The sequence below is a fragment of the Rhinoderma darwinii genome, chromosome 3 (genome assembly GCF_050947455.1).
Source record: "Rhinoderma darwinii isolate aRhiDar2 chromosome 3, aRhiDar2.hap1, whole genome shotgun sequence".
Lineage (NCBI taxonomy): Eukaryota > Metazoa > Chordata > Amphibia > Anura > Rhinodermatidae > Rhinoderma > Rhinoderma darwinii.
In genome coordinates, this window is record NC_134689.1 from 326,326,530 (window position 1) to 326,470,708 (window position 144,179).

Genomic DNA, 144,179 nt, shown 5'->3' on the forward strand with positions numbered 1-144,179 from the left:
AGATAGTGACGTCAGGGGCTCCTCTTGGAACGGAATCCCTGGCAAGATTATTGCCGCCACTCTGGCTGGGGATTCCGCTTCTGGAGAAGCCCCTGACGTCACTATCCATATACCCCCAAAGGCGCTATGTACAAGGAGGGGGGTGTAGCGCTATCTACAGGGGGGGTGTGGCACTACCTAAAAAAGGGGGGCTATGCGGCAGTATCTCCTAGAGGGAGAGTGTGGCACTATCTACTAGGGCGGAGTGTGGCAATATCTACAGGGGGTGAGTTTGGCATTATCTACAAGGAGGTGTGGCACTATCTAATAGGGGGGGGGGAAGTGTGGCAGTATATAGAAGGCAGGGTGGCACTATCTAATATGGGGGAGTGTGGTACTATCTACAGGGGGTGTGGGGGACATTATCTACAAGGGGGGACCTGTGTGGCAGTATCTACAAGTGTGGGTGTGTGGCACCATCTACAAGGGGAGGTGTATTGCACGATCTACAAGAAGTGGTTGTTCATTATCTCACCATATAGTCTCTTTAGCCTCAGTTATATAATCTGTATAATCTTAGTTAGGCACACTGACTTCTTTCATTTATTTCCTTTTAATTTATTGTCATGTTAACTACCTTTTATAACTATATTGCTTGGAAATTTCGAAATTGTTTTATACAAAAATTATTTTGAAAAAAGAAAACGTACACCTCATTGATTGGTAGAGAAAGCAAACATGGCGGGGGGAGGAAGATATCAGGTAAGAAGTTCGGGGGGGGGGGAGGGACTTTGTCCCGGGTGCTGAAGAACCTAGCTACGCCTCTGAATACAGGAACCTTAGCTGGATAATTCTAGGTAGGCTGTTCCAATATTGCTCAGGCATGGGGTGTCCATTGAAGCAGACTAATATACCTGGTGATTGACAGGGATAGGCTTTGGATGGATTTGGGAGTACACGCTGGCCATATAAGATGCAGGAAGTGAAACGCTCCACACCCCTCGCCCCTTGTAGATCGCGCCACCGCCCACACCCTGCAGATAGCACCATTGGGACTCCCGCTAGGAGAAGAATCCCAAGCCAGAGCATAGGCCAGGGTTTACGCTCCTAGAGGGTAGCCCTGATGTCACTCTCCACATATGGACAGTGACGTCAGTGGCTACTCCATGGCTGGAGATTCCGCTCCAGGGGAAGCCCCTGACATCAATGTCCATATTTCCACAGTGACCTCAGGGGTTTCCTCTAGAAGCGGAATCCCCAGCTAGATCATCGGCAACGGGTATTCCGCTCAATCGGTATGACACTGGCATCACTGTCTATATATGGACAGTGATTTCAAGGGCTTCCCCGAGCACATCGCTTAAAGTAGCACTGTGCCCAGGGAGTCCTCAACGAGCAGAGGAGCTCCCTCTGTTCTTCCGCTATGAACTAATTCTGAAGCAGGCAGCTGATACTACCCTGCTTCAGCATTTGGTTTAACTGTATCTGCGTCCGGAGGATGCAGATACAGTTGACAGCGAAACATAGCCCAGGCCGCCCCGGCATGGTTGGAAGGTATAGTTACAGTATTTTATAACATTGAGGTAAGGATTTATCACAGCAGCAATTCTTGTTCACTGAAGTAGAATGTGTCCACAAGATGCTAAGGAACCCCACTAGATGGAGAAGTCGACAGACCATAATGGCTACTGGTGGTAAGTGGGAGCACAAAAAACATCTGTGCTTCAATAAATCCTAGGCATGTGTAATACATTTTAGCTTAAATGTGTTGGTACTGATTTCCTCAAGCTCATGATGGCACCACCAGTTGGTGCTGTCATATGATAGGAAGAAATAAAAAGGTGTGCGATGGCCAGCTATTAAGGGATGGGGGAAAGCCTTTTTTTTTTTAGCACTTTAAAACACGCCTAAGATATTTAGAATATTTTTACACTACACATAGAGATCTTCTCTATATGCAGTACATGAGAAAAGTTACCGGTAACTACATTCCTCCTACCCATAACAAGTCTGTCCTAGGTGAGGCGAAAAGGTGTGGAATGGCTGGCTATTAAGCGGTAAAGGAGGCCAGGATTTTCTTTTTTTAAATTAACACTGAAGAATATGCCTAAGATAAATAGAATATTTTTATACTACACAGATATCTTCTCTACATGTAGTACATGAGAAAAAGTTACCAGTAATTACACTTCCACCTGCCCCTGACAAATCGGTTATAGGGGAGACGAAGAGGTGTGGAATGGCCGGCTATTAACCCCTTCCCGCTCCTTGACGTACTATTACGTCATGGCAGCTGTATCGTTCGCGCTCCATGACGTAATAGTACGTCACGGGAGTAACGGCCGTTTCGGCCGTCCTCCCGACACATACAGGAGCTGTGACGCTGCTGTCTTGTTCAGCAGCTGTCACAGCTCCTACAGCGGGGACCGATCGCTGTGTCCCCGCTGATTAACCCCTTAAAAGCCGCGTTCTATAGAGATCGCGGCTTTTTAGGGGTTAAGCTGCCATCGCCGGCCTGCTACGCGATAGCGGCCGGCGATGGTGACTATGGCAACCGGACACCAAACAATGGCGTCCGGCTATGCCATAGACGGAAGCCTAGTGGGTCCTGACAACGTCAGGACCCACTATGCTTGCTGTCAGTGAGTAGCTGACAGTTCTAATACACTGCACTACGCATGTAGTGCAGTGTATTAGAATAGCGATCAGGGCCTCCTGCCCTCATGTCCCCTAGTGGGACAAAGTAATAAAGTAAAAAAAAAGTTAAAAAAAGATGTGTTAAAATAAGAAAATAAAAGTTTTAAAAGTAATAAAAGTAAAAGTCCCACTTTTTCCATTATCAGGCCTTTATTATTAATAAAAATATATAAACAAACAAATAAACTATACATAATTGGTATCGCCGCGTCCGTAACGGCCTGAACTACAACATTATTTTGTTATTTATCCCGCACGGTGAACGGCGTAAAAAAAAATATTAATAAACCGTACCACAATCACAATTGTTTGGTCACTTCACCTCCCAAAAAATGGAATAAAAAGAGATCAAAAAGTCGCATGTACCTAAAAATGGTACTGATGGAAAATACAGTTCGTTACGCAAAAAATAAGTCCTCGCACGGCTTTATTGATTGAAAAATAAAAACGTTATGGCTCTTAGAATAAGGTAACACAAAAAGTGAATGATTGTTTACAAAACATATTTTATTGTGCAAACGCCATAAGACATAAAAAAAAACTATAAACATCTGGTATCGCCGTGATCGTATCGCCCCGCAGAATAAAGTTAATATATCATTTATAGCGCACGGTGAACGCTGTAAAAAAAAAAGTATACAAAAACAATAGTAGAATTGCTGTTTATTAGTCACCACGCCACCTAAAAATGGAATAAAAACTGATCAAAAAGCCGCATGCACCCCATGAAAACTACAATGGATTCCTCAAGGGGTCTAGTTTCCAAATTGGGGTCACTTTTGGGGGGTTTCCAATGTTTTGGCACCACAAGACCTCTTCAAACCGGACATGGTGCCTAATAAAAAAGAGGGCTCAAAATCCGCTAGGTGCTCCTTTGCTTCGGAGGCCGGTGCTTCAGTCCATTACCGCCCGAGGGCAACATGTGGGATATTTCTCTAAACTGCAGAATCTGGGCAATAAGTATTGAGTTGCGTTTCTCTGATAAATCCTTTTGTGTTATAAAAAAAATGGTATAAAAAGAGTAAATTTCACCTCTACTTTCCTCTAAATTTCTGTGAAACACCTAAAGGGTTCATAAACTTTCTAAATGCTGTTGTGAATACTTTGAGGGGTCTAGTTTCTAAAATGGGGTGTTTGATAGGGGTTTCTAATATATGGGCCCCTCAAAGCAACTTCAGAAATGAACTGGAACCTAAAAAAATAAATAAATGAGGCAATACTTCGCTTCTTACATTATACTGATAATGAGCCGTGCCCACTCCGAGATGACCCCAGTTTTGACCGTTTGTATAAACGGAGACCCCTATTAGACCGTTCCAGTGCCCGGTTTTCCCAAGCATACACCCCCGAGAAGTGTTTTTCTATTGATGAGTCCCTGGTACATTTTAAAGGGAGGGTTCAATTCCGCCAGTACCTGCCAGGTAAGAGGGCAAGGTATGGCGTGAAGATGTATAAGCTGTGCGAGAGTGCATCAGGGTATACCTACAGGTTTAGGATATATGAAGGAAAGGCCACCCCCAAACCAGACTGCATCCTGGACTACAATAGGTACATGGGAGGGATGGACTTGTCAAATCAAGTCCTGAAGCCCTACAGCGCCATGCGGTGTAGTATAAGAAGCTGGCCGGGCACATCATACAGATGGCTTTGTACAATGCGTATGTGCTACGTCGATGTGCAGGCCAGAGGGGAACTTTCCTGGAATTTCAAGATCTAATCTTTAGGGACCAGGAAGGGGGGGCGCATCGTACCAGGGCAACACTTTCCAGGAGAAGGTCCCCAAACCGGTGGAAAGGGAAAGAGTCAAAAGAGGTGCAGAGTCTGCTATAAGAGGGGGATAAGGAAGAACACAATATACCAATGTGACACGTGTCCCGAAAAACCAGGGCTCTGTATAAAAGATTGTTTTAAAATGTATCATACATCCCTTGATTTTCAATTTACCCTGATGCACTCCGCACAGCTTACCCCCCTCATCTTTCCCTTCTGAGCCCTGCCGTATGCCCAGGCAGCTGATAACAGCCACATGTAGGGTATTGTCGTACCCAGGAGAACCCACATTACAATTTAAGGGGTGTATATCTCCGGTGGCGCATGCTGGGCACACTATATTGGACACTGAAATGGCATATACATATATAAAATTGCAAATCTCACACTGCACCATCTGCTGCGCATTATCTTTTACACAGTACCTGTGGGGTCAAAATGCTCACTACACCTCTAGATGAATGTCTTAAGGGGTGTAGTTTTTAAAATGGGGTCACTTCTCGGGGGTTTCAACTGTACTGGTACCTCAGGGGCTTCTGCACACATGACTTAGCACCAGAAAAGCTCCAGTAGGCCAAATGGTGGTCCTTTCCTTCTGAGCCCTCCCATGGGCCCAAAGGGCAGTTTATCACCACAAATGGGGTATTGCCGCACTAAGGACAAATTGGGCAACAAAATGGGGTATGTTGTTCCTTGTGAAAATAAGAAATTTTGATCAAAAATGACATCTTATTGGAAAAAATATCATTTTTTTCATTTCACAGCCCAATTCAAATAGGTGCTGTGAAAAAACTGTGCGGTCAAAATGATAACAAAAACCATAAATGAATTCCTTGTGGGGTGTAGTTTCCAAAATGGGGTCACTTCTGGTGGGTTTCCATTGCTTTGATACCTCTGGGGCTCTGCAAATGCAACATGGCACCCGAAAACCAATCCAGCAAAATCTGGACTCCAACAAACACATAGCGCTCCTTTCCGTCTGAGCCCTCCCATGGGCCCAAACGGCAGTTTATCACCACAAATGGGGTATTGCCGCACTAAGGACAAATTGGGCAACAAAATGGGGTATGTTGTTCCCTGTGAAAATAAGAAATTTTGATCAAAAATGACATCTTATTGGAAAAAATATCATTTTTTTCATTTCACAGCCCAATTCAAATAGGTGCTGTGAAAAAACTGTGCGGTCAAAATGATAACAAAAACCATAAATGAATTCCTTGAGTGGTGTAATTTCCAAAATGGGGTCACTTCTGGTGGGTTTCCATTGTTTTGATACCTCAACGCCTCTTCAAACCTGGCATGCTGCCTAAAATATATTCTAATAAAAAAGAGGCCTCAAAATGCACTAGGTGCTTCTTTGCTTCTAGGGCTTGTGTTTTAGTCCACGAGCGCAGTAGGGCCACATGTGGGACATTTCTAAAAACTGCAGAATCTGGACAATACATATTTAGTAGTGTTTCTCTGGTAAAACCTTCTCTGTTACTAAAAAAAAATTGAATAAAATTGAAATTCAGCAGAAAAAATGAAATTTGCAAATTTAATTTCCACTTTGCTTTAATTCCTGTGAAATGCCTGAAGGGTTAAAAAACTTTCTATATGCTGTTTTGAATACTTTGAGGGGTCTAGTTTTTAAAATGGGGTGTTTTATGGGGGTTTCTAATACATAGGCCCCTCAAATCCACTTCAGAACTGAACTGGCACCTTCAAAAAAAGGCTTTTGAAATTTTCTTAAGAATATGAGAAATTGCTGTTTATGTTCTAAGCCTTGTAACGTCCAAGAAAAATAAAAGAATGTTCAAAAAACGATGCCAATCTAAAGTAGACATATGGGAAATGTGAACTAGTAACTATTTTGGGTGGTATAACCGTCTGTTTTTCAAGCAGATGCATTTAAATTCTGAAAAATGCTATTTTTGGTAAATTTTCTCTAAATTTTGCAATTTTTCACAAATAAAGACTGAATATATCGACCAAATTTTACCACGAACATGAAGCCCAAAGTGTCACGAGAAAACAATCTCAGAATCGCTTGGATAGGTTTAAGCATTCCGACGTTATTACCACATAAAGTGAAATATGTCAGATTTGAAAAATGGGCTCTGAGCCTTAAGGCCCAAACTAGGCTGCGTCCTTAAGGGGTTAAGGGGTGGAGTAGGGGTGAAAATTTTTCTTTTCTTAGAAAGTTTTAAAAAAAATATATAAAAGTACATGTTAATGCACAGTGCTTTTTTTTAAACTTCTAAGAAAAATCCGGCCTCTACGATTTGATGCCTTTGCATGTTTTTTTTCCGAAGGGAGATGCCTTTAGCACTTTCTTCCTGAGAAACAAAAGGATGCCCGTTCATTATTTCCCTCAATAGAATGTCAAAGTACAGTCAAGCAGCCCTCATACATAATACATTGTAGGCAGATTCTGTCAAAATGTATCTAATGTACAGTGGCGGATTTGGCATTTCTGGGGCCCCAAGCAAAGTAGAGAGTGTCATACATAGTGCTCCCCTGTCGATAGTGCCTTAAACAGGGCCCCCTGTAGATAGCGTCACACACGGGGCACCCTGTAGAAAGTGACACAAACAGTACCCGCTATAGATAGTGCTACACAGTGCCCCTATATAGAAAGTGCCCCATACATTACCCCTGTAGATAGTGTCACACACAGTACCCAAAACAAATAATAAAAGTTATACTCACCCAGCCCCGTTCCCACGACGAACAGAGCTGCACATAAGACCTCCTCAGCCATGTAAGGCCTGCAGCCTATGAGACTGGAATAGTGCATAGGCCGGAGAGATCCAATGATGTCGCAGGGATCCTATCCCATTATCTTAAACGTTGCAGGCCTAACTGAAGTCTTGGGTCCCACGCAGTTGCGTAGTTTGCACGTTGGTAAAGTCTGCCACTACTAATGTATGTGGCCAGATTTAGAACCAGAATGTCCGCATCATATCACCAGAAAAACCGAGCAAAAAGCCCCAAACTCTAACGTGGTCATAGTGATATAATCAATAAGCCAATCCAAATAGAAAAATCACGACCATATACTGAATAAAATACAAATCATTATTGATGAACCATAAAATACAAACAAATTAAAAAAACAGGACAAAAAACAGCCTTCACAGAAATGAAATGGAGTAAAAAAAACTGAGCAGTAAAGGGTCAAGGTAAATACAAGGTGTCAGGGTCCTTCAAGAGAACTACAGGCAGGGGCGTAACTAGGAAAGACTGGACGCCATAGCAAACTTTTCACTGGGCCCCCCCCCAGGTGCCACACGCAGCCCTCCTTATAGATGGTGTAGATTGTGCCATACAGCCCCCCTGTAGACAGTGTCACACCCCACTTGTAGATAGCGCCCCACCTACTCCTTGTAGATAGTGCCATACAGCCCCCTGTAGATATTGCCATAATCCCCGCTGTATATAGCGCTATACAGCTCCCCCTGTATATATGTCACACAGCCCCCCATTAGTAGATAGTGCCACGGCCCTCCCTTGTAAATAGTGCCATAGAGCCCCCCTAGTAGATAGTGCCAACCTGCTCCCCCACATGTATATAGTGCCACCCTGCTCCCCCGCTTGAATATAGTGCAACCACGCTGCCCCCTTGTATAAAGAGCCACCCTGCTCCCCCCCTTGTATATAGTGCCACCCTGCTCCCCCACAAGTATATAGTGCCACCCTGCTCCCCCCACTTGTATATAGTGCCACCATGCTCCCCCCTTGTATATAGTGCCACCATGCTCCCCCCCTTGTATATAGTGCCACCCTGCTCCCCATTCTTGTATATAGTGCCACACAGCCCCACCAAAAATATATATTGTACTTACCTTACCCCATTCTTGCGATGGACGTAGCGCTGCACAGGCTCCGGTCAGGTCCCATGCACAGACCTGCTTGATGCATTGACATAATCATGCCAGCCTGCGCATGGAGTTTTCCCAGCACCTTTTAGGCTGCAGGCCACTCAGGGCCGATTCTAACTTTTCTGCTGCCTGAGGCGAAAATTGAAATGCCCCCCCCCCCCCCCCCCCTCCCCAGATTTTGATTGAAATCCCTGGCTGTTCTACATCACTACAAGCCTCCTCGAACTCTTGCGGATGCGCCGTTGCCTGGTCCTCCCCTGGCATACACGGTGCAACAATAAAGCCGGGCAGAGTATAATGTGTGCCGCTTTCAAAGTTGATTTTATAGATTTTGCTGCATCTGAAAAAAGACATACATTTGGAAATAGTCAGGTCATGTATTACCGCATGGTGGCGGTTCAAGGGGTTAAAACTACAAGACAGGTTCCCATTAAATATACAATGAATTGAAAACAATTCCATCTGCCCTGCAATTGTTATTATAAATATATCCTATATAGTTACAGCTCCAGAACCATGCTCATACATATATACAGCACAAGAGCCAAGCTCACTACATAAATACAGCACCAGAACCAAGCTTAGTACATATAGACAGCACCAGAACAATGGACAGGTGTCTTTTTAAACCGTACTAACTACGTAACCAGACCCAAGCTCAGTACATATATACAGCACCAGAACAAATACAGCTCAATTTAGTACAAACCCTGCTGTATAGGTTTGTACGGCGTAAAATTACAGCTCCCAGCATGGTCTGAACAATGGTAAGGCTATGCTGGGAGATGATGTTTCACAAAAAAAAAAAATCATATCCTAATCATACCACCCATCCTCTCGTTGCAGATACTACAATATTGATTAGAGGCAGAATAAACATTTACATTAAAGGGACAGTGTCATGAATATTTTTTTACATTTGTGTTTTTATTTAATAAAATATTATATTGACTTTATTTAATTTTTCACACAGTTTTTTTTATTAACACTTTCTTACTTCACTGGGGGCAGCCATGTTTTATTTCATTTGTGTATGTGTCTCTTAACGACACATACACAGATGGAATGCGGCAGCACAGTGCATAGGACACAATGAACGGGAGCCATCCATTGCTTCTGCCATCTGGCTTTGTACTGCGCAGACGGAGTTCAGAGCCACACAGCAGAGAAGCTGGTTTGTAGGGAGATAGCAGGCGCCATTATGAAGACCGGCTGCACTACAGGTAGGGTATGTGCACACGATAGCTGCCTTTTACGTCTGAAATTACAGACTGTTTTCAGGAGAAAACAGCTCCGTCGTTTCAGACGTAAATGCTCCTCCTCGCATTTTGCGAGGCGTCACTGACGGCCCTAATCTTGAGCTGTTCTTCATTGAATTCAATGAAAAACGGCTCAAATTACGTTCAAAGAAGTGTCCTGCACATTTGAAGAGGCAGTCATTTTACGCGTTGTCTGACAGGTGCGTGCTCTCAGGGCCGAGTGCGTGCCTGCGTGCGTACTCTCAGGGCCGAGCGCGTGCCTGCTCTCAGGGCCGAGCGCGTGCCTGCTCTCAGGGCCGAGCGCGTGCCTGCTCTCAGGGCCGAGCGCGTGCCTGCGTGCTCTCAGGGCCGAGCGCGTGCCTGCGTGCTCTCAGGGCCGAGCGCGTGCCTGCTCTCAGGGCCGAGCGCGTGCCTGCGTGCGTGCTCTCAGGGCCGAGCGCGTGCCTGCGTGCGTGCTCTCAGGGCCGAGCGCGTGCCTGCGTGCTCTCAGGACCGAGCGCGTGCCTGCGTGCTCTCAGGGCCGTACAGCAGGGCGGAGTGCGTGCAGTAGAGCTGTGTGTGTAGTATGTGCAGTAGAGCTGTGTCCTATTTTTGTGCAGCAGAGTATGCACGGGCGCCGCAGATCCTTCATAGCCGCTTATCAGCTGTTTTGAAGAATCAGCGGCGAGCACCCCCCCCCCACACACACAAATCCCCCCTAAACATGCAAAATCAAGCGTAATCAATCGTTTTTTTATGCGGTTTTTGGCACGTAAAATGCGCCCAAAAAAAATTGTCAAATACACGCCGTGTGAACCTGTCAACTGAAAAGTCATTCACTTCACTTTCATCATTCTAATGCTATGTTCACACACAGTGTTTTCAGCAGTTTTTCGGGCCGTAAACATCCAGAAAAACGGCTGAAAAATCAGAAGTAGAACGCCTACAATCATCTGCCCATTGGTTTCAATGGGCAATACGACGTTCTGTTCCGACGGGGCGTTTTTTACGCAGCAGTTTTCCAAAAACGGCACGTAAAAAGACGCCCGCCAAAAAGAAGTGCATATCACTTCTTGGGACATTTTTGGAGCCGTTTTTCATTGACTCTATAGAAAAACAGCTCCAAAAACGGCCGTAAAAAACGCCACCAAAAACGCGAGTTTGATTAAAAAATCAGGAGCTGTTTTCCCTTTGTTTAGTAAGCGTGTGAACATACCCTTAGCCATTTGGTGTGTCCTATAGCTTCTGGCAGCTGCCATTTGTACAATCACCCCCAACCGGCAGCCGGACACTGCTTAGCAATTTGAAGACACCTTTTACATGCTTATATAGGAGGGGTGGGGGGTGAGATTCCCTCCTACATTTACGGCAGCTGTGAGTCAGGTTGCTTTGCCTTATTCACCTTGCTGTAATTCTGGGAAGTGCTCCCTCTGGTAGCCAACATAGGAAAACATGTCAAATTATTATTTAATTTTTAATACTTTCCACCATGTGGAAGGAGAAAAAAAAAATAAAGCAAAAAAACTTTAAAAATATAATAGAAATAAGCAACTTAAAGGAAATGTGCCCTGAATTAAATCTTTTCTCTTTTTTTTTTTTTTTTAAGTGATTCACAAGTGACATCTCAGATTCTAGTTAGTTTTCTCTTTTCTTCTCCATCCGGTCCAGACCTCTATGATGACTTCTCCCAGCCACAACCCATTTCTGCAGTTTTCCACTCAGATCTCTTCAGCTTCTCACTTTTAAAACATTTCTGCACCTGTAAACGAAAATAAAATGCTCAACACCCCTAAATATAATAGCGCCATACACTGCACCTCTAGTTATAATAGCGCCATACACGGTGTCCATGATATAATAGTACCATACACGGTGTCCCACACACACACCGTGCCCCCTGTAGATAGTGCCCCCATAGCCCCCCTGTAGATAGTGCCCTACATACAGCCACCTGTAGGGATTGCCCCACATACAGCCCCCTTTAGAGAGTGCCCACATGTGGGCTCCAGAGCTTTAAGGCAATAGTGCTAACCACTGAGCCACCATGCTGCCCCACATATAGTTCCCCCTATAGATAGTGCCTCACATAGAATACCCCCTGTTAGAGATGAGCGAACCGGGACAACCGAACCCGGTTTCGGTCCGAACTTCCGGAAAAGTTCGGTTCGCAGCGAATCCGAACTTCACCGGGTTCGGCCGAACCCGTTTTGACCGAACCCGGTCAAAAACATTATACAAATCGGCAGCCACTTATCTCTATCAATCACTGATAGAGAAAAGAGGCTGCTGATTAAAAATAAAATAAAAAGCATTTCATACGTACCCGGTCGTTGTCTGTGTGACGAGTCCCTCTTCTTCCTCCAGTCCGACCTTTTCTGACGCGGCAGCCTGTGATTGGCTGCAGAGGCCTCTGCAGCCTGTGATTGGCTGCAGAGGCCGCGGCAGCCTGTGATTGGCTGCAGCGCTCACATGGGCTGCATCGTCATCAAGGAATGTCGGGCCGGATGTCGAGAGGGACGCGTCACCATGGCAACGGCCAGGAGACTGGACTGGAGGAAGCAGGGAGTTCCCGGTAAGTATGAACGTCTTTTTTTTTACAGGTACTGTGATCGGTAGTCACTGTCCAGGGTACTGAAACAGTTACTGCCGATCAGTTAACTCTTTCAGCACCCTGGACAGTGACTATTTAGGGTATGTGCACACACACTAATTACGTCCGTAATTGACGGACGTAGTTCGGCCGCAAGTACCAGACCGAACACAGTGCAGGGAGCCGGGCTCCTAGCATCATACTTATGTACAATGCTAGGAGTCCCTGCCTCTCTGCAGGACAACTGTCCCGTACTGTAATCATGTTTTCAGTACGGGACAGTAGTTCCACGGAGAGGCAGGGACTCCTAGCATCGTACATAAATATGATGCTAGGAGCCCGGCTCCCTGCACTGTGTTCGGTCCGGTACTTGCGGCCGAAATACGTCCGTCAATTACGGACGTAATTAGTGTGTGTGCACATACACTTACTGACGTCGCCTAGCAACACTGCCGTAATGACGGGTGCACACATGTAGCCACCCGTCATTACGGGGCCTCATGCACACGACCATTAAAACACCCGTTATCACGGGTCGTAATTACGACCCGAAATAGTGGGCCCATAGACTTCTGTTAGCCACGGGTACCTTCCCGTTTTCTCACGGGAAGGTGCCCGTGCCGTTAAAAAGATAGAACATGTTCTATTTTTTTATTTTACGGGCCGTGCTCGTAATTACGAGCACGGCCGGCCGGCCACGGGCAGCAGGCCGCTTTTGCGAACCGTGCTGTCATTATAATTATAGCAGCACGGCCCGTAAAATAGAAAAATAGAACATGTTCTATTTTTTTAACGGCACGGGCACCTTCCCGTGAGAAAACGGAAAGGTACCCGTGGGTAACAGAAGTCTATGAGCCCGTTATTGCGGGTCGTAATTACGACCCGCAATAACGGGTGTTTTTACGGTCGTGTGCATAATGGGAGCACGGCTCGGAAAAACGAACGGCTGCCCGTGCTCATCTCCTGAAATACTCTGTGCTGCCTTAAACTCTGGACAGGTCAGGATCCTGTTTCTTTTAAATGCTGCTAGGGAACCCGCTCGATCCACTATATAAGGCTATGCTATAGTGCAGCATTTAAAAGAAACAGGATCCTGACCTGTCCACAGAGTTTAAGGCAGCACAGAGTATTTCAGGAGATGAGCGTGCAGATTCAGTGCTGCTGTGAACTCTGCTCTTACCATTACGTAGCTCTCAGTCTGTTACCTCTCCTCCACTCCTGTCCTCAAGAACACCTTCACATGATTGGCAAGTCACCACGTAATGGTAAGAGCAGAGTTCACAGCAGCACAGAGTATTTCAGGAGATGAGCGTGCGGATCTTGTGCGTGGTGGTGACTTGCCAATCATGTGAACGTGTTATAGAGGACAGGAGTGGAGGAGATGTAACAGACTGAGCTACGTAATGGTAAGAACAGAGTTCACAGCAGCACAGAGTATTTCAGGAGAGGAACGTGCAGATTCAGTGCTGCTGTGAACTCTGCTCTTACCATTACGTAGCTCAGTCTGTTACCTCTCCTCCACTCCTGTCCTCAATAACACCTTCACATGATTGGCAAGTCACCACCCCGCACAAGATCCGCACGCTCATCTCCTGAAATACTCTGTGCTGCTGCGAACTCTGCTCTTACCATTACGTGGTGACTTGCCAATCATATGAAGGTGTTCTGGAGGACAGGAGTGGAGTAGAGGTAACAGACTGAGAGCTACGTAATGGTAAGAGCAGAGTTCACAGCAGCACTGAATCTGCACGCTCATCTCCTGAAATACTCTGTGCTGCCTTAAACTCTATGGACAGGTCAGGATCCTGTTTCTTTTAAATGCTGCACTGTAGCACAGCCTTATATAGTGGATCGAGCGGGTTCCCCAGCAGCATTTAAAAGAAACCGTGTTTGTGTATGTGTGTGTTTGTGTATATATGTGTGTTTGGGTATGTGACTTTGTCTGTTTTTGTTTTTATATGTGTGTTTGTGTATATGTGTGTGTGTGTATATATGGGTGTGTTTGTGTATATGTGTTTGTGTATATGTTTGTGTATATATGGGTGTATTTGTGTATATGTTTGTGTGTAGATGTTTGTGTGTGTTTTTGTATATGTGTGTGTTTGTGTATATGGGTGTGTGTTTGTGTGTGTATGTGTGTTTTTGTTTGTATATGTGTTTGTGTATATGTGTTCGTGTATGTGTGTGTATAACTGTGTGTGTGTTTGGATATGTGTGTTTTTGTTTGTATATGTGTGAGTTCGTGTATATGTGTGTGTGTGTGTGTGTGTGTGTGTGTGTTTGTCTGTTTGTGTGTGTGTGTGTATATCTTGTTGTGTTTGTGTATATGTGTGTGTTTGTGTATGGTTGTTTGTTTGTGTGTGCGTGTATATATGTGTGTAGGTGAGTAGAAGTATTGGTATTGTTCACATTGATAACTGTTTTTTTATGTTGTTGCAGATTTTGATGTACCGATTGGACTACATCTTCGATTCGTTGGACTACTGCGTAGATCTACGTTTTTTCAAATTTTAATAAAATAGTTAACGAGGGTTTTGTTGGGGATTTCTTATTTCAATAAAAAAGAATTGTCTTTGTGTTTTTTTTTAAACTTTATTAGTGCCTAGATAATGGCAGTTGGCTGATTGACAGCGTCCATTATTAAGGCGGTACTTAGTGTTAGCCGGTGCAGAGGCTAGCACTAACCACCCATTATTACCCCGGTACCCACCACCACCAGGGGTGCCGGGAAGAGCTTGGTACGATCCAGTACCCGACCATCTGTTGTGATGGTCGGGTACTGGGGCGGCCGTAGGCTGGTATTATGAGGCTGGGAAGGGCCAAAATCAGTGGACCTTCCCACCCTTGTAATGCTAGGCTGCTGCTGCTGTGTTGTATCGGGCTGGTTATAAAAATGGGGGGGACCCCCACGTCGTTTTTTTTTTGAATTTAACAAATTTAGCAATAGACGGGTCCCCCACATTTTTTATAACCAGCCATATACAAGGCCACAGCAGTCTGGCATTACATGGGTGGGAAGGGCCACTGGTTTTGTCCATTCCCAGGCTAATAACACTGTGTTGTATGTGGCTGGTTATGATAAATTTGGTGGAACCCCATGTCTTTTTAAAAAAAAAATGTAAATAAATAAATAATTAAAAAAAATGACGTGGGGTCCCCCCCACTTTTATAACCAGCCAGATACAACACAGCAGCAGCAGCCTAGCATTACAAGGGTGGGAAGGTCCACTGTTTTTGGCCCTTCCCAGTCTCATAATACCAGCCTGCGGCCGCCCCAGAGCCCGACCATCACAACAGATGGTCGGGTACTGGATCGTACCTGGCTCTTCCCGGCACCCCTGGTGGTGGTGGGTACCGGGGTAATAATGGTGGTTAGTGTTAGCCTCTGCACCGGCTAACACTAAGCCTCGCCTTAGTAATGGATGTTGTCACTCAGACAGCGGCCATTACTAAAGTGGTAGTAATAAAATTTGAAAAGAAAAAGACAAAGATATAGATAAAATATTTTATTGAAATAAACCACCCCCAACACAACCCTCATTAACCATTTTATTGTAGAAAAAAAAACGTCATCTAAGTAGTCCTCGAAACCGACGTAGTCCAAACACCAAACCTGTAAAAAAAAAAAAATCATGAAATAAAACATGTCGTAGGCTTAGATTCAGTTTAATGTGTGATACTGACTGTTATACCATGTATAGAAGCCTGCCGTGAAGTTGACTTAGATACAGGGCGCCAGCAGACAGTATCATACATGGCCATACATACATATATACAAACATACATACAAGCATGCACATATATACATGCAAATATACATACATGCAAACATACACACATATATACATGCAAACTATCATACATACGTACATACATGCATACACACACACATGAAAACATACATACATACAAACAAACATGCAAAGATACATACATACATATATACAAGCATGCACAAATATACATGCAAACATAAATACATGCAAACATAATTACATACATGCACATATATATAAACATACATGCAAACATACATGCAAAAATAAAAACATGCAAACATACATACATGCACATATATACATACATACATGACAACATACATACATACATACATGACAACATACATACATGCAAACATACATACATACATGCAAACATACATACACACATGCAAACATATATACATGCAAATATACATACAAACATGCACATGTATACATACATGCCAACATACATGCAAACATACATGCACATATATACATACATACATACATGACAACATACATTCTTGCAAATATATACATGCAAATATACATACATACACACATGCACATATATACATACATGCCAACATACATGCACATATATACATACATGACAACATACATACATATATACACACACATGCAAATATACATACAAACATGCATACATACATACAAACATACATTCATGCAAACACACATTCATGCAAACATACATACATACAAATATACATACACACATGCACATATATACATACATACATGACAACATACATACATACATGACAACATACATGCAAAAATACATACATGCAAACATACACACATGCAAACATACATACATACATGCAAATATATACATGCAAATATACATACAAACATGCACATATATACATACATGCCAACATACATGCACAGATATACATACATACATACATGACAACATACATACATACATGCCAACATACATACATGCCAAAAAAAAATAATAATACGTTCATACTTACTTTCCTCCTGTCCGGCCTCCAGCGATGACGTTTCATCCATGTCGCCGCTGCAGCCTGTGATTGGCTGCAGAGGCGGTCACGTGGGATGAAGCGTCATCCTGACGTGCGTGACCGCCACTACAGCCTGTGATTGGCTGCAGCGGCGAAAGGGATGAAACGTCATCGCTGGAGGCCGGACAGGAGGAAAGTAAGTACGAACGTATAATTTTTATTTTTTTATTACATTTAAATTGTATTTTCCGCGCGCCGAGCATGTACTGTGAAGGTTGCTGAAAGAGTTAGTGCAGCCCATTAACTCTATCAGCACCCGAGACAGTAGCATGCTCGGCGCACGGAAGTGACAGGTTCGGTCCGAACTAGTTCGGTCCGAACCGAACTTTTCTGTGAAATTCGGCGAACTAGCCGAACCGAACTTTTGATAAGTTCGCTCATCTCTACCCCCTGTATATAGTGTCCCACATATAGCTCCCCCTTTATATAGTGCTCCACATACAGACCCCCCTGTACATAAAGCCACGCACAGTTTAATTAGAAAAAAACAAAACATTACATACATGATTCCGTTCCCACGCCGTCCGGTGGCAATGCAGACCTGCTCTCTTCTAAGCAGGAATGCTGGGCCTTAACAACGCAAGCGGCGCGATGACATCATCGCGCCGCTAGCGTCTTTGAAAGGCGCCAATTTCGCAGGGCAAGTCATTTTGCTCTGCCAATCAGCGTCATTGTAAGGCGCTGAATGGTCAGCACAGATTGTGCCCGTCCATTCAGTGCTAATGCATGTTTTTGTAAGTGCGTGCTATAGACACAGGTACAATTAGTGCAAAAGGGGGTGGCGGCGGCTGGTTTCAATGGTGCCGCCACCCCCTCCGAGAGGTAGCAGCAACCTATAATATTTATTTGTATTTACGCAGATACAAGTGAATCTGGCTGTTGCTACCACCAGGGCTAGCAATGCCACCGGGCATGAGGGGGCCCAGGCCATAAATGTTAGAGGCCGGGTGGCACGGGCCCTAGTGGTATCGCTACCGCTGTAGTAGCCATAGCGGCTGCTAGCTACGCCACCAGGCATGGGAGTGGTGACCCAGTGTCGACGGACAGCACGAGCCCCCTCATGCCGCGGGGCCCGTAGCAGCCACTACAGAGGTAGTTACGCCACTGACTACAGGCATCGTATAATCAGGCTAGCCAGCACACATGTGGCTATACGCATAAACACGTGCAAGTTGGTAGTAAAAAAATTGTACTTTAAGTTAATGGTAAGATAGTCGATACATTCAGTATTTAACCCCTTCCCTCTTTGGCCACTTTTGACCTTTCTGACATAGCCTCATTTTTCAAATCTGACATGATTCACTTTATGTGGCAATAACTTCGGAATGCTTTCACCTATCCAGGCGATTCTGAGATTGTTTTCTCGTGACATTGGACTTTATGTTACTGGCAAAATTTGCTCGATACATTCAGTACTTAAATGTGAAAAACACAAATTTAGCGAAAAATTGCAAAAATGTGCATTTTTCTCAATTTAAATGTATCTGCTTGTAAGACAGGCAGTTATACCGCACATATAATAGTCGCTAATTAACATCCCCCACATGTCTACATTAGATTGGCATCGTTTTTTGAACATCCTTTTATTTTTCTAGGTTGTTACAAGGCTTAGAACTTTAGTAGCAATTTCTCACATTTCAAAAAGCTATTTTTACAGGGGCCAGTTCAGTTGTGAAGTGGCTCTTAGGGCCTTATATATTAGAAACCTCCAAAAAGTCACCCCATTTTAAAAACTCCACCCCTCAAAGTATTCAAAACAGAATTTAGAAAGTTTAACCCTTTAGACATTTCACAGGAATTAAACCAAGCTAGAGGTGAAATTTACAAATTTTATTTTTTGTTGTTACAGAAATTCATTTTTAACTCCATTTTTTTATAACACAAAGTTTTACCAGAGAAACACAACTCAATATTTATTGCCCAGGTTCTGCAGTTTTAGGAAATATCCCACATGTGGCTCTAGTGTGCTTACGGACTGAAATACAGGCCTCATAAGTAAAGGAGCACCTAGTGGATTTTGAACCAGCTTTTCTTTTAGAATATATTTTAGGCACCATGTCAGCTTTGAAGAGCTCTTGTGGTACCAAACAGTGGAAACCCCCCAAAGGTGACCCCATTTGGGAGACTACACCCCTCAAGGAATTTATTTAGGGGTATAGTATGCATTTTGACCAGACAGTTTTTTTGCGGAAATTTTTGGAAGTAGGCCATGAAAATTAAAATCTACATTCGTTCAAAGACTATGTAGGTTTAGCAATTTTTTTTTTTTCATTTCTCGAAGGACTAAAGGAGAAAAAGCACCACCCTGAGGGGATAAAACAGTAGAAACCCCCCACAAGTGGCCCCATTTTGAAAAACTGCACCCCTTGAGAAAATTATCTAGGGGTGTAGTGAGCATTTTGACGGCGCAGGTTTTTTGCAGAAATTATTGGAAGTAGGCAGTGAACATGGAAATCTACATTCTTTCAAAGAAAATGTAGATTTAGCGATTTCTTTCAAATTTCCACAAGGACTAAAGAAGAAAAAGCCCTGCAAAATTTGTAAAGCAATTTCTCGCGAGTAAAATAGTACCCCACATGTGGTAATAAACGACTGTTTGGACACACGGCAGGGCTGAGAAGGCAAAGAGCGCCATTTGGCTTTTGGAGATCAAATTTAGCAGGATTGGCAACGCCCATAAAGTTACCCCATTTTGGAAACTACACCACTTGAAGAATTCATCTACGGGTGAAGTGATCATTTTGACACTACAGGTGTTTCATGGTATTTATTAGAAATGGGCAGTGAAAATAAAAACAATCCTTTTTCTTCAATAAGACGTAGCATTTTCTCAACAAATAAAGGAAAAGAAGAACCCAAACATTTGTAAAGCAACTTCTCTGGAGTACGGAAATACCCCATAGGTGGTCATAAACTGCTGTTTCGGTACACGGCAGGGTTCAGAAGAGAAGAAGCGGCATTTGGCTTTTGGAGCACAGATTTTGCTGGATTGGTTTCTTGACCCCATGTCGCTTTTGCAAAGCCCCTAAGGTACCAGTACAGTGGAAACTGCCCAAAAGGGACTCCATTTGTGATACTGCACCCCTTGAGGAATTAATCTAGTGGTGTAGTGAGCATTTTGACCCCACAGCTGTTTCATAGATTTTATCTGAATTGGGCAGTGAAAAGAAAAAAAAAAAATTTCCAATAAGACGTAGCTTTAGTGCAAAATTTTTCATTTTCTCAACAAATAAAGCAGAAAAAGAACACCAATATTTGTTAAGCAATTTCTCCCGAGTATGGCAATACCGCATATGTGATTATAAACTAATTTTTGGGCACACAGCAGGGCTCAGTAGGGAAGGAGTGCCATTTGGCTTTCGGACTACAGATTTTGCTGGATTGGTTTCTGGTCGCTATGTAGCATTTGCAAAACCCCTGTGGGACTAAAACATTGGAAACCCCCAAAAGTGACCCCCATTTTGGAAACCACACCCCTCAAGGTATTCACCTAGGTGTGTAGTGAGCATGTTAACCCCGCAGTTTTGTATAAATTAGTGTGCACTCGATGTTGAAGAGTAAAAATGAGATTTTTCAATAGATATGCCAATATGTGGTGCCCAGCTTGTGCCACCATAACAAGACAGCTCTCTAATTATTATGCTGTGTTTCCCGGTTTTAGAATCACCCTACATGGGGCCCTAATCTTTTGCCTGGACATGTGACCAGGCTCAGGAGTGAAAGAGTACCATGCAGAATTGAAGCCTAATTTGGCAATTTACAAAGTATCGGTTCACAATTGCAGAGGCTCTGATGTAAAATAATAAAAGAAACCCCTGAGAAGTGACCCCATTTTGGAAACGACACTCCTCAAGGCATTTACTAAGGTGCTTAGTGAGCATTTTCATTGCACAGCTCTTATCCATAAGTGTTTGCGCTGCGGATGGTGCAAAGGAAAAATTGCAATTTTTCATTAGATATGCCATTTTAGTGCTTGTGCCCACCTTGTGCCACTGGAGACACACACACCAAAAACTCTTAAGAGTTCTCCCGGGTATAGCGATGCCATATATGTGGAAGAAAACAGCTCAGAAGGGAGGGAGCGCTATAAAATAAAATATTGCATTGCAGGGCTGCCAATATGCTACAAACCACTAAGATCACTTCCGATGGCTGTGTCTAACAGGATAATGGATATGAATCAGAGTTAGCTCCAGTCCTGCCATTACAGGTGGGCGTCAGCCGTAACAGGTTGCTGGCACCCGCCACTGATGACACGGGCTCAGCTTCTGAGCCATCTTGCCGTCGGCTATGGAAGGCTTTCATACTAGGCACACCGGGAGGCCAGTATTAGGCCTCTGGTTGCCACTGCAGCTGACACCTGGAGATGATGGCACAGACTATGCCGTACTGATTTTTTTTTTTGCCTTCCTGATACTTTCAGTATACTCCATCTGAAACACAGAATGATTGTAACTCCCTCGTGACAACTTCTTAGGGTATGTTCACACGGCGGGGGTCCGTAACGGCTGAAATTACGGGGATGTTTCAGCCTGAAAACATCCCCGTAATTTCAGCCGTACCGGCATGTGCAGGCGCTTGAACGCCGCGTCAATTACGGCCGTAATTAGCGCTGCTATTCATTGGAGTCAATGAATAGCGGCTCCAATTACGGCCAAAGAAGTGACAGGTCACTTCTTCTACGCGGGCGTCTATTTGCGCGCCGTCATTTGACAGCGGCGCGTAAATATACGCCTCGTGTGAACAGACAAACGTCTGCCCATTGCTTTCAATGGGCAGATGTTTGTCAGCGCTATTGAGGCGCTATTTTCAGACGTAATTCGGGGCAAAAACGCCCGAATTACGTCCGTAAATAGGCCGTGTGAACATACCCTTATAATAACAGTAAAATACAAAATAGCTCCATGCACTGTACCAAAATTGTGTCCTCTGAAAAATGCATTCCAAGCTCCCTATATCATGTAGTAACTTTTGCTTGGCAATACAATATCGCCCTCTTGTGGATAACGTTTATATTGCTGCAAACTGCTCACATTAAATGTGTTGTTTTATATGTATTGTGCTGTTGCTGGGCTACAGGCCTTCAGAATCCTCTTCACTACATTTATAAAAGCTTGTGCTCTATTCCTAGCTCATTTTGCAGATCATGTGAATCTGTTCCTGGGAGAGGGTGTCACTGGGCTTGGCATACATGACACACATATTGCGCCTAATTTCTAGAGCAAACCTCTGCGTCTGCTCCATATTTAAAATAGCACACCTGAATAATCGGTTAGAACAGTCGTATATGTGCCAGAACTCCACTTACAATGCACCCGGCACCTTTTTTGTACATATGGTGTATCTGCACAATTTTCTGCACCACATATACCCCATGTATCAGCCAAATAAGTTGTAAATATTCCTTAGTACTGGAATAATTCCAAATTTACTTAAACTAGCAACCGTATTGTGATAAATATGAGAAATTATATATTTTTTCAGAGCAATAGTCCTAAATTAAAAGTAGGGTAGGTAAAGGGGTTAATCTTTCCAACCTCGCACTAGTCTAATGTAGTGAAGGGGCTGATGCAGAATGTGATGCCCATGGCTGTGGGCCGTCAGGCTCACTCACCTCCTCACGCCCTCACGCCAGCAGCCATGGATCTGCGAGCACTGGCCCCAGTCTCCTCCTCAGAATACGCCAGCGCTCACCTCAGCCGGGTCCCGTAGGGTCGGCGCGCACGCTTGTGCCCGCTCTTAAAGGTGCAGCGCGTGCACCGGACTTATGGTTAATTAGCCCTTAAGTACCCTGGACTATAAGAAGGGCCCAGCCACTTCCTCCCACACCTGAGCGTTGTCGTCGTACCCTTAGTTTGTCTATGCAAATGGTCTCCTAGTGTTTTCCAGTTCCCAGTGTTTCACGTACCTGTAACCTGTATCCCGTGCTCTCCTGGTCAAGTGCCGTTCTGAGCTGAAGTCGTGCTGTGCTGTATACCACCCCTGTCCTGCTACTCCACGCCTGACGTCTGCCTGCTGCCTAGTCCCAGCTGAGCCTGCCTTGCTACTGTATGTGCTGCCACCGGTACCCTATACGAACTATAGACTGTAACCTGCGACCTGTTGGCCAGCTGCCATACCACCAAGGCGGTATGGCCCAGTGGGTCCACGAACCCAACGTGACAGACATTCTCAATATACAGAAATAAATGAATAAATACAGATATATGTGTACTTGTTGTTATGCACACTTTTTTCAACAAAAGGGTCGGAGCTGGCTTAGTTTACGAGTAATCCCAAAGAACTCTGCAAAAATACACAGATAAATATATACTTAGCCGCTCTGACGACCCAGAGAATCCATAAACTTAGTCCAATAGAACTGAAGGTGTCCTCGTTTTTTTTCTATAATCCACCTTGAGGAAAGGTAAAAAAACACAAAGGTACTGGTGCAGAAGTTGTCAATGATGGCTGGGCTTCGTAGTTCTACAGCGTCCCCGGCTTCTTCAGATGTCTTCCAATAATCCTACTATAGAAGAGACGACAAATAGAGTAGCACTGTCAGTAACTTGTGGAAAAGCATAAGGTATTTATTTCTACTCGCAAAGTTTAAAAAAAAAAAAAACAGCATGAGATTAAAAACGTGGCACACCGAGTCAGCCCGACCCTGGGTTTCGCCGAATCGGTTTCTTCCGGGGCATACAAGGCGTGTAACACACGTTTCTTATAAACCATTGAACAGACCTCCCTAAAAACTAATCAAGTTGTATGTGTAACATCTGTTGCACAAACATGACGTGTAACCGCATCATATGTAGTATATAAATCGTAGAAAATTATAAAAAAAAAATGTACATATTTAAAAATTGTGCATACAGACGGAACATAGCAATACTAGAACAAACAAACAAAACATTCCTACAGGCAGCAATTGTACATACATTACAAAAAAAAAAAAAAAGAAAAATTAAATTTGCATTCACACTAGGGATACACGATGCATCCTATCCAAGGCTGGAGGGGAGTCAAGAGTACAATGTAAAATTAAGGCCTAATTTGGCAATTTACAAAGTATTGGATCAAAATTGCAGGGCTCTGATGTGAAATAATAAAAAAAACTGCTGAGAAGTGACCCCATTTTGGAAACTGCACCTCTCAAGGCATTTATTAAGGGGTGTACTGAGCATTTTCACCCGACTGGCCTTTTTCATGAATGATTGCGCTGCGGAAGGTGCAAAGTAAAAATGTCAATTTTTCCCTAGATATGCTATTTCAGTGGCAAATATGTCGTGCCCAGCTTGTGCCACTGGAGACACACACCCCAAAAATTGTTAAAAGGGTTCTCCCGGGTATGGCAATGCCATTTATGTAGAAGTAAACTGCTGTTTGGGCACGCTGTAGGGTTCAGAAGGGAGGGAGCGCCATTTGGCTTTTGGAGCATGGATTTTGCTTGGTAGTAGTTTTGGTTGGAGTCTTACTGGTGTTTCCATTTATAATGTGGGGGCACATGTAAGCCAGGCGGAGTATATAAGGGGCATAGTCAGGTGGTATAATAATGGGGTAAAAAAACCACAAAATAATCCATAGATGTGTGTTACGCTGTGATACAATCCTTTCTGCACAGGACGGTATCGCACTAATAAACAGTCCTTACTTATTCCCCTTTTGGTCCACACTCGGCATCTTTGCAATTTGAGGAATTTTGCTGGGAAGTGTTGTCCTGGTATAATACGGGCACACTCGCTTCCAGCAGATATGTTTGGGCTCTCCCCTTCCTGGTTCCCTAATTTTAGGGGCCTTGATAATTCGCCACGTTAAACAGAAGAAATGTTCCCCTCGGGTCGGCACAACTGCATATTTTTTCTTTCCTGACTTATTGGAACCTTAACTAATTTTATTTTTTCATAGACGCAGTGGTATGAAGGCTGTTTTTTTTTGCAGGACGAGCTGTAGTTATTATTGGTACCATTTTGGGGTACATACGACTTTTTGATCACTTGTTATCCTTTTTTTTGGGAGGCAAGGTGACCAAAAAACAGCAATTCTGGCATATGTTTTTAGTTCTTTTTATACAGCGTTCACCACCGTTATAAATTACATGTTACCTTTATTCTGCGGATCAGGCCGATTCCGGTGATACCTAATTTATAGCACTTTTTTTTATGTTTTACAACTTTTTGCACAATAAAATTACTTATGTAAAGAGAATGGATTTTTTTCTGTCGCCGAGTTGTGAGAGATATAACGGTTTTAATTTTTTTGTCGACGGACTGTATGAGGGCTTGTTTTTAGCGAGACGAGTTATAGTTTTTATAGGTACCATTTTTGGGTACATGCGACTTTTTGATCACTTTTTATTTCAATTTCTGGAAGACAAAGTGACCAAAAAAATATCAATTATGTCAGTATTTTTATTTATTTTTTTACAGCGTTCTCTGTGCGGAATAAATAAACATAATATTTTTATAGTTCAGGTCGTTACGGTCGCAGCGATACCAAATATGTATGACTTTATTATTTTTTTTCAATAATAAAGGACTTGATCAGGGAAAAAGGGCGATTGTGTTTTATTTTATTACTTGAAACTTTTGTTGTATTTTTTAAAACTTTTATTTTTACACTTTTCTTTAGTCCCACTAGGGGACTTGAAGCTCCAATTGTTTGTTTGATGTTCTAATACATTGCACTACCTATGTAGTGCAATGTATGAGAACTGTCAGTTGTTCACTGACAGCAAGCCGATCAGGCTACGCCTCCGGACGGGGCATAATCGGCTTCCAAAATGGCAGATAGGAAGCCATTGTTAGGCCTCCTGTTGCCATAGTAGCAGTCGCCAGCCTTGCCATCGCATGGCAGGCTGCCGATTTCATAAAAACCACTTTGATGCAGCGATTGCATTGGATCGCTGCATTGAAGGGGTTAATGGCAGGAATCGGAGCTAGCTCCGGTTCCTGCCTTTACAGTGGGATGCCCGCTGTAACATACAGCGGACACACACTGCTGATGACGCCGGCTCAGCTTCTCAGCCGGCGCCATCTCGCCGATGGTACCGGAAGCCTTTTGGGCCCCGACGACGGGGCATAGGAGACCGGGAGGTAAGTATTAGGCCTCCGATCTCCTATGCAGCCACCGGCAACCCAGCGATCACGTTGCTGGGGTGCCGATGGCTATAAACTCCTCACATGCTGCAATCTCTATTAAATGCTGCATGTGAGGGGTTAATCGGTCGGATCGAAGGCTAGCTCCAGTCCTGGCCGATACCTCAGGGTGCCAGCTGTAACATACAGCTGTCACCCGGCGGTGATGTCGCTGGCTCAGCTCCTAAGCCAGCTCAATCTCTTTCACGTAACTGTACGTGAAAATGCAGGAAGGGGTTAAATAAACTACTGTGATCATTCATTATGGAGCCTGAAAGACTTCCTTATGAATAATGTCTCAGCTGTACTCTTCGCTATGCGGCATACTGAATATATACAGTCCATGATTCTGTAACAGAAGACATGACCCACTGGTAAGTAAACCACATTCCGCGCACTTGTTGACATCCTATATATTCCTATGTACCCCTGTACTTCAGGGCCCAGCTACCAGGAAAATGGATCTTCCTATATTATAATCCCAGCACTTGATCACGGATTACATTGCAAACACCAGTTTACTTCACTATATAATGAACGTTATCCTGACAGTAAAGTAAGCAGCACAAAGTTCTGTTTAACCCCTTCCCGATTTTACTTTTCGTTTTTTCCTCCCCACCTTCCAAAGGCCATAACGTCTATTTTTCCATCTATATAGTCCTATGAGGGCTTGATTTTTGCGGAACCAGTTGTATTTTTTCGTAGCACCATGATCAGGGGACTGTAGAGTGCGTACACTCCTACCGGGGGGGGAAGTGGCTTCACCTACTCACCTTCCCCATTAATGGCCATACCTTTTCCCAAACCCCCTGTCCCTCTAATAAGACTCAGACACTTGGGTTGGATAAATTTGGCCACAGCAGCCATTTTATTTACAAACAAACATCAAGAACAACAATTTACAAATAATAATAACAATGGAAGGGGAGTCCTTGGAGCTACAAAAGTCTGTCACGAAACAGCCCACCTGCATAGTATTTTACTCCCAGCCGTCACCCTACTGGCTCAGGGGCACCGTTATACCTGCAGTTGGCTGACCTCAACCGCAACCACTCCCCGGGACACCACCCAGCGGGAGCCCAAATTGACCACTCCCCGGGACACCACCCAGCGGGAGCCCTAATTGACCACTCCTCGGGACACCACCCAGCAGGAGCCCAAATTGAGCAGACTACCAACCATAATAAATTGGGGAGGGACCATACCCCCTATGAATCCCCCCCCCCACAGTAATTTACCACCAACTCCAAGGACCCCCAATCCGCCATACAACTGCTGCGACATTGCAAAACTGTTCCACAGCATCCTCCGGTACCTGCGGAAAAACAAAAACAACGAGCAACAAAGCGAAATACCAAAATAGTCACACAGATGAACACATCATTTTGGGAGGGAGGGTGGGACAAGCTTCCCTGTGCTGTTACTAAAGATGGCGACGCCTTTCCCTCTCCTACCCTTAAGTAAACTGACCTCGCCCCCCTCACATCCGCCCCCTCCTAACCACACCCCTAACTCCTTAACTCCTTCCCTTCCTAACATCCCTGATCATGGTGGCCTCCCCCTATGGCATTCTGCCGGGTCCAGCCTGTACTTGATCAGGGGACTGTAGAGTGCGTACACTCCTACCGGGGGGGGAAGTGGCTTCACCTACTCACCTTCCCCATTAATGGCCATACCTTTTCCCAAACCCCCTGTCCCTCTAATAAGACTCAGACACTTGGGTTGGATAAATTTGGCCACAGCAGCCATTTTATTTACAAACAAACATCAAGAACAACAATTTACAAATAATAATAACAATGGAAGGGGAGTCCTTGGAGCTACAAAAGTCTGTCACGAAACAGCCCACCTGCATAGTATTTTACTCCCAGCCGTCACCCTACTGGCTCAGGGGCACCGTTATACCTGCAGTTGGCTGACCTCAACCGCAACCACTCCCCGGGACACCACCCAGCGGGAGCCCAAATTGACCACTCCCCGGGACACCACCCAGCGGGAGCCCTAATTGACCACTCCTCGGGACACCACCCAGCAGGAGCCCAAATTGAGCAGACTACCAACCATAATAAATTGGGGAGGGACCATACCCCCTATGAATCCCCCCCCCCCACAGTAATTTACCACCAACTCCAAGGACCCCCAATCCGCCACACGAACATACTTAGACACCTTTAAGTATGCGAGCCCCCACCCAACGAGAGGGCCCTTTCGATACCTTCCTGCAGGCGCAGAGTCCACAGGTCGATCCCCACGGCCGTCAGGTGCACACCATCACCTAGCCAATAATTACCCTGGCCATCCTCGAAGTCATAATGACGCACGAAGACCCCCCCATTTCTCACCACGAAACCCGAAACTGCCCGATTAACCTTAACCCTGGCTTTATTCAACCGCTGCACCGATCTAGCATGCCGCCAAACCTTCCACGGGACAATCTCTGACCACACCACCTTAATAGCCGGGAAAACGGACCATAACCTGAGTAGATCGTATTTTATATCCCTGATCAATTCCCGAAAAGGACGACTACCCAAATCGTTACCCCCGACATGTAACACCAAGACATCCGGGGCCCTGTCCATCAGCGCAAACCGATGCACGTCCGGCAACACCCGACTCCACAGCATCCCCCTACTCCCCAGCCACCGCACGACTACATCCTCCCGCCGAAAACCCAACTGCCGCCCGTCTGGACGAACATCCGCCCGCTCCGCCCCCCAATGAACGTAGGAATGCCCGACGATCCACACCAATCGGCCCGCGGATCCTGAAAAATAAAACCACTGATTAACAAAACGAGTAAGGATGCAAGCGAAACATGGAGGAGGAGAGAAAAACGATGAGGGGAGCCGGAGGGAGTGTAGAGAAGGAGGGATTACGACTGGACTATCATATAAACTGAGGGCGCACATACAGCTGGAAGCGGCGGGAATCCCATCGACCTATCTGCTTTACCACTTCCTCACCCAACCCCCATGCCACCGCCTCCGTCGCTGCCCCAATCCGAAAAGAATGGGGGGAAAACAACGCCTCCTCCAGTCCCAACTTCCGCAGACACCTACGAAAAACCCACGTAAACTGATACCGGGACATAAAGGACCCATCCTCATGACACAACAACTGTCCCCTACGCACCGTTGAGACCTCTCTGAACCCCGCAAAGCAGGCGACCGGGCACATCCTGACCCCCTTGGCCACCCCCAACACCACTCTCTTACCCCGACCCCCTTGATCCGTCTTAGACCGCCGGATCCAGAATTCCACACTCCGATCCGTTACCAACACATCTTCCATTCTCAACCCCCCAGGTCTCCTTGTGCTGGGAGCCACCAGCTCCCCGACCCTCAGGGCCCCAAAAAATGCCCACGAGAATGCCAACCTATACAGGGTCACCTCGTAGCTGGAAAAACAAATGTCACACAACACCCCCCACAACTGTTCCAACAACATAAACGACACAGGGCGCCGCCGATCCGGCAACATCCTCCCTCTCCTGTACCCCCTCAGGGCCTGGCCAACCAAAAAACTTTTTGTAACATCCGTGTACCCCCGGACCTTAAAACCAAAAGCCAGGGCTGCCACAAAACGATTCACCTTGGACACTGACCAGCCCGCGATAGAGACTTGCCCCAGAAAAACTAACAACGCCACCACCCGATCCTCATCCGTCACTACACCCTCCAGAACTGCCAACCAACTGTCCCACTCCCGCCACGCCGAATCATAAGCAGCCCAAGTACCCTGCGCAAGCGAAGCCTGAATCAAACCTCCTGCGGCTCGTAACCCAGCCCCCACAACCATTCCGGGCAAGCGATCCCGTCCTCCTCCGCGTCCGGAGCCACCATCCTGAACCGCTCCCACTGCAAGCGAGAAAGAGAATCTGCGATGTCATTTTTGATCCCTGGCACATGAACCGCCACAACCCAAGCGTTCAAAGACAAGCAACGTAAAACAAGGTGCCTCAAAAGCCGGACGACCGGGGGGGATGACGCTGACACGTTGTTAATGGCCCCCACTACGCCCAAGTTGTCACAATGGAACCGTACCTTGCTGTCCCGAAACCTCTCACTCCAAATTTCCACCGCCACTACTATGGGAAACAGCTCTAGGAATGCCAGGTTCTTCACCAAACCCAACTCCGCCCATTCCTCAGGCCACCGCGCCGCGCACCACTGACCCTTGCAGTAAGCCCCAAATCCCACGCCCCCCGCAGCATCTGTAAACAGCTCCCAATCCACGCTGTCAACCACCGGGGCCATGATCAAGGACCTCCCATTATAACGATGCAAAAACTCAAACCAAACTGCCAAATCTGCCCTCAGCGTCTGTGTCAGACGAATGAAATGATGAGGGGCTGTCACCCCAGCCGTCGCTCCCGACAGCCGCCTGCTGAAAATCCGGCCCATGGGCATAATCCTGCAAGCAAAGTTAAGCTTACCCAATAATGACTGTAAAGCACGTAACGTGATCTTACGCAAATGTCTAGCCCGGTCCACCTCCGCCCGTAACGCTACCAATTTATCTTCCGGGAGCCGACACTCCATCCTCAAAGAATCAATGGTGATTCCTAAAAAGACCAGACAGGAGCTAGGTCCCTCCGTTTTGTCCTGGGCCAAAGGCACACCGAACCTCTTTGCCACCCACTCTATCGTGTTCAACAACGTAGCACAAACCGAAGACCCGCCTGGACCAACACACAGGAAATCATCCAAGTAATGTATGACCGATGAGACCCCCGCAACCTCACAAACCACCCACTCCAGGAAAGAACTAAAAGCTTCAAAATAGGCACAGGAAATAGAACACCCCATAGGGAGGCAGCGATCCACAAAATAAGCCCCGTCCCAATAACATCCTAACAGCCGTATGCTGTCAGGATGCACAGGGAGGAGGCGAAAGGCCGACTCAATATCCGTTTTTGCCATTAATGCGCCCACACCATAGCGGCGCACCCACGCAACTGCCGCATCAAACGACGTGTAAGCCACCGAGCAAAGTTCCGGAGAAATCCCATCATTAACCGATCGCCCCCTCGGGTAAGATAAATGATGTATGAGCCTAAACTTATTCGGCTCCTTCTTAGGCACCACCCCCAGTGGTGACACCACCAGCTCTGGTAAAGGGCAACTCTCAAACGGACCTGCCATGCGCCCCAACTCCACCTCCTTCCGCAACTTATCCCCTACTACCCCTGGATACTGCAACGCTGAACGCAAACTACGCAAGGTAAACGGCACCTTGTGAGCAGGGGCAGGGATCCGGAAACCAACCCGAAAACCATCCAACAACAAACTTGCCCTGGACCTATCAGGGTACCTATTTAGAAAGGGCTCCATGTCTTCCCACCTCACCGGTGTCCGGCCCTTGACTAGCGCCCCCGGCCCCTCGTCCTTTTCCCTTCCGAAAACATTTAACCGCTCCGTGAGAGATCCCCCCACAGGAGGAGCAGCTATGTTTGAACTTACAACCCGATCCGAACTTACACTGGCCCTCATTAAACTGCCAGCAGAACCCGGATTTTCCTCCTGCCCCCCCTGCTCCCCCCCCCGGAGGCAATGAGGGGCCGGCCACCCCGGCCCCACCCCCTTGAAAGGACTGGCCAAAACGCACTGGAGCCATGACCCGCAACCATAAGCCTATGTCTTTGTTATCCCACCTAATGTCAGGTCTCACTGCCTTCCGCTGCCGGAACTGCTCATCATAGCGCAGCCACGTCTGCCCGCCGTAAACTCGATGAGCCTCTCCGATAGCATCCATATAACAGAAGAGGCCCGAACAATGTTCCGGCGTCTTCTGTCCAATGACGCTTGCCAAAATAGCAAAAGCCTGCAACCAATTAACAAAAGTTTGGGGAATCAATCGATACCGACGTTTTTCCTCCTTCTCCTTCTTGCTTTCCAACCACTTCCCTTTATCTAAATTGAACTTCTCCAACGGCAACAATGAAAAAATTTCCACATATTCATCACTCCATATCTTTTCCCTTACTTCCGGTTTCAGATGCGCCCCCAATGGGCCCTCAAAACAAACATAGACCTCGCCCTTCGCCTTATCGTCCAACCGCACCTCATCCACTGCCACATCTATTTCTGTCTGCACCGACACTGCCACGCCCGATTCCCTAGACACTACCCCAGCTCCCCATAGCGTGCTATCCACCACTGCAGGCCCCGACGGCCCCACCCAAGCTGCAACCGGGGATGGAGAACCTATCGCCCCCCCTCCGCATCGCGCCAAAAGGTCACGCACACAACACAACAATTCCTGAATCTCACCCCCACCACCCGTACTTCCTGTAATCCCCCCGCTACACCCCGGCAATCCCGTAGGCAAAAGTGAACCCCCACCCCCTACCCCTGGGGACCGAAATACAGCAGGCAATGAAAAAGTAGGAGACAGCGACTCACCGGGCTGCGCAGGTGCTGTGTCCCCACCAGCCGGGGCGAAGGATCCATCCAGACGTCCCTCTTGGTCACCGAACTCACGGTCGTCCACTTCATCCTGCCCAGACGGGCCAGGACAAGCGCCGCATGCATGACATCCCCGACCTTCTGATGGAGCGCTCCGTAACTGCGCCGATGAACTGGGCCTCTCCGCCCGTCTGTTGGGGGGCTCGACCACCCTGCGGCCCGCAGGTAGCCGCCCTCCTGCCCGCCGTGTCACCACCGACCGTGGCACACGCCTGGAATTGGTTGCATCATCCTGGGTACAGGTGGGCCGCCCGACTGGAGCATCGCCAGCACGGCCCACCGCAAGTCCTGGGTCCCGTCGTCTGGAGGCAGAGGGAGGTCCCGGATGCATGGGCGCCTGCCCTACCACCTCCGCTGAGCCAGGCCGGCTTCCAGGATTCCTCTCAGACCAGGCCGTCCTGCTCACGGCAGCCGAGCGAGGGGCCCGGCCTGGAGGGTCCCTCGTGGGGCTCCTTACCCTGCGCCTGGCTCGTGGCATCACTTCCGGGCTCAACCTCTCCGGAGGCCTCGTGCGACGTGACCGCCGCCGGGGAGGAGAGGACGGCACCGCCTGCGCCCCAGATCCAAACACGGCCGCGTCCTCCGTACTCGCCCCTGAACCAGGGGGCTCCCCATCTTCCTCTCCTCGTCCGCTCACCGCCGAGCTCGGAGCCCCAGGCAGCGGGCCGGAAAGCCCCAGCCCCTCCGCTAGCCAGGCCATGCCTCGTTCTGCTACTGCTGCCCGGAGCTGGGTAAGTAGTGCATCCATTGTCAAATCCTGGACAAGCTTCCCTGTGCTGCTACAAGCTTCCCTGTGCTGTTACTAAAGATGGCGACGCCTTTCCCTCTCCTACCCTTAAGTAAACTGACCTCGCCCCCCTCACATCCGCCCCCTCCTAACCACACCCCTAACTCCTTAACTCCTTCCCTTCCTAACATCCCTGATCATGGTGGCCTCCCCCTATGGCATTCTGCCGGGTCCAGCCTGTACTTTTATTTTGCCATATAATGTATTAGGAAACGGTAAAAAAAATATTTGTGGGCTAGAAAATTAAAAAAACAGCGATTCCTCCATGGTTTTTTGCGCGCCGTTTTTACGGAATTCACTGTGCAATAAAAACATGTTAACTTTATTCTGTGGGTCAATGCGATTACCCAAATACCAAATATATATAGTTTTTTCTATATTTTACAAGTAAAAACCTAAGTGTAAAAAGGACAATTTATTTTGTTTCGCCAAATTCCAAGAGCCATAACTTTTTTTTTTCCGTCGATTAAGCGGTATGAGGGCTTATTTTTTTGCGGGATAAGCTGTCGTTTTTAATAACACCATTTTGCCGTAAATGCGACGGTTTGATCACTTTTTATTTCATTTTTTTGTGGGAGATTAGGTGACTGCCGTTTACAATTTTTTTTCTTTTACTGTGCGGGTTAAATAATGATATATTGCAATAGTTCAGACTTTTACGGACACGGCGATACCAATTATGTTTATTTTTTTTTTTTTTACTATGCTCTAGGGCAGGGGTCAGGAACCTTTTTGGCTAAGAGAGCCGTAAACGCCACATATTTTGAAATATAATTCCGCGAGAGCCGTACAATATGTTTAAAGGGCCATTGACAGATCAATCGCTCCAATGTTCACTTAGTACAGCAAGGAATGCTCCTCCCTGCTGTATAAAGCCACAACTGGACTGAAACAATGGTAATTAGCAGTAAAAAAATTAAATAAATAACTTACATTGTGAGCTTGCGATGCATGACATCAGTCCAGCAGTCTGGCTTCTTCTTTTTCCTGCGCATGACTGGAAGCTGGCATTCTTCCCACCTGATGTTGAGAGAATGCCAGCTTTGAGGCATTCGCAGAAGAAAGAAGCTGGAATGTTGGACATGTCACACAACGCATTGTCAGTTATGTCAATTATCTATTTTATTATTTTACAGCGAATTATTGTTTAGTTCCAGCGGTGGCTTAGTGCAGCAGAGAGGAACACTCCTTTGTGTACTAAGTGACCGCTGGAGCAATTGTATCTGTCAGTGGCCCTTTTAAAAGTGTTGGTCTTACAGAAAATGAACAAAAAAGAGAGGCTCAGACCCATCTGGGAGACCTCCAGAGCTGTAATAAAGCGCTCAGAACAGATTTTTGCCCTGATAGTGGTCCTTTAAATCAGTTTCTTATGCTCACAAGAGATTAATTTAAAGCCCCCAAGAGTGTAATATGGGTGGCAGATGTTTTTTAAGGCCATATTTTTATTTTTTTTGGGGGGGGGGCTATATTATGGATTATGTGGGATTATTTTCAGGGGTGAAGTGGGAAGGGGGGGTTGGTGGGACACACTGTATTACACAGCCCCTTTATTGATGCAGCTCACTGCTGCTGACCATGAGGCTGTGTAACAATTTCCATGTTATAATGTTCACCTTCAAAGCAGCAGCACAGCCAGGGGTTTCTGGAACGTCCAAGGGAGACACAAGGGAGGAGGCAGATGCCGCTTCACTAGGGGACGCAGGTGCGTGCTTGCAGACGGCGCGGCTATGCAGGGAGTTATGGGAAATGTAGTCCATGCTCCCTGCCGCTCACCACTGCCGCCAATGCTTATCAGGCCATCAAAGAACTACCGTATATGTCGGCGTATAAGACGACTGGGCGTATAAGACGACCCCCAACTTTTACCCTTAAAATATAGAATTTAAGATATACTCACCATTTCGTGCAGGAGCGCTTCACTATGGCCATCGGCGGCAGGACCCAGGACTCTCTGTCTCTTTGAACTCGCGCATGCGCAGATAGGCGAGGTACATGATGGGGTTAATTACTATTAATGTGAGGAACATGGAGGGTAAATTCATCGCACCTCGCGCCTCACATTAATAAGTGAATGAAAGCCGTGTTTATTTCATTTTTTTACAGCGTACACATCATAAATGATGCAAAAACATTGTTGTCCGCGCCATTACTGAATGTGTGTATTTTATGTATTGAGACTTATTTTAATGTTTATTGTAAAAAAGGTGAAGGTGTATATTTTTTTAAAAATGTAACCATACTTTGTTTTTACTTTATTTTTAAACTTTAATGTACTGACATATATCAGATATGTGCCAGTACATTAGCCTGTGGACAGATAGCACACAGGCTGTTGTTAGGACATACTTGGGTATATCCTAACAACAAGAGATATGGTCAGACAGCCCTGGGGTCCGTCAATAGACCCTGGGCTGTCTGCCCATATATGGTATGGCCCTCGATCGCGTCACAGGAATTCCCTGTGATGCGATCCAGGGGCATCCCCCCTTCTCACTTTCCCCTGAATGCTGCAGTCAGCTGTGATCGCAGCATTCACGGGAATAACGGCGGAGATGAGAGGTTTCTCTGATCTCCGGCGTTATAGAGCGGGGCTGCGGCTGTGTAATACAGCCATTGCCCCGCTCCTGACAGGAAGTGCGCGCGCGGTCAGCATGAGGAGATGCGGCCGGCGCTGCACTAATGAGCGGCAGTTCAGGCACTGAAGACAACATGGGGGTGCTTTGTAGCGCGCCCGCCATGTTCTGTCTTCAATGCCGCAGATCATTAGTGCAGCGCCGGCCGCATCACATGATGCTGACCCCGCGCGCATATGTCAGGACTCAGGAGCGGGGCTGTGGCTGAATTACACAGCCGCAGCCCCGCTCTCATAGTCATGTGTACTATACTGAGCTGTGCGGCTGCAACGTGCATCCCTCCCATAGACAGGTAGGAGCCCTGTCTGCGAGCCAGATACGGCCATCAAAAGAGCCATATCTGGCTCGCGAGCCATAGGTTCCCGACCCCTGCTCTAGGGGAAAATGGGAAAAGGGGGTTTTTTGAACTTTTATTTTAGTTTTTATTTTATTTTTTTTACACAAAAAAAAACAAACAAATTTTTACTTTTTTTTATTAGTCCCCCTAGGGGACTTTCTAACGATTTAAATGCTGCGGTCGCTATTGACCGCATAATTTAACGAATGCGATGCCGCTCGTTACTCTGAAGTGTCGGCTGTATCAAACAGCAGACACTCGCATCGTATGGAGTGGGTTCACTCCGTGAGCCCGTTCAATACTTCCCCTACCCGACTTTGGTGTATGGAAACGTCAAATGACGGAAAGCGGTTAAAGATAAGATATCAGCGTAAAACAAATGCAGCTATAGGTCAAATACTGGTATGCAACAAGTTAAAGGGGTTGTCCGAGATACCATCATATTTTCAAAAAGTGTTTCATACATTTCACCTTATACAGACAACATAAATAAAGCAGTATATAAAAAAAAAAAATCCACTTATCACATATCTTCTTTGAATTTAGCGCCGTTTGTTTACATGCACTCCAGGTCCGCTTTGTTGAGGTTTCCTTCTGATAATACTTATTTTCCCTGCATGCATTGCAGGCTGTAATGAGCGTGCATGTAGAGCCTACCAAGAGTTCATGTGTGCGGTCCTTGCTCGCCCCCGCTGACATCCTTCCCTGTACTTGTGTTTCCTTGCTGACATTCTTCCAGGATGGTAAGCAAATGTTATCCCCCCATTATGTTTACACACATTTTACATTTCTTTCCCTTTTCAAGTTTATAAACCTCTTCCAGTCTACCCTAACCCTCGTCAAACCTCTTCTATCTCCTGTCTCTCTCCACTTACGTCCCCTCCGCTATGTGTAGGCTTTGGCAGTGTATGTAGTTTTAAAACAAATAAATGTGCCGATGCAGAAATTATACCTAGACCGGGATAGTCATACGCAGGTGCCGTCCAAAATCACTGTGAACACGCACAGGCGCGCTCACAATGAACAACTACATAGGCTGGACGGGCAGTAAAGAACAAGCACCCACAGAAACGACACGTCATCAGTGACGTGTCGTATACCATCCGAGGTCTCTCTGGTCCGAGACCACCTGATAGGTATACGCCACGACAGTGGAGGAGGCTGAAAACGTGACGTCGGAGGTCATGTGATGAGCAGGAAAAAGATGCCGCCACAGTGCCCTCTGCAGATGCCGCCACACCTCCCCCCATCAGTAGATAGCTCCATTGGGGCTCCCTCTAGGAGTGGATTCCCCAGCCAGAGCGTTGCTGATGCTTTGGCCAGGGATTTCTCTACTGGAGGAGCCCCGGACGTCACTGTCCATACACAGTGACGTCAGGGGATCCTCCTGGACCGGTATGTGATGCCTGGGGCAACCCCAGAGTCGGTGTCCCAGAGCAGAGCACTAGTATAAGCTCTGCTCTGAAACTCTGGGGAATCCACAGACATCAGTGTCCATATATGGACAGTTATGTCAGGGGCTTGCCCAGAGCTGAAGTTCTGCAGTAGAGCCGCTTCTAGAACTCTGCCTGGGATTCCAGCTCTGATCCTGACATCACTGTTCACATATGGACAGAGATGTCATGGGCAACGCCAGAGCAGGAGTCCCAGGCAGCGCGCTAGTAGCGCTCCTACTGGGACTCCAGCTGTGCTCCTGACATCACTGTCCAGCTCTGGGGAAGCCCTAGACAATCGCTGTCCATATGTCGCAGATGTCAGGGAATTCCACAGAGTCCCAGGGCAGAGCATATACTAGCGGTTCCGTGGGCCGGAAATGACAGCCTCAAGGGCGGCGTGCTTGAGACCCCTGATCTATGAGGTGGATGCGCTCATTAAAAGAATACATCTTAAGACCAAACTGTCACAAACCTGTGTCGCCAAACAATATGGAGTCTAATTCTCGCTGCTTCTGCAATGTTTTCTCCTTTTCCTTTTTCAGTCTCTTATCCTTTTCTCTCTGCCGCTCCTCCTCTTGCTCTCCCTCCAGTATGACCCTCAGGGTCTTCTCTTCTGCATCATATAATGCACTACGCTTGTGCACCATTGATCGAAGCCTTATTATGTGATTTGTGAATGTTTCATCAGCAGACGGTGGTGGACAGACGCCTGAAAACAAAACAGGTTAATGATTGGTTGTAATAAAAGATTCTCACTGGCAAACACAGCACTTGATCTAAGAGTTACCAGAATGCAAACATCACATTGAATATTTAACCCCTTCCCACTGCTTGCATTCTGGGCCCTAATGACCAGGCCATTTTTTACATTTTTCCATTGTCACATTCGCAGAGCTAAACTTTTTTATTTTTGCGTCGACACAGCTGTATAATATCTTGTTTTTTGCGGGACAAGTTGTACTTTTTAATAGCACCATTTTGGGGTAGATATAATTTATTCATTAACTTTTATTAACTTTTTTGGGGGGTGGATAGAAGAAAACCTGAAATTTCACCACTCTTTTTTGCGCCCTAAATCTACGTAGTTTACTGTGTGGTATAAACAACACCACAACTTTATTCAACGGGTTGTTACAATTGCAAAGATACCAAATTTGTATAGATTTTGTATGTTTTACTACTTACACAGTAAAAACACTTCTTTTTCAAACTTATTTGTTCTTGCGTCTCCATATCTGAAGAGCCATAACGGTTTTATTGTTCCGCCGACGCAGTTGTATGAGGGCTTTTTTGTTGCGGGACAACTTGTAGTTTTTATTGGTACCATTTTGGAGTAGATGCGACTTTTTGATCACTTTTTATCACATTTTTTTAAAGTCAGGATTAACAGAAAACAGCAATTTTTCCATTGTTTTTTATTTTATTTTTTTACGGCGTTCACCCTGCGGGTTAAATAATGTAACAGCTTTATAGTTGGGGGTCGTTACGGACGCGGCGATAACAAATATGTGTAACTTTTTTGCTTCATTGTGTTTTTTTTAATAGTAAAGCATTTTGTAAGGGGAAAAAGTGGGTTTTTCATTTTTTTTATTACCTTTATTCAACTTATTTTACTTTTATACTAGTCCCACTAGGGGACTTCACTATGCAATCCTCCGATCGCTATTATAATACACTGCAATACTTTGTATTGCAGTGTATTACTGCCTGTCCGTTTAAAACGGACAGGCATCTGCTAGGACATGCCTCCGGCATGATCTAGCAGGCATTTACTACGGGCAGACCTGGGGGCCTTTATTAGGCCCCCGGCTGCCATCGAGAAACAGACACTCGGCGATCTTATCGCCGGGTGTCAGTGGGAGAGAGAGGGAGCTCCCTCCCCCTCTCCAAAACCACTCAGATGCGGTGCACGCTATTCAGCACCGCATCTGAAGGGTTAAACGGGTGAGATCGATACTAATAGCGATCTCACCCGGTCTAGCAGGGACGCCCCCAGCCCTCAGCTACCTCTGGCAGCTGAGAGCAGGGAGATTTGACGGCTCCCTGCTCTGTTTACTTTATTCTAATGCAGCGCCGTGGAATGGCGGCGCTGTAGAATAAAGCCCACTAATGACCGCCGTGAAAAGGCTTAAGGGTCATTAAGGGGTTAAAAGGTATTTCCATCAGCTTCACTTGTACCAATAAATTACAAGAGATTCCTATAATTCACAAAGAGGGAGTATCATTTGTAAGAATCACAAGACCTGGGTCCCTGAGAAGTAATATCGTCAGGTAAAATCCATTGTTACTATATCTTAACCCCTTCAGGGCACAGCCTGTTTTGGCCTTCAGGACACAGCCAATTTTTTCAAATCTGACATGTTTCACTTTATGTGGTAATAACTTCGGAATGCTTTTACCTATCCAAGCGATTCTGTTTTTATTTTCTCGTGACACATTGTAATTTATGTTACTGGCAAAATTTGCTCGATACATTAAGTATTTAATTGTGAAAAACACCAAAATTTAGCGAAAAATTGCAAAAATTTGCATTTTTCTAAAATTATATGTATGTGCTTGTAAGACAGATGGTAATACCACACAAAATTGTTGCTAATTAACATCACCCATATGTCTACTTTAGATTGGCATTGTTTTTTGAACATCCTTTTATTTTTCTAGGACGTTACAAGGCTTAGAACTTTAGCAGCAATTTCTCACATTTTCAAGAAAATTTCAAAAGGCTATTTTTAGGGCGGGTTCACACGTGGCGGAATTTCACTGAAATTCCGCTGCGGACACTCCGCAGCGTTAATCCGCAGCGGTGCCGTTTGTCCATTGACTTACACTTTAATTTAGCAGTGTTCGTTTAGACTAGGCTGAAAATTCCGCTGCGGAGCATAGGCTGCGGAGCGGAATTTGGTGTCCGCAGCATGCTCTGTCTGTTGCGGAGCAGTGGCGGACTGGTTGCGGACTCATGGCGGAATTTCTCCATTGACTTCAATGGAGAGTCAAAATTCCGCAATGAAGTCCGCAGATCTTATGTGTGCTGCGGAGCGTATTGTTTTTACTACCATGACATTTCTTCATTCTGGCTGGACCTATGTATTTCTAGGTCTACAGCCAGACTGAGGAAGTCAATGGGGCTCCCGTAATGACGGGAGCGTTGCTAGGAGACGTCTGTAAATAGTCACTGTCCAGGGTGCTGAAAGAGTTACGCGATCGGCAGTAACTGTTTCTGCACCCGGGACAGTGACTACCGATCTCAATATACATGTATCTGTAAAAAAACATATAAGTTCATACTTACCGAGAACTCCCTGCGTCTGTCTCCAGTCCGGCCTCCCAGGATGACGTTTCATTCTAAGTGACGGCTGCAGCCAATCACAGGCCAAGCACAGGCTGCAGCGGTCACATGGACTGGAGCATCATCCAGGGAGGTCGGGCTGGATGCCGAAAGAGGGACGCGTCACCAAGACAACGGGCGGTAAGTATGAATTTCTTTGACTTTCACTAGGGAAAGTGCTGTCCCTTCTCTCTATCCTGCACTGAATAGGGAGAAGGGAAGCACTTTTCCTGCAGTCCGCAGCGGCCAGTCCGCATCAATTTTCTGCACATTTTGTGCAGATCCGCAGCAGAATCTGCAACGCAGATTCTGTGCGGCATTGATGCGGACAGTTGCGGAGGAAATCCGCCACGTGTGGTCATGCCCTTACAGGGACCAGTTCAGTTGTGTAGTGGAATTTAGGGCCTTATATATTAGAAACCCTCAATAAGTCACCCCATTTTAAAAGCTTCACCCCTCAAAGTATTCAAAACAGCATTTAGAAAGTTTCTTAACCCTTTAGATGTTTCACAGGAATTAAGGCAAAAATTCATTTTTCATCTATTTTTTTTGTAATGCAGAAAGTTTTGCAGACACTGAAGCGCCTAGGGAGAGTGTCAGGGACTGCAAGGGGTTAAGAAAGGATGGAACGGTTTAAAATAATGCCCAGGACCAGGATTGGTCAACAAGGGGTAAGAGGGGCGTGGTTAAGAAGATATAAGGCAGGGGTTTGGAGCAGGAAGCCCTCTTACCTTCAAGCTGCAGTGGAAGAAACACCTTTGCTGCTGCTGTGGAGATTCAGAGCGTGGTCTTTCAAGAAGATGGCAGAAGAACTGTTGCGGAAGGTGGCACAGCGGGTGGCGTCGGAGGGACCTGCCTGGCTGGAATCCCTGTTGGAGGAAGGAGAGAAGCGAGGATCTGAGCGGGGCACGGAACAGTCGGGAGCGGCTACCCGAGGTAGGCCGTAGCGCGTTACACGCCCTCCGGTTCGACTGAGCCCTAGCCCCGTTGCTATGAGGGGTGCTGTGACTGCTGCACAGTCATGCGGTGGTCCCAGCAGGTCCCCTAGGCCTATGTCGACGGGTGCTTCGTCGGTCGACATAGTGCCCCCCTCCCCCCGCCCACTCGTCGCGCTGGCGTCCTTCCCCATGGCGGTAAGAGGGCGGCTGTTAGACCGGCACGGGCACGGTACAACCCGCCTCGAGCTGCTGATGCGGGCGCGGAGGCAGCGGTCGACTATCGTGACAGTGGGGTGAATATGGCGGACTCAGGTAACTGGTCCGACATGGTCGCTTACCATGCGGCATGTTCACAGGAGCTGGGACTTGCTTCCGGTGCCTGTGTGCAGCCGGGGTCGGCGCCATCTTTCCCCGTGCTGTTCTCTACGCAGCCTGAATTGGCGGCGGGGGGAACAGGGGCGGGACGTCCTGGCAGGCGCAGTGCGGCCAGGACACAAGATGGCGGCTCACGAAAAAAGAAGATGGCGGCGGGTTCGGGGAAGCGGGCGGTGAGCAAGCAGCCCAGCCAGGGGGCGGGGGCTTCTGCGGTGCCTGTCGCTTCTCCACCCCGGTCCCCCCCGGGCCCCTGTCAGCATGGGTCAAGGCCAGGGGGGGAGTGTGCTAGGAAAGATAGGGTTGAGGGTGTTTTGGACTCTATTTGCCCTTCTCCTGCCTTGTCATCTTTTTCTCCTGCAGGTCCAAGAAGGGAGCGTTCCAGGCGAGGGAGGAAACGCCGGGCTGGAGGACATCGCCGGCACGGCCATCATAGACGTCGCAGGTCAGGTGACGAGAAGAGGCGTGGTCGGCGGTATTCCTCGTCTTCCAGCGATGGATTCTCCTCCTCGTCGGCGACGACGTCCGCATCATCAGGATCGTGGAGGAGGTCGTCGAGGAGATCATCACGGCCGCAGAGACGCAGTCGACGCCGGGAGGTGCAGCGCTTGTCGGTGGATCAGGAGCAGCTGTCCCAGGTTGTCCCTCCCGCCGGGCCGGTGGAGGAGGTGCAGGCCGTGGTTCCAGTGCCGCGGCAAGTGGCTGAAGGACCCTCTGGAGTCGGTGGGACCTCTGGGAGCGGTGAGTCGGCCTGCGGTGACGCATGGCTTAATAAATCTAATGCAGCGGGTGCGGATTTGATTTCTGTTTTAAAAGCCGTGGTGGCTGGGTTAAAAGTGAATGAGGGAACGTCGTGTCCCTCGGTGCCACCAGAGGGAGCTATGCCCCCGTCTGAGAAAGAGAATGCTTTAGCTAGTTTGACGTTTAGAGATTCATTGTTTTGTGGAGTCGCTCCTCTCGGGACTCATTTGTCAGCTGAGATCAAGGACAAGATTTGGAGGAATGAATTTGTGGATATTTGGTCCTTGGTCTCGGTGGAGCAGGTGACTGTCGACAAGGAGCGGGGTTTTGAGAGAGGTTCAGATAGGAAAGCGAAAGTAGCGAAAACATTTGGCAACTGGGTACAGTGTTACGCTACACTGGCTCATGTTATTTGCCAACGCTATCCTGGGAAAGGGGCCGAGTTGTTTGTCTATTTTGACACAATTTTCAGCGCCCACAGGCTGCACGGTGGTGCGGCCTGGTGGCGATATGATGAAGAATTTCAGCGTCGTTTGGCTTTGTCGCCTGATATTAGTTGGGCGACGAAGGCAACGGACGTGTGGTTGCAGCTTATCTTAGCGCAAGGGAGCAGGCAACAACGCCCCTTTCCCAGTGCGGCCGCAGTGCCGGGCCCCGCCCCTGGAGTTGCGGCCGCTAGGCCCACGGGTGCCTGTTGGCTCTACAACGAGGGCCACTGTCGTTTCTTTGCCACGTGCAAATTCCGACATGAATGCTCCATCTGTGGGGGCGCTCATGCGGCGCTCCGGTGTTTCCGGAGAGGTAAGCAGCCGGTTAAGGCACCTCCTTCCGGCGCAGCGGAGAACGCCGGTGAACGTGCTCGAGATGGGCCCATGGTTAGAGCGGTACCACAGGAGGCGGGAAGCAGAGGTGCTCACTAGCGGGTTTTCGTTTGGTTTTGAGATTCCTTTTGAATATTCTGCGGCATTGTCATTGGCTGACAATTTGAAGTCGATCAATGAGAATGTGGGCATTGCGCGGCTAAAATTGGCAAAAGAAGTGGAATTAGGGAGAATGGCAGGTCCATTCAGCGAGCCGCCGTATACGAATCTGCGAGTTTCCCCCCTTGGTTTAGTTCCAAAGAAGGAACGAGGAAAGTTTAGGCTGATTCATCACCTTTCCTTTCCTCGCGGTGGTTCTGTTAACGACGGTATTTCTAGGGCGGAGGCGGCGGTTTCGTATACGTCTTTCGATGTTGCAGTAAGGCTGGTACAGGCGGCTGGACAGGGGGCGTTGTTAGCTAAATCTGATATTGAAGCGGCCTTTCGTTTGCTGCCGGTTCATCCGGAGTGTTTTCACCTGTTGGGTTGTTGTTTAGATAAAGGGTTTTACGTGGATATGTGCCTTCCCATGGGTTGTTCAATATCATGCAGTTACTTTGAGATGTTTGCATCATTTTTAGAATGGGTAGTTCGTTTGGAGTCTGGTTGTGATTCGGTCATTCATTATCTGGATGATTTTCTTTTTGTAGGCCCGGGGGGCTCTGGGTTGTGCAGCACGTTGCTGAGAGTGTTTCGACAGGTGATGTCGCGTTTCGGTGTACCTATTTCCGAGGATAAGACGGAAGGTCCTGTAACTGTTTTGTCATTTTTGGGTATCGAAATAGATAGCGAGCGGATGATTTTTCGCTTGCCCGATGATAAATTGGCAAGGCTAGTGACGCAAGTTGACCAGGTCATGGGGTCGAAAAAAGTGACGTTAAAACAGTTACAGTCGTTAATGGGATTGCTGGTGTTTGCTTGTCGTATAATTCCAATGGGTCGTGTTTTCTCTAGGCGTTTGTCTTTAGCCACTAGAGGTATCTCGAAGCCAAATCATTTTATCCGGGTAACCTCTTGGATGAAGAAGGATTTGTTTGTCTGGCATTCTTTTTTGAGTTCGTTTAATGGGAGGTCGGTGTGTCAGGACGCTGAGTTGTCTAATGTAGACTTGGAATTGTTTACGGATGCAGCCAGAAGTGATGGTTTTGGAGCAATTTTGGGCCAAAGTTGGTGTAGATCCCCTTGGCCCTTGCATTGGAGTGATTTGGGAGTTTTACGTAATTTGACGCTATTGGAATTGTTTCCTATTATAGTTGCAATAGAGTTGTGGGGTAGCGTGATGGTGAATAAGAGGATTGTATTTTGGACAGACAACATGGCGGTGGTGCATGCGGTGAACGGGTTGTCGTCTAGTTCATTGCCGGTATTAGCTTTATTAAGACGGTTGGTTTTGAAGTGTTTGCGTTTGAATGTGTGGTTTCGTGCGAAACATGTTCCGGGTGTCCGTAATGTGATGGCTGATGCTTTGTCTCGTTCACAGATGTCCCGGTTTCGGGAATTGCACCCGGCAGCTTTGGCAGAAGGGGTGTCCCCCCCCCTTCACTTATGGGCCCTGGTCGAGGACAACTTATGAGGCTGTTGAGGGGTTCGGTGGTACCGGCGACTTGGAAGAGTCATTGCAGAGCGTGGGATCGGTGGTTGGAGATTGCGGGGAATAACTTCCCATCACAGGATGGGTGTCACCTGGACGTCATGTTAGCAAGTTTGGTACAAATACGTCAGGAAGGGGGTAGTGCGGCCACAGCAAGCAAGTTTTTAGCAGGGGTGGCCTTTACGTTAAAATTGTGGGGATGCAAAGATGTTACAAAAGAATTTGTAGTTCGGCAGTCTTTAAAAGGGTGGAAAAAAGAGGCGTGTTCCAGGGACACGAGGCGGCCAGTATCTTTTTCGCTTTTGCGTCGGCTTCTAGCCGTTTTATGTTTTGTGTGTCGGGATGAATATGAAGTGTCCTTGTTCGGCGCGGCGTTTTCTTTGGCTTTCTTTGCCGCATTACGGGTTAGTGAGCTGGTTCCGCACAGCGTAAGTGCAAGCGGTGGTCTTCTCGGATCGGATGTAGTAACGTTGGGAGATTCTCTCAGGGTCTGTGTGCGGCGGTCAAAGACTGATATGGTAGGGAGGGGGGCTTGGCTGTCGATTGGGAGGATTGGGGGGCAGTATTGCCCGGTAAAATGGGTCCAGGAATTCGTGTTGGTCCGAGTGCCCGGGGCTCAATTCTTGATCCATCAGGATGGATCCGCAATGTCGCGTTTTCAATTTGAGGCGATTTTTAAGGCCGGTTTGAAGTACCTAGGTTTGCCACCGGGCGAGTTTGGTACACATTCGTTTAGGATAGGGGCGGCAACTGAGGCGGATTCCTTGGACTTGGATTCAGCGGCTATCATGAGTCTGGGTAGATGGCGTTCTAATAGCTATAAGTCATATGTGCGACCTGATTTGGTTTTAAAGAGTGTGTAAGCTGGAAGTTTTCATAGTAAAAAATGTCGCCCCCTTCCCCCCTTCCCCCCACCCCCCCCACCCCTGTTTTCCTTCCTTGTTTTATATGGAGTGTTATGTTAATCCTGCCTGTATCTTCATTTGACCGGAATGTAGCTTAATTTCTTTGTTAGGGTCGCGGCGCCCCCAAGTGTGGATCTTGGGGCATTCGTATGTGCATTGGGCAGCGGTTCGAGCGGGTCGAAGGCCATTAGGTCCGAATTTGGGCCTCTCACAGGCCGACGTCCATTGGAGAGGTGTCCAGGGATTACGGTGGGTGCAGTTACTGCCAGAAGTAGTGGCAGTTACAAGGCACACGTACGGACCTGTTGTCCTGATCATACATGCGGGTGGAAATGATATCGGCCAAGTGAAAATGGCTGAGTTATTGTCATTTATACGGACTGATTTGGCGCGTTTTCAGGATCTGTTCGCACGTTGCGTGGTAGTTTGGTCCGAAATAGTGGCGCGCACGGTGTGGCGAGGAGCGAGGAACATGGCAGCGTTGGAGAGAGTGCACAGGCTAATTAATGTGCGGGTGTCGCGGTTCATTCGCTCTATAGGGGGGATCGGGTTGCGACACCAATCCCTGGAGGGGGATAATGCAGATTTGCTGGCGCCGGATGGAGTGCATCTGAATGATATCGGGCTCGATATCTTTTTATTGGATCTCTTGGATGGTGCCGAGAGAGGGTTGGCGTTGCTTGGTGGGGGTGGTCGGGGGACTGAGTAGGTTTCTCAGTTCCCCCTTCTTGGCGGAAAGTACGGCAGATGAAGACGGAGGTAGCACCCTACATGCCTGATGGAGACAGGGAGCATCGGCATTTCAGGAGGAGAGAAAAATAAATATATATATATGTCTTCATGCCGATGTTTGTAAATAAGAATAAAGCTGTGGCCACTTCCACATTTCCATAAAGAAGGTGTTGGTGTGTTAATTCAAAGAAGGATGGTTAAGGTCCTGGGCAGGTAAAGTGGATAATGGGTCCTTGCAGTCTTGCAGACACTGAAGCGCCTAGGGAGAGTGTCAGGGACTGCAAGGGGTTAAGAAAGGATGGAACGGTTTAAAATAATGCCCATTACCAGGATTGGTCAACAAGGGGTAAGAGGGGCGTGGTTAAGAAGATATAAGGCAGGGGTTTGGAGCAGGAAGCCCTCTTACCTTCAAGCTGCAGTGGAAGAAACACCCGCCCTCCCTCCCCTGGTGGTTTTGGTTTTGTTTTGGAAAATTTTTCTACGGTTATATATTCTTGTTCTGGCGTTTTTCTGGTTTTTTCGTAGATGTCACAGCTGGCGGAAAGTACGGCAGATGAAGACGGAGGTAGCACCCTACATGCCTGATGGAGACAGGGAGCATCGGCATTTCAGGAGGAGAGAAAAATAAATATATATATATGTCTTCATGCCGATGTTTGTAAATAAGAATAAAGCTGTGGCCACTTCCACATTTCCATAAAGAAGGTGTTGGTGTGTTAATTCAAAGAAGGATGGTTAAGGTCCTTGGCAGGTAAAGTGGATAATGGGTCCTTGCAGTCTTACCAGAGAAACGCAACTCAATATCTATTGCCCAGATTCTGCAGTTTTTAGAAATACCCCACATGTGGCCCTAGTGCACTTATTGACTGAAGCACCGGCCTCAGAAACAAAGGAACACCTAGAGGATTTTGGGGCCTCCTTTTTTGTTAGAAAATATTTTAGGCACCATGTCGGGTCTGAAAGGCTCTTGCGGCGCCAAAACAGTGGAAATCCCCCAAAAGTGACCCCATTTCAGAAACTATACCCCTTGAGGAAATCTAGGTGTATAGTGAGCATTTTGACCCCGCAGGTTTTTTGGAGAAATTATTGGAACTAGGCCGTGAAAATGAAAATCTACATTCTTTCAAAGAAAATGTAGGTTTAGCTAATTTTTTCTAATTTCCACAAGGACTAAAAAGAGAAAATGCACCACTACATTTGTAAAGCAATTTCTCCAGAGTAAAACAATACCCCACATGTGGTAATAAATGGCTGTTTGGACACACGGCAGGGCTTAGAAGGGAAAGAGCGCCATTCGGCTTTTGCAGCTCAAATTTAGCAGGAATGGTTTGCGGAGACCACGTCGCATTTGCAAAGCCCCTAAGGGACCAAAACAGTGAAAACACCAAAAAAGTGACTCCATTTAGGAAACTACACCCCTTGAAGAATCCATCTAGCGGTGTAGTGAGCATTTTGAACCCACAGGGGTTTCATAGATTTTATTAGAATTGGGCAGTGAAAATTAAAAAAAATCCTTTTTCTTCAATAAGACGTAGTTTTAGCTGAAAATGTTTCATTTTCTCAACAAATAAATGAAAAAAAGCACAACAACACTTGTAAAGCAACTTCTCCTGTGTATGGCAATACCACATATGTGGTCATAAACGGCTGTTTGGGCACAGAGTAGGGCTCAGAAGGGAAGGAGCGCCATTTGGCTTTTGGAGTACAGATTTTGCTGGATTGGTTTCTGGGCGCTATGTCGCATTTGCAAAGTCCCGTTGGGACCAAAACAGTGGATCCCCCCCAGAAGTGACCCCATTTTGGAAACTACACCCCTCAAGGTATTCACTTAGGGGTGTATTGAGCATATTAACACCACAGGTGATTGGCAGAAATTGGTATGCACTCGATGTTGCAGACTGAAAATGGGATTTTTTTCTATAGATATGCCAATATGTGGCGCCCAGCTTGTGCCACTGGAGACACACACCCCAAAAATGGTTAAAAGGGTTCTCCCGGGTATAGCGATGCCATATATGTGGAAGTAAACTGCTGTTTGGGCACACTGTAGGGTTCAGAAGGGAGGTAGCGCCATTTGGCTTTTGGAGCGTGGATTTTGCTTGTAGTAGTTTTGTATTGAGTCTTACTGGTGTTTCCGTTTATAATGTGCGGGTACATGTAAGCCGGGCGGAGTATATAAGGGGCATAGTCAGGTGGTATAATAATAGGGTAAACAAAAACAATAAAATAATCCATAGATGTGTGTTACGCTGTGACACAATCCTTTCTGCACAGGCCGGTGTCGCACTGATATATGGCGTCCTTTCTTATGCCCCTTTTGGTCCACACTCGGCACCTTTGCAGTTTGAGGAATTTTGCTGAGAAGTGTTGTCCTGGTATAATACGGGCACCGTCGCTTCCAGCAGATATGTTTGGACCCTCCCCTTCCTGGTTCCCTAATTTTAGGGGCCTTGATAATTCGCCACGTGAAACAGAAGAAATGTTCCCCTCGGGTCGGCACAACTGCATATTTTTATTTCCTTATTGGAGCCTTAACTAATTTTATTTTTTCATAGACATAGTGGTATGAGGGCTGTTTTTTTTGCGGGACGAGCTGTAGTTTTTATTGGTACCATTTTGGGGTACATGCGACTTTTTGATCACTTGTTATCCTTTTTTATTGGGAGGCAAGGTGACCAAAAAACAGCAATTCTGACATACTTTTTTAATTCTTTTTATACAGCGTTCACCAATCGTTATAAGTTACATGTTACCTTTATTCTGCGGGTCAGTCCGATTCCGACGATACATAATTTATAGCACTTTTTTTATGTTTTACAACTTTTTGCACAATAAAATAACTTATGTAAAGAGAATGGATTTTTTTCTGTCGCCATGTTGTAAGAGTCATAAAGTTTTAATTTTTCCGTAGACGGAGCTGTATGAGGGCTTATTTTTAGCGAGACGAGTTATAGTTTTTATAGGTACCATTTTTGGATACATGCGACTTTTTGATCACTTTTTATTTCAATTTTTGGAAGACAAAGTGACCAAAAAATAGCAATTATGTCAGTATTTTTTAGTTTTTTTTTTACGGCGTTCACTGTGCGGAATAAATAACATAATATTTTTATAGTTTAGGTCGTTACGGTCGCAGCGATACCAAATATGTATGACTATTATTTTTTTCAATAATAAATGACTTGATAAAGGAAAAAGGGCGATTGTGTTTTGTGTTATTATTTGAAACTTTTATTGTATTTTTACAACTTTTATTTTTACTTTTTTTACACTTTTCTTTAGTCCCACTAGGGAACTTGAAGGTCCAACTGTTTGTTTGATGTTCTAATACATTGCACTACCCATGTAGTGCAATGTATTAGAACTGTCAGTTGTTCACTGACAGCAAGCCGATCAGGCTCCGCCTCCGGGCGGGGCGTAATCGGCTAACGTAATGGCAGATAGGAAGCCTTTGTTAGGCTTCCGGTTGCCATAGCAATCGTCCCCCCCGCCGCCCGCAACAAATGGCCCCCGCAATCGCGTAGCGGGGTGCCGATGTTGCTATAACAACTTAAATGCGGCGGTCACTATTGACTGCCGCAATTAAGGGGTTAATCGGTTCGGATCACCGCTGTGATCCAACCCGATGTTTTCATTCAGTACTAAGGCTGCTAGTAGCAGCCTGTACTGGGAGATGCCGGGCTGCGGGGAGCGTCTGTGTGCTCTGTTAGGAGCACACGTGGATTAACGGGCTGCAGGCACAACGACCAGCTTTGTAGCCCGTTAATCTACGTGGGGTGGTCGTAAAGGGGTTAATAAAGTAATACCTGGAAGAAGGTAAATAACGCATCTCGTACCTTTTCTTCCAGCAGCTTCTTTTCTCAGCTTCCGCAGTTTCTCCAAAGACATCCAGCATTTTTTTCACATCATTTTGCTTCTTCCTCACCTCCCCAAGCACACGGTCAGCGGTAGCTTTAAGCTCTCGCTCCTGTAAAAGGCCAGAACATGATTAAGACACTAAAATCAATTGTGGGAAGTTTGAAGGAACATTCCAGTGAACATGAGCGGTAGATTTTCCTGTCAGTAAAAGGGAATGTTCACAAGCACTATTTACGGATGTAATTCAGGCGTTTTTTGCTGGAATTACGGCCGAAAATACTGCTAGAAAGCGTCGGCAAACATCTGCCCATTCATTTGAATGGGTTTTACGATGTTCTGTGCCGACGGTCATTTTTTTTTACGTGCCGCTGTCAAAAGACGGCGCGTAAAAAAGACGCCCGCGTCAAAGAAGTGCCCGTCACTTCTTGGGACGTAATTGGAGCCGTTTTCCATTGAGACCATAGAAAAACAGCTCCAATTACGTCCGTAATGGAGGCTGCGAAAAACGCCTGCACATGCCATTACGTCTGAAATTCAAGAGCGGTTTTCTCCTGAAAACAGCTCCGTAATTTCAGCCGTAACGGACGTGCACGTGTGAACATACTCTAATACATGCGCCACTTGTGGAAAGAGAAAAGGGACCATAGTAACGCGCAAAGGTGCATATTGACCACTCTCTTCTTCCATAGAATACATGCAATGTGAATGGGCTTGTAAAGGGTAGCAATTTGAGGGATAGATACGTATTAGGGTATTGCGTAACATACAATTCCCTAATAGACAAACTTAGAAAACATCCCAAAACAGGAAAATATCCTCAAACTGTTCCTGGTTTATGTAAATGAAAATAAAATTCTGTGGCTTCAGCTGTGATAGAAAAAAACCCTGTTTCCAGTAACGGTCCATTTACATGTTGCGGTTGAGGTGTGGTAAGAACTGCATAAAAACTGATACATTTTGCTTTGCGGTTGATGAAAAAAAGTGTAAGCACATAAAAAAAAAATACAAACCACAGTAGAAAAGCATGCGTTTTTTTTCTCTCAACGCAGTTCAAACCGCACCTCAATGTCTGAAGGGGCCCTAAACCAGATACTGAAACGGTTCGTATTTTTAGTTCATTCACATCTGCGTCGGAGGTTCAGTTAGGGGCCTCCGTCGAACATCTGGCAGATTACCGGAAACAATAGTGCAGCATGCTGCGCTATTTCCTCCAGTAAAACCACGGACACCCAAACGGAACCCATTAAAGTCAATGGGTTTCGTCAGCCGATAGTATCCGTGGTGCAACAGAACCGTCACTTTCGGTTTTCCCTCTGACGGAGCAGAACAACAGAAACCCACAATGCAGGTGTGTACATAGCCTTAGGCCATGCTCACATCGGTGTCCGAGGCTCCGTTAGAAGCCGGTCACAGATTCCATTGTTTCTGCCTGACAAAAAAGCGCAGCAAAAGCGACAGACACAATGACGGCACTCCCACAGAACCTATTAAAAGTAATGGGTTCCACCGGGAGCCATGTGTGTCCGGCATGCGACAGATCCAGCGATTCTGTTTTTCTGTTCCCATCAAGAAACAGACTAATGGAAAATCTAGCGCAGATGTAAACAGAGCCTTAGCAAGAGATTGACACTCACCCGTTTCTTCTCCTCTACCTTCTGGATACACTGCATTCTCCACAAGTCAATGCCGGCCTCCCTCTCTGCAGAACGCTCTGTTGCTGCCTTTTCTTCCTCCTCTTCTGCTATTCTCCTGCGCTGCCAGCAAAGCCTTTTCCTGCGCACTCCATCCAGTTTCCTCTTTATACCCTGGATATATCCAGGCTTCTCCAGCTCCTTCATTCTTCTCTCTAGATCTACCCGTACATCAGCTGCATTTTTATAATCACATGCCCATGGTTCTCCTTCCTTGTTACTGTCTTCCAAAGCCTGGCACAAGGAATCTAGTTGTGACACCAATCGAAGGGCACCATATATCAGCCCACGTGCATCTGCTATCGAGTAGGCCTGAACTGCATCAGTCTTGGAAGGAGGTTTCTTTCTTCGACATGATAAAAAGCTGGAAAGCCACTGCACAAAGACCTCTTTATCTGCAGGCCCACCTTTATCTATATCAGATTTCCTATCTAAATGCGTGAAGTGGTCCTCAATGTGAGTGGTGGGAGTAGGCTGGGAAAAAAATGAGCTACCATGATGCAGCAACAAGTTTGGGTCTCCTCGTCCATCTGGCACTTCATTATGAAGAAAAGGAGAATCAACTTCAAAATATCTACCACCAGACATTCTCGTAGGCATAATAGGATCCAGATCTGGTCTTCTATCTTGGTGTATGATAGACTGCTGCTGGCTGAGAAGATAGTGTGGATGATTTCCCAGTCTCTGGAGCCTGGGGACCTCCAAATCACCCTCATGAGATCCGCTAAAAACAGGACCTACCGGTGAGTGGAGAGCATATGAAGGATTGGAGAGACTTCCATGAAGAGGAGGTAAATGATAGTGGCCTTGTTGTGGGTCATTAATATAAGGAGTGTTTTGTGTGTGTGCGGGCTGTAATTGTGGGGAGTATTGCTGGAGGACTGGAGATGGTGACCTGTAGCTGAACGTCTCAGGCACTGCTGGGGTGTTCAGATTATATATCCCGGCCTGGGAATCTGCACAAGACATACCACGTTGGGCCCCTTCATCTAGGTATGTGTGTTGCAGATTACTTCTGTTGTGGGGGAAGTCATGATGGAAACCTGCAGGCTGGGGGCCACTAAGAGGACCACTTGATCGGGAATCACATTGCTTTGCCATACCAGAGTACGGAGATATTGCTGGATTAGAACATGTAGAACTGCTCGGACCACCGTGATGGAATAAGTCGGTCTGATAAGCGCCATGCTCAGTCCTAGGCGGTGGCCTTTCTGAGTACATAGCGTCACTGGATATATGTTGGACCCCTTCACGGTCCTGTATACTAGACTGTCGCTCTCCTGACTGGTAGTATATATTTTTGTGGACCCCTTCACGGTCCTGTATACTAGACTGTCGCTCTCCTGACTGGTAGTATATATTTTCGTGGCTGTTTCGCCGCTGAGCCACGTCTTGACTTTCTCCTCTGTGGTCAGATACATTCACTCGAGAACTTCCCTGATGAGACATAGCAGAGGTCTCAGCTCTATCACCAGGTCTCATTTGATGGGGTCTCCCTTGGAAGGCGGCCTCTGGAGTCTGAGCATGAAGCGACTGTGGAGTGGCATTATATTGTATCGCACCCTGTAGTAGCTCGGGTGCCCTTTGCTATGAAGTGTCTGGGAAGGAGCCATCGTTCCGTATAATGGCTGGCTGCATAGGACCATGGTGAGGTATGCCAGGCCTCGTACCTCCATGTGGGAATAGTTGTGGCCGCAGAGGTCCATGCTGCGATATACCCCGGGGACTTCCACGTTGTTGCTGCTCATGACCGTGATACCCATGCTGTGTAAAATCTAAGTGTGGCCCTCCCTCTGCTCGGACCAATCCTGTGGCAAAAAACCAGGCCGCCCGACTTCATGAGGTGACCTAGTCTCCCAGCGTCCTGTCAGCACTGCGCCGCCGTCCGGATAGAATACACGGGGGAGCGCCCCTCTATGCTGCGGCACCTCATGACTGAACCTCGGTTGTAGCGGCAGCGGGTGGTTAGCAAAGCTCGGTCTATCTCGCGTCCCATTTTCTGCCGGCCGCTGCCTACTCTCCATGACAACAAGGAAGATAGCGAAACCAAGTACATCCGAAGCCTTAAGGGGATTTGCAATAGCGACACCTTCCGGATAGGAGGAAACATCACCAGCGGCTCGTGCTACTGCGAGCGAATAGCGATGCATTGTGTGATTACCAGTGTTGCATTCCCGGTGACTCTACTGTAATCTTAAAATGTGCTTTACCTGCTTCATACTGCATAATATTAACTCACTTTTATTCCTTATTTTAGTCAACGTGGGTGAAAGAACAGGTAGCATCAATACCAGGCCTGGTGCACATCCTGAACTAAGACCGATCTTACTTCTAGGGGAGAATATTTCAATACATTGATGCAGTGGCGGATTATCATATGGGCGGTTCCGGCGGCCGCCCGGGGCCCACGGCTCCCATGGCCGCCCGGATCCCATGGCCCCCCTGAACCGCACATAATTTTAAAAAAGCTACATTGCAGCGCGCTAGCGCCGCTAATGGGGAGAAGGGGCGGCTGAGAGGGAATAAGGCCGCACCGTCCGCCCTGCTGCCTTTATGAGGGGGCGGCGGCGCAACTGAAACCAGCCGCCGCCATCCCGTCCTGCACTAATTCTACCTGTGTCTATAGAACGCAGGTACAATTACATGCATATTAATTGAATGGCCGGGTACGTTCCGTGCCCGACCATTCAGCACCTTACAATGACCCTTATTGGCAGGGCAGAATGAGATGTCCCACCAATCAGCGCCTTTTAACTTGTTGAAAGGCGCTGATGGGCGTGGGAAGTCATTCTGCCCTGCCAATCTGCGCCTTTTAATGACACAAGCGGCGCGATGGCGTCGCTCAGCCCCAGCAGACCTGCTCAGAAGAGAGCAGGCATGCATTGACACAGGACGGTGTGGGAACGGGATTGTTCGGGTACTAATCAGTCTCAACCGGCAGGGATAATACGCTGAGTTCGTACGAAAGGAATCACACCACACAGAGTCTGGTACAAAGCTCCTTACTCAGTGTCAGGAGAGGCGTCACTGCTTTATTACACACATTTGTTCTATATCTCCTTTCTCCTGGGGGTGGGTACATGTTATCACACTTTTATAAAAGCACGTATCACTATAAGCCTCTTGTTACTTGTGTCATCCTTGGATAGGTTCACCCTTATCTGGTCCTTTAGATATGTCTTCATAGTTCATAGTTCGTTCATACCAGGAAGTGACTTGTTATTGTTTTAGGGCGTAGTCCCTGTTCAGGGGCCATCTTGCCACGTATACTTATCTAATCCTACTATTGCTTCATCACAATTATGTACACAACTCCTAAGTCTATATTTTATTAAAGAAAGAAAATTATTATAAACATTAACTTCTGTCCACTCCATCCTTCACAGTCCCCCCTTTTATCATTATTTTCTTCATTTCTTAACCTAAGTGTGTCCGTGCTCTGGGAAAGGGGAGTAAAAGGATTTTTTCACCAGTTTGAGACGAGCCTCCCCTATTAGGAGACCCCCCTTTGTAGCTGGACTTAAAGAGTCGGTGCACACCCTACACTATCTATTCATCTTCAGAACAATAGTCTCGATAAAGGGTGGTTGTTTTCATGGATGGAGTTGGTAAAAGTCCTTCAATTTCTGAAGAAAACATAAAAGTGGGAGTTACTTCAGTTATAGTTTTAGTCATTAATTTCTTTATACATGGTAATACACAACAAGCAATAACTGCGAAAAGCACTAGAAAAATTAAGATTACAATCCCAATTTGGGCCAGAATTTTCTGCCATCCGGTTAACCATGAGAAATACTGATCCCATGGGTCTGTGAAACCTGAATTTCGTTTTAATTCCTCGGATAAAGAAACAATCTGTTTGATTGCCATGGTTACTTTGCCGTTTGGTCCTGTGTTATCTGGAATAAAAGTACAACAGGTAGTACCTATCATGGCACAAACGCCTCCTTTTTCTGCTAGTATCATATCAAGGGCCATACGGTTCTGGAAAGTCATAGTAGATGTGGGTCCTAACTGGTCAGCTAGACCTTGTAAAGCGTCCCTAGTATAGTTAACAAACCGTTGCTGGTTGTAATAGATATAATTTATCCAATCTACATTTTTGTTAACTGTGATCATAGGGATTAATGATTCAAATCCAGCTGCTACTTGATCCCGGGCCTTGAATTCATCTGGGACCCTCCTTGGGACTCCTATAGCATCTATATACACATGGGGGTCAAAACTTCCTTTCAGATCTCTTTTTTCCCTTGTTAATATGTGACTATTTTGAGAGGTGGTCTCTTGGGTCTCAGAGAGTATATGAAAAGGCATGATCGCTTTCGCCAGGGTGCATTCTCCCTTCCAGTTCCCTCCGATCCGAGTTCTAATTTTCATGTCCCCACAGATCCAATATATATCCCCTAATGACTGGACCTGGTTCTGAAGGAGGCTTCCATTTATTGAGCTATACGTCCCACACCACTGGTTACTAAAGTTTCCTACAAATCTCCCTTCTCCCTCATAATTTACATAACAGGTGTAGTTCCCGGGGTATATAGTAAGTCCCTCTCGATTCTTGGGGGTCTCAGTTATGATAGGATATTCTTTCTTCCAATTTTCACACTCATTTTGTTCAGTAGTAGTATTGGTGAATAAACTAAAAAAACATGGCTGAATTTGTTTTGGGATTTCTAAGGGTACCATACCTAAATGGGGTCTAGCCCCAGCACAAACATAGCAATTACTTTTGTTTACTTTAGTGGCGGAATATTTCATCCATTCCAACCATAGATTTGTATCCCCAAATCCAGTTTCTATAGCCATAGTGTCTTCGAATCCTGGGTTCGCGATTGCAACTATTTGTGAGATGGTTCGGATCCTAGGGGCAACGGGGTTTGGCTGTTCAATAATCAATTTTTCCCATTCTGTGGAATTTACCATATCCATAATTCTAAATGGACCCTCAGGTCCCACATAGCCGGGATTTCCTATATAAGACGACAGCCAATACTGTCCCCCATCTGTGTGTTTGGGATTTTCTATAGTTAGAATCAGTGGATTACAGCTACCTACATTTTGACACTGGCTACGAAATGGGGTCTTAGTAAGAGTCATCCTAGTTATTAGAGATTTTCCGCTATCATCCTTTTTGTTTAAAGCGCTAGGGGGTTGATATCCCCAATCTCTTCCAGTGTTCCATCCCACGGAGCCCCAGTATTTACCCTGAGTTCCCCAATTATCATCCGTAACACATATATATTGATCTCCTTCTCCTATGGTTTTGATCCAGTGTCTTCCCCAATCATAGTTCAACCCGTGTTCCCACTGTCTATGGTTACAGTCTATTATTTGACAATAATCGAATGTGTAAGTGGCTACATGGGTGTTGCTTGAATTAAACCAGAGGACAGTCATATCGTCGATCTTAGTGACCGCTACCTGTCCGGTTACTACCCATGCTTTACCACACAAAAGGATATACTGGATCATTTCGGAACTTCCACTCGTTTGCAATGGGAAGCGTGAATCCAAGTAGGGCGACCCTCAACTTTCACAGCGGTAGGGGTGGTCAGTATGACTTGGTATGGGCCCTCGAATCGTGATTCTAGAGATCCTCGGACATGCTTCTTGACTACCACAAATTCTCCAGGTTTAATGTCGTGGGTGGTAGTATCTGCTTCCGGATCTGGAAAAGAGGAGTATACTGCAGAATGTGTTATTGTCAGTTCCTTACATAATGCAATTACAAAGTTCACTAGATTGTCATTTCCCATGCTAAGCTGCTGGGGGTAGTAGTGGCCTAACCTTGGGGGACCACCAAATAGTATTTCATAAGGCGTCAATCCTGTAGGGGCTTTAGGAGTGTTCCTAACCGAGTATAATGCTATAGGTAATAGTTCTGGCCATGCCATGTTCAGTTCTTGGCTGGCTTTCAAAAGTTTGTTTTTTAGGGTACCATTAAGTCTTTCTACTTTCCCGCTACTTTGAGGATGGTATGGAGTATGTAGTCCTAGATCAGCCCCAACTAATTTCCAAATTGCCGATGTGATATCTGCAGTAAAGGCTGGTCCTTGATCGCTTTCTATTACTTCTGGAATTCCGAATCTGCATATTACTTCCTTCATGAGTTTCTTTGCAGTAGTCCTGGCTGTCATATTAGTGACCGGGTAAGCCTCGGGCCATCCTGAAAACATATCGATTACCACTAGTAGATATTCGTATTTGCCACTTTTAGGCAGTTGTGTGGGATCTATTTGAATTCTTTGAAACGGATAGGATGTCCTGGCGAGGTGTTTTGCAGGAGTGGTCATAGTCCTTCCAGGGTTGCATCGATTGCAGATTATGCATGTCCGGCAATACTGGGTGACAGGGGTGGATATTCCTGGGGCCAGGTATAGTTTGTTGATTGCCGTTACCATCTGGTTTTTCCCTCGGTGGGTAGGACCGTGTGCCCACTGTACAATTGCTGGGTACAGGGCTCTCGGGAGGGCAACTCGTTTGTCCTTTCTCCATATTCCTTGTTTATCCACACTTGCTCCTTCCGTCTGCCATTGCTGTCTGTCCTCAGGGGTACTATTGTTCTGGAAGATGGTAACTTGGTTGATGGCGTCGGTCCCTTCCACATTTGGTATCTGTTCTCTGGCCCGCGACCTAGTCATAATCTGAAGGTAGCTTGTTTGATCCGGACTCCCTTCTGACTCTTTTCCGTAAGTTGCTGCCCATTTTGCCGTCTCGTCTGCCAGCTTATTTCCTTGTGCTTCTTCTGTTTGGGCTTTTCCATGGGCTTTGGTCTTGAGTATGGCCACTTTTTCTGGACGAGTCAAGGCTTCAAGTAATTCCGCCACAGCTTGCGCATGCCTGATTGGGGTACCAGCAGCTGTTGCAAAACCTCTGATTGCCCAGATCTGTCCAAAGTCGTGAGCCACACCGAAGGCGTATCTGGAATCCGTATATATGTTAGCTGTGTGGTTGGCCGCTTCGTGGCATGCCTCTGTGAGGGCTTTTAATTCAGCTTCTTGTGCAGATTTGTGGGGTGGCATCCGGCCTGCTCGGATGGTTTCGTGCAGTGATACCACAGCGTATCCAGTGTGGAATTTACCTTGTTCATCAGCATAACGTGATCCATCAGTGAAAAGAATGAGGTCCGTCTTGATTACGGAGGTGGCTGCACCCGTGTCTACTAGAAAAGGAAGCTCATGGCCGTCTACAGTGAGATAGACGGAGGAAATGGGTCCAATACGGGGGTTGGTTAGGGCCATGAGTTCTGCGGGCTTGCCTTTATCCTATGGTCTGTCTGGCTGTAGTGGTGGATGCCTATCTGGTCCGTTAAAGGTTGGAGGTGGACGAGGATACCTAGGTGGTGGGGGATGGTTGCGGCTTGTGTCTTGAGTTTCTCTAGGAGAACGGCATTGGCTACGGAAATGTCCTGGTCGCCCACAATTGTAACAAACGATATCATCCCGTCTTCGGGGTGAGGGGCGATGTTCCTGCAAATATGGGTAATTCTGTAATGATGGGCGAGGAAATTGTGGTGGTGGATGAGTATACATAGGGGTAGGTACTGACGAAAAGGGATGGGGACCGATGTCCGCAAGCATAAGGGGTCCGGGCTTGGGTGTCGGGTGTTGCAAGGAAGCTTGTAGTTGTCTATCTATAGCCTTGGCAATGAGAAGAACTTGACGGGGTTCCATGTCGGGGTATTCTGGGCGGGTGGTGCAAAGTTTGGTTTTTACAGGATCTCTGAGTCCTGTAACGAAGGATGATATGAGAAGCGTCTTCTGTACTTTCTTCTGCATGTCATATCCTTGGTCTTGAAACAGCATTTGGATACGTGTAAAAAACTTCTCGACAGATTCTTTCTCTTCCTGAGTGCAATCGGATATATTGGTGGTAGAGTCCCCAATTCTGTCCTGCGCCCAGGCTTTTATTTGGCGGGTGAATTCAACACCGGAGTGGTACGTACAGTCGTCACCTACTCTATCGGTGTCTAGAGCGGAGCTAATGATTGGCCAGAACCTATCCCTGGCTTTAATACTGGATACGTGTAGCAAATCTTTCCAAGTGGGGGAATAAGTTTGCTGCACTTGGCGTAGCTTTCGGTAAAATCCCATAGGATTTTTCTCTGGGTCTTCTAGGATTGCACATATGCTTTGGACTTGGGGTGGGGTGAACGGGGCATAGGTCGTTGGGGGTAGGTGATTGAGAAGGGGGACCGGGGATGCTCGGGTCAAGACACCAGGTTTAGGACATTCGGGGGAGGTAGGTTCGTGGGCTAGAACTGGAGTATCACAGGGATTAGAAGGAGGGTCTACGGGTAGAGATGGCGAAAATGGGGATTTAAGGGCAGTTACTGCGGCCGCTATCGCTGAGGGGTCAGTACTAACGATTCGGATTTCTTGAATGGAGCGCACGGGGGCGTGTTCTTTTATTGTGGTGATTATAGTCTCGGCACACTGATAGAGGGGAAATCCAAATATTCCTGCACCAAGGAGGGGCCGGGCCAGCGTAGTGAAAACTTTATTTTCAACAAGGTCAAGCACTGAACAGACTCTTTGTTTTAACAAGGCTACACATTCGGAGTGTTTAGCAGGGTTGTACAGGGGCCCTACTGCATGAATAATAACTTTACAGGGGAGAAGGCCCGGACCCGTGAGGACAGCGTGTCCTGTTGGGAGTGGCCCTAAAAGCTGGACAATGTCATCACAATCGGATTGAATGGAAGCACCGCCATGTTCGATGATGGCTCTTGCCAATCCACCCCTATGTTGTAGATTCATATTGGCAGCGTTCACTATGGCGTCTACCCTTTGGGTGACCATATTCCCGTGTCCCACTGTTAAAAGTGAATTCCCTTCCCATATCATACGCTGTATCTGGGGATTCCATTGTTCCGGAAAGGATTCAGGGGGTGGCGCTGGCCATTCTGGGAATTGTGGTCGGGGGGCCACGGGTGGCCGTACAGCCAGAGGGAGGGGTAGCGGACGACTAGGGGGAGGCGGTGACTGTGAAGGAGGTATAGCAGGCGGGATTGTAATTGTAATCTCTTCCCCCCATTCTCCCTCCGAATGTTCGGATTGGGCATCATCATTAGGATGGATACATCTCCTTCTGGCCGCTAATTGATGGGCGATGGGTGTAGTGGATATAAGGGGGTTGGCGCTACGGGTGGTCACTGGCATTAGAGGAACGTCAGCTGTGACCTTATCCTCCGGAGGGGGCTTATAAAATCCACCTTCTTGTGTGAGTACCGGATATAACGGAACAACAGGTTTAGGTGTACCAAGATGGCCTCCTGGGGCGGGGAGTGGTGCCGAAGGCGTGGCATATATGGGAGGATCGGGGCGTGGAAAGTGACATGATACACAATATTCAACTTGGGGCGGGTTCTGTTGACCAAAACTGGGACACTCCCACGCAGTTAGAATTCCACCGTCGCCATTATAGGGCGGTGGCTGGACACGTTCTTTGTAATACACATATTTGATGATTTTACCCTTTCTGTCTCGTATTTCTTGCTCAGTAAACTTGTCTTTAGTTATGGCTATGGCTGTTCTTTGCCAAGCTAATGCTTCATCTAACTTTCCTTCGTCACTTAATCTTCCCTTGTTTTCCCTAAGAGCTGCAGCCCATTCTCCTGGTTGTAACCTTCCATCTATAAATATGCCACATATGTGCATAACTTTCTTACTATTTTCTACATTCTTCTTGCCTTCTCTTTTTTCTACTATCTCTTTTGCGGTTAATGGACCACCTTCCTTTGCCTGTCTCTTTGTTTTAAACACATTAAACATACTGTTCTATATCTAACACCGTCCTGAGAATGAAACCTTATTGTCAATGTTTCTGAACACAATTATAACTGACTGTCTGTCTCTGTCGTCTTAATGGTATCAAACTATACCCTGCGACTAATTGAATTATTACACTTATACTTATCACCTATGCCGGCGAGACGCGACTATCTATACTATGATTCTTGGAGCCACACAGCGGGTCAACTCTCTGTCGCTGAGAGTGTGGCCGGGATCGACTACAAATACCTCGGTACCTTATCACCTGCTCACTCTCCCACACGAATAAGAGCCAATATTCATAAACATGAACTTAACCTTACCGTGTTTTATTTGAAGCTGATCAGACTTCCTGGGAGCGTGGCTGGCGATTCGATGTTGAGGCGTCTGGGGGTCGTCGATCACGGACACGGCTTGTCCCTCGAGTGTGGCCCCACATTGGGCGCCAAATGTTCGGGTACTAATCAGTCTCAACCGGCAGGGATAATACGCTGAGTTCGTACGAAAGGAATCACACCACACAGAGTCTGGTACAAAGCTCCTTACTCAGTGTCAGGAGAGGCGTCGCTGCTTTATTACACACATTTGTTCTATATCTCCTTTCTCCTGGGGGTGGGTACATGTTATCACACTTTTATAAAAGCACGTATCACTATAAGCCTCTTGTTACTTGTGTCATCCTTGGATAGGTTCACCCTTATCTGGTCCTTTAGATATGTCTTCATAGTTCATAGTTCGTTCATACCAGGAAGTGACTTGTTATTGTTTTAGGGCGTAGTCCCTGTTCAGGGGCCATCTTGCCACGTATACTTATCTAATCCTACTATTGCTTCATCACAATTATGTACACAACTCCTAAGTCTATATTTTATTAAAGAAAGAAAATTATTATAAACATTAACTTCTGTCCACTCCATCCTTCACAGGATCACGGTGAGTATGTAAATTTTGTTTTCAACTAAAACGTGTGGACGGCATTATATACAGGAGGGGGGTCTGTATGTGGGGCACAATCTACAGGGCAGGCTTTATGTGGGACACAATTTACAGGGGAGGCTTTATGTGGGACACCATCTACAGGGGGCTTTTTGTGGGACACAATCTACAGGGGGACTATATGTAGGGCACTATATACAGGGTGCGCTATATGTAGAGCGCAATCTACAGGGGGCTATATGTGGGGCAAAATCTACAGGGGAGGCTTTATGTGGGACACAATCTACAGGGGGACTATATGTAGGGCACTATATACAGGGGTAGCTATATGTAGAGCGCTATCTTCAGGGGGCTATATGTGGGGCACTATCTACAGAGGGCTCTATGGCGGCACTATCTACAGGGAGCACTATGTGTGTGTGTGGGTCACAGTGTATGGTGCTATTATAATCAGGGACACAGTGTATGGCGTTATTATAATTAGAGGTGCAGTGTATGGTAATATTATATATAGGGACGTATTGTGCGGCACCATGATAACTTTATCTTTGTTTATAGATGCAGAAATGTTTGAAAAGTGAGAAGCCCAAGACATCTGAGCGGAAGAAATGGGTCGTGGCCAGGAGAAGTCATCCGGTCTGGACCGGATGGAGAAGAAAAAAGAAGAACCAGAATCTGAAATGAAGTCACCGGTAAGTCACTTAATGAAAATTTTTATTCTACCTCTAATCAGTACTGTAGTCACTGTATGATCTGCAGCGAGATGATGGGTGGTATGATATTTTTTGGGGGGAAACAGCAACTCACAGCATATCCTTACCATTGTTTTGGCCATGCTGGGAGCTGTAGTTTTATCCATACAAACCTATACAGCAGGGGTTGCACTAAATTGAGCTATATTTGTGCTGGTGCTGTATTTATGTACTGAGCTTGGTTCTGGGGATGTATATATGTACTTGGCTCGGTTCTGGGGCTTAATTTATGTACTGAGCTTGGTTCTGGGGCTGTATTTATGTACTGAGATTGGTTCTGGGGCTGTATATTTGTACTGAGATTGGTTCTGGTGTTGTATATATGTAGTGAGCTTTGTTCTAGTGCTGTATATATGTACTGAGCTTTGTTGTGGTACTGTATATATGTACTCAGCTTGGTTCTGGTATTGTATTTATGTGCTGAGCTTGGTTCTGGTACACTGTTTCCGTAAGTCCCATACAGCTGAATGGTAGTTACGGAAACAGCGTAGCTCGCATTCTACGCTGCTTCCCTAACTGCCATTCACTACTATGAGTTACGGAAAGTTCATGGTCAGGAAGTGGCCGAGAGGCAGCGATAGCAGAAAGAGGTAGAACAGGGTTTAGGGGGCCCGATTTTAGAGATAGATGTGAGTCCCACCTCTGGGAACTGCACCTATCTGACAGGATCCACAGGATATGTCATAAATTTCCCTCTCGGGAAAACCCCTTTAAAGTGGAAATAAACTTCTAAAAAACGTCTGACATATCGTAATGACATGTCAGAAGTTTTGATTGGTGGGGGTCCGAGCACTGAGATGACAGGCGACCGCTGTGCCGCTTAGTTTCTGATCTGCTTTTCTCGGAAAGCCGAGCAAGCGGTGTACGGACGTACACCACTCTGACAAATGCCGATCAGTAGCGAAGCGGCGCAGCATTCAATCATGCGCTTCTGCCGCCTCACTTTAGCGATCGGTGGGGGTCTCAGTGCTCGAACCTCCCACCGATTAAAAGTTCTGACATATCACTATAACATGTTAAAAGTTTAGTTACACTTTAAAGAGAGGTGTTATAATTTTTTTATTATTATTATTATTATTATTATTATTATTTTTTTAATAAAACAGTCTATCAGTGTGTTTGGTGCAGCTTTCTAAATACTTTTTTTCATTAAAAATGATTTTTACTTTTTGAGATACAACTGCTTTATATCCTGAATACAGAGCAGCTGTATCTAGTGCTAAAACATGTATCCGTCAGGTCAGTGGCACTGACGGGTACAGAGGAGCGGCTTGGGGGGTTGAATTGCGTCTGAGGGGGAAGGAGGGGGCCCAAGTTGTGTCAACAGCCCGGGGCCCATGGTACACTTAATCTGCTACTGCATTGATGTATGGAAGCACAGAGAGCCTACAGCGCTGCAGTATGTAGCCAGGAAAAGCACCTGGGCCCTGGTAAGGAGAGATTCACACAGAGCAGAAACGCTGCGGACTTGTGCATGATAAATCTGCAGCGGATTACAGGGCCAGCCATGTTATATGACATTTAAACAAAGCCCATCTACATGCTGCAAAGTTTATCCACAGAAATTGACCTGCGGAGTGTATTTTAGAATCCTCAGCATGTCAATGTTCACCTCTTTTAAATGTAGAGGGGTGAAGTCCGCAGCATGCAGTGTGCCGGGAATTCGCTGTAAAATCTGAAGGTGGATATTTCTGCCACTTGCTGATTTACCCAGAAACACTTTGGTCTAAGGAAACGCTCTTTAATTCATCAATTAATCTCATAGGATAAAACGAATTGAAAAGCAGCCTCACACTTAGGGTATGTTCACACGACAGCGTCCGTAACAGCTGAAATTTTGGGCATGTTTTCAGGAGGAAACATCCCCGTAATTTCAGCCGTAACGGCATGTGCAGGCGCTTGAACGCCGCGTCCATTACGGACGTAATTTGCGCTGCTTTTCATTGGAGTCAATGAATAACGGCTCCAATTACGCCCAAAGAAGTGACAGGCCACTTCTTTGATGCGGGCGTCTATTTACGCGCCGTCATTTGACAGCGGCGCGTAAATATACGCCTCGTGTGAACAGACAAACGTCAGCCCATTGCTTTCAATGGGCAGATGTTTGTCAACGCTATCGAAGCACATTTTTCGGACGTAATTCGGGGCAAAAACGCCCAAATTACGTCCGTAATTAGTGTGTGTGAACATACCCTAAGGCTGGGTTCACACACCCTATTTACGGACTTAATTCAGGCGTTTTAGCCTCGAATTACATCCGAAAATACGGCTTTAAAGCTTTAAAAGTCAGTGAAACATATGAGATTAAAAAGTGGTAGGAAGCCCCCCCGACATGTTTCGCTGCATACGCAGCGTCCTCAGGGGTTCAGTTGCCCCATTTGAACCCCTGAGGACGTTGCGTATGCAGCGAAACATGTCGGGGGGGCTTCCTACCACTTTTTAATCTCATATGTTTCACTGACTTAGACATAGTTGCTACTTATCTGTGTAACCCGGCGTTCTGCAGACGCCGCAGGAGACACAAGCCTAGACAGACTTTATTGCATATCGATTGCATCTGACTGATGCAAATTTCATTCCTGTCAGTGAACTTTGGCTAACTTTTAAACATTGTTTATGTTGTCCTAGTTACATTTAATCCTAAATAATAAAAGTTATGTTTTAACATATACCTATTACTATAGCCGGCTGGAAATAAAGGCACTTCTCTCTCTTTTGCTTAACCGCAAATTTGTATTGATAGAGAGAAGGGGCTGCACTGATCAGCAGTTACTCTTTCCGTGGACAGTGACTACCGCTGGACAGTGAGTACCATGAGCGGCGCTCACAATATAGAGTTCTAAAGTTTCCTACAAAACCCCTACTCAAAAAAAAAAAAAAGTTCATACTTACCCAGAACACCCTGCTTCTTCCTCCAGTTTGGCCTCTTGGGATGACATTTCATCCCATGTGACCGCTGCAGCCAATCACAGGCTGCAGCAGTCACATGGACTGCCGCGTCATCCAGGGAGGTCAGTCACCAAGACAACGGCCGGGGTACATATGAACTGCTTTTTCTTTCTATCGCTGCGGATGCTCTGCCCGAAAGGGCTGCCCCTTCTCTCTATCCATCACTGATAGAGAGAAGGGGCTGCCGATTAGTGCAGTGCAATGTCTCTTCTGTACTTCTGCCCGACTGTTGCTAGGCAACGGCTCCGTCACACACGGATGGCACACGGATGCCTTCCGTGTGCCTTCAGGTTTTTTGACGGACCCATAGACTTGTATGGGCCCCACGGTCACGGAATCTCGGACTAAAGTAGGACATGCTCTACTTTTGTTGGAACGGAACAACGGGACCGTCAAAAAAACTGAAGTGTGCATGGCTCCATTGAAATGAATGGGTCAGGGTGCTAGCTGTAAAAAAAACGGCTAGCACCCTGAAGGAAAAAAAGTAGTGAGCATGAGGCCAAAGGGTGTTGACCGCGTAATACGGATGACACCCAGAAACATTGTTGTAATATAGAAACATACGGAATGGTTGCGGAAGCAACTCGGAGACATTATGGACCCAAATATGGACACTAGGATCTGTAGTTTGCGGCCCAATCAATGGCAATAGTCGTGTGCATAAAGCCTAAGGGATCATGAACATTTTTATGGAGCCTTTATTGCTCCTTTAGTAGGGAGCCATGCAACCTCTGTGTGCACGAAGATATCCTTCCCTAAAACCATTAAATAACCCCCCCCCCCCTCCGTACATACAGAGTCTGATGTAGTGCACCACGAATAAACTCAGAGGCATACGAGAATAAAGCAGAGGGCTCGTGCCCTATTACACATCCACACAAAACAGATGCTTTGTTTACACTGGGTTGTGGCACTCCATCTGGGGTTCCAGCAAGCTTTCCAATACTTTTGAAGGCAAGCACAGCACAGTCTGCAGCGACATTCTTGCCCTCAAAAATACTGGAGCCCACGTTTTTCCTTTTGTAGTTTATTTTGAATCCATTTTTTTTGTACCATAGAAGGTTTTACCAGAGAAATGCAACTCAATATTTATTGCCCCGGTTCTGCAATTTTAGGAAATATCCCACATGTGGCTTTAGTGTGCTACTGGACTGAAGCACCGGCCTCCAAAGCAAAAGCAGCACCTAGTGGATTTTGGGCCTCCTTTTTATTAGAATATATTTTAGGCACCATGTCAGCTTTGAAGAGGTCTTGTGGAACTAAAACAGTGGAAACCCCCCAAAAGTGACCCCATTTGGGAAACTTCACCCCTCGAGGAATTTATTTAGGGGTGTAGCAAGCATTTTGACCCACCAGTGTTTTTTGCAAACATTTTTGGAACTAGGCCATGAATATGAAAATCTACATTTTTTCAAATTAAATGTAGGTTTAGCTAATTTTTTTTCATTTCCAAAAGAACTAAAGTAGAAAAAGCACCACAGCATTTGTCGAGCAATTTCTCCCGAGTAAAACAATACCCCACATGTGGTAATAAACGGTTGTTTGGACGCACGGCAGGGCTTAGAAGGGAAAGAGCGCCATTTGGCTCTTGGAGCTTAAATTTAGCGGGAATGGTTTGCGGAGGCCATGTCGCATTTGCAAAGCCCCTGAGGGGACAAAACAGTGGATACCCCCACGAAGTGACCCCAAGGACTGAAGGAGAAAAAGCACCATAAAATTTGTAAAGCAATTTCTCCCGAGTAAAACAATACCCCACATGTGGTCATAAACATCTGTTTGGACACACGGTATGGCTCAGAATGGAAGGAGCACCATTTGGATTTTGGAATGGTTTCCGGGCGCCTGTCACATTTGCTGAGCCCCTGTAGTACTAGTACAGTGGAAACACCCCAAAAGTGACTCCATTTGGGAAACTGCACCCCCTGAGGAATCATCTAGGGGTATAGTGAAAATGTTGATCCCAAAGGTTTTTTGCTGAATTAATTAGAATTAAGCCATGAAAATGAAAAATATTTATTTTTTCCAACAAGATGTAGTTTTAGATCAACATTTTTCATTTTTACAAGGAATAAAGAAGAAAAAGCACGCCAACATTTGTAAAGAAATTTCTCCCGAGTACGGTAACATTCAGAGCATTCAGAAGAAAAGGAGCGGTATTTATCTTTTGGAGCGTAGATTTTGCTGGAATGGTTTGCGGACAGCATGTTGAATTTGCAAAACCACTGATGTACCAAACAAAAGTGACCCCGATTTAAAAACTACACTCATAAAGGCATTTATCAAGGGGTGTAGTGAGAATTTACACTCCACAGCTGTTTTTCAGAAATGAATATGCAGTGGATGGTGCAAAGTGAAAATTGCAATTTTTCCACTGATCTGCCTATTCACCGCACAATATGCTGTGCTCCTAGAGAATCTTACCCCATAAATTGTTAAGTGGGTTCTCCCGGGTATGGTAATGCCTTACTTGTGGCCATAAATTGTTGTTTGGGCACACTGTAGGGCTAAGAAGGGAAAGACCGCCATTTTGAGCATGGATTTTGCTTGGTAGTAGTTCTGTTTGGGGTTTTGCTGGTATTTCAGTTTATAATGTGGTGGCGTATGTAATGTGTGCGGACTACATCAGGGCATAATAAGAGGGTATATTATATACAATTATCCATAGATGTGTGAAGCGATCCATTATGCACAGGCCGGTGTCACACTGATAAACGGTTTTCTTTCTTATCCCCCTTTTGTAACGCTCTGCACCTTTTGGGGACTTTTTCTCCTTCGTAGTTTGGGAAATATTGCTGGGAAAGTTTTGCGCTGGTATAATACGGGCGCCCTCGCTTCCAGCGGATATGCTATGTCCCTTCCCTTTTCTAGTTCCTAAATACTAGGGCCCCGAAACTGAAGGAATGTGCCGCTCCGGCCTGCGCATTGAGATGATTTTCATCACCGCATTACTAGTGCCATAACTTTTTTATTTTTCAGTTGATTGAGCGGTGTGCGGGCTTGTTTTTTGCGAGACGGGCTGTAGATTTTATTGGTACCATTTTAGAACGCATACAACTTTTTGATCACTTTTTATTTCATTTTTTGATAAAGGAAATTATCAAAAACAAGCAATTCTGGAATAGTTTTTTATTGTTTTTTTTTTCAGCATCCACAGTGCGCCCTAAATTACATGTTAGCTTTATTCTTCGGGTCGATACGATTACGGCGATACCAAATTTATATAGTTTTTTTTATGTATTGCAGCTTTTGCACAATAAAATCAAATTTTTTATAAAATCATTTGTTTTCTGTGTCGCCATATTCTTTGACCCATAACTTTTTTATTTTTGCGTGCACAAAGCGGTGTGTGGGATTATTTTTTGCGTGACGGATTGCCGTTTTTATTAGTACTATTTTGGAGTAAATGTGACTTTTTGATCACTTTTTATAGCATTTTTTGGAAGGAGATGTGACCTAAAAACAAAGATTCTGGCGTTGTTTTTCATGTTTTTTTTTTACCGCGTTCACCGTGCAGGATAAATTACATAATAGTTTTGTAGTTTGGGTCGTTACGGACGCGGTGATACCAATTATGTATAGTTTTTTTTAATTTTTACGGTTTTTCCCATAATAAAAGACTATTACTATGGGAAAAAAAATCTAGCTTTATTTTTATTTGAAACGTGTGTGTTTTTATTGTTTTACCACATTTGTATTAACTTTTTTTTACTTGTTCCACTAGGGGACTTGAGGGCCTGATGCCCCAATCGCTTCTCTAATACACTGCACTACTTACGTAGTTCAGTGTATTAGCGCTGTCAGTTATTCACTGACAGCAAGCCTATGAGGACGCGCCGCAGGCGGGTCCTCATCGGCTCCCGTACAAGGCAGACTCGAACGCCATTTTTTGGCGTCCGATTGCCACAGCAACCCAGCGATTTCGTCACTGGGTTGCCGGTCGGGTTAAATATTGAGCGCAGCATCTGAGGGGTTAATCAGCCGGATCGGAGATTAGCTCCGGTCCTGGCAGTTGCAGGAGGAGTATAATACAGCTGTCACCCCGTGGTAATGAATGGTGGCGGCTCTGCGTCTGAGCCCGCACCATCACTGCGACGTAACTGTACTGCTCTTTGCGGGAACACCTTTCCGGCAGCGCCGTATATATACGGCGGATTTCAGGAAGGGGTTAAAAATAAAATTTGTGTTCAGTCACCATATTCTTTTTTATAAATTCTTTTATTTTCCATTTTTCAAACACCAAGAAGGAAGTGCAGACATAAACAGCACTGACATCGGCTCACAGGCCAGCATTTATAATTACAATATATGCCAGAGATACCATACAAAACCATGACATTCTGCTGCATCACTTTTGACGGGTCAGATAATTTATACATCCTGAACCAGCAGCCATGCATAAAAACCCAAGTAAGAACAATGTAGAAGTATAGAAAAGCAGGAAAAAAGAGGGAGCAGAGAGAAGAAAACTGACCTCCTACATTTAAATCTAGGAATTATACTCCGGAGGCCATAATAGTCCTATACTCCTATACTCCACTGACGACTGAAAGCGAATCCACTCACGCCATGTTTTGAGAAATTTAGCATGGGCCCCTCTCATTGATGCCGTGAGTTCCTCCATTCTCATGATCTCCTGAATCTTGCCGAACCACATGCCCACAGTTGGCAGACAGTCACCATATTCTGAGAGCCATAACTTTTATTTTTCCGTTGATTGAGCGGTATGAGGGCTAATTTTTTGGCGGAGCAAACTGTAGTTTCTATTGGTACCATTTCGGGCTACATGAAACTTTTTGATCACTTTATTTAATTTATTGTGGGATATAAAGTGACCAAAAACAGCTGCAATTCCGGCGGTATCATTTTTATATGACTTTCACCGTGCAGGTTAAATAACGTTATTGTAAAGGATCTGCCAGGCACAACTTCTGTGTATACGCCCATAGGTAATCAGTCTGCACCTGAGTCTATGTCTCTGAGACTGACTCCATCTTCCACCACTCAGGATGGCAGGCTTAGGAGTGGGAGAGCCTATCGCAGCCTGGCCAGACGGAGCTAGCTCCCGCCCTCTGTCTATTTATACCTGCCTTTCCTGTTCCTCCTTTGCTTGTGATTCTTCTCGTGTGGTTTCCTGGCCCTGCTACAGCTCCTAACTATTTGACCCTGCTCCATACTGACCCAGGCTTACTGACTACTCTCCTGCTCTGCGTTTGGTACCCCGTACACTCCTGGTTTGACTCGGCTCGTTCACCACTCTTGTTGCTCACGGTGTTGCCGTGGGCAACTGCCTCATTTCCCTTAGCTTTGTGTACCCTTGTCTGTTTGTCTCGTGCACTTACTGAGCGTAGGGACCGTCGCCCAGTTGTACCCCGTCGCCTAGGGCGGGTCGTTGCAAGTAGGCAGGGACTGAGAGGTGGGTAGATTAGGGCTCACTGTCTGTTTCCCTACCCCCCTGTCATTACAGTTATATTATAATAGTTCGGACTTTTACGGACACTGATACAAATTGTGTTTATTTTTTAAATTACTTTAGAGGGAAAAGGGACCTGAACCAGCGATCCTTAGTATAGTACTAACATGCAAAATGTCCAAACATCGTCGTCATCCCCGGCACCACGACGTGCTATTTAGGGATGCAGGATGCAGGATGCATGGAAACTTCGATACTGTGCATCCCCGAACGGTTTGATACCGTTGTTTCATGTATTTCGATACTAAGCTGTGCGGCCGCACAGCTCAGTATAGTAACGCATGAATGTATGAGAGGGGGGCTGCGGCTGTGTGATACAGCCATTGCCCCGCTCCTGAGTCCTGACAACGGCGGAGATCAGAGAAACCTCTCATGTCGCCGTTATTCCCCTTTATGCTGCGATCAAAGCTGATTGCAGCATTCAGGGGAAAATGAGAAAGGGGGATACTTCTGGATTGCGTCACAGGGAATTCCAGGGCCATATCCAGTGGCGGATCATCATTAGGGCGGTTCGGGCGGCGGCCCGGGGCCCAAGGCTCCAGGGGGCCCATGGCCGCTCGAACCCCCTCATGCCCAGTGGCGTCGCTAGCACCGGAGGGAGCCCCGGTGCCAGGACCGCACCAGTCATGAGACGAGGTGAGCTTCGCTCCTACTTAGCAGCCGTGGTCTGTGCTGAAACTCCCCCTCCAGCCCCCCTTCCCTGCTCTACACATCTCTCCTCCTGCTGCTAGCAGTCGGGACATGGGGGAAGGGAGACTGTCTGTGGGCTCTTTGTCGGGCTGTGAGCAGGAGAAACGCTGTGTGAAGACTCCCACCACATCAACCTGCTGAACGCCCTTCACAAATATCCTACATAAAAGGTAAGTGCATGTGTGTTTACAATGTGTACTTTATATGTGTGTAATGTGCATATTCATGTGTGTCTGTCATGTGTACATGTGTATGTATGTATGTATGTATGTATGTATGAATGTATATAGTCTGTGTGTGTGTGTGTGTGTGTGTGTGTGTGTGTGTGTGTGTGTGTGTATATATATATATATATATATATATATATATCTGCAGAAATTCCGCTGCAGAAAAAAAGCACCATCTCTTGCATTTTTGCTGCAGAAAATGGTGCGTATTTTGCTGCGTTTTTCTCAATGTTGGGGGATGGTGACGTCTCCTCTGAAAAAACGCAGAAATTCTGTCCACTTTCCGCAGCAGCAATTGACATGCTGCAGTACGAGAAATACGCACCACAGGACAAAATGTCTGGTCGGAAGTTTTACGCAGCGTCTGGATGAGATTTGGTAAATCTCACTCACTTTGTTGCTACTGTATTCTGCGTGTTTCCGGGCGGAAAATACGCAGCCATTCCGTTAAGTGGGGACAAGCCCTAATACAGTAGCAGCAGAGTAGATTAGATGTGAACAATTCTCATCCACACGCTGCGTAAATGATAAGTGGAAAAAAAAAAAAACAGAAATTGACCTGCGGTGCGTTTTTTTATTCCGCAGCATGTCAATTGTATTTGCGTAAACGCTCATTTGTTTTGGGTTTTCCCCATTTAATTCAATCGGGAGGTAAAACTCGCAACAAATAACAGAGGTTATGTAAAAACGCAATTTAGAAAAAACAAAAATCTTATACTTAGCCCAGAATTCTGTTTCTTGGTCCGGGCCGGCCTCCTGGGATGATGTTTCACCCCATGTGACCGCTGCAGCCAATCACAGACTGCAGCAGACATATGGGATGAAATGTCATCCCAGGGCTGCACTGTAGCGACGCTGTGTAGCACTATATACAAGGGGAGAGCGCTGTGTGGCACTATATATATATATATATATATATATATGGAAGGGAGCGCTGTGTGGCACTATATACAAGGGGGAGTGCTGTGTGGCTCTATCTATAGGGGCTCTGTGGCTCTATCTATGGGGGCTGTGTGGCTCTATCTATAGGGGGCTGTGTGATGCTATCTATAGGGGGCTGTGTGACACTCTACAGGGGGTTGTGTGTGTGGCGCTCTCTACAGGGGTGTGTGTGTGGTGCTATCTACAGGGTGTGTGTGTGTGGCGCTGTCTACATGGGGGGTTGGCGCTATCTACAGGGGGCACTGTGTATGTGGTGCTTTACTTTACAGTGTGTGACACAATTATATTCAGGGGCGCAGTGCATGGTGATATTATATTTAAGGGCTGCAGAAATGGGTCATGGCCAGGAGAAGTCGTCATGAGCAGGGGCGTAACTAGGAAAGACTGGGCCCCATAGCAAACTCTTTACTGGGGCTCCCCCTCCGCTGGGTATCACACAACCCCCCTTGTAGATAGTGCCTCCCTATAGATTCCATCACACAGCGCCCCCTATAGATAGCGCCATACACAGCCCCCTGCAGATAGCACCATACACAGCCCCCTGTAGATAGCGCCATACACAGCCCCCTGTAGATAGCGCCATACACAGCCTCCTGTAGATAGCTCCATACACAGACCCCTGTAGATAACGCCCTACAGCCCCCCCTGTAGATAACGTCTTACAGCCCCAAATTCCCCCTGTAGATAACGCCATGCAGACCCCCTGTAGATAACGCCATGCAGACCCCCTGTAGATAACGCCATACAGACCCCCCTGTAGATAACGCCATACAGACCCCCCTGTAGATAACGCCATACAGACCCCACTATAGATAACGCCATACAGACACCCACTGTAGATAACGCCATACAGACCCCCCGTAGATAGCGCCATACAGAGTCCCCCTGTAGATAACGCCATACAAAGTCCCCCCTGTAGATAATGCCATACAGACCCCCCTATAGATAACGCCATACAGACACCCACTGTAGATAACGCCATACAGACCCCCCTGTAGATAACGCCATACAGAGTCCCCCCTGTAGATAACGCCATACAGAACCCCCCTGTAGATAACACCATACAGGCCCCCCTGCAGATAACACCATACAGAACCCCCTGCAGATAACACCATACAGAAACCTCCTGTAGATAACGCCATACAGACCCCCCCTGTAGATAATGCCATACAGACCCCCCCTGTAGATAACACCATACAGACACCCACTGTAGATAACGCCATGCAGACACCCACTGTAGATAACGCCATACACAGCCCCCTGTAGATAGCGCCATACACAGCCTCCTGTAGATAGCTCCATACACAGACCCCTGTAGATAACGCCCTACAGCGCCCCTGTAGATAACGTATTATAGCCCCAAATTCCCCCTGTAGATAACGCCATACAGCCCCCTGTAGATAACGCCATACAGACCCCCCCTGTAAATAACGCCATACAGACCCCCCGTGTAGATAACGCCATACAGACCCCCCTGTAGATAACGCCATACAGCCCCCCTGTAGATAACCCCATACAGCACCCCTGTAGATAACGTCTTACAGCCCCAAATTCCCCCTGTAGATAACGCCATACAGCCCCCCTGTAGATAACGCCATACAGACCCCCTGTAGATAACACCATACAGCCCCCCCTGTAGATAAAGCCATACAGACCCCCTGTAGATAATGCCATACAGACCCTCTGTAGATAACGCCATACAGACCCCCCTTTAGATAACGCCATACAGAGTCGCCCCTGTAGATAACGCCATACAGAGTCCCCCCTGTAGATAACGCCATACAGAGCCCCCCCTGTAGATAACGCCATACAGAGTCGCCCCTGTAGATAACGCCATACAGAGTCCCCCCTGTAGATAACGCCATACAGAGCCCCCCCCTGTAGATAACGCCAGAGCCCCCCCTGTAGATAACGGCATACAGAGTCCCCCCTGTAGACAACGGCATACAGAGTCCCCCTTGTAGACAACGCCATACAGAGTCCCCCCTGTAGACAACGCCATACAGATAATGCCATACAGACCCCCCCTATAGATAACGCCATACAGACACCCACTGTAGATAACGCCATACAAAGTCCCCCCTGTAGATAACGCCATACAAAGTCCCCTCTGTAGATAACGCCATACAAATCCCCCTGCAGATAACACCATACAGAAACCCCCCTGCAGATAACACCATACAGAAACCCCCCTGTAGATAACGCCATACAGCCCCCCTGTAGATAATGCCATACAGCCCCCCTGTAGATAACGCCATACAGACACCCACTGTAGATAACCCCATACAGACACCCCCTGTAGATAACGCCATACAAATCCCCCTGCAGATAACACCATACAGAGTCCCCCCTGTAGACAACGCCATACAGACCCCCCTATAGATAATGCCATACAGACCCACCCCTATAGATAACGCCATACAGAAACCCACTGTAGATAACGCCATACAGACCCCCCTGTAGATAACGCCATACAGACCGCCCTGTAGATAACGCCATACAAAGTCCCCCCTGTAGATAACGCCATACAGAGTCCCCCCTGTAGATAACACCATACAAATCCCCCTGCAGATAACACCATACAGAACCCCCCCTGCAGATAACACCATACAGAAATCCCCCTGTAGATAACGCCATACAGACCCCCCTGTAGATAACGCCATATAGCCCCCCCTCGCAAAAAAATAAAACGGCCTATAGTTTGTCCTAGAAAAGAGATGTATCCCCTATCCACAGGATAGGGGATACATGTGTGATCGCTGGCAGCGATAAGGAGAACGGGGGACCGAAAGTCCCCCAATGTTCTCCATGACAAACCTCGGACTTCCAGCGTCTGCGCAGTTCAATAAAAATGAAAGGAGTGCTGGTCACGCATGCGCACAAGCATGACCAGTGCGCAAGTCATTTCTATGGAGCTGCAGACAGACCCCGGAAGTCTGAGGTTTGTCATGGAGAACTTCGGGGGACTTTCGGTCCCCCGTTCTCCTTATCGCTGGGCATCCCAGCGATCACACATGTATCCCCTATCCTATGTCTTTTGTAGGAACAACCCCTTCAGTGGCGTCGCTCTGTAGCAGCCATAGCAGCTGCTAGCGGAGCCTCCAGCCATGGGAGGGGGGGCCGTGCCGGCGGGTGGCATGGGCCCCTCATGCTGTGGGCCCCGTAGCAGCCGATACGGCTGCTATAGCGGTAGTTACGCCACTGGTCATGAGCTCTGGACCAGATGGAGAAGAAAAGAGGAAAAGAAACTACTAGCATCTGAGATGTCGTCACCTGTGAGTCACTGGATTTGTAGAGAATCTGTCCCCTCTCTTGATTTGTTTATTATAGGAAATCCTTGTATTCCACATAACGTCTTTGTGCAGTCCAGGACTGATAGAAAAATTGGTGTTACCAATCCCCTTGTCAAGAGGATGTGTCCCTGCACAGTGTGATACTGTCAGTTTGTAGGGACACAGCCCTGTGAAAGGGGAATCGTAACACCCATTTGTTAATGCTTGTGCAAAAAGGTAGTGTTAGCAATAGTTACGGCGCGGCAGGGTGGCAGTGGAGAAGGGGGGCCCAAGTTTGGGTAACAGCCGAGGGCCCATGGTCTTCTTAATCCACGACTGGCCATACCACATATGGCCAGACAGCCCAGAGTCTATTGAAGGACCCCAGTGCTGTCTTACCATATTTCCTGTTAGGGCATACTATCCGTACACAGGCTAATGTACTGGCATATGGATATATGGCAGTACATTAAAGTTTAAGAATAAAGTAAAAACATAAAGTAATATTAAATTTAAAAAAATACACATACACCTTTTTTTTACAATAAACATTAAAATAAGTCTCAATACATAAAACATACACATATTCGGTATTGGCGCAGCCGTAATGACCTGCACAACCATTTTTTTGTGTCATTTATGATGTGTACGCTGTAAAAAAACAAAAAAAAAAACTTCTTTCACTTACTAATGTAAGGCACGAGGTGTGATGATGAATTTAACCTCCATGTGCCTCACATTAATAGTAATTAATCCCATCATGTACCTTACACATTAACCCATTGTGACTGAGAAACATAATGTGGTTAATTACTATTAATGTGAGGCACATTTCATCATCACACCTCGCGCCTCATATCACAAAATGGAAGAACTTTTTTTTTTATTACTGTTGGCAAAGTATCATTTTGGTATCGAAATCGCAATACTACACAAAGTATCGGTATCAAAGTCCAAATTCTGGTATCGTGACATCCCTAGTTGCTTGTTCTGTTCACTTTGTGGTGGGTGGGCCGACATCTCTACGTCTGTCAGGTCTTGGTGCTGTTGCTTTGTAAGCAGGTAGCCATGTACTGTAAGCAGGTAACCTTGTACTGTAAGCAGGTAGCCATGTACTGTAAGCAGGTAGCCATGTACTGTATTGACCTGTGTGCCTGCCTGCCTATTCCCTCCATCCCAGTTTTATACAGTGTTATTTACTTATAAATTGCTTCTGTATTGAGACATATATCTACATATATATATATATAGTCCAATAAGAGGCAGCACTCCAATTGATAGTGAAAAAATTGCCTTTTTATTAGCCCTTGTGCGACGTTTCGGCTCTTTGCATGGAGCCTTTTTCAAGCATACAGTCAGTGTAAAAACATGTGCAATATATGGAGACCAGACAATTGATCTCATTACCCAGTGATTAACATAAGATTTAAAAATAGACTAAAGTACAGTCATAATATTTCTGATAATATATGTAAGTATGAAAACACGTGACAAAAGACACATAGTAATCGTCACAACAATAGAGATCACCATGTACATAACATGATCAGGGGACTGTAGAGTGCGTACACTCCTACCGGGGGGAAGTGGCTTCACCTACTCACCTTCCCCATTAATGGCCATACCTTTTTCCAAACCCCCTGTCCCTCTAATAAGACTCAGACACTTGGGTTGGATAAATTTGGCCACAGCAGCCATTTTATTTACAAACAAACATCAAGAACACCAATTTACAAATAATAATAACAATGGAAGGGGAGTCCTTGGAGCTACAAAAGTCTGTCACGAAACAGCCCACCTGCATAGTATTTTTCTCCCAGCCGTCACCCTACTGGCTCAGGGGCACCGTTATACCTGCAGTTGGCTGACCTCAACCGCAACCACTCCCCGGGACACCACCCAGCGGGAGCCCAAATTGACCACTCCTCGGGACACCACCCAGCAGGAGCCCAAATTGACCACTCCTCGGGACACCACCCAGCAGGAGCCCAAATTGAGCAGACTACCAACCATAATAAATTGGGGAGGGACCATACCCCCTATGAATCCCCCCCCCCACAGTAATTTACCACCAACTCCAAGGACCCCCAATCCGCCATACAACTGCTGCGACATTGCAAAACTGTTCCACAGCATCCTCCGGTACCTGCGGAAAAACAAAAACAACGAGCAACAAAGCGAAATACCAAAATAGTCACACAGATGAACACATCATTTTGGGAGGGAGGGTGGGACAAGCTTCCCTGAGCTGTTACTAAAGATGGCGACGCCTTTCCCTCTCCTACCCTTAAGTAAACTGACCTCGCCCCCCCTCACATCCGCCCCCTCCTAAACACACCCCTAACTCCTTAACTCCTTCCCTTCCTAACATCCCTGATCATGGTGGCCTCCCCCTATGGCATTCTGCCGGGTCCAGCCTGTACTTGATCAGGGGACTGTAGAGTGCGTACACTCCTACCGGGGGGAAGTGGCTTCACCTACTCACCTTCCCCATTAATGGCCATACCTTTTTCCAAACCCCCTGTCCCTCTAATAAGACTCAGACACTTGGGTTGGATAAATTTGGCCACAGCAGCCATTTTATTTACAAACAAACATCAAGAACACCAATTTACAAATAATAATAACAATGGAAGGGGAGTCCTTGGAGCTACAAAAGTCTGTCACGAAACAGCCCACCTGCATAGTATTTTTCTCCCAGCCGTCACCCTACTGGCTCAGGGGCACCGTTATACCTGCAGTTGGCTGACCTCAACCGCAACCACTCCCCGGGACACCACCCAGCGGGAGCCCAAATTGACCACTCCTCGGGACACCACCCAGCAGGAGCCCAAATTGACCACTCCTCGGGACACCACCCAGCAGGAGCCCAAATTGAGCAGACTACCAACCATAATAAATTGGGGAGGGACCATACCCCCTATGAATCCCCCCCCCACAGTAATTTACCACCAACTCCAAGGACCCCCAATCCGCCACACGAACATACTTAGACACCTTTAAGTATGCGAGCCCCCACCCAACGAGAGGGCCCTTTCGATACCTTCCTGCAGGCGCAGAGTCCACAGGTCGATCCCCACGGCCATCAGGTACACACCATCACCTAGCCAATAATTACCCTGGCCATCCTCGAAGTCATAATGACGCACGAAGACCCCCCCGTTTCTCACCACGAAACCCGAAACTGCCCGATTAACCTTAACCCTGGCTTTATTCAACCGCTGCACCGATCTAGCATGCCGCCAAACCTTCCGCGGGACAATCTCTGACCACACCACCTTAATAGCCGGACCATAACCTGAGTAGATCGTATTTTATATCCCTGATCAATTCCCGAAAAGGACGACTACCCAAATCGTTACCCCCGACATGCAACACCAAGACATCCGGGGCCCTGTCCATCAGCGCAAACCGATGCACGTCCGGCAACACCCGTCTCCACAGCATCCCCCTACTCCCCAGCCACCGCACGACTACATCCTGCCGCCGAAAACCCAACTGCCGCCCGTCTGGACGAACATCCGCCCGCTCCGCCCCCCAATGAACGTAGGAATGCCCGACGATCCACACCAATCGCCCCGCTGGTCCTGAAAAATAAAACCACTGATTAACAAAACGAGTAAGGATGCAAGCGAAACATGGAGGAGGAGAGAAAAACGATGAGGGGACCTGGAGGGAGTGTAGAGAAGGAGGGATTACGACTGGACTATCATATAAACTGAGGGCGCACATACAGCTGGAAGCGGCGGGAATCCCATCGACCTATCTGCTTTACCACTTCCTCACCCAACCCCCATGCCACCGCCTCCGTCGCTGCCCCAATCCGAACAGAATGGGGGGAAAACAACGCCTCCTCCAGTCCCAACTTCCGCAGACACCTACGAAAAACCCACGTAAACTGATACCGGGACATAAAGGACCCATCCTCATGACACAACTGTCCCCTACGCACCGTTGAGACCTCTCTGAACCCCGCAAAGCAGGCGACTGGGCACATCCTGACCCCCTTGGCCACCCCCAACACCACTCTCTTACCCCGACCCCCTTGATCCGTCTTAGACCGCCGGATCCAGAATTCCACACTCCGATCCGTTACCAACACATCTTCCATTCTCAACCCCCCAGGTCTCCTTGTGCTGGGAGCCACCAGCTCCCCGACCCTCAGGGCCCCAAAAAATGCCCACGAGAATGCCAACCTATACAGGGTCACCTCGTAGCTGGAAAAACAAATGTCACACAACACCCCCCACAACTGTTCCAACAACATAAACGAGACAGGGCGCCGCCGATCCGGCAACATCCTCCCTCTCCTGTACCCCCTCAGGGCCTGGCCAACCAAAAAACTTTTTGTAACATCTGTGTACCCCCGGACCTTAAAACCAAAAGCCAGGGCTGCCACAAAACGATTTACCTTGGACACTGACCAGCCCGCGATAGAGACTTGCCCCAGAAAGACTAACAACGCCACCACCCGATCATCATCCGTCACTACACCCTCCAGAACTGCCAACCAACTCTCCCACTCCCGCCACGCCGAATCATAAGCAGCCCAAGTACCCTGCGCAAGCGAAGCCTGAATCAAACCTCCTGCGGCTCGTAACCCAGCCCCCACAACCATTCCGGGCAAGCGATCCCGTCCTCCTCCGCGTCCGGAGCCACCATCCTGAACCGCTCCCACTGCAAGCGAGAAAGAGAATCTGCGATGTCATTTTTGATCCCTGGCACATGAACCGACACAACCCAAGCGTTCAAAGACAAGCAACGTAAAACCAGGTGCCTCAACAGCCGGACGACCGGGGGGGATGACGCTGACACGTTGTTAATAGCCCCCACCACGCCCAAGTTGTCACAATGGAACCGTACCTTGCTGTCCCGAAACCTCTCACTCCAAATTTCCACCGCCACTACTATGGGAAACAGCTCTAGGAATGCCAGGTTCTTCACCAAACCCAACTCCGCCCATTCCTCAGGCCACCGCGCCGCGCACCACTGACCCTTGCAGTAAGCCCCAAATCCCACGCCCCCCGCAGCATCTGTAAACAGCTCCCAATCTACGCTGTCAACCACCGGGGCCATGATCAAGGACCTCCCATTATAACGATGCAAAAACTCAAACCAAACTGCCAAATCTGCCCTCAGCGCCTGTGTCAGACGAATGAAATGATGAGGGGCTGTCACCCCAGCCGTCGCTCCCGACAGCCGCCTGCTGAAAATCCGGCCCATGGGCATAATCCTGCAAGCAAAGTTAAGCTTACCCAATAATGACTGTAATGCACGTAACGTGATCTTACGCAAATGTCTAGCCCGGTCCACCTCCGCCCGTAACGCTACCAATTTATCTTGCGGGAGCCGACACTCCATCCTCAAAGAATCAATGGGGATTCCTAAAAAGACCAGACAGGAGCTAGGTCCTTCCGTTTTGTCCTGGGCCAAAGGCACACCGAACCTCTTTGCCACCCACTCTATCATGTTCAACAACGTAGCACCAACCGAAGACCCGCCTGGACCAAAACACAGGAAATCATCCAAGTAATGTATGACCGACGAGACCCCCGCAACATCGCAAACCACCCACTCCAGGAAAGAACTAAAAGCCTCAAAATAGGCACAGGAAATAGAACACCCCATAGGGAGGCAGCGATCCACAAAATAAGCCCCGTCCCAATAACATCCTAACAGCCGTATGCTGTCAGGATGCACAGGGAGGAGGCGAAAGGCCGACTCAATATCCGTTTTTGCCATTAATGCACCCACACCATAGCGGCGCACCCACGCAACTGCCGCATCAAACGACGTGTAAGCCACCGAGCAAAGTTCTGGAGAAATCCCATCATTAACCGATCGCCCCCTCGGGTAAGATAAATGATGTATGAGCCTAAACTTATTCGGCTCCTTCTTAGGCACCACCCCCAGTGGTGACACCACCAGCTCCGGTAAAGGGCAACTCTCAAACGGACCTGCCATGCGCCCCAACTCCACCTCCTTCCGCAACTTATCCCCTACTACCCCTGGATACTGCAACGCTGAACGCAAACTACGCAAGGTAAACGGCACCTTGTGAGCAGGGGCAGGGTTCCGGAAACCAACCCGAAAACCATCCAACAACAAACTTGCCCTGGACCTATCAGGGTACCTATTTAGAAAGGGCTCCATGTCTTCCCACCTCACCGGTGTCCGGCCCTTGACTAGCGCCCCCGGCCCCTCGTCCTTTTCCCTTCCGAAAACATTTAACCGCTCCGTGAGAGATCCCCCCGCAGGAGGAGCAGCTATGTTTGAACTTACAACCCGATCCGAACTTACACTGGCCCTCATTAAACTGCCAGCAGAACCCGGATTTTCCTCCTGTCCCCCCTGCTCCCCCCCCCCGAAGGCAATGAGGGGCCGGCCACCCCGGCCCCACCCCCTTGAAAGGACTGGCCAAAACGCACTGGAGCCATGACCCGCAACCATAACCCTATGTCTTTGTTATCCCACCTAATGTCAGGTCTCACTGCCTTCCGCTGCCGGAACTGCTCATCATAGCGCAGCCACGTCTGCCCGCCGTAAACTCGATGAGCCTCTCCGATAGCATCCATATAACAGAAGAGGCCGGAACAATGCTCCGGCGTCTTCTGTCCAATTACGCTTGCCAAAATAGCAAACGCCTGCAACCAATTAACAAAAGTTTGGGGAATCAATCGATACCGACGTTTTTCCTCCTTCTCCTTCTTGCTTTCCAACCACTTCCCTTTATCTAAATTGAACTTCTCCAACGGCAACAATGAAAAAATTTCCACATATTCATCCCTCCATATCTTTTCCCTTACTTCCGGTTTCAGATGCGCCCCCAATGGGCCCTCAAAACAAACATAGACCTCGCCCTTCGCCTTATCATCCAACCGCACCTCATCCACTGCCACATCCTTTTCTGTCTGCACCGACACTGCCACGCCCGATTCCCTAGACACCACCCCAGCTCCCCATAGCGTGCTATCCACCACTGCAGGCCCCGACGGCCCCACCCAAGCTGCAACCGGGGACGGGGAACCTATCGCCCCCCCTCCGCATCGCGCCAAAAGGTCACGCACACAACACAACAATTCCTGAATCTCACCCCCACCACCCGTACTTCCTGTAATCCCCCCGCTACACCCCGGCAATCCCGTAGGCAAAAGTGAACCCCCACCCCCTACCCCTGGGGACCGAAATACAGCAGGCAATGAAAAAGTAGGAGACAGCGACTCACCGGGCTGCGCAGGTGCTGTGTCCCCACCAGCCGGGGCGAAGGATCCATCCAGACGTCCCTCTTGGTCACCGAACTCACGGTCGTCCACTTCATCCTGCCCAGACGGGCCAGGACAAGCGCCGCACGCATGACATCCCCGACCTTCTGATGGAGCGCTCCTTAACTGCGCCAATGAACTGGGCCTCTCCGCCCGTCTGTTGGGGAGGCTCGACCACCCCGCGGCCCGCAGGTAGCCGCCCTCCTGCCCGCCGTGTCACCACCGACCGTGGCACACGCTGGAATTGGTTGCATCATCCTGGGTACAGGTGGGCCGCCCGACTGGAGCATCGCCAGCACGGCCCACCGCAAGTCCTGGGTCCCGTCGTCTGGAGGCAGAGGGAGGTCCCGGATGCATGGGTGCCTGCCCTACCACCTCCGCTGAGCCAGGCCGGCTTCCAGGATTCCTCTCAGACCAGGCCGTCCTGCTCACGGCAGCCGAGCGAGGGGCCCGGCCTGGAGGGTCCCTCGTGGGGCTCCTTACCCTGCGCCTGGCTCGTGGCATCACTTCCGGGCTCAACCTCTCCGGAGGCCTCGTGCGACGTGACCGCCGCCGGGGAGGAGAGGACGGCACCGCCTGCGCCCCAGATCCAAACACGGAGCTGGGTAAGTAGTGCATCCATTATAAAGTACTGGACAAACTTCCATGTGCTGCTGCAATCTTCCCTGTGCTGTTAACTAAAGATCACCAGCTTCCCTGTGCTGCTGCAAGCTTCCCTGAGCTGTTACTAAAGATGGCGACGCCTTTCCCTCTCCTACCCTTAAGTAAACTGACCTCGCCCCCCCTCACATCCGCCCCCTCCTAAACACACCCCTAACTCCTTAACTCCTTCCCTTCCTAACATCCCTGATCATGGTGGCCTCCCCCTATGGCATTCTGCCGGGTCCAGCCTGTACTATATAAGTGCTGATTAGTGTACATAACAATAAATGTTCACAGGTGTAAACAATACATAGTAAATTAACCCCTTAGTGACCAGCCCATTTTAGGCCCTAGTGACCAAGCTATTTTATTTGTTTTTCTATAGACGCATTCAAAGAGCTATAACTTTTTTATTTTTTCGTCTACATAGCTCTATGAGGACTTTTTTTTTGCGGGATTAGTTGTACTTTTTAATAGCACCATTTTAGGGTATATATAGTTTTTTTTATTAACTTTTTTGGGGGGGATTATAAAAAAAACCTGAAATTCCACCATTGTTCTATGCGTTTTTAAATTGACGCAGTTCACTATGCGACGTAAATAACATGTTACCTTTATTCTATGGGTCGGTATGATTACGGCGATACCACATATGTAGAGGTATTTTATGTTTTACGACTTTTGCACAATAAAAACACTTTTGAACTAAAATTATTTGTTTTTGCATCGTTGCTTTCCAAGTTAAATGCTGCGGTCGCTATTGACGGCGGCATTTAACAGGTTAAACGGCCGCGATCGATGTAAACTTCGATCGCGGGTGTTGAAGCAGGAGCCCAGCTGTCACCAGACAGCAGAGCCCCAGCTCCTGCCTGCACGGGACACCCGTGCAGGACTTAGACCAGGCTCACGTGAAAAGGCGTCAGCCTAGCCCAAGGCCCCTTAGTGACTCACGTGAAAAGGCGGTATTGGTGGTCACTAAGGGGTTAAAAATATTGTACATGTGTTTACATTGGGTCCATGTACCGGAGCGCATTTCCGGCGCCTTAAAGAGTGAGCGGCGCTTATCTATGACATATATCAATGGAGCTGGAGCGCTATTCCGCGCATACGCATGACAACTTTGATGCCGACGGTGGCCATCTTTGTGCAGGAATCACGATTTGTAATAGCTATATTGTATTGAACAGCGCAGACATAATAGAATATTACTACCTAGTTATAGCTATACAAAATTATTGATAGCTTCCTAGATGATCAAATTTGGAATATGAGACAGCCTAAATAACTAACTATATAAAATGTAAAGCGCTATTCAGCGCATGCGTGTAAGGATTTTGAGGCCAACAGTGGCCATTTTGGTAAACTAAACTTTAACTCGGACGGAGTGTACTATGACAAACCCAATAGCCCAAGTATGATTGTATAATTATAATAGTTTATATATGTAGAGGATAATCATCTAATTAGTTAGGCCCCATGCACACGACCGTAAAAACTCCCGTAATTACGGGCCCATAGATTTCTATTGGCCACGGGTACCACCGCGTATGCTTACGGGAAGGTGCCCGTGCCGTTGAAAAAGAAAGAACATGTCCTATTTCAGGCCATAATTACGGCACGGGCAGCCCATAGAAGTCTATGGGGCTCCCGTAATTACGGGTGACTACGTGTGTGCACCCGTAATTACGGGAGCGTTGCTAAGCCACGTCAGTAAATAGTCACTGTCCAGGGTGCTGAAAGAGTTAAACGATCGGCAGTAACTGTTTCAGCACCCTGGACAGTGGCTACCGATTACAATATAGATAAAGCTGTTAAAAAAAAAAAGACGTTCATACTTACCCAGAACTCCCTGCTTCTTCCTCCTGTCCGGCTTCCTGGGATGACCTTACAGCCCATGTGACCGCTGCAGCCAATCACAGGCCAATCACTGGCTGCAGCGGTCACATGGACTGCTGCGTCATCCAGGGAGGTCGGACTGGATGTCAAGAGAGGGACGCGTCACCATGACAACGGCCGGGTAAGTATGAATTTCTTTTACTTTTATTACGGAAAGGGCTGTCCCTTTTCTCTATCCTGCACTGGGAGAGAGGGGGGCTGCCGATTAGTGCAGTGCAATTTTGCAGCCCAAAACGTGCCCGTAAATATGGGTGCAATACGGGTCGAATACGTATGACCTAGGACTCGTATTTACGGGTGGCCAAAATACGGTCGTGTGCATGGGGCCTTAGTGTTAGTGTTTCTTTATAAAGAGATAAAAAAGAGTTAGTATTTCTTTAGAAGGGAACTGGTACAGAAAAAACGCTATTCAAACGCACTGTGTGTATACTGTCAAAAAATAATAGCCCATCGATCTCAAAATTAGACATAAAGGTTCAAAGAATTTGTTTATGAAACAAATCTTTGTAGCCAATAATTGCAGAATATATCTTTTTTTAAAAAGCGCATCTGATATTGTTTACAAGATAAAGCATACTAAGGGACATCATTTTACACACCAGGAACGTAGATCCAGGTAAAACACGGTAAGTACTTGATAATTCTTTATCGATGATCTGAAAGAGATATTGTAGTTTACAAATATAAATAGTTTTACACTGATTCATAGGCACAGTACATATATATATGTTACAAATGATTTGTGTTTTACGTCTCATACGTAACATCACATTATATACAGATAATGATGTTGCCTTTTGTATATAGCAGAGGAGAACTTCCTGACTAGTTTCCCTAGAGTGAATTAGATTGGCTGCATGGCCCTTTAAATAACTGCCGCAGCTGCGGAAGATGTTACGGAATGTGGTGAAAGTCGGCTCCGCCCCTGCACTTTGTGACATCACTCACATTATATAAGGAGCCGCAGAGCTGACACTTATTTGAGGGTTTTAGTTGTCAGTGGAGACATTTAGTGTTGGTGAGATATTTAGACTTTGTAAGGATTTGTAGTGTTGGAAAGAGATTTGGACTTTCTGAACAGGATGAAGAAAGGCGACGAGGAGGAGTTCCCAGATGAGATGTGGAGAAAGATGGTGGAGGAGGCTAAGCCGGCATTCCGGCCATCAAAGTTTGGCAAAGTCTCTTTTTGGCCAAATCTGGAGACTATTCTAGAGGAGGATGAGGATGAGGAGGAAGCGGATGTAGCGGAGGAGGTTCTATATATTGAGGAGGAGAACATCAGCAGGCCCTTCAGTTGTCATGTGAAGGAGGCCTGGCCAAGCATGGAGTCATTCATAAGTACAAGATGTTGGATTCCAAAATGTCTAAGGAGAAAGATCCGAAGCAACAAAAGCAGAGATGCAGAGAGCCGTCGTCCATCACGGTTCCTTAGAGCCATCTTCTGTTGTAACGTCAAGACATCAGAATAGGCGACCTATAATATCATTAAGATCATCATATCGGAGACCTTATAACATCAAAGGAAAACATTTTAACATCAACATTTACAACATAAGATCTATGATTTCCATCAGAAATATTACCACCAGATTGAATATCCTGATGTAACATCTGCCGGGCTGGAGATTAAAGGATTTAATTATTAATAATTATTCAGCTTAACAAAAACATTTGAAATAAAATTAAAATTAAAAAATAAATTGATTTTTATCTCAATATTATTATAATTTATTTATTTTTATTAGGCAGCCTTCAGGTGACCATGGACTGTACCCACCTACCTATCCACTTTTTTCAAATGCTGCCAGTCTGCGTGGTTAGGGAAGAAAGATATTACCAGCAGAATACAAACATGTTATAAAGAGTATAGAAAAATTAGTTTATAACTTCTTGCTGTCTGGCATACATGTATTTTTGCTTTTAAACTTTATGGCTCTGTATACATCCTTTGCATTTCTCTGAAGTGGAAGTGCCCCCTGTATTATACTGCATAAGGCCCCATACACATGACCATATTTTTCCCCTCCCGTAAATACTGGTGTAAATACGGGTCCTTTGTCACCCGTATTTACGGACCGTGCCCGTAAATACGGGTCCGTAGTCACCCGTATTCCAGGACACATTTTCTCTGCTTGTCTTTACACGTAGAGAGAGATTCTGCACTAATCGGCAGCCCCTTCTCTCTATCCAGCACTGATCGCCAGCCTCTTCTCTCTATCCAGCTCTGATCGGCAGTCTCTTCTCTCTATCCGTGCTGGATAGAGAGAAGGGGCAGAGTTTCTGCAGCGGAACGCAGCGATAGAGAGAAAAAGAAGTTCATACGTACCCCGGCCGTTGTCTTGGTGACGCGTCCCTCTTTTGACATCCAGTTCGACCTTCCTGGATGACGTGGCAGTCCATGTGACCGCTGCAGCCTGTGATTGGCTGCAGCGGTCACATGGGATGAAACGTTATCCCAGGAGGCCGGACTGGAGGAAGAAGCAGGGAGTTCTGGGTAAGTATGAACTTTTTTTTGTTGCAGGTTTTTGAAGGAAACATTAGAAATCTATATTGTGTGCGCCGCGCATGGTACTCACTGTCCAGCAGTAGTCACTGTCCAGGGTGCTGAAAGAGTTACTGCCGATCAGTGCAGCCCCTTCCCTATATCCAGCACTGATCATTTAACTCTTTCAGCACACTGGACAGTGACTACCGCTGGACAGTGATTACCATGCGTAACAACGCTCCCGTAATTACGGGTGCACACACGTAGCCACCCGTAATTACGGGAGCCCCATACACTTCAATGCGCCGTAATTATGGCCTGAAATAGGACATGTTCTATATTTTTCAATGGCCCGAGCACATTCCCGTACGCAAAAGATGTCTATGGGACCGTAATTACGGGCGTTTTTACGGTTTTGTACATGGGGCCTTAGGCACTATATAGTAAATCCAAATAGGTTCTCTAAATGAGAGATTACATACCTGTATTATTCCGCTATGATCTGATCACATCCTGCGAGTGCCTGCATACTTAACACTTTCAGGACCAAGCTCCTTTTGGCCTTCAGGACCAGACCTATTTTACCAAATCTGACATGTCATTTTATGTGGTAATAACTCTGGAATGCTTTTGCCTATCCAAGCGATTCTGAGATTGTTTTTTTCGTGACATATTGTACTTTGTTAGTGGAAAAATGTGGTCAATAAATTCATTGCTTATTTGTGAAAAACACCAAAATTTCAAGAAAATTTGCAAAAATAATAATTATTTTTCTAATATTAAATGTATCTGCTTGTAAAACAGTACAGTCTACTTTATATTTGCATAGTTTTCTTGGAAATTATTTTAGAACTTTAGCAGCAATTTATCACATTTTCAAGAAATTTAAAAAAAGGCTATTTTTCAAGGACCAGTTCAGTTCTGAAGTAGCTTTGAGGGCCCTATATACTAGATGGACCCCATAAGTCACCCCATTTTAAAAACTGCATCCCTCAAAGTATTCAAAACCGCATTCAGAAAGTTTCTTCACCCTTTAGGCTTTTCACAGGAATTAAAGCAAAGTAGAAGGGAAATGTAACATTTTTTTTAATGTTTTTTTGCCGAAATTTAGTTGGAATACATTTTTTTTTCTGTAACACAGAAGGTTTTACCAGAGAAACGCAACTCAATATTTATTGCCCTGATTCTGCAGTTTTTAGAAATATCCCACATGTGGCCCTAGTGTGGTAATGAACTGAAACACAGGCCTCAGAAGCAAAGGAGCACCTAGTGGCTTTTGAGGCCTCCTTTTTTTAGACTATATTTTAGGCACCATGTCAGGTTTGAAGAGGTCTTGTACCAAAACAGTGGAAATTCTCCAAAAGTGACACTGTTTTGGAAACTACACACCTCAAGGAATTTATCTAGGGGTATAGTTAGCATCTTGACCCCACAGGTATTTTGCTATATTTATTGGAGTTTGTCTGTGAAAATGAAAATCCTACTTTTTTTTTCCTGAAAAAATATAGATTTTGTTTTCATTTATACGAGGAATAAATAATAAACACCCCAAAACTTGTAAAGCTATTTCTCCCGATTACGGCAATACCCCATATGTGGTAATAAACTGCTGTTTGGACCCACGGCAGAGCTCAGAAGGGAAGGAGTGCTGTTTGGATTTTGGAGCACAGATTTTGCTGGAATGGTTTTCAGTGCCATGTCGCATTTGCAACTCCCTGGAGGGACCAAAACAGTGAAAACCCCCAAAAGTGACCCCATTTGGAAAACTACAACCCTTAAGGAATCTATCTAGGGGTATAGTGATATATTGATAGGTAAATTTAGACCACACAGGTCTTTTGCAGAATTTATTAGAATTAGGCCGTGAAAATGAATATCAACATTTTTTCCACCAAAACTTAGAATTTTTTCATTTTCACAAAGGATAAAGGAGAAAAAGCACCCCAACGTTTGTAAAGCAATTTCTTCCAAGTGCGGCAATACCCCACATGGTCATAAATGTTTTTTCATTAGAAATTTATTAACCCTTTCAGGACTGATCCATTTTTTTGCTTTTTCATTTTCGTTTTTCCCCTCCCACTTTCCAAGAGCCATAATTTTTTTTTCTTTTTCAGTCAGTAGGGTGGTTTGAGGGCTTATTTTTTGCGGGAGAAGTTGTAGTTTCTAGTGACACCATTTAAAGTACCATTTAATTCACTGGGAAACGGAAAATAAAAATCATTGCAGGCTGAAATTGGAAAAAAATGCGATTCCTCAATTGTTTTTTGGGTTTCGTTATTACGGCTTTCACCGTGCGTTGTTTGTTTTATATTTTTCACTAATTTTTCACTAATAATAAATATTTTTTTTACACATTTTATTAGTCATTAGATCTCTGGTACAATACACTGCAATACTAATGTATTGCAGTATAATGTCATTTTTACAGTCTCCTCTAACAGCGCGATCGCTGTTCCTGTCCGTTAGTCCCGGGTGTCAGCTGTAATACACAGCTGACACCTGCAGCATATGGAGTGGGCTCAGCGCCTGAGCCCGTCCCATATATAACCCCCCCGCACCACAACATGCTATTAAGTCGTGGTGCGTGAAGGGGTTCAAGCGCAGCGGATAGGGCAAAGAGAAAATTTACATTTTCCACTCATCTGCCATTAGCCCAGTTTGTGCCACTGAGGACAAATACCTCATACAATGTTGAGCTGTTTCTCCCGGGTATAAAATGTCATATATGTGGACATAAGCTGGTGTTTGGGCACGCTGTCGGGCTCAGAAGCGAAAGGAGCGCCATTTGGCTTTTGGAGCGCAAATTTTGCTTGGTAATAGTTCTGTTTGGGGTTTTAGTGGTATTTCAGTTTATAATGTTGGAGCATATGTAGGCGGTGCGGAGTACATCAGGGCATAATAAGAGGGTATAATTATGCAGTAAATAATTCATAGATATGTGGCCAGTGTCGCACTGATAAATGGTGCCCAATCTTATCCGATTTTGGAACGCTCTGCGCAATTTCTGTCGCTATATTCTGAGGGCCAGAACTTTTTTATCTTTTCTCCACCGGAGCTGTGTGAGGGCTTATTTGTTGTTACAATCTGTAGTTTTCATTAGTACAAATTTAGGGTACATGTGATTTTTATTTATTTTTTCATCTCTTTTTATTCTATTTTTTATTTTTTTTGGCAACCTAGGTGACAAATAAAAAACAATTCTGACAATGTTTTTTGTCTTTTTTTTTTTCCGTGTTCACCGTGCGCTATAAATGACATTTTACTTTATTCCTTTTATTCTGTCTGTTGATACGATTACGGCGATACCATATTTATATAGTTTTTTTTAATGTTTTGTGGTGTTTGCGCAATAAAATCACTTTTCTATAAAATTTATTTTTTATGTCACCATATTCTGAGAGCCGTAACTTTTTTTATTTTTCAGTCAAAAAAGCTGTGTAAGAACTTTGTTTTTTGCGGAATAGGTTGTTGTTTTATTGTTACTATTTTGTAGTACATGCGACTTTTTGATCACTTTTTATTCTATATTTTGGGAGGGGTGGTGACCAAAAAAATAGTGATTCTGGCATTGGTTTTTAATTCTGTTGCGGCGTTCACTGTGCGGAAAGATTATATTTTTATAGTTTGGGTCATTATGAATGCGGTGATACCAAATATGTGTACTTTTATATATATATATATATATATATATATATATATATATATATATATATATTTTTTATTTTTTTTTAATTTTTTTTAGTGGTTTCATTTTTTTTCCTATAATAAAAGACTTTATAGGAAAAAAAAGCATTTTTTGTTTTTGTAACTTATTTTTACACTTTTATAAAACCTTTTAATTACCTTTTTTTTACTTGAAGACCTGCAGCACTGATAGCTTCTATAATACATTATACTACCTAGGTAATGTAATGTATTATAAACTCAGCGTGACGCTGAGAGTCACACTGACAGGAAGCCTATGAGGGCCAGCCAGAGGCTTCTGGCATGGCAAGTTGTATGGCCTCCGGTTTTGACATGAACACCGACTGCAGCACCCGCAATCGGTCACCGTGAAAGTTTGTTGTATCAACAAACTTTCCCTGCAATCACATGATCGGGACCGGAACCAATATTTTATAAATATAATGGTGGTTTCTCTCGGCTCAAATACCCACAATATCTCTCTCAGACCGGAGCAGGCAAAACTAAATTGGGTATGATCCAACAAATACCCTAAATGGCATATATAAAGTACAGTTATATACTTTTTCCATCTATTAGAGACATAAGATCCTTTTCCTACCAGGAGTTCTTTGAATGTGGAGAGAGACGATAAGGAGCTCGGTGGAACTACAAGGATAAGAATTACCATCCACACCCTCATTGGATTGCGGATTGTCCACTGCATTTTTCTGGGAGAGAGTGTCCATACTGAATGATATTGGACTGTTACCAGTGCCGTCTGAGCGGTAAACTTAACTGTACTTTATGTGTACATTTTATGCCTGTATATTTAAGATCGTTTGATAGAGGCTGATTATATGACTTCTTCTTAAAGGCAGTCGGCAGTCAACGTGTCTGATTTGGTCATAGCACCTCAATTGCAGCATGTAACTGATTTAGAAGGAGAACGGGTAGTTATTAATCATCATATTTTTTTTTTTTACCATACTGTTCATGCTTCAACATAGATTTTAGTGTGTTTATGGCTTCTCAAGCTATAGTTTTATGAATTGAAGGGTAGTTCTCATCTCAGACATTTATGGCATATCCACAGCATATGCTATAAATGTGTGATAGGTGCTGGTCTAAGCTCTGGGACCCGCACAAATGTGGTGAACGGGGGTTCCCTGGGCCCCGTTCCACTTGGTGAGGTGGCCGCTGGCCACTGATTCCAGGGGGAGGCGGTAACGCATGCTCGCGCCTCTCTTAATTCTGTTCTATGGGAGTTACAGTAACAGCCGAGCAGCGCTTGGATGGGGGAGCTCTACCTATCCCATATATTTTATTTATGGATATTCTCTGTGTATAGTGTCCTCCTCATTTTATAAATTCATCTGACTTTCCATGTACTCAGCTCCTCTGTGTTCTTCTCTATTCACAATTTCATTGCGGTTTCTGTTACAAACGTAAACTGTGACGCAATGCCGGATCTGTCGCATGGAGGATATCACCTGCACCTGACAGACCCCATTGATTTATGTCGGGTTTCTTCGTGGTGCATTGCTTTTCTTCCTATGAAATCTGATGGAAATTGTGAGTTTGGCCTCCAACAGAGCCTCTGACGCAGATGTGTACAAAGCCTCAGTAAAAAAAAACTAAAAATAAATTACGTTTAAATGGCATCTAAATAGAGCATAATAATTTTCTTTTACTTCAGCCATTGTATTCTTGGATGAAGTTGACAAGATTGGCAGTGTCCCTGGCATACATCAGCTGAGGGATGTGGGCGGAGAAGGCGTGCAGCAGGTATGGCTGATTTGTAGCCTTTTTTGATTATGTGCATGTAGGTAATAAATAAAACACTTTTTAACTTCTCCTGCTCTGTAGAAGTCTATAGTTCTGTATAGCTTTGTCATATTTATATAATATTACTGTTTCCAGGACATATAGAAATGTATTTATTTTTGCTGTGTTGGTGCATCTATTATTATTCTTCCTATTATTCTTATTATTCTTCGGCCAGTAGACTTGATCATATATAAATCTAAAAACCTGCGGTAACTCATTTTTAGGGTTTGCTGAAGCTTCTTGAAGGTACTATTGTTAATGTCCCAGAGAAAAACTCAAGTGAAACCGTTCAAGTTGACACGACAAACATCCTGTTTGTATCATCTGGAGCTTTCAATGGCCTGGACAGGATCATCAGTAGGAGGAAGAATGAAAAGGTTTGATTTTAAATCCTTAAAAAGATTTCCCAATTTTGCACATTCATGACATACCCACTAATAGTTTAGGTGGGACCCCACCTATCAGACGTTTGACATATCCCCTGAAAATGGCCCATTTTACTTTCTGATTCCCTCTGCACACAACAGGACGACATAAACAGCAGATATGCAGCTCTGTTCTAAGTGTACGCAGTCCCTGACTGTTCAGATTACTTTCCTGTGTTTGTGCCCTCTACTAGTTAAGATGTTTAAGTGTCACGTATAGTTTGGAGATTTTTAGGCTCTCTCCTGCCTGACACGGTGATTTAGATATGCACTTGTATTTACTTGAACTGTTCTAGGAAGAACTTGAGTATTTCATTTATCAAATTGTTGGGGGTGCTATATAATGCCGATATGGTCCACAATACTCCTTCTCATAACTTCTTGCACCTTATGGGCCTACTCCCCTCTTTAATGCACCCTGGCCTTTGTGCTCCTGATAGCAAAGAAATCTTCATTTTCCAGAGCATATCCATGTAAATGACTATTTAACCCTGAAGTGTATGGCATGGACACAGAAGATGTAATATACAGCCGACATCCTACTGCAACAGCTAAATTTAGAGAGCAATCCAATCTTGTCCCTTTAACCCCTTAGATGCGGCATGAGTTTCCTCTCTATATGACGTACATATGCCCTAATTTCTTAGACAGACAACCCCTTTATTTTCAAGTATTTATATATAAAACATGCTGCTTGAGCTACATAATATAAATTATCCAAAACTTCTGAATTTGGGTATCAATATAATGTGCATAGTTTCAAAACGTATGAAGTAGTCCGATCACCCAGGTGTAGGTAATGGTGCACGGACGGCATGCAAAACAACATGTATCGACGCAGGTAGCGTAATATAGTGTGCATAAACCAGAGGAATGACTGGTAAAAGCTCTGACCAGTAGTAGATGCGCATGTGCTATTAATAGCTTTGTAGAAGGTAAACTTTAATTATTTTATTCCTCTCTTTTATGTTTTCATTTTGTATTCCCTCTGCTCTTCAGTATTTGGGATTTGGCATAGCCTTTAATATGGGGAAAGGTCGTCGAGTTGCTGCAGCAGCAGATCTAGCAAATTCCAGTGCGGAGTCTAACTCTGTACAAGACATTGAAGAGAAGGACCGGCTGCTGCGTCACGTGGAAGCAAGGGACCTCATTGAGTTTGGCATGATCCCAGAGTTCGTGGGACGTCTACCTGTAGTGGTGCCCCTTCACAGCCTTGATGAACAGACTCTTGTACGCATCCTCACAGAGCCACGTAATGCTGTTGTGCCACAATACCAGGCTCTGTTCAGCATGGATAAGGTTTGATTTTAATAGCTTTTTATATAAGTTGAGATGTTTTTTGGTTTTTTTCTTCAGATGTCTGACTACATTGTACTCATTTATTGTGTTTCTGTGTGAATTAAACGTCACTGAAGGTGCTCTGCGGGCCATTGCTAGACTGGCTCTTGAACGAAAAACTGGTGCTAGAGGCCTCAGCTCAATCATGGTAAGTCCACATTCTTTCCTATCGCTGGAGCTATTGTATTTTCTTCTGTGGAAAATGTAGAGCAACGTACATCATACCATGCAGCAGCTTAGTATTGTTGGGTGACGGAGGCCTGCCAGTTGGACAGCCATTACCTTATATAATATAATTTTGTTATTTTTTTTAAATCCTAAATGTAAATGGGTTTGCCATTGATGGTTTTTTTTTTCTTCTTCTTTAAGGAAAAGCTGCTTCTTGAGCCCATGTTTGAAGTTCCAAACACTGACATAGTTTGTGTTGAGTTGGACCAGGAGGTGGTTGAAGGGAAAAAGGTGCCAAGCTATATTCGGTAAGTAAAGGAATTCACTTCTTCATGAGTGAAGGGGCTGTACTTGACTTCCCGAGACTGATAATCGATGACCTTTTTCTGTTTTTAACTAATTAACTGCCATTCGTTGCAGCTCCCATAAAGCGCGAACACACACCCTTCTTCACGGTCTACACACACAATACGGGAAGATAGTTTGTGTCTCTTGAATAAGGCTGCCCCATGAAAGTTCTTTTAAAAAATAAAATATACATGGTTACAAGATTAATTAAAAAAAAAAAGTACAATATTTATCTTCTACATTTAATTAAGGGAACTAAAATGAAATACACGAGACTTTAAGTTTAAAATTGTTTTCAAGTGTCAACCTGTGCCTTAAATTTACATAGTCAGAATGTAAAATAATTGATTTACTCCTTCTTCTCTCCATAGAACACAAAATAAAGAGGTGACAGAGGAGGAGTATGACTCCGGAGTGGAGGAAGAAGGCTGGTCTCGGCAGGCTGATGCAGCAAACAATTAGACTGTCCGGTTCACTACTGTTCTCCTTCAGTGTTAAAATTGTTTATTCCCCTTTAGCAAGAAACTTTTCACAATACGAAATATAACTTTTATTACCAGGAAAACTCACTTTGGGAGAACAACCAAATTCATTTTAAGGAACTTCAGATTTCTACTGTAGAAAGCAGCGTTTATACGGGTCGGATGGTAACCGTGTATATTATCTGGGGCTTTTATAAGACACAAATCTTTTTGTTAACACTTGTTAAAGCTTCATTTACTGGGATTAACCGTGTTTAATTTTACTATTATGTTCTATGACTATTGTGCAGGTGTGAACTCTACAAAAACATGTTGGTTGTTTGAGCTATACAGGGGTCTCACCATCTCCCAAACTTCTTTCCATGCATTTATTAGTGCTGGTATTTCGTGTCAAAGCAGACATTTTTTTTAATTATTATTATTATTTTTTTTTAATGTCATGGCTGGTTAAAACTGGAACCTTACATAAGTGCTAAAGATTTTAGTGCTTTTCTCCACCAATTATATATTTTATATCTGCTAGGATTATGGCTGATATCTTGACCCCTCACCCCATCTCCATTGGCATGGGTTCATACCAGTGGGTGCATTGCAGGTGCCTATGGTCTGTTACTCTTCATCTGAGTCACTGCATGATAAAATATAATTAAAACTATCATGCATATAATGAGGACAAATTCATCAAAGGAATTGTACTTGCTCTCAATACAGATGTTTGATGGACCATGTCAGCCGAGACCATCCAACATGCTGCAACTGTGGTCCATTTGTAAGTGTCTTATGTCAACTGCTAGCAAGCCCTAGGAAGCCTGTCTAATGAAACCCTTCTACAAATTCTGCATTTCCCATAATACAGTAACTTCTATAGTAAAGGGATTGTTAGTTCTTTATACAATAATATTTGATTGATTTTGTAATTAATTTCCTGCTGGAAATGTATTATATCATGCTGCAGACCCCACGGTAGTGACAGGGTTGATATGAAAAGCTTTTAAGTTATAGAGAAATGCTTGTCTGCGGGATTTTGTGTCCTTTTTTTGCTTTTTGATTTTAGAATTTCACAGAAATGGGCAACGTTAATTCTGTATAACATTCACCCGAATAAACGTCTCTAGCCAAAAAGTAAGCCCAGCGTAATGTAGGCGCAGCCGTAATGAAGGAAGCGCATGACTAGGTGTTTGGGAGTTTTAGGCTATTAAGTTTTAGGCTACATGTATAAGGATTGGAGGGTTATGTGAAAGGGGCATGGGGCAAAAATGTATCTATATGTGGTGGGTGGAGAGTAAAGTATATAAGTCCATGCGGGGAAGAGGCAGCCCTCTTTCCCGCTGGACAACAGGAGAAAAATTTGTCCTGTTATTACATTTAAAAAAAAATAAAATATATATATTCATATTTTTTCACTTACCTGATGGACGCGGCGATGGAGACGACGATGGCCAGGATCCGGGATGCAGCGATGCAGCACGGCGTGGGATGGCTGGATGCGCTGTTTGCCGGGGCTCTTCCTCCGGTTCCAGCGGCTGGAGAGGAGAGTGAGGGACGCAGCAGCGGGCGTTCCAGGCCTCAGGAGAGGCCTTCATCAGCAGAAACACCTCGGTCTGGTCGGCGCCGAGGGAGCCCCTCCAGGGACCCTCCTCCTCCTGCTGGTCCGGAGCTGCACCCTGGCGACGGGCCGCGGAGGTCTGGGAGGAATCCCATCAGGCGGGCAAGACCGGAGGTGACAGGAGGGGGGGGCCGCGGCGGCCATCTTCCTCCCTCCTGTCTGCAACGGCAAGACCGGAAGTGGTGGCGGGACCGGAAGTGCACGCTGGACCGGAAGTGCACGCTGGACCGGAAGTGACGGCTTTCTCCGGTGCCGATGTTCCTGGTGCCGGAGGAGCTCTTCAGAAGGACGTCCGGACATCAGATCCGATCCGGAGGAAGAGGCGGGTGGCCTCCAGATGGGGAGCGAGATCGCCTCCTGCTGAAGCAGGGAGGCGTGTGGCGGCGGCAGCGACCGGAAGGACCCGGGCAGCTTCGGCGAGCGACGCCGGGCCCCATTAGGACAAGGGGGGGCAGCGGTCTGCGAGACAAGCGACAAGCAGAAGATTTATTTTTGACAGTCTGAATATGTCGCGCCACCAGCGGGTGGCAGGATCGTGGACGAATATGTTGCGCCACCAGCAGGTGGCAGGACCGTGGACGGGCCGCGTTCCGCTGGGCCTAGAGCTTCACTGACCAGAAGTGCGCGGAGCTACGGGGAGCGTGGGGTGCAGGAGCACCACTCCCCAGGATCGTCACGACCGATGTCGGACTCATCAGGAGTGGTGGACGCGTCCGCTGGGAGGTCACCTCAGGGACGGCCGGGTGAGTCTACCACGGATGTGGTGCCGGGGATGTGTGGGGGGGATGTGGGGGGGATGTTGTCAATGTCTCAAATGCATTTGATGTTTAGAGGGATGCAGGAATATTTTATGAGAATTGTGCCAGGCGTAGAGCAGTCGCCAGCGAGGGTATGGGGCGCTTCTAGTGAGGCGAGTGCTAGTGCGGCGGGGAGTGCGGTTGCTAGCAAGGCGATTTCTAGTACAGCTGCGGCAGGGATTGTGGGTGTTAGTGAAGTGGCGCCGGTTGCGGGTGCCATAGTGGCGGTGGAAAAAGCGGTTGACGTGGCGGCTAGTACAGCTAAGAAAGTGGTGGAGGATGTGCGTTTGGCTGACGCGGCAAAAGGTGAGGTTTATGTGTGCTTTGAGGGCCCGCTGGGGGCACATTTGAAGGTAGAGATTAGGGAAAAGATCTGGAAAGATGAATATGTTGAGATTTTTTCTTTGCTGCCGTTAGAGAAGTTTAATTTGGACCGGTGGAAACCGGATGAAAGTAAGAAGGAGGAGGAGGAGCGGCGGCGGTATCGCTTGATTCCTCGGACTTTTGCGAATTGGCTGCAGGCCTTCGCTATTTTGGCTAGTGTGGTGGGAGAGAAGGTGCCGGAGAACTGTTCGGCGCTATTTTGTTATATGGATTCAGTAGGGGAGGCGTATCGTGTATACGGTGGTAATGCATGGTTGCGGTATGACGAACAGTTTCGTCAGCGGAAGTCGGTGCGCCCGTCGTTGCGATGGGACCACAAAGATATCAGTTTGTGGATGCGTCTGATGTCTGCGCCAAAACAGGGGCAGCAGCCCTTTCGGGATGCGGCCGGCGGTCAGGGGTCAGCAGCGGGTCAGTCAGGATCCTCAGGAAAGGGGTGTTGCTGGCAGTATAATGAGGGGCATTGCAAGTTCGGCCCAGACTGCAGGTACAAGCACGAGTGCTCCGGTTGCGGAGGCGCCCATGGTTTGTCCAGATGCTTCAAGAAGCATAAGGGCAGGCAGGGAGATGCTGAGCAGAAGAGGGGCGACGCCGGTGAGGGTGGAAAGGATGCTCCCGTTTTTAAGGGGCTATCCAAATAGGAAAGTAGCGGAGTTGTTGTGGTTAGGTTTTTCAGAAGGTTTTCGGATTCCGTGTACGTCGGTTGGACGTGATGGGGTAGTCCGTAATTTGTCATCTGCTTTGGCGCGGCCTGATCTGGTTACGGATAAGCTGCTGAAGGAGGTGGCTTTGGGCCGCATGGCGAGGCCGTTTTCCTTCTCGCCTGTTCAGAGTTTGCGGGTTTCCCCGTTAGGTTTGGTTCCAAAAAAGGAGGTGAATAAATTCCGCCTTATTCATCACTTGTCTTATCCGGAAGGCGAGTCGGTGAATGACGGCATTGATCCGGCATTGTGCGCGGTCAGTTACACTTCCTTTGATGCGGCGGTTGTTTGGGTTCGGAAATACGGGAAGGGCTCTCTGTTAGCGAAAACTGACATTGAGGCTGCTTTTCGTTTATTGCCGGTGCATCCGGATAGTTTTTGTTTGCTGGGATGTTATTGGCAGGAGGAATATTTTGTAGATTGTTGCCTCCCGATGGGCTGCTCCATTTCATGCGCTTATTTTGAGATGTTTAGCACGTTTTTGGAGTGGGTGGTCCGTCGGGAGGCGCAGGTGCAATCTGCCCTGCATTATCTGGATGATTTCCTGTTTATCGGTCCGCCGGGTACATATGTGTGTGCAGGATTGCTACACACTATGGAGAGAGTGGCAAAGAATTTTGGGTGCTCATGTATCAGCCGGTGTCTAGTGTGGACTTGGAGCTGTATACTGATGCATCAGGTGCTTGCGGATTTGGAGCTTATTTCCAGGGGCAGTGGTGTGCAGGAGTTTGGCCAGATGCTTGGCATGAATGTGGTTTTGTCCGTAACTTGGCTCTGCTGGAACTGTTCCCGATTGTGGTGGCTGCGGAGTTGTGGGGGATTGTCTGCGGGACCGGAGAGTGCGTTTCGTATGTGACAATCTGGGTGTGGTTCAGGCTGTTAATGCTCAGACAGCTAATTCTCCGCCGGTCGTGCGACTATTGCGACATTTAGTTTTGAGAGGTTTGATGTTGAATGCGCATTTTGTGGCAGTGCATATTCCTGGGGTGCTTAATTCAGTGGCTGATTCCCTTTCTCGTCAACAGTGGGACAGGTTTCGTCTGCTGGCACCGGGGGCGGAGTCTCATGGCCTGCTTTGTCCAGAGCATCTGTGGAAGGTGGTGTGACAATGGCGATGTCGCTCGTGGAAAGGTCGGTTAGTGCGGTCATGTGGCAGAGGTACAGTACAGTATGGCAGGTATGGGAGGCTTTGTTGGAAAATGCGCAGGCAGGTATTGCAGATCGGCCGGCGTGTTTGTTGTATTATATAGGAAATGCGTACAGTGAAGGGGCGTCTGCAGCAACGGTTGCTCGAAGTTTGTCGGCCTTGGCTTTTTGGTTTAAGAAGAAAGGTGAGGAGGACGTGACTAAGTCCTTTCTGGTCCGGCAGGCAATGAAGGGTTTCAGGAGGGGTTCTGCAGTTAGGGACCACAGGAAGCCGGTGTCATTTGAGCTGTTGGTAGCGATTTGTAAATTGTTGAGGGATGTTTGTGTTTCGGCGTTTGAAGCGCGGCTATTTACACTGGCCTTTTCTTTGGCGTTCTTTGGGGCGTTCCGGATATCGGAGTTGGTGTCGGCCAGTAAGAGTGTGGCAGGGGTTTTATTGTACGCGGATGTGGATTTGGATGGCTCCTGCCTTTCTTGTTTGCTTTGTAGATCTAAGACAGATCAGGAGGGGAGAGGTTTTGTGGTGCGCTTGTATGAGTTACCAGGGTCGCAGGTGTGCCCGGTCCACTGTTTTCGGGAGTTTGTTGCAGTGAGGCCTGAGGGGCCGGAGTCCTTGTTGGTTCATGCAGACGGGTTCATGGAGCAGGTTTTAGCTCTCACTCTTTTAGAATTGGCTCAGCTACGGAGGCAGCTAGGTGGGGTTTATCCCCGGCAATGGTTAAGAAGATCGGTAGGTGGGAGTCAGACCGATATAGGTTGTATGTGCGGCCTCACTTGCTTTGAGGCCGTGGTGATAAGATGTGCTGGAGGTGGATATGGTTTTGTTACATTGCTGTTTGTGTTGTTTTAGATGCAGGTCCCTGCTTGATTTGAATTATTGGGCACTCCTACGTGCACTGGGGAGGTGTGCGTGCAGATGTTCGTCCGGCCGGACGGCAGTTGGGCCTGGATCACTCAGAGGTTCAGGTCAGATGGTTGGGTCTGTGGGGCATGCTGTGGTGTAGGTTGCTACCAGAGGTCCATTTCTATGCAGGTTTGGACAGGGCGCCGGATATTTTGGTGGTGCAACTTGGTGGCAACGATTTGGGCATTCGGTCATCCAGGGATTTGGTGAGGGATGTTAAGATCGATCTGTTGCGGTTATGGTCGTCTTTTCCAGGAGTGGTGATCGTATGGTCGGATATTGTGGCTCGCAAGGTGTGGCGGCAGGCACGTTCCGTCCATAGTTTGAATAAAGCGCGAGCAAAGGTGAACAAGGTGGTTGGCAGGTTTGTGGCACGCAATGGCGGTGTTGTGGTGCGGCATAAGGAGTTGGAGGGCAGAGAGGTAGGTTTCCTCAGGGCGGATGGTGTTCATTTAAACGAGGTGGGTCTTGATATGTGGATCCTGGACATCAAGGAGGGCATGGAGAAAGCCCTGCAGTTGTGGAGGGAAAATCATGTGTAAGGGGGTCACACATGATTGTCGTGGCGGTAGGAGGAGGGGTCTTTGGAGGCACGTAATGGTAAGAAGGAGAAGCAACAATGGAGATTGTTGGAAGAGAACTCGGGGCGTTTAACCCTGGATAGTATTGGAGGGGCTGGGGAGTGGTTACCCAGCTGATATGGCATATATTCCTGATGGGCAGGGTCCCCAGGAAGGGAGAGAGAGGTCTTGGACATGGTTGGTGCCCTCGGGTCAGGTGCAGAACGGCTGTAGGGTAAGAGGTCCAGACCTAATAAGGAAACGATGGAGTTTGTTATTTAATGATTGAAGTGCCTTCAAGGATCCTTTATCTGGAGTTGGGAAATAGAGCAGGATGTTTATTATGGAGTGTTATGATGTGTTTTATGGTTATGCTCTTTTATCAGAAAAAGGTGTGTATCTAATAAATGGCTGCTGTGGCCTTTACACCAAATTTCATGTGTGGTCTCTTATTGGGGTTTGGGGGGTGTAAGGCCGTAGATAGCGAAAGTCATCAAACATACCTTAAGTCATGTGTTTGTGACATTAAGGGACTTACAAGTTTTGTAGTTCCTTTAAACAAATTAAAAAGTGGATAAAACCTTCCTATCTCATGCTGATGTATTTTGACGCTAGTAAAATGGATTAGACGGGTCTGCTTTTGGTGTACAAACTGTTGCACATACTTTAGAAATAAAAATTAAACCACTGGGAACAGTCAGCCAGAAGGAAAACATGCAAAAAAGACCATCACATTCTCAGTACATATTGCACACGTGATTGCACCATTTTTTTTTCTATATCTAGTTCAAAACCAGTTTGCAACAGTATTTATAAATGTGCCCCATTGTATAGCTCCACTTCCCCATCCTCATCAGAGATTCTTCCACATAACTGCCACTAAGGCCAGCTGGGCTATGAATATTAATGAAAAAAATCGATTAGTTATTGCACTGAAGCATTACACAGGACAGACGTAAGAGCCTGCACTGCCTTGGTTGCACTATCCACGCTAAGGCTGGGTTCACACAAGCATGTTACGTCCGTAATGGACGGAACGTATTTCGGCCGCAAGTCCCGGACAGAACACACTGCAGGGAGCCGGGCTCCTAGCATCATAGTTATGTACGATGCTAGGAGTTCCTGCCTCGCTGCCGGACAAGATGTGCGTGTGTGTGCCTTTGCGTAGCAGTGCTGTGTGTGCCCTCACGCAGCACAGCTATGTGTGTGTGTTCACTTGCGCAGCAAAGCTGTGTGTGTAAGACCTCACTCAGCAGTGCTGTGTGTGTGTGCCCTAGCACAGCATAGCTGTGTGTTGTGTGTGTGTCCTTGTGCAGCAGAATTGTGTGTGTGCACTCGCGCAGCAGAGCTGTGTGTGTGCACTCGCGCAGCACAACTATGTGTGTTTAACCTTGCGCAGCAGAGCTGTGTGTGTGTGCCCTCGCGCAGCAGAGCTGTGTGTGTGCGCGCATTTTAGCGTAGCAGAGCTGTTTGTATGCCATCGCGCAGCAGGCTGTGTGTGCGCTCATGCAGTAGAGGGTTTGTGTGCGCTTGCGCAGCAGAGCTGTGTGTGTCCTCGCGCAGCAGAGCTGTCTGTGTGCCTTTGCGCAGCAGAGCTGTGTGTTCCCTCGTGCAGCAGAGCTGTGTGTGTGCGCTCGCAAAGCAGAGCTGTGTGTGTGTTCTTGCGCAGTATAGCTGTGTGTGTGCGCTTGCGCAGCAGAGGGTTTGTGTGCGCTTGTGCAGGAGAGCTGTGGTTATGTGCCCTCGCGTAGCAGAGCTGTTTGTGCCCTCGCGCAGCACAGCTGTATGTGTAACCTCGCTCAGCAGAGCTGTGTGTGTCCTTGCGCAGCAGAGCTGTGTGTGTGCCATCGCGCAGCAGAGCTGTGTGTGCCCTCGTGCCTAGTGCTGTGTGCGCGCTCGCGCAGCAGAGCTGTGTGTGTGTGCTCACAGAGTATAGCAGTGGGTGTGCGCTTGCGCAGCAGAGCTGTGTGTGTGCCCTTGCATAGCAGAGCTGTGTTTGTGCCCTCGCGCAGCAAAGCAGCAGAGGTGCGCAGCAGAGCTGTGTGTGTAAGCCCTCAGGCAGCAGAGCTGTGTGTGTCCTCGCGCAGCAGAGCTGTGTGTGTGTGTGTGCCCTCGCGCATCAAAGCTGTGTGTGTGCGTATCAGAGCTGGGTGTGTGTGCGTGTCTGTGCATAGCAGAGCTGTGTTTGTGCCCTTGCACAAAACAGATGTGTGTGTGTGTGTAACCTCGCACAGAGGAGCTGTGTGTGTATGTGCCCTCGCGCAGCTGAGTTCTGGGTGTACCCTAGCGCAGCACAGCTGTGTGAGTATGCCCTCACGTAGCACAGCTGTGTGTATGTAAACTTGCGGAGCAAAGCTGTGTGTGTGCCCTCGGGCAGCAGAGCTGTCTGTGTGCGTAGTAGAGCAGTGTGTGTGTGCGCGTCTGTGCGTAGCAGAGCTGTGTGTGTGCCCTCGCGCAGCACAGCTGTGTGTGTGTGTAATCTCGCGCAGCAGAGCTGTGTGTGTGTGCCCTCGTGCAGCAGAGCTGTATGTGTGGGTATGTGCCCACACGCAGCAGAGCTGTGTGTGTGCCCTCGTGCTGTATGTGTGCGCTTGCGCAGCAGAGCTGTTTCTATGCTCACGCAGTAGAGCTGTGTGTGCGCGCGCGCAGCAGAGATGTGTGTGTGCGCACGCACAGCAGAGCTGTGTGTGTGCGCTCATGCAGCAGCGCTGTGTGTGCTCTCGCACAGCAGAGTCATGTGTGTGTGCGCTCGCACAGCAGAGCTGTGTGTGTGTAAACTCGCGCAGCAGAGCTGTGTGTGTGCCCTCGCGCAGCAGAGCTGTGTTTGTGCCCTCGCGCAGCAGAGCTGTGTGCGTGCCCTCGCGCAACAGAGCTGTGTGCGTGCCCTCGTGCAACAGAGCTGTGTGCGTGCCCTCGCGCCACAGAGCTGTGTGCGTGCCCTCGCGCAACAGAGCTGTGTGCGTGCCCTAGCGCAGCAGAGCGGTGTGTGTGTGCCCTCGCGCAGCAGGGCTGTGTGTGTGCCCTCGCGCAGCAGAGCTGTGTGTGTGTGCCCTCGCGCAGCAGAGCTGTGTGTGTGCCCTCGCGCAGCAGAGCTGTGTTTTTGCCCTCGTGCAGCAGAGCTGTGTGTGTGCCCTCGCGCAGCAAAGCTGTGTGTGCCCTCGTGCAGCAGAGCTGTGTGTGTGCCCTCGCGCAGCAAAGCTGTGTGTGCCCTCGCGCAGCAAAGCTGTGTGTGTGCCCTCGCGCAGCACAGCTGTGTGTGTGTAACCTCGCGCAGCACAGCTGTGTGTATATGTGCCCTCAAGCAGCAGAGCTGTGTGTGCCCTCGCGCAGCAAGGCTGTGTGTGTGTGCACTCTCTCGCAGCAAAGCTGTGTGTGTGCCCTCGCGCAGTAGTGATGTGTTTGTGCTCTCGCGCAGCAGAGCTGTGTGTGCCCTCACGCAGCAGAGCTGTGTGTGTGCGCTCGCGCAGCATAGCTGTGTGTGTGCACTTGCGCAGCAGAGCTGTGTATGTGTGTGCCCTCGAGCAGCAGTGATGTGTGTGTGTGCCCTCTAACAGCAGAGATGTGTGCCCTCGCGCAGCAAAGCTCTGTGTGTCTGCCATCGCGCAGCAGAACTGTGTGTATGTGCCCTTGTTCAGCAGAGCTGTGTGTGTGCCCTTGCGCAGCAGAGCTGTATGTGTGTGCTCACGCAGCAGAGCTGTGTGTGTGCCCTAGAGCAGCAGAACTGTGTGTGTGCGCTCTCGCGCAGAAGAGCTGGGTGAGTGTGCCCTTGCGCAGTATAGCTGTGTGTGTGCTTGTGCAGCAGTGCTGTATGTGTGCCCTCACATAGCAGTGCTGTGTGTGTCCTCGTGCAGCAGAGCTGTGTGTGTGCCCTCATTCAGCAGAGCTGTGTGTGTGCTCGTGCAGCATAGCTGTGTGTGCGCTTGCGCAGCAGAGCTGTATGTGTGCCCTCGCGCAGCAAAGCTGTGTGTGTGTGTGCACTTGCACAGCAGAGCTGTGTGAGTAAGCCCTAAGGCAGCAGAGCTGTGTGTGTGTGCCCTCGCGCAGCAGAGCTGTGTGTGTGCACTCGCGCAGCAGAGCTGTGTGTGTGCACTAACGCAGCAGAGCTGTGCGTGTGCCCTCAGACAGCAGAACTGTGTGTGCCCTCGCGCAGCAGAACTGTGTGTGTGCCCTCGCGCAGCACAGCTTTGTCTATGTGCCCTCGCGCACAGAGCTGTGTGTGTGCCGTAGTGCAACAGAGCTGTGTGTGTGTGCCATCATGCAGCAGATCTGTGTGTGTGTGTGCCCTGGAGCAGCAGAGCTGTGCATGTGCGCCCTCACGCAGCAGAGCTGTGTGTGTCCTCGCACAGCAGAGCTGTGTGTGTGCCCTCATGCAGCAGAGCTGTGTGTGTGCTTGCGCAGTATAGCTGTGTGTGCGCTTGCGCAGCAGAGCTGTATGTGTGTCCTCGCGCAGCAGAGCTGTGTGTGCCCTCGCGCAGCAGAGCTGTGTGTGTGCCCTCGCGCAGCAGAGCTGTGTGCGTGCCCTCGCGCAACAGAGCTGTGTGCGTGCCCTCGCGCAACAGAGCTGTGTGCGTGCCCTCGCGCAACAGAGCTGTGTGCGTGCCCTCGCGCAACAGAGCTGTGTGCGTGCCCTCGCGCAGCAGAGCGGTGTGTGTGTGCCCTCGCGCAGCAGAGCTGTGTGTGTGCCCTCGCGCAGCAGAGCTGTGTGTGTGCCCTCGCGCAGCAGAGCTGTGTGTGTGCCCTCGCGCAGCAGAGCTGTGTGTGTGCCCTCGCGCAGCAGAGCTGTGTGTGTGCCCTCGCGCAGCAGAGCTGTGTGTGTGCACTCGCGCAGCAGAGCTGTGTGTGCCCTCGTGCAGCAGAGCTGTGTGTGTGCCCTCGCGCAGCAAAGCTGTGTGTGTGCCCTCGCGCAGCAAAGCTGTGTGTGTGCCCTCGCGCAGCAGAGCTGTGTGTGTGCACTCGCGCAGCAGAGCTGTGTGTGTGCTCGTGCAGCATAGCTGTGTGTGCGCTTGCGCAGCAGAGCTGTATGTGTGCCCTCGCGCAGCAAAGCTGTGTGTGTGTGCACTTGCACAGCAGAGCTGTGTGAGTAAGCCCTAAGGCAGCAGAGCTGTGTGTGTGCCCTCGCATAGCAGAGCTGTGTGTGTGCACTAACGCAGCAGAGCTGTGTGTGTGTGTGTGTGTGCGCGCGCTTGCACTGCAAAGCTGTGTGTGTGATGCCCCTGCGCAGCAGAGCTGTGTGTGTGCCCTCGCTCAAAAGAGATGTGTGTGTACCCTCACGCAGTACAGCTGTGTGTGTAACCTCGCACAGCAGACTGTGTGTGTATGTGCCCTCGCGCAGCAGAGCTGTGTGTGTGTCCTCATGCAATAGAGCTGCATGTGTGCGCTAGAGCAGCAGAGCTGTGTAAGTGGGCGCTCGCGCAGCACAACTGTGTGTGTGTAACCTCGTGCAGCAGAGCTCTGTGTGTATGTTCCCTCGCGCAGCAGAGCTGTGTGTGCCATCGCGCAGCAGAGCTGTGTGTGTATGCCCACGCGCAGCACAGCTTTGTGTGTGTAACCTCGCGCAGCAGAGCTGTGTATGTGTGCCGTTGCCCAGCAGAGCTGTGTGTGTGTGTGCCCTCGCGCAGCAAAGGTGTGTGTGTCCTCGCGCAACAGAGCTGTGTGTGTGTGTGCGTGTGTGCGCGCGCTTGCGCAGCAAAGCTGTGTGTGTGATGCCCTTGCGCGGCAGAGCTGTGTGTGTGCCCTTGCTCAGCAGAGATGTTTGTGTATGTGTGTGTGTGCCCTCGCGCAGCAAAGGTGTGTGTGTCCTCGCCCAACAGAGCTGTGTGTGTGTGTGTGTGTGTGCGCTTGCCCAGCAAAGCTGTGTGTGTGATGCCCTTGCGCAGCAGAGCTGTGCGTGTGTGCCCTCGCGCAGCACAACTGTGTGTGTATAACCTCCCGCAGCAGAGCTGTGTGTGTATGTGCCCACACGCAGCAGAGCTGTGTGTGTATGTGCCCTCACGCAGCAGAGCTGTGTGTGCCCTCGCGCAGCAGAGCTGTGTGTGTGTGCCCTCGCGCAACAGAGCTGTGTGTGTATGCTCACGCGCAGCACAGCTTTGTGTGTGTAATCTCACGCAGCAGAGCTGCGTATCTGTGCCGTTTCCCAGCAGAGCTGTGTGTGTGACCTCGCGCAGCAAAGGTGTGTGTGTCCTCGCGCAACAGAGCTGTGTGTGTGTGTTTGCGCTTGCGCAGCAAAGCTGTGTGTGTGATGCCCTTGCGCAGCAGAGCTGTGTGTGATGCCCTTGCGCAGCATAGCTGTGTGTGATGCCCTTGCACAGCAGTGCTGTGTGTGTGCCCTCGCTCAGCATAGCTGTGTGTGTGCTCTCGCGCAGCACAGCTGTGTGTGTAACCTCGCGCTGCACAGCTGTGTGTGTATGTGCGCTCACGCAGGAGAGCTGCGGGTGTGCCCTAGAACAGCACAGCTGTGTGTATGTAAACTTGTGTAGCAGAGCTATGTGTGTGACATCGCGCAGCACAGTTGTGTGTGTGTGTGCCCTCATGCAGCAGAGCTGTGTGTGTGTGTGCGCTCATGCAGTAGAGTTGTGTGTGTGCCCTTGTGCAGCAGAGCTGTGTGTGCTCTCGCGCAGCAGGGTTGTGTGTTTGAGTGCTTGCGCAGCAGAGTTGTGTGTGTGCGCTCGCACAGCAGAGCTGTGTGTGCGCTCGTGCAGCAGATCTGTGTGTGTGTCACCTCGCGCAGCACAGTATTTTGTGTTTAACCTTGCGCAGCAGAGCTGTGTGTGTGTGCCCTCGCGCAACAGAGCTGTGTGTGTAACCTCACGCAGTAGAGCTGTGTGTGTGTCCTTGCGCAGCAGAGCTGTGTGTGTGTGCCCTCGCGCAGTAGAGCTGTGTATGTGTGCCCTTGCCCAGCAGAGCTGTGTGTGTGTGTGTGTCCTCGCGCAACAGAGCTGTGTGTGTGTCCTCGTGCAATAGAGCTGTATGTGTGCGCTCGAGCAGCAGAGCTGCGTAAGTAGGCGCACTTGCAGCAGAGCTGTGTGTGTGCGCTCGTGCAGCAAAGTTGTGTGTGTCTCTTCGCGCAGCAAAGTTGTTTGTGTCTAACCTCGCGCAGCAGATCTGTGTGTGCCCTCGCTCAGCAAAGCTGTGTGTGTATGCCCTCGCGCAGCACAGCTTTGTGTGTGTAACCTCGCGCAGCAGAGCTGTGTATGTGTGCCCTTGCCCATCAGAGCTGTATGTGTGCCCTCGCGCAGCAAAGGTGTGTGTGTCCTCGCGCAACAGAGCTGTGTGTGTGTGTGTGTGTGTGCGCGCGCTTCCACAGCAAAGCTGTGTGTGTGATGCCCCTGCACAGCATTGCTGTGTGTGTGCCCTCGCTCAAAAGAGATGTGTGTGTGCCCTCACGCAGTACAGCTGTGTGTAACCTCGCGCAGCAGAGCTGTGTGTGTATGTGCCCTCGCGCAGCCGAGCTGTGTGTGTGTCCTCGTGCAACAGAGCTGCATGTGTGCGCTAGAGCAGCAGAGCTGTGTAAGTGGGCGCTCGTGCAGCACAACTGTGTGTGTGTAACCTCGCGCAGCAGAGCTCTGTGTGTATGTGCCCTCGCGCAGCAGAGCTGTGTGTGCCCTCGCGCAGCAGAGCTGTGTGTGTATGCCCACGCGCAGCACAGCTTTGTGTGTGTAACCTCGCGCAGCAGAGCTGTGTATGTGTGCCGTTGCCCAGCAGAGCTGTGTGTGTGTGTGCCCTCGTGCAGCAAAGGTGTGTGTGTCCTCGCGCAACAGAGCTGTGTGTGTGTGTGTGTGTGTGTGTGTGTGCCCTCGCCCAGCACAGCTGTGTGTGTGCCCTAATGCAGAGGACCTGTGTATGTGTGCCCTCGCACAGAAGAGCTGTGTGTGAGCCCTCACGCAGCAGAGTTTTATGTGCCCTCGCGCAGCAGAGTTGGGTTTGTGTGCGCGTCAGTGCGTAGCAGAGCTGTGTGTGTCTAACCTCGCGCAGCAGAACTGTGTGTGTGTCCTCGCGCAACAGAACTGTGTGTGTGCCCTCGCGCAGCACAGCTGTCTGTGTGTGCCCTCGCACAGCAGAGCTGTGTGTGTGTGCCCTCACGCAGCAGAGCTGTGTTTGTGTGTGCCCTTGCGTAGCAGGGTTGTGTGTGCGTAGCAGAGCTGGGTGTGTATGTGCATCTGTGCGTGGCAGAGCTGTGTTTGTGCCCTTGCGCAGCACAGCTGTGTGTGTGTAACCTCACGCAGCAGAGCTGTGTGTGTATGTGCCATAGCGCAGGAGAGTTGTGTGTGTGTGCCCTCACGAAGCAGAGTTGTTTGTGTGCGCTCGCGTAGGAGAGCTTTGTGTGTGTGCGCTTGCGCAGCAGAGCGGTGTGTGTTTTCCCTCGCACAGCAAAGCTGTGTGTGTGCCCTCGAGCAGCAGAGCTTTGTGTGCCCTCACGCAGTAGAGCTGTGTGTGTGTAGCAGAGTTGGGGGTGTGTGTGCGTCGAAGAGCTTGGTGTGTGCATGTCTGTGCATAGCAGAGCTGGGTGTGTGTGTGCGTCTGTGCGTAGGTGAGCTGTGCATGTGTCGCAGAGCTGTGTAAGTGTGCGCTAGCGCTGCAGAGCTGTGTGTGTGCTCATGCACCAGAGCTGTTTGTATGTGTGTGTGCGCTCATGCAGCAGAGCTGTGTAAGTGTACACTCCCGCAGCAGAACTGTGTAAGTGTGCAATCGTGCAGCAGAGCTGTGTGTGTCACATCGCGCAGCACAGTTGTTTGTGTGTAACCTGGCGCAGCAGAGCTGTGTGTGTGTGTGTGTTCTCGCGCAGCAGAGCTGTGTGTGTGCCCTCGCGCAGCACAGCTGTCTGTGTGTGCCCTCGCAGAGCTGTGTGTGTGTGCCCTCACGCAGCAGAGCTGTGTTTGTGTGTGCCCTTGCATAGCAGAGCTGTGTGTGCGTAGCAGGGCTGGGTATGTATGTGCATCTGTGCGTGGCAGAGCTGTGCGTGTGTGTTCCCTCGCACAGCAGAGCTGTATGTGTGACCTCGAGCAGCAGAGCTGTGTGTGCGCTCACGCAGCAGAGCTGTGTGTGCGCTCACGCAGCAGAGCTGTGTGTGTGTGTGTGTGTAGCAGAGTTGGGGGTGTGTGTGCGTCGAAGCTGTGCATGTGTAACCTCGCGCAGCAGAGCAGTGTGTGTGCACTCACGCAACAGAGCTGTGTAAGTGTGTGCACTCTCGCAGCAGAGCTGTGTGTGCCCTTGCGCAGCAGAGCTGTGTGTGTGCCCGCACGCAGAAGAGCTGTGTGTGTGTGCGCTCAAGCAGCAGAGCTGTGTGTATGCTCTCGCAGCAGAGCTTTGTGTGTGTGCACTCGCACAGCAGAGTTGTTTGTTTGTGCACTTGTGCAGTAGGGCTGTGAGTGTGCGCTCACGCAGCAGAGCTGTGTGTGTGCCCTCGCCCAGCGCAGCTGTGTGTGTGCCCGAACGCAGAGGACCTGTGTATGTGTGCCCTCGCACAGAAGAGCTGTGTGTGAGCCCTTGCGCAGCAGAGTTTTGTTTATGTGCCCTCGCACAGCAGAGCTGGGTTTGTGTGCGCGTCTGTGCGTAGCAGAGCTGTGTGTGTCTAACCTCGCGCAGCAGAGCTGTGTGTGTCCTCGCGCAGCAGAACTGTGTGTGTGGGAGCCTTTGCGCAGCAGAGCTGTCCGCGTGCACTTGTGCAGGAGAGCTGTGTGTGCCGTCGCACAGCAAAGCTGTGTGTGTGCCATCACGCAGCAGGGGTGTGTGCGTGCTCTCGAACAGCAGAGATGTGTGTGTGTCCTACCGCAGCAGAGGTGTGTGTGTGTGCTCTCTCGCAGGAAAGCTGTGTGCGTGCCCTTGCACAGCAGAGCAGTGTGTGTCCTCGCTCAGCAGTGATGTGTTTGCGCCATCACGCAGGAGAGCTGTGTGTGTGCCCTCGCGCAGAAGAGCTGTGTGTGCCCTCGCGCAGCACAGCTGTCTGTGTGTGCCCTCGCGCAGCACAGCTGTGTGTGTGCCCTCGCGCAGCACAGCTGTGTGTGTGCCCTCGCGCAGCAGAGCTGTGTGTGTGTGTGTGCCCTCGCGCAGCAGTGCTGGGTGTTTGCGCTCACGCAGCAGAGGTGTGTGTGCTTTCTCGCAGCAGAGGTGTGTGTGCCCTCGCGCAGCACAGATGTGTGTGTGTGCTCTCACTCAGCAGTCCTGTGTGTGTGTGCCCTCGCACAAAAGAACTGCGTGTGTGGCTTCGCGCAGCAGTGTTATTTGTGTGTGCCCTCGCGCAGCAAAGCTGTGTTTATACCCTCGTGCAGCAGAGCTGTGTCTGTATGCCATCGCGCAGCAGAAATGTATGTGTGCCCTCGAGAAGCAGAGCTGTGGGTGCCCTCACGCAGCAGAGCTGTGTGTGTGCGTAGCAGAGTTGGGGGTGTGTGTGCATAGCAGAGCTGGGTGTGTGTGTATTTGTGAGTAGCAGAGCTGTGTGTGTATGTGCCCTCGCGCATCAGAGCTGTGTGTGTGTCCTCGTGCAATAGAACAGTATGTGTGCGCTCAAGCAGCTGAGCTGTGTAAGTGGGCGCTCATGCAGCAGGGCTGTGTGTGTGTGCCCTCGCTCAGCAGAGCTGTGTGTGTGTGCGTATCTGTGCGTAGCAGAGCTGTGTGTGTCTAACCTCGCGCAGCAGACCTGTGTGTGTGTCTAACCTCGCGCAGCAGACCTGTGTGTGTGTGTCCTCGCGCAGCAGAACTGTTTGTGTGGGTGTCCTCGCGCAGCAGAACTGTGTGTGTGTGTGCGCATCTGTGCATAGCAGAGCTGTGTGTGTTTAACCTCGCGCAGCAGACCTGTGTGTGTGTGTCCTCGCGCAGCAGAACTGTGTGTGTGGGAGCCCTTGTGCAGCAGAGCTGTGTGTGCTGTCACGCAGCAGAGCTGTGTGTGTGCCCTCACGCAGCAGAGGTGTGTGTGTGCTCTCGAACAGCAGAGATCTGTGTGTGCCCTACCGCAGCAGAGATGTGTGTGTGCTCTCCCGCAGGAAAACTGTGTGCGTGCCCTCGCGCAGCAGAGCAGTGTGTGCCCTCGCACAGCAGTGATGTGTGTGTGCCCTCGTGCAGCAGAGCTATATGTGTGCCCACGCGCAGCAGAGCTGTGTGTGTGCCCTCGCACAGCACAGCTGTCTGTGTGTGACCTCGCACAGCAGAGTTGATTGTGTGTGCCCTCACGCAGCAGAGTTGAGTTTGTGTGTGCCCTCGCGTAGCAGCGCTGTGTGTGCGTAACAGAGCTGGGTGTGTGTGTGCGTCTGTGCGTGGCAGAGCTGTGTTTGTGCCCTTGTGCAGCACAGCTGTGTGTGTGTAACCTCACGCAGAAGAGCTTTGTGTGTATGTGTCCTAGCGCAGGAGAGCTGTGTGTGTGAGTGTGCCTTTACGAAGCAGAGCTGTTTGTGTGCGCTTGCATATTAGAGCTGTGTGTGCGCTGGCGCAGCAGAGCTGTGTATGTGAGCCCTTGCGCAGGAGAGCTGTGTGTGCCCTCACGCAGCAGAGCTGTGTGTGTGCGCTCGCGCAGCAGAGCTGTGTGTGCCTGCCCTTACACAGCAGAGCTGTGTTTGTGCCCTCTCGCAGCAGAGCTGTGTTTGTGTGCCATCACACAGCAGAGCTGTGTGTTTTCCCTGGCACAGCAGAGCTGTGTGTGCCCTCGCGCAGCAGAGATGTGCGTATGTGCCCTCGCGCAGCACAACTGTGTGTGTAACCTCGCGCAGCAGAACTGTGTGTGTATGTGCCCTCGCGCAGCAGAGCTGTGTGTAACCTCGCACAGCAGAGCTGTGTATGTGTGCTCTTGCCCAGCAGAGCTGTGTGTGTGTGTGTGTGTGTGCCCTTGCGCAGCAAAGGTGTGTGTGTCCTCGCGCAACAGAGCTGTGTGTGTGTGTGTGTGTGTATGTGTGCGCGCTTGCGCAGCAAAGCTGTGTGTGTGATGCCCTTGCGCAGCAGAGCTGTGTGTGCCCTCGCTCAGCAGAGCTGTGTGTGTGCCCTCACGCAGCACAGCTGTGTGTGTAACCTTGCGCAGCAGAGCTGTGTGTGTATGTGCCCTTGTGCAGCAAAGCTGTGTGTGTGTCCTCGTGCAATAAAGCTGTATGTGAGCGCTTGAGCAGCAGAGCTGTGTAAGGGGGCGCTCACGCAGCAGAGCTGTGTGTGTGTGCCCTTGCGCAGCAGAGTTGTGCGTGATTGCCCTCGCGCAGCACAACTGTGTGCGTGAAACCTCGCGCAGCAGAGCTTTGTGTGTATGTGCCCTCGCGCAGCAGAGCTGTGCATGTGTGCCCTCGCGCAGCACAACTGTGTGTGTGAAACCTTGCGCAGCACAGCTTTGTGTGTGTAACTTCGCGCAGCAGATCTGTGTATGTGTGCCCTAGGCCAGCAGAGCTGTGTGTGTGTGCCCTCGCACAGCAAAGGTGTGTGTGTTCTCGCGCAACAGAGTTGTGTTTGTGTGCGCGCTTGCGCAGCAAAGCTGTGTGTGTGATGCCCATTGCGCAGCAGAGCTGTGTGTGTGCCCTCGCTCAGCAGAGCTGTGTGTGTGCCCTCGCGCAGCACAGCTGTGTGTGTGCCCTCGCGCAGCACAGCTGTGTGTGTGCCCTCGCGCAGCACAGCTGTGTGTGTGCCCTCGCGCAGCACAGCTGTGTGTGTGCCCTCGCGCAGCACAGCTGTGTGTGCCCTCGCGCAGCACAGCTGTGTGTGTGCCCTCGCGCAGCACAGCTGTGTGTATGTGCCCTCGCGAAGCACAGCTGTGTGTGTGTCCTTGAGCAATAGAGCTGTATGTGTGCACTCGAGCAGAAGAGCTGTGTTAGTGGGCGCTCGTGCAGTAGAGCTGTGTGTATGTGTGCACTAGTGCAGCAAAGCTGTATGGGTCTCCTCGTGCAGCAAAGTTGTTTGTGTCTAACCTCGTGCAGCAGAGCTGTGTGTGCCCTCGCGCAGCAGAGCTGTTTGTGTATGCCCTCGTGCAGCACAGCTGTAAAGGATCTGCCAGGCACAGCTTCGGGGTTAACGCCCATAGGTAATCAGTCTTCACCTGAGTCTATGTCTCTGAGACTGACTCCAGCTTCCACCACTCAGGCTGACAGGCTTAGGAGTGGGAGAGCCTATCGCAGCCTGGCCAGACTCAGCTAGCTCCCGCCCTCTGTCTATTTATACCTGCCTTTCCTGTTCCTCCCTTGCTTGTGATTCTTCTCGTGTGGTTTCCTGGCCCAGCTACAGCTTTTGACTATTTGATCCTGCTCCATATTGACCCTGGCTTACTGACTACTCTCCTGCTCTGCGTTTGGTACCTCGTACACTCCTGGTTTGACTCGGCTCGTTCACCTCTCTTGTTGCTCACGGTGTTGCCGTGGGCAACTGCCCCATTTCCCTTAGCTTTGTGTACCCTTGTCTGTTTGTCTCGTGCACTTACTGAGCGTAGGGACCGCCGCCCAGTTGTACCCCGTCGCCTAGGGCGGGTCGTTGCAAGTAGGCAGGGACAGAGTGGCGGCTATATTAGGGCTCACTTGTCCGTTTCCCTACCCCTATCATTACAACAGCTTTGTGTGTGTAACCTGGCGCAGCAGAGCTCTGTGTGCGCCCTCGCGCAGCAAAGGTGTGTGTGTCCTCGTGCAACAGCGCTGTGTGTGTGTGTTTGCCCTTGCACAGCAAAGCTGTGTGTGTGATGCCCCTGCGCAGCAGAGCTGTGTGTGTGCCCTCGCTCAACAGAGATGTGTGTGTGCCCTCGTGCAGTACAGCTGTGTGTGTAACCTCGCACAGCAGAGCTTTGTGTGCCGTCACGCAGGAGAGCTGTGTGTTGCCTGGCGCAGCAGAGCTGTGTGTGCGCGCTCGCGCAGCAGAGCTGTGTGTGTCTGCCCTCGCGCAGCAAAGCTGTGTGTGAGCCTTCACGCTGCAGAGCTGTGTTTGTGTGCCATCACACAGCAGAGCTGTGTGTGTTCCCTCGCACAGCAGAGCTGTGTGTGTGCCCTTGAGCAGCAGAGCTATGTGTGCCCTCATGCAATAGAGCTGTATGTGTGCGCTAGAGCAGCAGAGCTGTGTAAGTTGGCGCTCGCGCAGCAGAGCTGTGTGTGTTCCCTCATGCAGCAGAGCTGTGCGTGTGTGCCCTCGCGCAGCACAACTATGTGTGTGTAACCTCGCGCAGCAGAGCTGTTTGTGTACGTGCCTTCGTGCAGCAGAGCTGTGTGTGTGCCCTTGCGCAGCAGAGCTGTGTGTGCCCTTGCTGTGTGTGCTCTTGCGCAGCAGAGCTGTGTGTGCCCTTGCGCAGCAGAGCTGTGTGTGTGCCCGCACACTGAAGAGCTGTGTGTGCGCTCAAGCAGCAGTGCTGTGTGTGTGTACGCTCTCACAGCAGAGCTTTGTGTGTGTGCACTCGCGCAGTAGAGTTGTTTGTGTGCGCTGGCGTAGGAGAGCTGTGTGTGTGTGTGTGTGTGTGCGCTCGCGCAGCAGAGCTTTGTGTGTGTGCGCTCGCGCAGCAGAGCTTTGTGTGTGTGCCCTCGCGCAGCAGAGCTTTGTGTGTGTGCCCTCGCGCAGCAGAGCTTTGTGTGTGTGCCCTCGCGCAGCAGAGCTTTGTGTGTGTGCCCTCGCACAGCAGAGCTTTGTGTGTGTGCCCTCGCGCAGCAGAGCTTTGTGTGTGTGCCCTCGCGCAGCAGAGCTTTGTGTGTGTGCCCTCGCGCAGCAGAGCTTTGTGTGTGTGCCCTCGCGCAGCAGAGCTTTGTGTGTGTGCCCTCGCGCAGCAGAGCTTTGTGTGTGTGCCCTCGCGCAGCAGAGCTTTGTGTGTGTGCCCTCGCGCAGCAGAGCTGTGTGTGCCCTTGCGCAGCAGAGCTGTGTGTGTGCCCGCACACTGAAGAGCTGTGTGTGCGCTCAAGCAGCAGTGCTGTGTGTGTGTACGCTCTCACATTAGAGCTTTGTGTGTGTGCACTCGCGCAGTAGAGTTGTTTGTGTGCGCTGGCGTAGGAGAGCTGTGTGTGTGTGTGTGTGTGTGTGCGCTCGCGCAGCAGAGCTTTGTGTGTGTGCCCTCGCGCAGCAGAGCTTTGTGTGTGTGCCCTCGCGCAGCAGAGCTTTGTGTGTGTGCCCTCGCGCAGCAGAGCTTTGTGTGTGTGCCCTCGCGCAGCAGAGCTTTGTGTGTGTGCCCTCGCGCAGCAGAGCTTTGTGTGTGTGTGCCCTCGCGCAGCAGAGCTTTGTGTGTGTGCCCTCGCGCAGCAGAGCTTTGTGTGTGTGCCCTCGCGCAGCAGGGCTTTGTGTGTGTGCCCTCGCGCAGCAGAGCTCTGTGTGCCCTCGCGCAGCAGAGCTCTGTGTGCCCTCGCGCAGCAGAGCTCTGTGTGCCCTCGCGCAGCAGAGCTCTGTGTGCCCTCGCGCAGCAGAGCTCTGTGTGCCCTCGCGCAGCAGAGCTCTGTGTGCCCTCGCGCAGCAGAGCTCTGTGTGCCCTCGCGCAGCAGAGCTCTGTGTGCCCTCGCGCAGCAGAGCTCTGTGTGCCCTCGCGCAGCAGAGCTCTGTGTGCCCTCGCGCAGCAGAGCTCTGTGTGCCCTCGCGCAGCAGAGCTCTGTGTGTTTTCGCGCAGAAGATGTGTGTGTGTGTGTGTGCCCTCACGCAGCAGATGAGTGTGTGTGCCCTCACGCAGCAGAGCTTTGTGTGTGCCCTTACACATAAGACCTGTGTATGTGTGCCCTCGCACAGTAGAGCTGTGTGCGAGCCCTCGCGCAGTAGAGTTTTGTTTATGTGCCCTCGCGCAGCAGTGCTGTGTGTGCGCATCTCTGCGTAGCAGAGCTGCGTGTCTAACCTCGCGCAGCAGAGCTGTGTGTGTGTGTCCTCGCGCAGCAGAACTGTGTGTGAGGGAGCCCTTGCGCAGCAGAGCTGTGCATGTGCCCTTGTGCAGCAGAGCTGTGTGTGCCGTCGAAAAGTAGAGCTGTGTGTGTGCCTTCACGCAGCAGAGGTGTGTGTGTGCTCTCGCGCAGCAGAGCTGTGTGTGTGCGTTCGCGCAGCAGGGCTGTGTGTGTGCGCTCGCGCAGCAGAGCTGTGTGCGCTCGCGCAGCAGAGCTGTGTCTGTGCTTGCGCAGCAGAGCTGTGTGTGTCCTAGCGCAGCAGACCTGTGCGTGTGTGCCCTTGCGCAGCACAGCTGTGTGTGTGCCCTCATGCAGCAGAGGTGTGTGTGCTCTCGCAGCAGAGTTGTGTGTGTGCGCTCGCGCTGCAGAGCTGTGTGTGTGTGTCTTCGTGCAGCAGAGCTGTGTGTGTGTGTAACCTCACGCAGCGGAGCTGTCTGTGTGTGTCCTCGCGCAGCAGAGCTGTGTGTGTGTACCCTTGCGCAGCACAGCTGTGTGTGTGTAACCTCACACAGCGGAGCTGTCTGTGTGTCCTCACGCAGCAGAGCTGTGTGTGTGTGTGTGTCCTAGTGCCTCAAAGCTGTGTGTGTGCGTGTCTGTGCATAGCAGAGCTTTGTTTGTGTCCTCGCACAGCACAGATGTGTGTGTGTAACCTCGCACAGCAGAGCTGTGTGTGTGCCCTTGCGCAGCACAGCTGTGTGTGTGTAACCTCACGCAGCGGAGCTGTCTGTGTGTCCTCGCGCAGCAGAGCTGTGTGTGTGTGTCCTAGCGCCTCAAAGAAGTGTGTGTGCGTGTCTGTGCATAGCAGAGCTTTGTTTGTGTCCTCGCACAGCACAGATGTGTGTGTGTAACCTCGCACAGCAGAGCTGTGTGTGTATGTGCCCTCGCGCAGCAGGGCTCTGGGTGTGCCCTAGCGCAGCACAGCTGTGTGTTTATGCCCTCATGCAGCACAGCTGTGTGTATGTAACCTTGCGCAGAAGAGCTGTGTGTGTTTCCACGGGCAGCAGAGCTGTCTGTGTGCGTAGTAGAGCAGTGTGTGTGTGCATCTGTGTGTAGCAGAGCTGTCTGTGTGCCCTCGCACAGCACAGCAGTGTGTGTGTAACCTTGCGCAGCAGAGCTGTGTGTGTGTGCCCTCGTGCAGAAGAGCTGTGTGTGTGTGGGTATGTGCCCTCGCGCAGCAGAGCTGTGTGTGTGCCCTCGCGCAATAGAGCTGTATATGTGCGCTCACGCAGCAAAGCTGTGTGTATGTGCGCTCACGCAGCAAAGCTGTGTGTGTGCGCGCACGCGCAGGAGAGCTGTGTGTGTGCGCTCGCGCAGCAGAGTTGTGTGTGCTCGCACAGCAAAACTGTGTTTATGTAAACTCGTGCAGCACAGTTGTGTGTGTGTAACCTCGCGCAGCAGAGCTGTGTGTGTATGCCCTTGCGCATCACAGCTTTGTGTGTGTAACCTCGCGCAGCAGAGCTGTGTATGTGTGCCCTTGCCCAGCAGAGCTGTGTGTGTGCGCTCGCGCAGCAGTACTGTGTGTGTGCCCTCGCGCAGCAAAGCTGTGTGTGTGTGTGTGTGTGTGTACCCTTGCGCAGCAGAGTTGGGTGTGTCCTCATGCAACAGTGCTGTGTGTGTGTGATGCCCTTGCGCAGCAGACCTGTGTGTGTGCCCTTGTTCAGCAGAGCTGTGTGTGTGCCCTCGCGCGGCACAGCTGTGTGTGTAACCTAGCGCAGCAGTGCTGTGTGTGTAACCTAGCGCAGCAGTGCTGTGTGTGTAACCTAGCGCAGCAGTGCTGTGTGTGTATGAGTAAGCCCAGCGTAATGTAGGCGCAGCCGTAATGAAGCAAGCGCATGACTAGGTGTTTGGGAGTTCTAGGCTATTATGTTTTAGGTATTATGTTTTAGGCTATATTTATAGGGATGGGAGGGTTATGTGAAAGGGGGCATGGGGCAAAATGTATCTATATGTGGTGGGTGGAGAATAAAGTATATAAGTCCATGCGGGGAAGAGGCAGCCCTCTTTCCCGCTGGACAACAGGAGAAATTTTTGTCCTGTTATTATATTTAAAAGACAAATATACAGATTAATATTTCTACTTACCTGATGGAAGCGGCGATGGAGACAACGATGGCCAGGATCCGCGATGCAGCGATGCAGCACGGCGTGGGATGGCTGGATGCGCTGATTGCCGGGGCTCTTCCTCCGGTTCCAGCGGCTGGAGAGGAGAGTGAGGGACGCAGCAGCAGGCGTTCCAGGCCTCAGGAGAGGCCTTCATCTGCAGAGACGCCTCGGTCGGGTCGGCGCCGAGGGAGCCCCTCCAGGGACCCTCCTCCTCCTGCTGGTCCGGAGCTGCACCCTGGCGTCGGTCCACGGAGGTCTGGGAGGAATCCCATCAGGCGGGCGAGACCGGAGGTGACAGGAGGGGGGGGGCCGCGGCGGCCATCTTCCTCCCTCCTGTCTTCAACAACAACGCCGGAAGTGGAGGCGGGACCGGATGCGCGCGCAAGACCGGATGCGCGCACAGGACCGGATGTGCGTGCGGGGCCGGATGCGCGCGCAGGTCCGGAAGTGACGGCTTTCTCCGGCGCCGATGCTCCAGGTGCCGGAGGAGCTCAGCGGACAGACATCAGGACACCAGCGCCGACCCGCAGGAAGAGGCGGGCGGCATCTAGATGGGGAGCGAGATCGCCTCCTGCAGGAGCAGGGAGGCGTGCGGCGGCGACAGCGACCGGAGGTACCCGGGCAACTTCTTGGAATGACGCCGGGCCCCATCCGGACGAGGGGGGGCAGCGGTCTGCTATACAGGCAGCGACGACTACAAGAAGATTTTATTTTGACAGCCCTGCAGAAGGACTGGATCGGCAGGGCTGTCGTTCTGAATATGCCACGCCACCAGGGGGTGGCAGGATCGTGGACGGGCCGCATTCCGCGGAGCCTAGAGCAGCAGCGACTGGAAGTGCGGGGAGCTACGGGGAGCGTGGGGTGCAGGAGCACCACTCCCTAGGATCGTCACGACCGACGCCTGGATTATCTGGAGTGATGGACGCGTCCGCTGGGAGGTCACCTCAGGGACGTACGGGTGAGTCTACCACTGATGTGGTGCCGGGGATGTGTGGGGGGGATGTGGGGGGGATATTGTCAATGTCACAGATGCAATTGTTGTTTAGAGGGATGCAGGAGTATTTTATGAGAATTGTGCCAGGCGTAGAGCAGTCGCCAGCGAGGGTATGGGGCGCTGCTAGTGAGGCGTCTGCTAGTGCGGCAGGGAGTGCGGTTGCTAATGAGGCGATTTCTGGTGCAGCTGCGGCAGTGATTGCGGGTGTTAGTGAAGTGGCGCCGGTTGTGGGTGCCGTAGTGGCTGTGGGAAAAGCAGTTGACGAGGCGGCTAGTACAGCTAAGAAGGTGGTGGAGGATGTGCGTTTGGCTGACGCCGCTAAAGGTGAGGTTTATGTGTGTTTTGAGGGCCCGCTGGGGGCACATTTGAAGGTGGAGATTAGGGAAAAGATATGGAAAGATGAATATGTTGAGATTTTTTCTTTGCTGCCGTTAGAGAAGTTTAATTTGGACCGGTGGAAACCGGATGAAAGTAAGAAGGAGGAGGAGGAGCGGCGGCGGTATCGTTTGATTCCACGGACTTTTGCGAATTGGCTGCAGGCCTTCGCTATCTTGGCTAGTGTGGTGGGTGAGAAGGCGCCGGAGAACTGTTCGGCGTTATTCTGTTATATGGATTCGGTAGGGGAGGCGTATCGTGTATACGGTGGTAATGCGTGGTTGCGGTATGACGAACAGTTTCGTCAGCGGAAGTCGGTGCGCCCGTCGTTGCGATGGGATCACAAGGATATCAGTTTATGGATGCGTCTGATGTCTGCGCCAAAACAGGGGCAGCAGCCCTTTCGTGATGCGGCCGGCGGTCAGGGGTCAGCAGCGGGTCGGTCAGGATCCTCAGGAAAGGGGTGTTGCTGGCAGTATAATGAGGGGCATTGCAAGTTCGGCCCAGATTGTAGGTACAAGCACGAGTGCTCCGGTTGCGGAGGCGCCCATGGTTTGTCCAGATGCTTCAAGAAGCATAAGGGCAGGCAGGGAGATGCTGAGCAGAAGAGGGGCGACGCCGGTGAGGGTGGAAAGGATGCTCCCGTTTTTAAGGGGCTATCCAAATAAGAAAGTGGCGGATTTGTTGTGGTTAGGATTTTCAGAAGGTTTTCGGATTCCTTGTACGTCGGTTGGACGTGACGGGGTAGTCCGTAATTTGTCGTCTGCTTTGGCGCGGCCTGATCTGGTTACGGATAAGCTGCTGAAGGAGGTGGCTTTGGGCCGCATGGCGGGGCCGTTTTCCTCCCCGCCTGTTCAGAATTTGCGTGTTTCCCCGTTAGGTTTGGTTCCAAAAAAGGAGGTGAATAAATTCCGCCTTATTCATCACTTGTCTTATCCGGAAGGCGAGTCGGTGAATGACGGCATTGATCCGGCCCTGTGCGCGGTCAGTTACACTAACTTTGATGCGGCGGTTGTTTGGGTTCGGAAATACGGGAAGGGCTCTCTGTTAGCGAAAACTGACATTGAGGCCGCTTTTCGTTTATTGCCGGTGCATCCGGATAGTTTTTGTTTGCTGGGATGTTATTGGCAGGAGGAATATTTTGTGGATTGTTGCCTCCCGATGGGCTGCTCCATTTCATGCGCTTATTTTGAGATGTTTAGCACGTTTTTGGAGTGGGTGGTCCGTCGGGAGGCGCAGGTGCAATCTGCCCTACATTATCTGGATGATTTCCTGTTTATCGGTCCGCCGGGTACCTATGTGTGTGCAGGATTGCTACACACTATGGAGAGAGTGGCAATGGATTTTGGGGTACCTTTGGCGCCTGAGAAAACTGAGGGACCCACGACGGTCATTAAGTTTTTGGGAATCATGATTGATTCAGATAACATGGAGTGTCGCTTGCCTGATGATAAGTTGCTGGAGATGAGAGAGTTGGTGGCGAGTGCGCTGCGCAGGAAGAAGATACAATTGCGGGACTTGCAATCCTTGTTGGGGCATTTGAATTTCGCTTGTAGGATTATGCCCATGGGGCGGGTGTTTTGCAGGCGGTTGGCGAATGCTACCGCAGGGGTGCATTCCCCTCATCATTTCATTAGGTTGTCGGCGGAGTTGAAAGCTGACTTGTTGGTGTGGGGGGAGTTTTTGCAGACCTATAATGGGCGGTCGGTGCTCATGTATCAGCCGGTGTCTAGTGTGGACTTGGAGCTGTATACTGATGCATCAGGTGCATGTGGATTTGGGGCTTATTTCCAGGGGCAGTGGTGTGCAGGAGTTTGGCCTGATACATGGCATGAATGTGGTTTTGTCCGTAACTTGGCTCTGCTGGAATTGTTCCCGATTGTGGTGGCTGCGGAGTTGTGGGGGGATTGTCTGCGGGACCGGAGAGTGCGTTTCGTATGTGACAATCTAGGTGTCGTTCAGGCTGTTAATGCCCAGACGGCTAATTCTCCGCCAGTCGTGCGGCTATTGCGACATTTAGTTTTGAGAGGTTTGATGTTAAATGCGCATTTTGTGGCAGTGCATATTCCTGGGGTGCTGAATTCTGTGGCTGATTCCCTTTCTCGTCAACAGTGGGACAGGTTTCGTCTGCTGGCGCCGGGGGCGGAGTCTCATGGCCTGCCTTGTCCAGAGCATCTGTGGAAGGTGGTGTGACAATGGCGATGTCGCTTGTGGAAAGGTCGGTTAGTGCGGTCACGTGGCAGAGGTACAGTGCGGTGTGGCAAGTATGGGAGACGTTGTTGGAAAATGCGCAGGCAGGTATTGCAGATCGGCAGGCGTGTTTGCTGTATTTTATAGGAAATGCGTACAGTGAGGGGTCGTCTGCAGCAATGGTCGCTCGCAGTTTGTCGGCCTTGGCTTTTTGGTTTAAGAAGAAAGGTGAGGAGGACGTGACTAAGTCCTTTCTGGTGCGGCAGGCAATGAAGGGTTTCAGGAGGGGTTCCGCAGTTAGGGATCTCAGGAAGCCGGTGTCATTTGAGCTGTTGGTAGCGATTTGTGAATTGTTGAGGGAGGTTTGTGTTTCAGCATTTGAAGTGCGGCTATTTACACTGGCCTTTTCTTTGGCTTTCTTTGGGGCGTTCCGGATATCGGAGTTGGTGTCGGCCAGTAAGAGTGTGGCAGGGGGTTTATTGTATGCTGATGTGGATTTGGATGGCTCCTGCCTTTCTTGTTTGCTCCGTAGATCTAAGACAGATCAGGAGGGGAGAGGTTTTGTGGTGCGTTTGTATGAGTTACCAGGGTCGCGGGTGTGCCCGGTCCGCTGTTTTCGGGAGTTTGTTGCGGTGAGGCCTGAGGGCCCGGCATCCTTGTTGGTTCATGCAGACGGGCAGTCTCTGTCAAAATTCCAGTTTTCACAGGTGTTCAAAAAATGTATCCTGTTGTCCGGCAGAGGTGGAGCAGGTTTTAGCTCTCATTCCTTTAGAATTGGCGCAGCTACGGAAGCAGCTCGGTGGGGTTTATCCCCGGCGATGGTTAAGAAGATTGGTAGGTGGGAGTCAGACAGATACAGGTTGTATGTGCGGCCTCACTTGCTTTGAGGCGGTGGTGATAAGATGTGCTGGAGGTGGATATGGAGTAGTTACGTTGTTGTTTTGTGTTGTTTTAGGTGCAGGTCCCTGCTTGATTTGGATCATGGGGCACTCCTACGTACACTGGGGAGGTGTGCGTGCTGATGTTCGTCCGGCCGGACGGCAGTTGGGCATGGATCACGCAGAGGTGCAGGTCAGATGGTTGGGCCTGCGGGGCATGCTGTGGTGTAGGCTGTTACCAGAGGTACAATTTTATGCGGGATTGGACAGGGCGCCGGATATCTTAGTGGTGCACCTTGGCGGCAATGATTTGGGCATTCGGTCGTCCAGGGATTTAGTGAGGGATGTGAAGATTGACCTTTTGCGGTTGTGGTCGGCGTTCCCAGGAGTGGTTATTGTATGGTCTGATATTGTGGCTCGCAAGGTGTGGCGGCAGGCACGTTCCGTACATAGCTTAAACAAAGCGCGAGCAAAGGTCAACAAGGTAGTTGGCAGGTTTGTGGCACGCAATGGCGGTGTTGTGGTGAGGCATAAGGAGTTGGAGGGTAGAGAGGTAGGTTTCCTCAGGGCGGATGGTGTTCATCTAAACGAGGTGGGTCTGGATATGTGGACCTTGGACATTAAGGAGGGCATGGAGAAAGCCCTGCAGTTGTGGAGGGACAATCATGTGTAAGGGGTCACACATGATTGTCGTGGCGGTAGGAGGAGGGGTCTTTGGAGGCACGGAATGAGAAGGAGAAGCAACAATGGAGATTGTTGCAAGAGAACTCGGGGCGTTTAACCCGGGATAGTATTGGAGGGGCTGGGGAGTGGTTACCCAGCTCATATATATTCCTGATGGGCAGGGTCCCCAGGAAGGGAGAGAGAGGTCTTGGACATGGTTGGTGCCCTCGGGTCAGGTGCAGAACGGCTGTAGGGTAAGGGGTCCAGACCTAATAAGGAAACGATGGAGTTTAATGATTGAAGTGCCTTCAAGGATCCTTTATCTGGAGTTGGGAAATAGAGCAGGATGTTATCATGGAGTTATGATGTGTTTATGGTTATGCTCTTTTTCAGAAAAAAGGTGTGTTTAATAAATGGCTGCTGTGGCCTTTACACCAAAATTCATGTGTGGTCTCTTATTGGGGTTTGGGGTGTAAGGTCGTAGATAGCGGAAGCATCAAACATACCTTAAGTCAAGTAAGCCCAGCGTAATGTAGGCGCAGCCGTAATGAAGCAAGCGCATGACTAGGTGTTTGGGAGTTCTAGGCTATTATGTTTTAGGTATTATGTTTTAGGCTATATTTATAGGGATGGGAGGGTTATGTGAAAGGGGGCATGGGGCAAAATGTATCTATATGTGGTGGGTGGAGAATAAAGTATATAAGTCCATGCGGGGAAGAGGCAGCCCTCTTTCCCGCTGGACAACAGGAGAAATTTTTGTCCCGCCCGCCCTCCCAGTATTTTCTCCTGTTTATGGGAATTTGTCGGTTGGGGTTTTGTTTTGTCACAGTAGCAATGGCGGTAGGAGGAGGGGTCTTTGGAGGCACGGAATGAGAAGGAGAAGCAACAATGGAGATTGTTGCAAGAGAACTCGGGGCGTTTAACCCGGGATAGTATTGGAGGGGCTGGGGAGTGGTTACCCAGCTCATATATATTCCTGATGGGCAGGGTCCCCAGGAAGGGAGAGAGAGGTCTTGGACATGGTTGGTGCCCTCGGGTCAGGTGCAGAACGGCTGTAGGGTAAGGGGTCCAGACCTAATAAGGAAACGATGGAGTTTAATGATTGAAGTGCCTTCAAGGATCCTTTATCTGGAGTTGGGAAATAGAGCAGGATGTTATCATGGAGTTATGATGTGTTTATGGTTATGCTCTTTTTCAGAAAAAAGGTGTGTTTAATAAATGGCTGCTGTGGCCTTTACACCAAAATTCATGTGTGGTCTCTTATTGGGGTTTGGGGTGTAAGGTCGTAGATAGCGGAAGCATCAAACATACCTTAAGTCATGCCCTCACACAGCAGAGCTGTGTGTGTGCCGTCGTGCAATAGAGCTGTATGTGTGTACTTGCGCAGCAGAGCTGTGTAAGTGTGCGCTCACGCAGCAGAGCTGTGTGTGTGTGTGTGCTTGTGCAGCAGAGCTGTATGTGTGTCACCTCACGCATGACTTAAGGTATGTTTGATGACTTTCGCTATCAACGGCCTTACACCCCAAACCCCAATAAGAGACCACACATGAATTTTGGTGTAAAGGCCACAGCAGCCATTTATTAAACACACACCTTTTTCTGATAAAAGAGCATAACCATAAAACACATCATAACACTCCATAATAAACATCCTGCTCTATTTCCCAACTCCAGATAAAGGATCCTTGAAGGCACTTCAATCATTAAATAACAAACTCCATTGTTTCCTTATTAGGTCTGGACCTCTTACCCTACAGCCGTTCTGCACCTGACCCGAGGGCACCAACCATGTCCAAGACCTCTCTCTCCCTTCCTGGGGACCCTGCCCATCAGGAATATATGCCATATCAGCTGGGTAACCACTCCCCAGCCCTCCAATACTATCCAGGGTTAAACGCCCCGAGTTCTCTTGCAACAATCTCCATTGTTGCTTCTCCTTCTTACCATTACGTGCCTCCAAAGACCCCTCCTCCTACCGCCACGACAATCATGTGTGACCCCTTACACATGATTGTCCCTCCACAACTGCAGGGCTTTTCCCATGCCCTCCTTGATGTCCAGGGTCCACATATCAAGACCCACCTCGGTTAAATGAACACCATCCGCCCTGAGGAAACCTACCTCTCTGCCCTCCAACTCCTTATGCCGCACCACAACACCGCCATTGCGAGCCACAAACCTGCCAACCACCTTGTTCACCTTTGCTCGCGCTTTATTCAAACTATGGACGGAACGTGCCTGCCGCCACACCTTGCGAGCCACAATATCCGACCAGACGATCACCACTCCTGGAAAAGACGACCATAACCGCAACAGATCGATCTTAACATCCCTCACCAAATCCCTGGACGACCGAATGCCCAAATCATTACCGCCAAGGTGCACCACCAAAATATCCGGCGCCCTGTCCAAACCTGCATAAAAATGGACCTCCGGTAGCAACCTACACCACAGCATGCCCCGCAGACCCAACCATCTGACCTGAACCTCTGAGTGATCCAGGCCCAACTGCCGTCCGGCCGGACGAACATCTGCACGCACACCTCCCCAGTGCACGTAGGAGTGCCCAATAATCCAGATCAAGCAGGGACCTGCATTTAAAACAACCCAAAAACAGCAATGTAACAAAAACCATATCCACCTCCAGCACATCTTATCACCACCGCCTCAAAGCAAGTGAGGCCGCACATACAACCTATATCGGTCTGACTCCCACCTACCGATCTTCTTAACCATCGCCGGGGATAAACCCCATCGCGCTGCTTCCGTAGCTGCGCCAATTCTAAAAGAGTGAGAGCTAAAACCTGCTCCCCCTCTGCCAGACAACAGGATACATTTCTTGAACACCTGTGAAAACTGGAATTTTGACAAAGACAACCCGTCTACATGAACCAACAAGGACTCCGGCCCCTCAGGCCTCACCGCAACAAACTCCCGAAAACAGTGGACCGGGCACACCTGCGACCCTGGTAACTCATACAAACGCACCACAAAACCTCTCCCCTCCTGATCTGTCTTAGATCTATGAAGCAAACAAGAAAGGCAGGAGCCATCCAAATCCACATCAGCGTACAATAAACCCCCTGCCACACTCTTACTGGCCGACACCAACTCCGATATCCGGAACGCCCCAAAGAACGCCAAAGAAAAGGCCAGTGTAAATAGCCGCGCTTCAAACGCCGAAACACAAACATCCCTCAACAAATTACAAATCGCTACCAACAGCTCAAATGACACCGGCTTCCTGCGGTCCCTAACTGCGGAACCCCTCCTGAAACCCTTCATTGGCTGCCTGACCAGAAAGGACTTAGTCACGTCCTCCTCACCTTTCTTCTTAAACCAAAAAGCCAAGGCCGACAAACTCCGAGCGACCGTTGCTGCCGACGCCCCCTCACTGTACGCATTTCCTATATAATATAACAAACACGCCGGCCGATCTGCTATACCTGCCTGCGCATTTTCTAACAAAGCCTCCCATACCTGCCATACCGCACTGTACCTCTGCCACGTAACCGCACTAACCGACCTTTCCACGAGCGACATTGCCATTGTCACACCACCTTCCACAGATGCTCTGGACAAGGCAGGCCATGAGACTCCGCCCCCGGCGCCAGCAGACGAAACCTGTCCCACTGTTGACGAGAAAGGGAATCAGCCACTGAATTAAGCACCCCAGGAATATGCACTGCCACAAAATGCGCATTCAACATCAAACCTCTCAAAACTAAATGTCGCAATAGTCGCACGACCGGCGGTGAATTAGCTGTCTGAGCATTAACAGCCTGAACCACACCCAGATTGTCACATACGAAACGCACTCTCCGGTCCCGCAGACAATCCCCCCACAACTCCGCAGCCACCACAATCGGGAACAGTTCCAGCAGAGCTAAGTTACGGACAAAACCACATTCATGCCAAGCATCTGGCCAAACTCCTGCACACCACTGCCCCTGGAAATAAGCCCCAAATCCGCAAGCACCTGATGCATCAGTATACAGCTCCAAGTCCACACTAGACACCAGCTGGTACATGAGCACCGACCGCCCATTGTAGCTCTGCAAAAACTCCCCCCACACCAACAAATCAGCTTTCAACTCCGCCGACAACCTAATAAAATGGTGAGGGGAATGCACCCCTGCGGTAGCACTTGCCAATCGCCTGCAAAACACCCGTCCCATGGGCATAATCCTACAAGCGAAATTCAAATGCCCCAACAAGGATTGCAAGTCCCGCAACTGGATCTTCTTCCTGCGCAGCGCACTCGCCACCAACTCTCTCATCTCCAGCAACTTATCATCAGGCAAGCGAGACTCCATATTATCTGAATCAATCATGATTCCCAAAAACTTAATGACCGTCGTGGGTCCCTCAGTTTTTTCAGGCGCCAGAGGTACCCCAAAATCCTTTGCCACTCTCTCCATAGTGTGTAGCAATCCTGCACACACATATGTACCCGGCGGACCGATAAACAGGAAATCATCCAGATAATGCAGGGCAGATTGCACCTGCGCCTCCCGACGGACCACCCACTCCAAAAACAATCTACAAAATATTCCTCCTGCCAATAACATCCCAGCAAACAAAAACTATCCGGATGCACCGGCAATAAACGAAAAGCGGCCTCAATGTCAGTTTTCGCTAACAGAGAGCCCTTCCCGTATTTCCGAACCCAAACAACCGCCGCATCAAAGGAAGTGTAACTGACCGCGCACAATGCCGGATCAATGCTGTCATTCACCGACTCGCCTTCCGGATAAGACAAATGATGAATAAGGCAGAATTTATTCACCTCCTTTTTTGGAACCAAACCTAACGGGGAAACCCGCAAACTCTGAACAGGCGGGGAGGAAAACGGCCACGCCATGCGGCCCAAAGCCACCTCCTTCAGCAGCTTATCCGTAACCAGATCAGGCCGCGCCAAAGCAGACGACAAATTACGGACTACCCCATCACGTCCAACCGACGTACAAGGAATCCGAAAACCTTCTGAAAATCCTAACCATAACAACTCCGCCACTTTCCTATTTGGATAGCCCCCTAAAAACGGGAGCATCCTTTCCACCCTCACCGGCGTCGCCCCTCTTCTGCTCAGCATCTCCCTGCCTGCCCTTATGCTTCTTGAAGCATCTGGACAAACCATGGGCGCCTCCGCAACCGGAGCACTCGTCACCGACTTCCGCTGACGAAACTGTTCGTCATACCGCAACCACGCATTACCACCGTATACACGATACGCCTCCCCTACCGAATCCATATAACAGAATAGCGCCGAACAGTTCTCCGGCGCCTTCTCACCCACCACACTAGCCAAGATAGCGAAGGCCTGCAGCCAATTCGCAAAAGTCCGAGGAATCAAGCGATACCGCCACCGCTCCTCCTCCTCCTTCTTACTTTCATCCGGTTTCCACCGGTCCAAATTAAACCTTTCTAACGGCAGCAAAGAAAAAATCTCCACATATTCATCTTTCCAGATCTTTTCCCTAATCTCCACCTTCAAATGTGCCCCCAGCGGGCCCTCAAAGCACACATAAACCTCACCTTTTGCCGCGTCAGCCAAACGCACATCCTCCACCACTTTCTTAGCTGTACTAGCCGCCGCGTCAACCGATTTTTCCACCGCTACTACGGCACCCACAACTGGCGCCACTTCACTAACACCCGCAATCCCTGCCGCAGCTGCACCAGAAATCGCCTCATTAGCAACCGCACTCCCCGCCGCACTAGCACTCGCCTTGCTAGCAGCGTCCCATACCCTCGCTGGCGACTGCTCTACGCCTGGCACAATTCTCATAAAATATTCCTGCATCCCTCTAAACATCAAATGCATTTGAGACATTGACAACATCCCCCCCACACATCCGTGGTAGACTCACCCGGCCGTCCCTGAGGTGACCTCCCAGCGGACGCGTCCACCACATCTGATGAGCCCGGCGTCGGTCGTGACGATCCTGGGGAGTGGTGCTCCTGCACCCCACGCTCCCCGTAGCTCCGCGCACTTCTGGTCGGTGAAGCTCTAGGCCCAGCGGAACGCGGCCCGCCCACGGTCCTGCCACCCGCTGGTGGCGCGACATATTTGTCCACGATCCTGCAACCCGCTGGTGGCGCGACATATTCAGACTGACAGCCCTGCCGATCCAGTCCTTCTGCAGGGCTGTCAAAAATAAATCTTCTGCTCGTCACTTGTCTCGCAGACCGCTGCCCCCCCTTGTCCGGATGGGGCCCGGCGTCGCTCACCGAAGCTGCCCGGGTCCTTCCGGTCGCTGCCGCCGCCACACGCCTCCCTGCTCCAGCAGGAGGCGATCTCGCTCCCCATCTGGAGGCCGCCCGCCTCTTCCTCCGGATCGGGTCTGATGTCCGGACGTCCTTCTGAAGAGCTCCTCCGGCACCAGGAACATCGGCGCCGTAGTAAGCCGTCACTTCCGGTCCAGCGTGCACTTCCGGTCCAGCGTGCACTTCCGGTCTTGCCCGCCTGATGGGATTCCTCCCAGACCTCCGCGGCCCGTCGCCAGGGTGCAGCTCCGGACCGGCAGGAGGAGGAGGGTCCCTGGAGGGGCTCCCTCGGCGCCGACCAGACCGAGGTGTTTCTGCTGATGAAGGCCTCTCCTGAGGCCTGGAACGCCTGCTGCTGCGTCCCTCACTCTCCTCTCCAGCCGCTGGAACTGGAGGAAGAGCCCCGGCAAACAGCGCATCCAGCCATCCCACGCCGTGCTGCATCGCTGCATCCCGGATCCTGGCCATCGTGGTCTCTAGAGATGAGCGAACCGGGACAACCGAACCCGGTTTCGGTCCGAACTTCCGGAAAAGTTCGGTTCGCAGCGAATCCGAACTTCACCGGGTTCGGCCGAACCCGTTTTGACCGAACCCGGTCAAAAATATTATACAAATCGGCAGCCACTTGTCTCTATCAATCACTGATAGAGAAAAGAGGCTGCTGATTAAAAATAAAATAAAAAGCATTTCATACGTACCTGGTCGTTGTCTTGCGGACGAGTCTCTCTTCTTCCTCCAGTCCGACCTTCTTTTCTGACGCGGCAGCCTGTGATTGGCTGCAGAGGCCTCTGCAGCCTGTGATTGGCTGCAGAGGTCTCTGCAGCCCGTGATTGGCTGCAGAGGCCTCTGCAGCCCGTGATTGGCTGCAGCGCTCACATGGGCTGCATCGTCATCAAGGAATGTCGGGCCAGATGTCGCGAGGGACGCGTCACCAAGGCAACGGCCAGGAGACCGGACTGGAGGAAGCAGGGAGTTCCTGGTAAGTGTGAACGTCTTTTTTTTTTTACAGGTACTCTATATTGTGATCGGTAGTCACTGTCCAGGGTGCTGAAACAGTTACTGCCGATCAGTTAACTCTTTCAGCACCCTGAAGAGTGACTATTTACTGACGTCGCCTAGCAACGCTGCCGTAATGACGGGTGCACACATGTAGCCACCCGTCATTACGGGGCCTCATGCACACGACCGTAAAAACACCCGTTATTAAGGGTCGTAATTACGACCCGAAATAGCGGGCCCATAGACTTCTGTTAGCCACGGGTACCTTCCCGTTTTCTCACGGGAAGGTGCCCGTGCCGTTAAAAAGATAGAACATGTTCTATTTTTTTATTTTACGGGTCGTGCTCGTAATTACGACTCGTAATTACGAGCACGGCCGGCCGCTTTTACGAGCCGTGCTGTCATTATAAGGGTATGTTCACACGACAGCGTCCGTTACGGCTGAAATTACGGGGATGTTTCCGCCTGAAAACATCCCCGTAATTTCAGCCGTTATGGCATATGCAGGCGCTTGAATGCCGCGTCCATTACGGACGTAATTGGCGCTGCTATTCATTGGAGTCAATGAATAACGGCTCCAATTACGGCCAAAGAAGTGACAGGTCACTTCTTTGACGCGGGCGTCTATTTACGCGCCGTCATTTGACAGCGGCGCGTAAATTACGCCTCGTGTGAACAGACAAACGTCTGCCCATTGCTTTCAATGGGCAGATGTTTGTCAGCGCTATCGAGGCGCTATTTTTGGACGTAATTCGGGGCAAAAACGCCCGAATTACGTCCGTAATTAGTGAGTGTGAACATACCCTGTGTTCACACGCACTAATTACGGATGTAATTCGTGATTTTTTGCCCCGAATTATGCCCGAAAATAGCGCCTCGATAGCGCTGACAAACATCTGCCCATTGAAAGCAATGGGCAGACGTTTGTCTGTTCACACGAGGCGTATATTTACGCGCCGCTGTCAAATGACGGCGCGTCAAAGAAGTGACCTGTCACTTCTTTGGCCATAATTGGAGCCGTTATTCATTGACTCCAATGAATAGCAGCGCCAATTACGTCCGTAATGGACGCCGCGTTCAAGCGCCTGCACTTGCCGTTTCGGCTGAAATTACGGGGATGTTTTCAGACGGAAACATCCCCGTAATTTCAGCCGTTACGGACGCTGTCGTGTGAACATACCCTAAATTTTATAGCAGCACGGCCCGTAAAATAGAAAAATAGAACATGTTCTATTTTGTTAACGGCACGGGCACCTTCCCGTGAGAAAACGGGAAGGTACCCATGGGTAACAGAAGTCTATGAGCCCGTTATTGCGGGTCGTAATTACGACCCACAATAACAGGTGTTTTTACGGTCATGTGCATAATGGGAGCACGGCTTGGAAAAACGACCGGCTGCCTGTGGCCGGCCGTGCTCCTCTCCTGAAATACTCTGTGCTGCCTTAAACTCTGTGGACAGGTCAGGATCCTGTTTCTTTTATGGTTGTTTGTGTGTGCGTGCGTGTATATATGTGTGTAGGTGAGTAGAAGTATTGTTATTGTTCACATTGATAACTGTTTTTTTATGTTGTTGCAGATTTTGATGTACCGATTGGACTACATCTTCGATTCGTTGGACTACTGCGTAGATCTACGTTTTTTTTAAATTTTAATAAAATGGTTAACGAGGGTTTTGTTGGGGATTTCTTATTTCAATAAAAAAGAATTGTCTTTGTGTTTTTTTTTAAACTTTATTAGTGCCTAGATAATGGCAGTTGGCTGATTGACAGCGTCCATTATTAAGGCGGTACTTAGTGTTAGCCGGTGCAGAGGCTAGCACTAACCACCCATTATTACCCCGGTACCCACCACCACCAGGGGTGCCGGGAAGAGCTTGGTACGATCCAGTACCCGACCATCTGTTGTGATGGTCGGGTACTGGGGCGGCCGTAGGCTGGTATTATGAGGCTGGGAAGGTCCAAAAACAGTGGACCTTCCCACCCTTGTAATGCTAGGCTGCTGCTGCTGTGTTGTATCGGGCTGGTTATAAAAATGGGGGGGACCCCCACGTCGTTTTTTTTGGGGAATTTAACAAATTTAACAATAGACGTTGGGTCCCCCACATTTTTAATAACCAGCCATATACAAGGCCGCAGCAGTCTGGCATTACATGGGTGGGAAGGGCCACTGGTTTTGTCCATTCCCAGGCTAATAACACTGTGTTGTATGTGGCTGGTTATGATAAATTGGGTGGAACCCCATGTCTTTTTAAAAAAAATAAATAAATAAATAATAAAAAAAAAATGACGTGGGGTCCCCCCCACTTTTATAACCAGCCAGATACAACACAGCAGCAGCAGCCTAGCATTACAAGGGTGGGAAGGTCCACTGTTTTTGGCCCTTCCCAGCCTCATAATACCAGCCTGCGGCCGCCCCAGAGCCCGACCATCACAACAGATGGTCGGGTACTGGATCGTACCTGGCTCTTCCCGGCACCCCTGGTGGTGGTGGGTACCGGGGTAATAATGGTGGTTAGTGTTAGCCTCTGTACCGGCTAACGCTAAGCCTCGCCTTAGTAATGGATGTTGTCACTCAGACAGCGGCCATTACTAAAGTGGTAGTAATAAAATTTGAAAAGAAAAAGACAAAGATATAGATAAAATATTTTATTGAAATAAAGCACCCCCAACACAACCCTCATTAACCATTTTATTGTAGAAAAAAAAAAACCGTCATCGAAGTAGTCCTCGAAACCGACGTAGTCCAAACACCAAACCTGTAAAAAAAAGAAAAAATGAAATAAAACATGTTGTAAGCTTAGATTCAGTTTAATGTGTGATACTGACTGTTATACCATGTATAGAAGCCTGCCGTGAAGTTGACTTAGATACAGGGCGCCAGCAGACAGTATCATACATGGCCATACAGACATGTATACAAACAAACATACATACATGCAAACTATCATACATACATGCATACACACACACATGAAACCATACATACAAACATGCAAAGATACATACATATATACAAGCATGCACAAATATACATGCAAACATAAATACATGCAAACATAATTACATACATGCACATATATATAAACATACATGCAAAAATAAAAACATGCAAACATACATGACAACATACATACATGCAAACATACATACATACATACAAACATGTATACATACATGACAACATACATACATGACTACATACATACATGCAAATATACATTCATGCAAACATACATAAATGCAAACATACATACATGCAAATATATACATGCAAATATACATACAAACATGCACATATATACATACATGACAACATACATACATGACGACATACATACATACATACATACATAAAATGCAAACATACATACATACATTCATGCAAACATACATGCAAATATATACATACATGCCAACATACATACATACATACATACATGCAAACATACACACATGCAAACATACATACATGCAAATACACATACAAACATACATGCACATATATACATACATACATGACAACATACATGCATACATACATACATGACAACATACATACATGCAAACATACATTCATGCAAACATACATTCATGCAAACATACATACATACATGCAAACATACATTCATGCAAACATACATACATGCAAACATACATGCAAATATATACATGCAAATATACATACACATATATACATACATGCCAACATACATGCACATATATACATACATACATGACAACATACATACATACATACATACATACATGCCAACATACATACATGCCAAAAAAAATAATAATACGTTCATACTTACTTTCCTCCTGTCCGGGCTCCAGCGATGACGTTTCATCCATGTCGCCGCTGCAGCCTGTGATTGGCTGCAGAGGCGGTCACGTGGGATGAAGCGTCATCCTGACGTGCGTGACCGCCACTACAGCCTGTGATTGGCTGCAGCGGCGAAAGGGATGAAACGTCATCGCTGGAGGCCGGACAGGAGGAAAGTAAGTACGAACGTATAATTTTTATTTTTTTATTACATTTAAATTGTATTTTCCGCGCGCCGAGCATGTACTGTCAAGGTTGCTGAAAGAGTTAGTGCAGCCCATTAACTCTATCAGCACCCGAGACAGTAGCATGCTCGGCGCACGTAAGTGACAGGTTCGGTCCGAACTAGTTCGGTCCGAATCGAACTTTTTTGTGAAATTCGGCGAACTAGCCGAACCGAACTTTTGAAAAGTTCGCTCATCTCTAGTGGTCTCCATCGCCGCGTCCATCAGGTAAGTGAAAAATATGAATATATATATATATATATATATTTTTTAAATGTAATAACAGGACAAATTTTTCTCCTGTTGTCCAGCGGGAAAGAGGGCTGCCTCTTCCCCGCATGTACTTATATACTTTACTCTCCACCCACCACATATAGATACATTTTGCCCCATGCCCCTTTTCCTTAGCCCTCCTATCCCTATAACATAGTCTAAAACCTAGTAGCCAAAACATAGCAGCCTAAAAATCCCAAACACCTAGTCATGCGCTTCCTTCATTACGGCTGCGCCTACATTACGCTGGGCTTACTGCACAGTTGTTTGTGTGTAACCTCACGCAGCAGAGCTGTGTGTGTGTGTGTGTGTGTAACCTTGCGCAGTAGAGCTGTGTGTGTGCCCTCACGCAGCAGAGCTGTGTGTGCGCTTATGCAGCAGAGCTGTGTAAGTGGGCTCTCGTGCAGCAGTGCTGTGTGTGTGTGCTCTCGCGCAGCAGAGCTGTGTGTGCCCTTGTGCCATGGAGCTGTATGTGTGCGCTCGCGCAGCAGAGCTGTGTGTGCGCTCACGCAGCAGAGCTATGTAAGTATGTGTGTGTGCCCTCGTGCAATAGAGCTGTATGTGTGTGCTTGCGCAGCAGAGCTGTATGTGTGCACTCGCGCAGCAGAGCTATGTGTGTGTCACCTCGCGCAGCACAGTTGTTTATGTGTAACTTCGCGCAGCAGAGCTGTGTTTGTGTGTGTGTGCCCTCGCGCAACAGAGCTTTGTGTGTAACCTCACGCAGTAGAGCTGTATGTGCGCCCTCGCGCAGCAGAGCTCTGTGTGTGCGCTTACGCAGCAGAGCTGTGTGAGTGGGCTCTCGCGCAGCAAAGCTGTTTGTGCGTGCTCTCGCACAGCAGAGCTGTGTGTGTGCCCTCGCGCAGCAGAGCTGTGTGTGTGCCCTTGCGCAGCAGAGCTGTGTGTGTGCCCTCACGCAGCAGAGCTGTCTGTGTTCTCACACAGCAGACCTGTGGGTGTGTGTGCCCTCGCACAAAAGAGCTTTGTGTGTGGCCTCGCACAGCAGAGTTATATGTGTGTGCCCTCGCGCAGCAGAGCTGTGTGTGTGCCCTCACGCAGCAGAGCTGTGTGTGTGTGCCATCGCGAAGCAGAGCTCTGTGTGTGTGCCCTCGCGCAGCTGAACTGTGTGTGCCCTCGCGCAGCAGAGCTGTGTCTGTGTGCCATCGCGCAGCAGAGCAGTGTCTGTGTGCCATCGCGCAGCAGAGCAGTGTCTGTGTGCCATCGCGCAGCAGAGCTGTGTCTGTGTGCCATCGCGCAGCAGAGCTGTGTCTGTGTGCCCTCGCGCAGCAGAACTGTGTGTGCCCTCGCGCAGCAGAACTGTGTGTGTGCCCTCGTGCAGTAGAGCTGTGTTTGTGCGTAGCAGTGTTGGGGGTGTGTGTGCGTAGCAGAGCTGGGTGTGTGTGCACGTCTGTACGTAGCAGAGCTGGGTGTATAACCTCGCGCAGAGCCTCATGTGTGTGCGCCCTCGCGCGGCAGAGCCTCGTGTGTGTGCGCCCTCGTGCGGCAGAGCCTCGTGTGTGTGCGCCCTCGCGCTGCAGAGCCTCGTGTGTGTGCGCCCTCGCGCGGCAGAGTCTCGTGTGTGTGCGCCCTCGCGCGGCAGAGCCTCGTGTGTGTGCGCCCTCGCGCGGCAGAGCCTCGTGTGTGTGTGTGCGCCCTCGCGCGGCAGAGCCTCGTGTGTGTGTGTGCGCCCTCGCGCGGCAGAGCCTCGTGTGTGTGTGTGCGCCCTCGCGCGGCAGAGCCTCGTGTGTGTGTGTGCGCCCTCGCGCGGCAGAGCCTCGTGTGTGTGTGCGCCCTCGCGCGGCAGAGCCTCGTGTGTGTGTGCGCCCTCGCGCGGCAGAGCCTCGTGTGTGTGTGCGCCCTCGCGCGGCAGAGCCTCGTGTGTGTGCTCCCTCGCGCGGCAGAGCCTCGTGTGTGTGTGCGCGCCCTCGCGCGGCAGAGCCTCGTGTGTGTGTGCGCGCCCTCGCGCGGCAGAGCCTCGTGTGTGTGTGTGCGTGCCCTCGCGCGGCAGAGCCTCGTGTGTGTGTGCGCGCCCTCGCGCGGCAGAGCTGTTTGTGTGTGTGTGCCCTAGCGCGGCAGAGCTGTGTGTGCTCACACCCATCAGAGGTGTGTGTTTGTGTGCGCTTGCGCAGCAAAGCTGTGTCTGTGATGTCCTTGCGCAGCAGGAATGTGTGTGTGTACCCTCATGCAGAAGAGCTGTGTGTGTGCTCTCGCGCAGCAGAGATGTGTGTGTGTGTGCCCTCGCATGTGCCCAATTTTCTTATTGCTTTCTCTTTTTCATTCCTTTTTAGCCTGGCAGATTGCCTAGGTTGAAGGCAAATTGAGGGTGGGAGAAGGGGAGCCAATTTACCATTCCTTTCCACACGTACGCTGATCTCCAGGTGCCAGCAAACAAATGTCAGCAAAGTATAATAGTGGTCAGTGGGGTCGTTCAGGGAACCCCCCCCACCCCAAAAGGCTCAACAGTACACAGCAGCAGACAAGCAAAATACTAGCGGTCAGCTGTACAAAGCAAGTGATCCTTACATTGGTGGTCAGCACTGCAGCTCGGGGCTTCTCCCAGTCATTTAGTCAAAGCACACGGCGCATACAGCGTTGCACATCCCGCCGGCAGCTACGGAGTTCACTTCGGGTCAGAGGAGGGAGGGGAGAGCGGCACATGCATCCTACCCCCAATCAAAAGAACTTTATTTTTCCGTCAACAAAGCCATATGAGGGCCTGTTTTTTGCGGGACGAGTTGTAGTTTTTCACGGCACCATTTATTGTACCATTATAATGTATTGGGAGACTGGAAAAAAAACTCTTTGTGAGGTGGAATAGGAAAAAAAACAGCGATTCCTCAATCTTTTGAGGGGTTTCGTTTTCCTACTTTTACAAGGAAAGAAACGAATTAAAAATAAAATTTGTGTTCAGTCACCATATTCTGAGAGCCATAACTTTTATTTTTCCGTCTATTTGAGCGGTATGAGGGCTAATTTTTTGGTGGGGCGAACTGTAGTTTCTATTGGTACCATTTCGGGCTACATGAGACTTTTGGATCACTTTATTTAATTTATTGTGGGATATAAAGTGACCAAAAAAAGCTGCAATTCCGGCGTTTTAATTTTTTTATGACTTTCACCGTGCAGGTTAAATAACGTTATATTATAATAGTTCGGACTTTTACGGACACTGATGTGGCTGTGTGATACAGCCATTGCCCCGCTCCTGAGTCCTGACAAGTGCGCGCCGTCAGGATGATCTGATGCGGCCAGCGCTGCACTAATAAGCGGCGGAACTGAATACCGTACCCCCATGTTTTCAGTGCCTGCGCCGCCGGTCATTAGTGCAGCGCCGGCCGCATCCCCTATTGCTGGCCGTGCGCGCACCTGTTTTCAGGAGCGGGGCAATGGCTGTATTAGACAGCCGCAGCCCCGCTCTATAACGGCGGAGATCAGAGAAATCTTTCATCTCCGCCGTTATTCCACTGAATGCTGTGATCAAAGCTGACTGCTGCATTCAGGGGGAAATGAGAAGGGGGGATGCCACATATGGCCAGACAGCCCAGAGTCTATTGAAGGACACCAGGGCTGTCTTACCATATTTCCTGTTAGGGCATACTTAGGTATGTCCTAACAACTGCCAGTAAGCCCAACGTAATGTAGGCGCAGCCGTAATGAAGGGAGCGCATGACTAGGTGTTTGGGGTTTTAGGCTACTACGTTTTAGGCTATTTTATAGGGATTAGAGGGTTAAGTGAAAGGGGCATGGGGCAAATGTATCTATATGTGGTGGGTGGAGACTAATGTATATAAGTCCATGCGGGGAAGAGGCAGTCCTCTTTCCCGCTGGACAACAGGAGAAAATATTTGTCCTGTTATTATAACTGTTTTAAAAAAACAAAAAAAAACAAAAACAAAACAAAACTGTTTTTTACACTGACCTGTAATGGATGCGGCGATGGAGATAACGATGGCCAGGATCCGGGATGCGGCGATGCTGCACGGTGCTGGCTGGCTGGATCAGATGTTTGCCGGGGCTCTTCCTCCGGTTCCAGCGGCTGGAGTGGAGAGCGAGGGACGCAGCAGCGGGCGTTCCAGGCCTCCGGAGAGGCCTTCCCCAGAGGTAACGATTCAGTCTCGTCGGCGCCGAGGGAGCCCCTCCAGGGACCCTCCTCCTCCTGCTGGTCCGGAGCTGCACCCTGGCGACGGTCCGCGGAGGTCTGGGAGGAATCCCATTAGGCGGGCGAGACTGGAGGTGACAGGAGGGGGGGGGCCGCGGCAGCCATCTTCCCCCCTCCTGTCTTCAACGACAAGACCGGAAGTGCACGCTGGCCTGGAAGTGCACGCTGGACCGGAAGTGACGGCTTTCTCCGGTGCCGATGTTCCAGGTGCCGGAGGAGCTCTGCAGGCAGAGGTACAGAGACCAGGCCCGACCCGCAGGAAGAGGCGGGCGGGCTCCAGATGGGGACTGAGATCGCCTCCTGCTGGAGCAGGGAGGCGTGCGGCGGCAGCAGTGACCGGAAGTACCCGGGCAGCTTCGGGGAGTGACGCCGGGCCCCATCCGGACGAGGGGGGGCAGCGGTCAGCTGTACACAGAGCAACTGGAAGGAGATTTATTTTTGACAGCCCTGCAGAAGGACTGGGTTGGCAGGGCTGTCGTTCTGAGTATGCCACGCCAGCAGCGGGTGGCAGGACCATGGACGGAACACGTTCCTCTGGGCCTAGGACGTCAGCGACTGGAAGTTCGGGGAGCTACGGGGAGCGTGGGGTGCAGGAGCACCACTCCCCAGGACCGTCAAGACCGATGCCGTGCTCATCCGGAGTGGTGGACGCGTCCGCTGGGAGGTCACCTCAGGGACGGCCGGGTGAGTCTACCACGGATGTGGTGCCGGGGATGTGTGGGGGGCATGTGGGGGGGATGTTGTCTATGTCACAAATGCATTTATTGTTTAGCGGGATGCAGGAATATTTTACGAGAGTTTTGCCAGGTGTAGAGCAGTCGCCAGCGAGGGTATGGGGCGCTGCTAGCGAGGCGAGTGCTAGTGCGGCAGGGAGTGCGGTTGTTAGCGAGGCGAGTTCTAGGGCAGCTGCGGCAGGGATTGCGGTTGCTAGTGAAGTGGCGCCGGTGGTGGGTGCCATAGTGGCGGTGGAGAAAGTGGTTGATGCGGCGGCTAAGAAAGTGGTGGAGGATGTGCGTTTAGCTGATGCTGCTAAAGGCGAGGTTTATGTGTG

The 144,179-nt window shown here is 48.7% G+C and overlaps 1 protein-coding gene across 1 annotated transcript; it reads left to right on the forward strand.

Moving 5' to 3' along the window:
• The first annotated feature begins 95,173 nt into the window (after nucleotides 1–95,173).
• LOC142750473 (ATP-dependent clpX-like chaperone, mitochondrial) lies at nucleotides 95,174–98,677 on the forward strand. Its single transcript, XM_075859476.1, has 7 exons — nucleotides 95,174–95,285; nucleotides 95,410–95,498; nucleotides 95,765–95,917; nucleotides 96,965–97,263; nucleotides 97,358–97,451; nucleotides 97,673–97,779; nucleotides 98,191–98,677. The coding sequence occupies exons 1-7, from the start codon at nucleotides 95,174–95,176 to the stop codon at nucleotides 98,279–98,281; spliced, it is 945 nt and encodes a 314-aa protein (XP_075715591.1). The 3' UTR covers nucleotides 98,282–98,677.
• The last annotated feature ends 45,502 nt before the right edge of the window (nucleotides 98,678–144,179 follow it).

Coding starts and splice junctions, on each gene's coding strand:
- LOC142750473 (XM_075859476.1), top strand. CDS start 95,174: ATGCCGGATCTGTCGCATGGAGGATATCACCTGCACCTGACAGACCCC. Junction 97,264..97,357: donor GCTCTGTTCAGCATGGATAA/GGTTTGATTTTA, acceptor TATTGTGTTTCT/GTGTGAATTAAACGTCACTG. Junction 97,452..97,672: donor GAGGCCTCAGCTCAATCATG/GTAAGTCCACAT, acceptor TTCTTCTTTAAG/GAAAAGCTGCTTCTTGAGCC.